The 122,428-nt window shown below is 44.0% G+C and overlaps 1 protein-coding gene across 5 annotated transcripts; it reads right to left on the reverse strand.

Moving 5' to 3' along the window:
* Positions 1-28,199: 28,199 nt before the first annotated feature.
* WDR59 (WD repeat domain 59) lies at positions 28,200-113,981 on the reverse strand. 5 transcript variants are annotated; one of them, XM_019413180.2, is made up of 27 exons: positions 113,810-113,981; positions 96,078-96,127; positions 91,431-91,566; positions 86,224-86,309; positions 85,149-85,229; positions 82,993-83,030; positions 79,020-79,108; positions 75,346-75,462; positions 70,945-71,022; positions 68,619-68,775; positions 65,290-65,369; positions 63,973-64,105; positions 63,713-63,837; positions 61,272-61,436; positions 59,170-59,265; positions 58,700-58,856; positions 58,182-58,251; positions 53,006-53,159; positions 49,387-49,443; positions 43,798-43,931; positions 42,593-42,674; positions 39,073-39,185; positions 37,563-37,713; positions 37,395-37,467; positions 36,088-36,214; positions 35,791-35,933; positions 28,200-28,940 (listed from the first exon to the last, which is right to left on the reverse strand). In XM_019413180.2, the coding sequence occupies exons 1-27, from the start codon at positions 113,861-113,863 to the stop codon at positions 28,705-28,707; spliced, it is 2,982 nt and encodes a 993-aa protein (XP_019268725.1). In that variant the 5' UTR covers positions 113,864-113,981; the 3' UTR covers positions 28,200-28,704. The 5 variants fall into 5 exon arrangements, with proteins under 5 accessions (XP_019268725.1, XP_019268729.1, XP_019268728.1 ...); XM_019413184.2 differs by having other exon boundaries at positions 91,431-91,522; positions 113,810-113,927; XM_019413183.2 differs by having other exon boundaries at positions 91,431-91,537; positions 113,810-113,927.
* Between the last annotated feature and the right edge of the window lie 8,447 nt (positions 113,982-122,428).

Here is a 122,428-nt window from a genome sequence, read left to right on the forward strand (position 1 = left end):
ATGAGCTGGCCAAGATCTGTCCCGTGGCTGGTTTACTCCTTTGGGAAATTTCCAGCCATACTTCCAACATTCACATGGTGTTCCTAATGACAAAAGTCTTAAAAAACAGAAAAATCAGAGTCCATGAGAAAAAAGGAAGCTATTGCAATCAGAAAGACAAATAAAAGCCCTTTTTATACTCACCCCTATGAAAATAATTAATGCGCCAACATAGAATGGCATAATGTAGACTCTATCTTGCATTTTGCTTTTTTTGTTGCTTGTTTCAAGTTTTTAAACTCTAATTAGTTAATATGTAGTGTAATATTGGTTTCAGGAGTAGCATTCTGCTTTCAAAGAACTACATAGAATTTTTAAAGCTACTGAGTAGAATTAGGCAAGGCTATAATTTTTTTTTCCATTTAGGAGTTTATAGAATAGATTGTTATTTCACATGTCATAGAAAGTACAAATGTCCTTCTATAAGACAAGGACAAATCAAAAGTAAAAATGGACTAAATGAGCTGAGACACAGCAGTCATCTCCACCTTTAGTTAGAAACATGTTGCCTGGGGCGCCTGGGTGGCTCAGTCGGTTGAGTGTCCGACTTTGGCTCAGGTCATGATCTTGCAGTTCGTGAGTTCAAGCCCCGCGTCGGGCTCTGTGCTGACAGTTTGGAGCCTGCAACCTGTTACAGATTCTTTTGTTTCCCTCTCTCTGTCCCTTCCCCACTCATGCTCTGTCTCCCAAACATGAATAAATGTAAAAAAAAAAAAAAAAAGAAAAAAGAAATAAGAAATGTGTTGCTTAACTGTAAAGGGAGTAGTACAGGTTACTTTAAATAATACTTTACCTAAAAGCCCCTCCATTTTGACAAATCGGTGGATGTCATTATTTGATATAACTGAGTTAACAATGACCTTAAAGGTATTTTTGTGCTCGAGGAACACAGGTGGCACAATTACATTATTGCACCATCGTGTTTTTTGCATGTAGGCTCATTCTTTTTCAATGGTCTGTCACCCATAGGTGTGAGGAAATGGGAGGGTAGAAGGTAAGAAGCTAAAGGGCAGAGGGCGCCCACCTGAGCCAACAAGATGAATACCCAAGAACAGAATCCAGGTCATGTCCTGCCCACTCGTGACCTGCTAGTTGTGGGAAAGTAGTCCTGAGTGAGAGCCCTGGCTTTTCAACTGAAACTTGTCATGAGAGACACTTACTTCATTTCTCCGTGGCTATTTCTTTACCTGAAGAATATCAGTAAGAATGAGAAACTTGACCAGGGGACACTTTTCACATTTATCTGGAGTTCTAAGTTCGATTTGTGTACACACAAGTGTGGAAAGGGCTTGATGGGGTAGCTACAGAAACACAACGTAGAGTACAGAACCCAATAAGCTCTTAACAGACAGCGGGAAGATGAGCTGTAATCGAAGCTGAGGCTAGGGAAGTGTTGCCAAACTCAGAAAGACTGGTAAGGATGAAATCTGAAAGATGACCAGAATATACGATGACCTGGGTCCAGACATTTATAATTAAGTCCAGTTCACAGATGCGGACTTGAGAGCCAGACTGAGAAAAGCCAGAACCGGTCCATGTGTGGACCCAAGCTCCCCAGTTCTGGCTGCCCTTCTTGGCCACTTGCCCTGAACCAGTCTCGTGGGGCCATGGCATGTTTGAGAAGCTTACTCAGCTCTCCTTAAGTGGCTAAGTGAGTTTGCAGTCCTGGAAAGGCATAAATAATAAACATATGCATGATGAGGAAATAGAGTTTTGATATAAACTGTCAATCCTGGTGGGAAAAGTTGTATGCTTGTGCTTTTTTTTATAGGGCTTCATTCATTCAGTTTTCAATGGTTTGAAACATTTCAGACAATCTGATATACTAGAGAATTTGACATGTAATTTTAATTGTAATCCTAAGGAAGATTTAACTAATTAAGTGTGCAGTCGACATTTAAATGCAGAGGAGTTCTGATTTTCCAAATGTATAAGTTTGGTTTTTAACATATAGAAGGGCATTAAGATTTTTATCTTACTAAATGTATATTTTGATTTATTGGATAAAAGTTATCTAAATACCTAGCAAAATTGTATAATTGGATTTGTAAGACTTTTCTCTTGGGTGCCTACAAAATTCAGACTTAAGGAAAGAGCTTAACTTTCCTACATAAAGCATACAGAAGAATAAGTGCTTCTTTTTTTTTTTTTAATGTTTATCCATTTATTTTGAGAGAGAGCAAGTGCGTTCGTGGGAGCAGGGGAGGGGCAGAGAGAAAAGGAGAGAACCATTCGTGCAGAGCCTGATGTGGGGCGTGATCCCACAAACTATGAGATCATGATCCAAGCCAAAACCAAGAGCCGCCCAAATGACTGAGCCACCTAGGCACCCTAAGAATAAGTTCTTTTTTTTTTTAATGACCTACTCTTTTCACTTATTTTTATTTTTTTAAGTTCATTTATTTATTTTGAAAGAGAGTGCAAGCGGTGGAGGGGCAGAGAGAGAGAGGGAGAGAGAATCTGTGCTGTCAGCACGGAGCCCAGTGCAGGGCTGGAACTCACAAACCTTGAGATCATGACCTGAGCCAAAATCAAGAGTCAGACACTTAACCGGCTGAGCCCCTCTGGCGCCACAAGAATGAGTTCTTTATAGAAGAATACCAGCCACTGAATTCAGAAGGAATGACAGATTTGGAAAGGCATCACGCTGCAAACCTTAATAAAGCAGTGATTTGGGGCAATGACTCTCACCTGCCAAAATCAGCAGTGAAAAGCTGAAGAGTTATGTTGACAAAGGATACATCTGGCAAAACCTAAGTCCATAGATCGATCATTCTTCACATTACAAAAAGAGAAACGACCAGTTATTATGTGTCTCCTGATGCAAGTACACAACACTATATTGAATGAATTCTTGCCATAAAAGCAAACCTGAATGTAATCAAACCTCTAGATTACAGTTGCCAAATTTAGCAAATAAAAATACAAGACGACCAAATAGTGCATGGAGCATTCTTACACACACACACACACACACACAATTATTCACTGTTGAAATTCCAATTTAACTGAGTGTCCTGTATTTTCTCTGGAAACCCTACACAGCTCTGTCTACCTACCAGTTTACAGGAAATACAGAGGCATGCAATCAACAAAATCTAGAATGTAGAAAATTCTACAGGACAAATATCCTTCAACAAATAAATTGTGGAGAAACAATAGGGGATTTTTTGCTAACTGGAAGAAAAAAGTGACTTGTTCTTTGACAGGTAAATTGCAAGAATGGAAAAGAGTGGAAACCTATAGATCCTTTAGATTCAAAGAGACTGAGAGGCATAGCAATGAATTTAATGTATGGACTCTGGATCCTGATTTGGATAAACATTTGTGACACAATTTAGGAAATTTGAATGCTAACTGAATATTTAGGAATTATTGTTAAAAGTTTTAAGTGTCAAGGCGCCTCGCTGGCTCAGTTGGTAGAGCTTACGACTCTTGATCTCGGGGGTCGTGGGCACAGAATTTACTTAAACATTTTTATTATCTTTTTAATGTTTTTTTATTTATTTAGAGAGAGGGAATGAGGGGTAAAGAGAGGGGGGAGAGAGAATCCTAAGCAGGCTCTGTACCATAGACACAGAGAGTGACGCCGGGCTCAATCTCACGAATCCTGAGATCATGATCTGAGTGGAAACCGAGAGTCAGTTGCATAACCGACTAGGCCACCCAGGCGCCCCTACTTACAAAAATTTTTTTAAGTGTCATAGCTGTGCTTCACAGAACAATACTGACCTCCTGAAATACATACTGAGGTCTTATGAATGAAATGATACGATGTCCCAGATTTGCTTCAAAATAACCCTGGGGCAAGTGGGAAGAGAAAGAGGCTGGAATGAAATGACATCAGCGGGTGCTGACAGGTGTTGAAGCTGGGTGGGAAATTGTTCTTTATAGCATATGATTTTGCGGTGCCTGGCTGGCTCAGTTGGTAGAGCTTGTAACCCTGGAGTTGGAGGTTGTGAGTTTGAGTCCCATGGTGGATACAGAGATTACATTAAAAAATTAAAATCTTAAAAATTACACAAATATACCACATGATCTTTGTATATATTTGAAAAATTGTTGAAAGTTTTTAAAAGGGGTGTGTAAGAAAAACTGAGGCTTACATGTAGAACTTAAACAAAATATTAAGACACAAATATAAATTTGCATGCCTTCATAATAATTGAAAGGAATGATAAATTTAAATTACAATTTAGTGAAAATAAATGTGCTATTGTTTCCGCTATCTGTCAACAGACTCCTTGAATCCACCCAGAGGCTCCTCTGGAACCTGAGGATCCATAGATTTCAGATTAAGAACTCCAAAATTAGCATAACAAAAAAAGGTCTTGGAGGTTCCCAAGAATAGCACTGAAAGGTAGGCGGGGAGGGTCTGCTTCAAGATGGGGGGCTACGGGGAAGAAACATTAGGGAAACAGAAAAATTTATGCCCCACAGTCCTTAATTCCACAATGGCTAGAAAATATACATGAAGGCAGAAGCCTCAAGATGTAATTAGCAATTAGTGACAAAACCTGAAAATAGTAAGAGCGCGATTGGTGCACTTTCAGACTTGGTTAGAACATTTTAGCAAATATTTACAAATCCTTTCTCACAATATTTAAGGTATGATACCACAACTTATGTATGATACCATCGATAGATACATGTCATTATATATTTCTCCAAACTCCAGAGCGTGTACAACAGCAAGAGGAGCCCTAAGGTAAACCAGGGACCTTGGGTGACAACTATGTGTCAGTGCTGGGTTCATCGACTGTAATGAATGAACCACTCTGGTGGGGGATGTGGATAACGGAGAGGCTGTGACTGTGTAGGGCAGGAGGTAAACGGGAACCCTCTGTACTTTCGACTCAACTTTGCTGTGAACCTAAAATTAAAAATAAAGCCTTAAAAAACAATTTTCTTTTACATTTATTCATTTTTGAGAGACAGAGTGAGACAGGGCACCGGCAGGGGAGGGGCAGAGAGAGAAGGAGACACAGCATCTGAAGCAGGCTCCAGGCTCTGGGCTGTCAGCACAGAGCCCGATGCGGGACTCGAACCCTCCTCGAACGGTGAGATCATGACTTGAGCCGAAGTCAGTCACCTAACCGACTGAGCCACCCAGGTGCCCTGCCTATTTTTTTTTTTATGTTTATTTATTTTTGAGAGGGAGAGAGAGAAAGAGAGAGAGAGAGACAGAATCCAAACCAGGCTCCAGGCTCTGAGCTGTCAGCACAGAGCCTGACACAGGGCTCCAACTCATGAACCTGAGGCTCGAGATCATGACCTGAGATAAAGTCAGACACATAACGGACTGAGCTACCCAGGCCCTCCAAGCCTTTTTTTTTAAGTGAGGTATCACTGCCTATCTTGGTCTGCTTGCCGTTCTGAGGTAACCAGTTATCAGTTTAACACGTGTCCTTCCAGAATGTTTCCTACATATTTATAGACACATATATGCACCACATATTTATAGGGACATACATGACAGCTTTCCTGCTGTCATCTGACTGGTAAGTGACCCCTTGAGTAAAGGTTAAGTGATCATTAAGGTACTGATTGATAATACTCTGTGACCCTCTTATACAATATCTGGTAAACACACACACACACACCCATAAAATGACTTCTTCAGGATAAGAATAACTACAAAGATGCTAAGAATTTGGTTTAGTAGATAAAAACTTGGTTCGTTATTTGCAAGTGGCATTAACCTGACAAAATCTGTTGTAATCTTGGGTGAGACCCTGATGTCTAAAGGCTGGCCTGTGTGCTCAGCGAGGTCCTGCTGTAACGTTGAACATAAACACCTGCATAGAACATCAGCATCAGAGAGGGCCACTCTGAGGCCAGGATGGCACAAGACAAAAACAACAGCACTTGGGACTTACACCTGAACACAGATAAAACCCAAACAGCATCAAGCCACGAACTACAAACTACCCCCCTCGCTCAGCCAGTATGAGCAGAGGCTGCTGCTGCTTTACCAGTAACAGCTGCAGCCTCTCTCTGGTCTCCCGTCCTATAATTAAATTTTATTAATGTATCTAATCATAGAATTATCCTTGCTTCTGACAGGAATATGATATCCAACTGAGAGCAAACCTTCACTTCCATGAACCTAACAGCAAATCACCTAACACCAGTGCAAATCCCGTAATGACGTCCCACCGTCTCACAGAGCGGCCCCGCAGGGACCACGGTGAGGTTCTCCCTCTCTGCAAGGAGGAATAAAGTCAGCTTGTTTACCTACAGGTCTGGTCCTGGTGGTCTTCAGCCTCACAAGGCTTTTTTTGCTTGAAAACTTTTAAAACAGTGGATCCTGAAGTTCCTGGTTGGCTCAGTCGGTTAAGCGTTGGACTCTTGATTTCGGCCCAGGTCATCATCTCGCAGTTAACGGGATTTAGCCCGGAACTGGGCTCCGTGCCGACAGCGTGGAGCCTGCCTGGGATCCTCTCTCTCCCTTTCTGTCTCTCTCCCAAAATAAATAAACAAACTTTAAAAACAGTGCGTCCTGCCCTCCAATTCTCATAGATCAACCCTCATCAATGATTGCTTTCCACAGTGGATTTAGTGATCACCTCCCCGGTATCTATTTGCCATTTCTGTTGGTATGTACCACCAGTTTCATTCTTTTGGGTAACCATCCCCACTCAGCCTACCCGTTCAACTCATTGGCTACAAGGAGCCTTAGAGACTCGGGTCCTCTCTATGGCCAGTGAAGACCACCTCTCATGGGGAGCCACCGGGACCACACTGCAGGCACCTCTCCTGTGGCTGGGCGGACCCAGGTCCTTACCACACCCAGAGGCCCAAGAGCCTCACAGCTACACAGTATAGGAGAGGCAGGTGAACCGGGGCTGGAAATGATTATTATTTCATGTTTAAATGTGTCTGCGTGCAGTTTTTTTTTTTTGGATAAAATTGGAATTCTAACCTAAGTTCTTTATCATGTCTTTTTTTACTTAGTGTATTACCATTTGCCCCAAATTGCTCCAAATTTCTTGAATTCAAATTTCTTGGGACAGACCTCAGCTAGCCTGTGTGAGGTAAATCTCTTTTTTTGCTCTTTATATTCAATTTTGGAGACTATTTTAGACGAGTCAAGTTTTCTTGGGTGCCGTTGTTATTGGAAGGACTATGTAATATATACAATGTCAGCATTTTTTAGGGAAAGACTTTTAAGGGGCGCCTGGGTGGCTCAGTCGGTTACGCGTCCGACTTCGGCTTCGGTCACGATCTCACGGTTTGGTTCCTGAGTTTGAACCCTGCATCAGGCTCCTTGCTGACAGCTTGGAGCCTGGACCCTGCTTTGGATTCTGTGTCTCCCTCTCTCTCTGCGCCTCCCCTGCTTGCACTCTCTCTCAAAAATAAACAAACATTAAAAAATAAATAAATATGCTTTTAATTGTCACTACCTATTGCCTAAGCTATTAACCTTAAAATAATGATGACATCTGCTTACTTTGGACCACAGTGCTATTGCATCTGAAATGGAAAACACACTCATAAAATTTTTTTAGTGATAAATCTGTTCAATAGAACTCTAAAGGCATAAGCACATATTCTTTGGGTGTGGGCTTTTCTGACCCATATAAACATGTTGCCTCACTTACAGCTGTCCCATTTAAAACAAAATTGAGGGACTCAAGTGCTTTGCACCTAGCTATTTCTAACACACAAAATTCTTCTCAGTCAGGCACTGAGTAGCCAGCAAAAACTTCTCTTTTTATATTTAAAAAAAAAAGTTGCTTATTTGTTTGCTTCTGGCAAGGAATACTTATAACATTTAATATTATATTAAATCAATATTATATTAACTTAATGTTAAATTAAAATATTAATTTTCTTACATTAAAGAGTCAAAGCATAGCAAGTAAGCAAAGCATTTTTTACACAGTAAAGAATCAGTACAAAAAATTAAAAATAAAACATAAAACTCTTTTATCACCCCCAAAACCCTTCCAGGCCTATTCTCCAGAAAAAATTCTTATTAACAGTGTATGCTTCCATTTATAAATGTATATGTATACATCATTCTTCAAAAAACCAGAAATAGGACCACACTTTATACACAGTTTGGGTGTTTTCCCACTTAATATGTATGGCAGCACATATAATCTGTGTCCATGTATTTACAAGGGTGCATAATATTCCATTGTATGGACATACCACAGTTTATATAATTCGGCCCCTATTGATGAACAGTCAGGTGGTTTCATTTTTTCTGCTAGGATAAACAATGGGAAAGTGAACATTTTCATACTAATGTATTTGTGCATTTGTGTAAGCGCATCTGTGCAATAAATCCCTACTAATAAAATGGAGTCAAAGGGTTGGGTATCGGACCATTTGAGAGCTATTGCCAAATTGTTTTCTAAGAAGGCAGGGCGAGTTAACACCCTTACCTGCAGTATATGACATATACCGCATGCTGGCCAATGCTGGTTTTTTAACTTTTTTTTATCTTCGCCAGTCTGACGCGTGGGAAATGGTATGTTCTATGTGTGCCTGAGTTTTTAACCAGTACACAATGAGTGTGAGGTTACTGCCATTTCTGCGTGGGGTGACCCAATTAAATAAAATCAGGGTGGTAACAGGGATGGAGGCTATTTCAAAAGTGTATCCTTATTTAGAGGCACCTGGGTGGCTCAGTTGGTTAATCATCTGACTTCAGCTCAGGCCATGATCTCACAGTTCGTGAGTTCAAGTCCCCCATCAGGCCCCCAGCTGTCAGCACAGAGTCTGCTTGGGATCCTCTGTCCCCTTCTCTCTCTGCCCCTCCCCCCTTGCATGCTCTGTCGCTTTCAAAAATAAAATAAACATTAAAAAAAAGTTTATCCTGATTTCTACGAATGAGTGGTTGCCTTTGCAGCCTACATTGGAAGATTAATTATATGCTGAGCAGGGCTTCTGTTTCGCTTTCAGATTATTCCTTGATCTTAAAAGGTCAAGCTAAGAATTAAAGGGAACCGCTATCCTGATAACGTAAGAAATAATTACAATTTTGATTCCGTTATTTAGAAATAGCAGCACACGTCATTTGTAATCTTGACAATGACAAATCCATATTGTGTATTTATGTGAAACAGGCGGTCTCAAGAACAGGCTAAATAGAAAAATGAGTGTAGTAATTCTTCAAGCTTTTCTTTGCCTCTTATGAACAGTTTTGAAAGCAATTTATTAGGGCCACTGGGAGGAATTTTAAATCCCTTCTTGAAATACATGTAAATAATCTTTTTTATTTTGGAAGGGTTTTAGATTTACAGAAAAATTGCAAAGATGGAACAGACAGTTCCCATATACCCCACGCTCAGTTTCCCCATTTATTAACACTTGTTCCCCAATTCGTTGTTCCCCACTATCATTTTTCTGTTCCAGGATCCCATTCAGGATCCCACGTTACATTCAGCTGTCATGTCTCCTTTGGCTCCACTTGGCTGTGATAGTTTTTCTGACTTTCCTTGTTTTCGATGACCTTGACAGTTTTGAGTCCTGGCCAGGTCTTTTGTAGAAGGTCCCTCAGTTGGGATTTGTCTGATGTTTTTCTCATGATTCGACTGGGCTTAGGGATTTGACGGGGGAAGACCCCAGAGGTAAATGCCCCGTTCATCCACCATGTCAACTGTCATATTACGCTGTCAACATGACTCATCACTGCTGCTGTTGATCTCTATCACCTGGCTGAGTGAAATCCATTTATAAACCTCCTGTGTTGACATAAGCAAGGTTACAGTGATGAGCTGAGTCTTGAGTATTTCCAAAGTACATTGTGCTGGCAAGGCTGAGTATTAGGGAGCAGGAAACCCCTAATTCTCTTGGGGACCCTGCCAAGGGAGTGGAGAGAACGCTATGCCAGACTACAATGAAGTCTGAAGCAATATTGGAAATTTATAAATACAATTGTTCAAAATAACCCCAGTGAGGGAAGTACAGTAGCCTTCCCTTATTGGCAGGGCATACATTCTCAGACCCCCAGTGGATGCCTGAAACCACGGATAGAAATGAACCCTGTGTACTGTGTTGTGTTTTTTACAAACACTATAAACCACACTATGCTTTTTCCTGTGCATACGTAGCTATGATAAAGTGTAATTTATAAACTAGACACAGTAAGAGATTAACAACAATAATTAATAATAAAATGGAAAAGGGGTGTCTGGGTGGCTCAATCAGTTAAGTGTCCGACTTCGGCTCAGGTCACGATCTTGTGGTTCGTGGGTTGGAGCCCCGCAACAGGCTCTATGCTGACAGTGCAGAGCCTGGAGCCTGCTTCAGATGCTGTGTCTCCTTCTCTCTGCCCCTCCCCTCTCTCTCTCTCTCAAAAATAAACACACATAAAAAATAAATAAAATAGAATAATTATAACAATATACTGTAATAAAACTTACATGAATGTGGTCTCTCAAAATATATTTTTTTGAGAGAGAGAGCAGGGGAGGAGCAGAGAGAGGGCAGGATTCAGAGAGGCTGAATCCCAAGCAGGCTCCACGCTCAGTGCTGAGCCCGACACGGGGGGCTCAATTCCACGACCTTGGGGTCATGACCTGAGCCGAAATCAAGAGTCAGATGCTGCACCGGCTGAGTCACCCAGGCGCCCCTCTCTCTCAAAATATCTTAACTGTACCGTACTCGCCCCTCTTGTGATAATGGGAGATGATAAGGTGCCCACGTGACGAGATGAAGGAGGTGAATGACGTGGGTGTTGTGAGGCAGCGACAGGCTACTGTTGACCTTCTGACCACACATCAGAAGGAGGAAGCGTTGCTCCTGGATGGGAGTCGACCGTGGGTAGCTGAGACCACGGAAAGTGAAACAGCAGATAAGGGGGGACTACTGTACTGGTACTCACGCTCTGCAGAGGAGAAAACCGAGGCACGGCGCCAAGGATACAGGCGAGATGCGCCGGAGACCACGCGGCCTGGGCACAGGGTCCAAGTTCAGACCGCTGGGTGCAGAGCCTTGCCAATGCTCTCACTAGTCTTAACTTGCATTTCCCAGACTATTAGTGAGACTGGATTATCTTTCCTTTGGTTTAACAGCCAATGGACTTCTTTTCAAGAATTCTGTTTGGACAAGGGATACAAAGGAGGACCCCAGGGGGACATACAGGGTGAGAGCCGAAGTCAGAGCTGCCAGAGACACGGAGGGGTGGCGCCCGTGCTGGTGCCAGCAGCTGGACTAATTTCAGGGCACAATTTTGGTTATGTCCCTGGGCTGGGCTTGCCAGATTCAGCACACACACAAAAAAACAAGATCCCCGCTTAAATCTGAACTTCAGATTAACCACAAATAAGCATGTTCCGACTGAAATTCAAATTTGCCTGGGCATCCAGTATCTTATCTGGCAACCTACCCTCTGGCTACGGTGGCACCCTTCACCCCAGGCCTGATGTCCTAGCCCACCTGGAGCTTCTGTGACTTACTTCTCTTTCATAAATCTCTTCCCTGCTTCAAAAAGCTATGGAAGAGTCTGTCTGTCGTGTGACACTAAAACCTCTTACACTGTGACTCCATCAGTGCGGGAAGATCAGTGAAAGATCTGGAAGGTTTCAAGAAAAGATGAGGAGAGTACACAATTCTTCACGGAAGAGAAAAGCACTGCGTGCTTACCTCTGCAAAGTGTCTTTCCAGAGAATTCCGCTCAAGGTGTCATTATGAAACAAATTGTTAACACTTGCTTGCCTCCAGTGCTTATGTTACACTGAACTTACGTTACACCTGAAATGCCCAGGCTTTGGAGTTAGTGACTCCTGGAATAGTTCTGCACCTTTACTTTACAGAAGAATGATTAGATTTACAGGAGTCCTGTGCCCTCTCTGCAGTCACACAGCAAAGCCGGGATGAGAAAAAAGGTCTCCATAGTCACAGACACCCATCCCGACTGCTCCAAATCTGTAACCCGAAAGCCCTCCTTATAGCGCACACTAAGATGCAAGATCATAAAACAGCCAGAGTTGTGTCCCATAGTGTGTCCCTGTAAAGGGTAGCACAGTGCCTGAAACCCAACAGATACGTGTTAAGTGAACGGGTGGAAAAGTGGAGTCAGAACCAGTGGAATATCCTTTAAGAAAATACTCCATTAAGCGTTAATGTATTGAGGCACATTTTTGCAAACCCAAAGTTGATCTTGGCACAAAAGGACATCATGAAGCAGACAGAGGGAAAGGCAGTGATTTTCCTTCATCAAGATTCCTATGGTTCTGGTGCAGCCTCCTAATCAATGCAAGAATCTCCTCCACGACACCCTTGGCAGGGGCTACCAACTCTTCCAGTGATGGGAACTTGCTGACTTTTGCTGAACAATTTCAAGTTCAAGTCTCCCCTGTTGTAATCCAGGAACACCCCACCCCCCTTCCCCCATCCTGCTGAAGTCACTTTTATATTTAACATCTCAGGAAGGCAGTTCTGGGCTGCCTCCCCTCGCGCTCTCACAGATTTCCCGGAACTCACCGTTGATCCAGGCAGTTCAGGCTGCGGCTTGCTTGCTCAGACCTCAGCACCCACATTCATTCCTTCTTTCACCCATCAGTCCATCCTGAACCTCACCCCTCTTCTTTCATTCCTTCGCACCCCGGTGACACAAAGTTACCGTGTGGCAAAGGGTTACCAGCAGTTGAGGTTAAGTACGGCTCAGAATGGGGAATGACTTCAAGTTGAATGTGGAGTATCAGTGCTCTGAAAAACTTTTCAGCCATTCCCCACCTCAGGAAATTTCTGGGCGTGTCCCTCTGTGGAGTGAGACCTTCTGCCGAGTTTCTCTCTTCTCCCCAAAGCTCTCCAGGGAACGTGCAAGCTCTCTCATCCGATTCGACAGGAAATTGAAGCTTTGTTTTGTGTGTCTCTTCTCTGACCTGCCCAGAGACGGCTCACCTCTCACACCCAAAGAGGCTCGTTGGGAGTTACATTATACCCATATGTGCAAGCCATTACAATCAACTGTTGTCATTTCTTCCTGCTATTCTTCCACGAACTTGAATTCTGCTCCCTTGCAACCTGTTTCTGTTCATCCTACTTTGGGCGTCCGGAACTACAGATTAAATCCGTCAGCCACTGAAAGTCCGTGTTTCATGTCTTCTCTTTATCTTCTCTTCATCAGGTCAAAAATTTTCCAACTTTTACAATAATTCTTCATTGTATATAGTTTCCAAACCCTTCACCACCTTGCTTATTGCTTGAACTCTGTTTCTCTAAAAATGCCCAGGAATTGAACACAATGATCCATAACTGTGCCTAAACAGGACTATTACCTCCCCCCATCCAAACAATAAAGGCTGAGAGTTTGTTGACTTTTGGCCATAAATACACATTGTTGGCACATACTACACATGCAGTTAGCTAGACCCTCTAGACCTTTTCTGTACGAACCCCTGCATCCTGTACTTCTACAGCTAATTATTTCTAACTAACTGGATTTTGTATGTATCCTTCATAAAACTCATCTTTTTAGTCAGGACCCATGACGATAATTGCTGATTTTTTTTTTTTCAAGAAGCTTATTTTCTTCTAGTCATCTCTATGCCCAGCATGGGGCTCAAACTCAAGAGTCGCAAGCTCTGCCGACTGAGCCAGCCAGGCGCCCTTTAAATCATGATTTGATGCAATCATCCAATGTCCGAATTACGCATCTCAGCTCTGTGTCACGGACAAATGTTAAACAAATAAAGACGTTTTCATATAAGCCATCCATCAGGAATTGTTGTACATTCTTGCTGTTAAAGCAATGTGAGTGAAGTAAGTCAGGCTAACCTACAGGAAACCCTCGTTCTAATCCCAGCTTCATTATTCAGAATGGCTGTGGGTCTCAGTCTTCCCAAATGTAAAATGCGCTGTGTTCCTGGTAGGGTTGGTGAAGGTCAATGGCGAGAGCACATAAGAAGACATACACCTGACTCCAGATTAAGGTTGTTATTTTATTTTCTCCTTATTTCAGCTTCTGCCTTTCTCACTGACTTCCAGATTTGATATTGGTAGAATCCTCTGCACCGCCTCACCCACCAGGCTCCTAGACTTGGTTTGACCGCATCCATCTTCCTCATTTATAAATTTTAACAAGCTTTCTCATTTAAAAAGGCAATTTAAAATTAATGTTAAAAGGCCAGGTTTTAGCAGTATGTGAGAAATGTTCATACTCGCAAAGGTGCAGGGCAGGATTTGAAACAACTTTTCTGATGATACATGTTTGTTCAATCACTGGATCAATCTAGGGTGAATTACATACAGGTGAGCAGATCTTCCATTTCACAAGTACAGAAACAGGTATAGGCTAGTCTGGATTAACCTTTATCCTCAACCTCATTTCAGGCCGAGGAACTGAGCAGATTCTTCAAATGAGGTCTCTGCTGCCACCTAGTGGTAATAATTTCTCAGCTTTAAATTTGTAAATGTTCAGGAAATTGTGGGCTCTAAAAATTACACCTTGAGCTCCACTCTGCCATCTCTACCTCAGATTTTCCAACTATTTCGGAGCCTTTTGTGGGAAAAACCAAGAATATCCTCTATTCGTACTGCAAAAAAACATTTACACTCTGTTGTCAAATGTGTCTAAAATGTTTGATTCCTTTAAGGTACAGATTGGCCCAAGCCTTTTAAAGCCAGCAAAAACATTTTCCAGATGGGAAAGAAAACTCAGCTCTGTTGGTTTTGTTTTGTCTTTTTTTCCATTTCTGATTTCCATTAGGAAAAGAATCAAAAACATAGTACTGCAGAGTGTTCTCAATTAAGAAAGTCACAGAAGAAAGTAATGTCTGGTCTGGCCTGGGGTCTTTAAGCCAGAGTCAGTCCCACCGTGGACCAGGGAGTTCTAGCAAACTTTCAACCTTCTGAAATCACTGGGGGGTGAGAGAGAATGTCTTCCTGAAGGGCAGTCCAGAGCCATGGCAGTCAAGAGCTAAGTTCAATGACAAAACATAGGTCATTTTTTTTTTCAACACAGGCCATGTAATCTAATCATTTTCTCTTCCTTTATATTGTGTCTTGGCTTAATATAGCAAAATAAAGGTAGTAATTAGAGATTGTTTTCAGATTATGTTACTGTAAGAAAATTTTTATGGTAGAAGAAATGTACTTTTCTTACCGTTTTTCTGTTAGTTCAGTCTGGAAGAGTTTATCCATAGATCTTACCTGAACACAAACAGTCAATCTCCCCAGTGGCAGCACTGGGGACTTCTGATATCTGGTTTCAGAGGCAATAACCAGTCTCCCAGGATGAGTTGTATATTTTCAAAGTGATGGCAGACATCACATTTGCCTCTATTCCTAAGAGTTTTAACTGCTTTTTGACCACAGGTATTACTGGAAAACAATTACAACCACCATAAGGGAAGAGAGTGGAAGGTCTAAAATCGGAATGAGAAACTAGAACCTAAGGTCGATGAACCACCATGCAGAGTTACCATGGGGCTCATTTAAGACTGCACCATCCCAGGGGAGCCTGGGTGGCTCAGTCGGTCAAGTGTCCAACTTCAGCTCAGGTCGTAATCTCACAGTCTGTGGGATTGAGCCCCGCATCAGGTTCTGTGCTGACAGCTCAGAGCCTGGAGCCTGCTTCGGATTCTGTGTCTCCCTCCCTTCCTCTGCCCCTCCCCCGCTCTCACTCTGTCTCTCTCAAAAATAAATGAAATATTAAAAAAATGTTTGTTTAATCCTTGTCAAGAGATTCTAACATCTACTCATCGCTGTGTTGGGTCAGTTGACTGTCTTTTCTATTTGAGTTGTGTCAGCCTGGCTCTTGGTGTAACAGATGATTTTCTATTGTATCCAGGACATTTCGGCTAGTCTGTTAGGAGGCGCTGGGTCCTATTTAAGTCTTATGTTTTAGCAAGCAGTCACCCTGTTCACGTTTAAGGTTTATAGGTGGGCCTGTCCTACTTTTTTGGACTGTGGTTCCAATGACAATTTAATTTTCAGAGACTCTGTGCTATTATTTTAGGGTGCTTAATTTATCTGGTGCCACTGGGGCTCCGCTGGTCCCAGCCGGTGCTGCCTGAGGGGACCAAAGGAGTATTCCAGGCCGACTCTCTGGTCTCTGCAGGCATGTGGATAAAGAGACTTCCTGAACCAGGTGCTGGTCATGTTGAGATTCCTCTGCCGGAGTCTCCAGCCACCTGGTGCCTCAGTGGGGGACTGCTTGGTGTCAGCGAGTTCCCGACCAATCTTTTGCTGGGGCTATTGCCTCACCTGGTGTTGGTAGAGCTCTTGTTCCACCTGGGCTGCCTTCTACTGCTCGGGTGGCGGCTGGAAAATGCGGGGTGCAGGTCGCTTCCTTCAGTTGGGTGAGGGGTTGTAAAATGTCCTCCCTCTATGTCGTTCCTCTAGCCCTGGTGTCTTTACCAGTTCACCTTTCTTTTTCCACCTTGCAGAGTTCTCTGGTCGTCTCCTGCATTGTTTCCAGAGTTAAGAGCTGTACTTTGCGGGGAAGAGCAGGGAGAGGCAAGTCTACCCTCTCCTGTCCAGACCAGAACCCCTGGCCCATGGCCGTACCAGTTTTGATATTTCCTAGGTAGTGTTGCTGCAAACGGGAAGTTCTTCTTTGACATCTGGAGGGATGTTATAAAGTATTTTCATAAAGTGAGAAAGGCTAATTGCAGTGTAAAGCGTATAATATGACCACATTATTCTACACACAAAAAACAACTTGTATTTGTTTGCATATTCGTATGTGAGAAAAGTGTGTAAGGATAAGCACAAGCTTGCTAACACTAGTTGTTGGGGAGAGTTTGTTTGTTTGTTTCCATGTATTTTTCCACCGATTGCAGTGAAAACTTTCTTGAAGAAGAAATTAAAATAATTTTTAAAAATCAATTCTGAAGGGGCACCTGGGTGGCTCAGCCAGTTGAGCAGCTGACTTTTGTTCAGGTCATGATCTCGCAGTTTGTGAGTTTGAGCCCCACGTTGGGCTCTGTGCTGACAGCTCAGAGCCTGGAGCCTGCTTCAGATTCTGTGTCTCCTTCTCCTTCTCTGTCCCTCCCTCTCGTGTGTGTGTGTGTGTGTGTGTGTGTGTGTGTGCATGCGCACTCTCACTATCTCTCTCCCAAAAATAAACATTTAAAAAAATCAATTCTGAAGACTGGACACAACCCAAATGTCCTTCAAAAGGTGAACAGTTAAACACTGTGGTCCATCCATACCATGGAATATACTAAGCAATAAAAGGAGACAAGCTGTTGATACACATAAGCAACGTGGTTGGATCTCGGGGGAATTACGATGAAGAGCCAAACTCAAAAGATTACATGCTGTATAATTCCATTTTTAGAACATTCTTGAAACTCTACAATCCCAGATCTGGACAACAAATTAGTAGGTGCCAGGAGCTTAGGAGGTGTGTGTGTGTGTGTGTGTGTGTGTGTGTGTGTGTGTAACTGTGGCTATCACAGGGCAGCACAAAGGACCACTGCTCTGTATGTGGACTGTGGTAGTGGCAGATACACAAATCTACTGATGATAAAATTGCAGAGAAATTAAACACGCGCGCACACACACATACACATACACGAGTGCATGTAAAACTGGTGAATAAGGTTGAAGGATAGTACCAAAGTAAATTTCCTAATTGTGATATTTACTACAATTACACAAGACGAAGCCACAGGGAGAAAGTGGATGAAGAATATACCACGTCACTCTGTATTATTTCTTACAACCGTATGTGAATCTACAATGACCTAAAAACAGAAGTTTAAAAGAACAAATTCTGGCACAATAGGATAGTGGTACAGAGAAGTATAAGCTCCCCGTGCTTAAGTGTTCTTAGTGACAGCTGCTCTCCCCGTCTGGGAGGCAGTACTGAGGCTAAGCATTCTTCCCAAGGAGATGGTTTTCATCTCCTTTTGCCTTAGTGTCTGTATTCCCACTGTTGCCATCCTAATTAAGGCACAGAAATGGACTTCTAACCACTGTCCCTTTCTACTGTCTCTTCACCTGTAATGTGCACATGGTCAAATTAAAACCTGACCTGTCACTCTCCCGTTTAACTCTCCTTGATGGCTCCCCATCTTCTACAGCAGTTAGTTATTTCTCAGGTGAGATCTTCAAACCATGGGTGTTCCCAGTTGGTCTGCAGGTCAAGCCTTCAAAGGTAAAAAGATAATTTGGTGTGTGTATATGTTTTCTCAAATTTGATACATAATATTAGCTATGATTTTAATATGTTCTTAATGATATCCTCAAAGATTGCACATGAGCATATAAAGACTATATTGCCATTTCATCTTGTCTCCAAATGACTATGCTATTACATTTGCATTTTCATTATTACTAGTACGTAACAGACCTCCAATTTGCAAAAATAGATCAATGGCTTAAAAAGGTTAAAAAATTTGACAATAGTGATACAAGTGGACTGATTAACTTTCTTACACCACATACAAAAATAAAAAATGGATTTAAGACCTAAATGGAAGACATGAAACCATTAAACTCCTAGAAGAAAATATAGGCAACAATTGATTTGATATTGGCTGTCACAATATTTTTCCAGATATGTCTCCTGGGGCAAGGGAAACAAAAGCAAAAATAAACTATTGGGACTACACCAAAATAAAAAGCTTTTTCACAGTAACGGAAACTATCAACAAAATGAAAACCTACTGAATGGGAGAAGATATTTACAGATGACGTATCTGATAAAGGGTTAATATCCAAAATACATAAAGACATATACAACTCAACAGTTGAGCAAAAAAAAAAAAAAAAAAAAAAAAAAAAAGCCCAAATAAATATGGGCAGAGAACTTGAATAGATATTTTTCCAAAGAAGATATACAGATGGCCAACAGACACATGAAAAGATGCTCAACATCACAAATCATAAGGGAAATATGAATCAAACCCACAATGAGATATCTCCTTACACCTGTTGGAAGGGCTAGAATCAAAAGACAAGAAATAACAGGTGTTGGCGAGGGTATGGAGAAAAAGGAACATTCATGTACTGTTGGTGGGAATATAAATTGGTACAACCACTGTGGAAAACAGTATAGAGCCTCCCCCCAAAATTAAAAATAGAAATACCATATGATCCAGTAATTCCACTACTCAGTATTTATCCAGAAAAAACAAAAACACTAACTTGAAAAAAATATACGCTTATGCAGCATTATTTATAATAGTCAAGACATGGAAGATGTTATGTACAATACCAAAGTGTCCATCCATAGATGAATGGGTAAAGAAGATGTGATAAATACCATATAAGGAACCTAGAAAACAAATGAATAATAAAAACAACAACAACACCCATAAATACAGAGAGCAAATTGATGGTTGCCAGAAGGGAGGGGGCAGGGTCATAGGCAAGATAGGTGAAGGACAGTGGGAGGTACAGGGTTCCAGTTATAGAATGAGTAAGTCACAGAGATAAAAGGCACAGCCTAGGAAGTATGGTCAAAGGTATTGTAAGAGCGTTGTATGATGCAGATGATAGCTACATTTGTGGTGAGCATAGCATAATGCATAGAGTTGTCAAATCACTATGTTGTACCCCTGAAACTAGTAACATTATGTGTCAACGACACTTCAATTTAAGAGTTCAAGTTTACTCCACTTTCTTACTTTTTTTAATTAAAACATTATAATGTATTTATTTTTGAAAGAGAGAGTGAGACAGTGAGCGCAAGCAGGGGACGGGTAGAGAGAGAGGGAGACACAGAATCCGAAGCAGGTTCCAGGCTCTGAGCTGTCAGTACAGAGCCCAACATGAGCTCGAACTCACAAACCTCAAGACCATGAGGTCTTAACTGAAGTTGGATGTTTAACCAACTGAGCCACCCAGCTGCCCCTCACTTTCTTATTTTTTTTATTCAACACTTCCAAACATCACTCGGTGCTCATCACAAGTGCACTCCTTAATTCCCATCACCTATTTAACCCATCCCCCCACCTACCTCCCCTCTGGTAACCATCAGTTTGTTCTCTATAGTTAAAAGTCTATTTCTTGGTTTACCTCTCTCTCTCTCTCTTGCCTTTATTTCTTAAATTCCACATGAGTGAGATCATATGGTATTTGTCGTTCTCTTATTGGCTTATTTCACTTAGCATAATACTCTCTAGCTCCATCCACATTGCTGTAAATAGCAAGATTTCATTCTTTTTTTTTTTCTTATGGCTGAGAAATATTTCATTGTGTGTATCTACCACATCTTTATCCATTCATCAATGAATGGACACTTGGGCTGTTTCCATAATTTGGCTATTGTAGATAATGCTGCTATCCCTTTGAATGTATGTGCATGTATCCCTTTGAATAAGTATTTTTGTATTCTTTAGGTAAATACCTAGTAGTGCAATTGCTGGATTGTAGTTCTATTTTTAACATATTGAGACACCTCCATACTGTTTCCACAGTGGCTGCACCAGTTTGCACTTCCACCAAAAGTGCAAAAGCGTTCCCTTTTCTCCACATCCTTGCCAACACCTGTTAATTCTTGTGTTGTTGAGCTCAGCCATTCTGACAGGTGTAAGGTGATCTCATTGTAGTACCAATTTACATTTCCCTGATGATGAGCAGTGTTGAGTATCTTTTTATGTCTGTTGGCCATCTGTTTATCTTCTTTGGAAAAATGTTTATTCATGTCCTCTGCCCATGTTTTTAAAAAGTTTATTTTTGAGAGAGAGAGAGAAAGAGAGTGAGTGAGTAGGGGAGGGGCAGAGAGAGAGGGAGAGAGAAAATCCCAAGCAGGCTCTACGTTGTTAGCACAGAGCTCCATGTGGAGCTCAGTCTCACAAACAGTGAGCTCATGACCTGAGCCGAAATCAAGAGTTGGATGCTAATTGACTGAGCCACCCTGGTGCCCCTTCTGCCCATTTTTAAATTGGATTATTGAATTCTCGGGTGTTGAGTTTTATAAGTTCTTCATATTGTATACTAACCCTATAAAGGGTTATTTGCAAATATCTTCTCCCATTCCATAGGTTGCCTTTTAGTTTTGTTGATGGTTTCATACACTGTGCAGAAGCTTTTAATTATGATATAATCCCAATAGTTTATTTTTGCTTTTGTTTCCCTTGCCTCAGGAAACATATCTAGAGAGAAGCTGCTATGGCCAAGGTCAAAGAAGTTGCTGTCTGTGTTTCCTTCTATGATTTTTATGGTTTCGGATCTCACATTTAGGTCTTTCGTCCATTTTGAATTTATTTTTGTGTATGGGGTAGAAATGGTCCAGTTTCATGCTTTTGCATGTAGCTGTCCAGTTTTCCCAAAACCATTTGTTGAAGAGACTTTTTCCCCTTGAATATTCTTTCCTGCTTTGTAGAAGATTAACTGACCATATAACTGTGGGTTCATTTCTGGATTTTCTATTCTGTTCCATTGATCTTTGTGTCTATTTTTGTGCAGGTACCATACTGTCTTGATTACTACAGCTTTGTAATATAACCTGAAGTTGGGAATTGTGATGCCTCCAGCTTTGCTCTTCCTTTTCAAGATCGCTTTGACTACTTAGGGTCTTTTGTGCTTCCACACAAATTTTAGGATTGTGTGTTCTAGCTCTGTGAAGAATGCTGTTGGTATTTTGATAGGAATTACATTAAATGTGTGGATTGCTTTGAGCAGGATAGACATTTTAACAATATTTGTTCTTCAAATCCATGAACGTTGAATGTATTTCCATTTCTTGAATTCCATCGTCTTGAATTTCTTTCATCAGTATTTCATAGTTTGCAGAATACGGGTCTTTCACCTCTTTGATTAGGTTTATTCTACTCTGATTAGGTTTATTCTTATTGGTTTGGTACAATTGTAAATGGGATTGATTCCTTAATTTCTCTTTCTGCTGCTTCCTCATTGATGTACAGAAACAACAGATTTCTGTATGTTGATGTTGTATCCTGTGACTTTAGTGAGTTTGTTTATCAGTTCAAGCAGTTTTTTGGTGGAGTCTTTAAGGTTTCCTATATATGGTGTCATGTCATCTGCAAATAGTGAAAGTTTGACTTCTTCCTTGCCTTTTATTTCTTTTTGTTGTGTGATTGCTGCTGCTAGGACTTCTAATACTATATTGAATAAAAGTGGTGAGAGTAGACATCCCTGCCTTGTTCCTGACCATAGAGGAAAAGCTCTTTAGTTTTTCCCCATTTATATTAGCTGTGAGTTTTTCATATATGGCCTTTATTATGTTGAGGTATGTTCCCTCTAAACCCACTTTGTTAAAAGTTTTTATCATGAATGGATGTTGTACTTCTTGTCAAATGCTTTTTCTACACCTACTGAAATAATTTTATGGCTCTAACCCCCTATTAATGTGAAATATCACACTGATTGATTTGCAAATATTGAACCACCCTTGCAAACCAGGAATAAATCCCACTTGATTGTGGTGAATGACTTTTCTTTAAGATATTGTTGGATTCAGTTTGCTAGCATTTTAATGAGAATTTTTACAACTGTGTTCATCAGGGATATGGGCCTATAGTTCTCTTTTTTAGCAGTGTCTTTATCTGGTTTTGGTATGATGATAATGTGGGCCTCGTAGAATAAATTTGGAACTTTTCCTTCCTTTTCTATTTTTTGGAAGTTTGACAAAATAGGTTTTAACTTTTTTTTTTTTTTTTTAAATTTCTGGAAGAATTTGCCTGTGAAGCCATCTGGTCCTGGACTTTTGTTTGTTGGGGGTGTTTTGATTACTGACTCAATTTCCTTGCTAGTTATCGGTCTGTTCAAGGTTTCTATTGCTTCCTATTTCAGTTTTGGTAATTTATATGTTTCTAGGAATTTATCCATTTCTTCTACATTGTCCAATTTGTTCACATATAAATTTTCAAGATACTCTCTTATAATTGTTTCTATTTCTGTGATGTTGGTTGTTATTTCTCTCTCATTTGTGATTTTATTTATTTGGGCCCTTTCTCTTTTCTTTTTGATAAGTCTGGCTAGAGGTTTATCAATTTTATTGATTTTTTTCAAAGAACCAGTTCCTGGTTTCATTGATCTGTGTTGTTTTTTTTTTTTTAATGTTTACTTGTTTTTGAGAGTGTGTGTGTGAGCAGAGGAGGAGCAGAGAGAGAGGTAGACACAGAATCTGAAGCAGGCTCCAGGCTCTGAGCTGTCAGCACAGAGCCCGACGCGAACTTGTGAACTGTGAGATCATGACCTGAACTAATAATGTCTAACTGACTGAGCCACCCAGTTGCCCCTCTGTTTTATTTATGGATTTTTTAGTTTCTATATTATTTATTTCTGCTCCAATCTTTAGGATTTCCTTCCTTCTGATGGCTTTAGGCTTCCTTTATTGTTCTTTTCTAGCTCCCTTAGGTGTTAGGTTAGGTTAGGTTAAGACTTTTCTTGCTTCCTGAGGTAGCCCTGTATTGCTATAAACTTCCCTCTTAGGACTGCTTTTGCCACATCCCAAAGGTTTTGGACAACTCTTTTCATTTTGTTTCCACATATTTTTTTAGTTTCTTTTCCTAGATGACTCATTCATCGTTTAGTAAGATGTTATTTAACCTCCATTTATTTTTGATCTTTCCAGATTTTTCCTTGTGGTTGACTTCTAGTTTCATAGTGTTGTTGTTAGAAAAGGTGCATGGTATGACTTTAATCTTCTTGTGTTTGCTATGACCTGTTTTGTGGCCTAATATGTGATCTATTCTGGAGAACGCTCCATGTACACTTGAAAGAATGTATTTTTAAGTCCATTCTGTCACCCTATGTCTTTTGACTGGAGCATTTAGTCCATTCACAGTAATTATTGATAGACATGTATTTATTGCCATTTTATTACTTGTTTTGTGGTTGTTTCTGGAGATTTTCCCTGATCCTTTCTTGTTTTTCTCTCCTTCATGGTTTGCTGATTTTCTTTAGTGGTATATTTGGATTTCTTTCTCTTTACTCTTTGCATATTTATTAGTGGTTTTTGATATATGGTTACCAATAGGTTTGTATATAAAATCTGCATATAGCAGTCTATATTAAGTTGATGGTCATTTAGGTTTGAATCCATTCTTTTCTCCTTTCCTTCCCATGTTTTAGGTATATGCTAATGTATTTTACATCTTTTTTTTGTGTGAGTTCCTTGACTGATTTTTTTTTTTTTTTTTACAGAAATAGTCATTTTTACTGCTTTGTGTTTCCCACCTTTATTGTCACTTTTGGTCTCTCCTTTCCACTCAAAGAGACCTCTTTAATATTTCTTGCAGGGCTGGTTAATGGTCACAAACTCCTTTGGTTTTTGTCTGGGAAACTCTTTATCCCTCCTTCTATTCTGAATTATAGACTTGCTGGAGGCAATATGTTTGGCTGCAGATTTTTTCCATTCAGCACTTTGAATATATCATGCCACTACCTTCTGACTTGCCAAGTTTCTTTTGAAAATTTTACAAATTTAATTTTACAAATTTAATTTTACAAATTAATTTTACAAATTTTAAAATTTAATTACAATGTATTTTACAAATTTAATTTTTACAAATTTTACAAATTTAATTACAAATTTTACAAATTTGATTACAATGTATCTTGCTGTGGGCCTGCTGTCGTTGATTTTGATGAGAGTTCTCTGTGCCTCCTGGATCTGTATATCTGTTTCCCTACCCAGATTAGGGAAGTTTTCAGCTATTTTTTATCAAATAGTCTGCCCCCTTTCTCTTCTTCTTCTGGGACTCCTGGAGTCACTGAATTCCCTAGGTCTATCCTCATTTTGCATAATTTTCTTCTCTTCTGTTCAGTTTCATTGCTTTCCACTACTGTCTTCTAGGTCATTAATTTGCTCCTCTGCTTCTTCCAGCCTGCTGCTGCTCATTGCATCATGTGTATTCCTAATCTCATTTTTTTTGCACCCTTCATCTCTGATTCTTTTTTAACTCTTTTATCTCTGTGGCAAGTGTCTCACTGATGTCTTCCATTCTTTTCTCAAGCCCAGTAATTATACTTATGATCGTTGCTTTAAATACTCCATCAGGCATGTTACATATATCTGTTTCATTTAGATCTCTGGCTGTGGCCTTCTCTTCTCTCATTTGGGATAAATTCCCGCCTTCACATTTTGTCTAAGCCTCTTCCTTCTTCTCTGTGTTAGAAAAGCCAGTTATGTCTCCTGTTTGTGAAAGTAATGGCCTTATGAAGAAGAGGTCATGTAGTGCTCAGAGCCTGGCACTTCAGGGAGTGTCTCTAGTGTGTGGTCTGCTGTTGTGTTCTGGATGCTCTATCCTTCAGGTCAATCGTTGCAGAGGCTCTCTGCCTACGGTGGGCAGTGTTTGGTCCCTGGCTTGAATGTGGCAAGTTTTAACTAGGAGTGCTCTGGTCTGCTTGTGAAATGAGACCAGTTACTGCCTCCACTGGAACTAAGACACCTGCAAAATTCTTGTTAGGAGACATGGTATGGGGACAGGTTTGTGCTAGTCTTTTGGGGGAGGGGCCTGCCACAATGGACTGAGATATGCATGACTGAGAAAGGCAGTTCCACTGGAAGGGGGGGGACTTAGTGTAAGCAAATTGGGCAGCCACTGTCTGTGTTACACTGCTTCCCATTGGTCGGTGTGTTTATGCTGAGGGGGAGGGAAATGATGCCAGTCAGCTCCTTTGTTCCTGGAGAGGTGTCTCTGTGAACACTGCCTCTTCAGAGATGTGCTCTAAGAACAGCAAATACTCTCCCGACTGTGTACCCTAGGCACTCTTCCAATCAGTTCCCATGCGGTATGCCCCTGGATTGTTTCCCTCCAGGAGCAGCACAGTGTCTTCCACGGTCTATCCCAGCCAAGTCCACTGACCTTTAAAACTCCAGGCTTTAAGCCCTACTGGTTGCAAGCACTCATGAAATTCGGCCCCTCTCATTTTCTAAGCCAACAGTCTTGGGGAAATATTCCCCTAATGCATCCGCCTGTGTGCTCTTCTCTCTCATCCTTCTCTACGGCCACAACTCCCTCTCCTCTGCAGCAGCCATGGTCCATTTCCCCCCTAAACCATGCCTCTGCACTTCCTACCTTCTTCAGTGTGTCCTCTTCTCTACCTTTAGTTGTGGAGTTTGTTCTGGCAGTCTTCAGGTCGGTTTCTGGGGTATTTAGGATGACTTGATATTTATCTAATTGTGTTCGTGGGACAAGGTGAGCCTAGGGTCCTCCCAATCTGCCACCTTGAAATGCAAATATTCTTAAAATATTAGACTTTGGAAAAAAATATATATATTAGGCTTTTGTTCTGGTAACTTAGAAATTCAAAAGGAACACACGTGTTGAAAGAAGAGATTATGTAATCTTTTACTTCTGTATGTATGTATGTATGTATGTATGTATGTATGTATGTATTTATAGAGAGCCCATGAGTGGGATAGGGGCAGAGAGAGAATGAGAATCCCATGCAGGTTCTATGCCCAGTGCTGGATCCCATGACCATGACATCATGACCTGAGCTGATACCAAGAATCAGATGTTCAACTCACTGAGCCACCCAGGCACCCCAACATTATGTAATCTTTTAAGCTTTAAATTTCTTAACACTCATTATGATGATTTTTTAGTTTTAGAAGACAAGGTTATTCTAATAAACTAAAACAATAAAAACATCTAATTCTTGATGAGGACAGATAGGGACAGATTTTACATTAGTTTGAGCAGTGGGGAACAAGAAAAGATTGTTCTCTGCAAATGGTGTGACTTCACTGAAGAAGGTAACAGATCTTAGTATAAATATCTTAGTATAAATGGCCATCCTGTGATGGCCATTACAGCAGCCTCAACGCAAATGAAAAACAGACAGTGGAGAAATTCGGGCTTCCTGGGCCACGTCCTTTATCAGCCTCCCAACCTACCTGTTGCACCTCGTTTCTCAGCTCAGTCTGCGGAGATGCTGGCATCTGACCTTGGTCAGAGCCCAGGCTATATACCTCTGCTCTCACACTGCACACAATCTAGGCTTCTCTTACATCACGGTGCTCTGTGCCTGGCAACATAGGGGACAAAGTAGATGCATCATCCTGAACAGTGTTTTCCAAATGTTTTGACCACAACCCTCAGTTAGAAATGAAGTTATGTTGTGCATATACGCTCATAAACAAGTTACACAAAATGATATTCACTGTATGCATGGTATATGTTCATCTTTTCTCTTCTACTCTACTTCAATTTTTTTAAATGCTAGTTTTTATCCACTAAATCAATGTCACAATCCATTATTGGGTCCTGACCTACAGTTTAAAACATAGTGATGCATGACATGTTTTGAGACATGTTGTTATATTTCTTAAGTTAATCAATTTGGAACAGAAAAATTCTTAAAAAAAAAAAAAGTTCGTTTATTTTTGGGGGGAGTGGGGAGGAGATCTGAAAGGGAGAGAGAGGATCCCAAGCAGGCTCTGAACTTTCAACACAGAGCCTGACGCAGGACTCAATCTCATGAACCGTGAGATCATGACCTGAGCTGAAATCAAGAGCTGGATGCTTAACTCTGACTGAGCCACCCAGGCACCCCTGAAACTATAAAATTCTAAGAAACAAATATATATTTCAGTAGCAATGTGAAAAAAAAAAAATTTCCCTGGCACATATGTGAAGAGTTTGAAAATTGTTCTGGAGAATAAAATAGGTGGACAGGTGAGTCACAGTCACTTGGAACGCAGATAAACACAGGGCAACGTCTATGAAGAAGCCCAAATGAAGAGCGGAAGGAATTTGCCGGAACTCAGCCAACCTACCCTGTGGCAGTGAGAGACTTGACTATCAATGCTGTGAAGCCATTTCATTTTCCTTTTGCTAAATAAAATGATTAAAAGGGTTCGAAAGAAACTGCAATGTCAAATCCTATCTTCTCCAATCAGATGACAAGAGTAAATCAGCATTTCCTTTGAAAATGTGAGCGTTGACTTTGGTCCTATCCAAAAGAGTTAACTTCAATTAGAAGCAGGGTAAAAACAATTTCATGAAAACATTGTTCAGGGGCCCCTGGGTGGCTCAGTTGGTTGAGCGTCCGACTTTGGCTCAGGTCATGATCTCATGGCTTATGAGTTTGAGCCCCGTGTGGGGCTCTGTGCTGACAGCTCAGAGCCTGGAGCCTGCTTTGGATTCTGTGTCCCTCCCTCGCTCAGGCTCTGTCTCTCTCTCAAGAATAAACAAAACATTAAAAATTTTTAAAAATAAAAACTAAAAAATGAAACATTGTTCAGTCTTTTTTTCCCAAACAATTACCTGAATGTTATTAGCCAAGGAAGATCAGCTTGAAGAGAAATAACAAACAAAAGAGACACCTTTAGACTCTTTAAGTACATCATATATTTATAATTTAGCATTTTTAAAAGGCCACTACCCATCAGTCCGTTAAATGTACCAATTTACATCAGAGGCCCACTTGTCAACTAAGTTAATGTCCATCGTCCTTCGGCTCAGGAGACGGTCCTTTGCATCCCACCGTGGTCTGAAACAGCATCAGAAAGGATGCTGCTCAGTGGTTTATGGTTAACACCTTAAAGGTAAACATGGCTCTGGAGCCAGGTGCTTTTCTGCAAGGAAATTTCCACCTGGCTACGCGGCTCTGCACATCTGTTCTCCTCCTGCCCGGTGACATCCCTGCCATCAACAGCCACACAGAAGAGAAACAAAAGCTCATGAGCGGCTGGGGCTGTGGCAGTCTCTGAGGGGAACGTGCCCCAGTCTAGCTGGGAATGGCTTCAGGAGCCTCTCTCCCGGCGGAGAACTTGCCGTCCAGCGTTTACGGGGTCCTCCGGGATTTGTGACAACTCCCAGGTCTGTAAGTTCAGAATGTACTCTCAAGCAGGCAGTGGCATCCACACCCGGTGGGACACACCTCCTGGGTCCGAAACCACTCCATCATGTGGCTGGTGTGCCCACCGTGCCCGCAGGTCAGGCAGAAGTTGGACGAGCCGCGCACCGCCACGTGGCAGATGGCACACTGGAACGTGAAGCCTTTGCAGATGGCACACTGCGTGCCACGGACCTCGCTCCGACAGTGGCTGCAGTACACGCCAAACTCTGCGAACGGGCGGGGATGGCCAGAACAAGAGACACGGTAAGTTAGTTCCACAGAGGGACACGGCACTGTGAGAACGACGTATTCGCTGGAGGACTCTACGGGATTCTATCACGGCCGTGGTGCTCCCTTTTCTTCAACAGCAGCTCTTCATCCACAATCTCACTAAGTCTGACAAAGAGAAGCTGCCGTCCCTGCCGGCGGGGTGCAGGTGGACAGCGTGCCAGACGCCCAGTGGCCAGGGGCCTCGGGTGAAAAGCCCAGGAGGTAGCTACGCCTCGTTCTCTCCTACGCCAGTGGCTGCGCGGGCCTGGCTCGTGGAGGTGGCCACCGATCGTTTGCTGATAGAAGCGAAGGACTCAGTGACACCCAGCAACGGCTGACCAGTCTCACGCCGTCTTCCCTACCCGCCCACCAATGACCAAGTGGCACGAGAGGAGCCGGGTCAGGACACTGCGGTCAGGACCACCTGACAGCTGGCCCCCGGTCCCCAGGAAGAGACCCCGAGGGCCAACCCCCTCACCTGCACATCCTAGTCTACCTCAGGCATGACCCCGAGTCTGGGCGGCCAGTACCGACCTCCCGTCTGCCCGGCCCGCTTCCAGCGGGCCAGCTTGGGAGCAAACCTCCCCACCGGCTGCGCTCTCTCCCGGGACGGTGCCCTCGCCGCCCGGCCCTGCCTGTAGCCTGCCACCTCTGCCAACCTCTGGAGCAAAGGCCACCTTGGTCTCGATTCCTGAAGAGCGCCAGGGCAGGAGCGGCAGGCCCGCGCCCCATTACTGCCTCCAGACCGTCACCTTTCCTCTTGAGGAAACACCGCCTGGCTTCGCCACCCTTGTCTCCTCTTCTCTGCTCTCACCTGTGGCACCGTGGACACACCCCCGTTCCCTCAGGACTTCTCTTCTGGTTCTCACTCTTCCTTCAGCCCCGGTTCTGGGCACCATCCCTGGTGCCTTCAAAACCCACCCCCCCGACCCTCCGCCCACGTGGCCTCGCAGGTCCTCACCTGTCATGCACAGCCTTCACCCTTTCTGGCGTCACCTTCCCCCGGGGCCAGTCTGAGTGACGCGAACCAACCTCCCAATCACTTGCTCGCAAGTATCCCCACCTCTCCCTCCACGGTACCGCCCGGAAGAACCTCCGGCCCCGGTGGAGCTGCCGACTCCACGAGCACTAGTGAGGGAAGGCCCACCGTCAAGATGCACTTCCCACTAAATCCACCAAAGACTCCCAGTGCGGGGGTGGGGGGTGGGGGGCTGGAGTGGGGGGCTCCTCTGCCATTCCCCAGATGGCACTTCCGGCCTCCGCAGCAGCCCGCGCACTCCTCGCACACACCCTGCTCCCCTCACCTGCCGGCCTCCCCTCTGCCTTGAGAAAAGAGAAGCCTTCATCTCCAGCCACCAAACCTTTGCATCTCCCTACCTGTTCCTCTACTCCTTCTACCTCCTACAACACAGGAAGGAGCCTTCCTTTCGCCAGAGCCAGTTCCCTCTGCTTCGTGACGGCGGGTGGTCACAAAAATGTACCACTAAAGACTTCTAAAATACATGGTAACTAAGGAAAGATTTTATGATAGTCCTGGTTCAGGTCAATCGTGAGACAGATTAGAGTGGTTTGGTGATCTTGGTTAAAAACAGCCATGTCTTGTCCCTCTAAGCCTGACTGTTTATGTCAGGTAAGACTTTGGTTTATGTTCTTGTGAAAAGCCTAATTAGTTTAAATTTCTTATATTTCCTTTAGTAGTTTTATTGGTTTGATAAGATTCAACCTTTAAAGATGCAAAGAATTCTTTAAAGAATGCAAAAAGTGCATGTTCAACATAGTGAATTATAGTATGGCTTTAAAAAAAAAAAAAAGGTTGTTCTTGGGGCGCCTGGGTGGCTCAGTCGGTTAAGCGTCCAACTCTTGATTTGGGCTCAGGTCATGATCTCGCAGTTTCATGAGTTTGAGCCCCACGTCGGGCTTGCTGACCCTGCAAGCCTGCTTGGGATTCTCTCTCTCTCTCCCTCTCTACGCTCCCCTGCTTGTGCTCTCTGTCTCTGTCAAAATAAATAAATAAGCTTAAAAAAATTATTAAAAAATAAAATAATAAGACACAAAATAAAAAAGGGTTGTTCTTTGACATTTGAGATAACTGTAAATGTAAACTTAATTATCCTCCATATCTATCCGGGTAAAATTACTAAAATGTCATCTCCCTGAAAAACTCAATGTCATCGGTAACTGTGTTTCTTCACAGTAAGTCAGTTTAAGTATAATTTCTAAAAATCCTTATTAAGGCTCTGAACTAACATTTCATTTAGTTAATTAATGAATCATTTGTGGGGGGGGGGTGGATGTGAACAATTTCTAAGTGGATACAAATTCACAAAGAGAGAAAATACGGAAACACTACGTCACTAAGTGTAGTTTTAGTATTTCTCTCTTGCCTCTTACTGTTACACATGATGGACCGGCCATTACTGAGAAGGGTGTGCACACTTCTGGGCCATGCTGGTGGGGTTCGCGCTAAGTGTCACCACATTTGGATATGCAAAGGGCTGTAGAGTTTGTTTGTGATCGGGAAGCTGTCAGGTATCTTTTATAGGAAAACTGACAAACCTGGGGATCTCAGGGAAGGAAGCGTACAACCACAGGTGTAGGCTTTGCAGGGGAAACGTGGCGGAGGTGAAACGGATCATTCTTGGTTCCTAAGAGACAAACTAATAAGGACAATAAAAACACGTCTGGCACATAAACGATGAAATTGCGATTTCCGAGGCTCTATGAAACCCTCAGGCAGAAGCCAGCTCCGGAGGCTTAGTGTCATATGGCCCCTCATAGGGAAGAGTTGTGTCATGAACATCAATTACACAAGTGTAAATAAAACCAGCCAAAAAAATAAGACGCTAAATTAATAAATGGAAGTCAAATAAAATAAGACATAAATTAATTAATAAGCTAAATAAAAATTGCTGAACAAAATTGAGGTGGGCAGATGCACGCCTCTGGCGCAAGATTTGGGAGGCGGGGCTGACAAAGCAAAGCAAACACCTTGCTCTGCCATCACTGTGACCAAGCACCACACGCCATAGTGGAAAACAACAAAATCAAAACCCATCTTATGATGGAGATGGCTTTTCAAAAGAATATTCTGCCCAGCAGTACTCCTTCAAAATAGGTGAAGCTTTGCCTCTCTCTATAAATCTAACTCCCTAAATGACAACAATCTTATTCCTAAAATTCACTGCTGGTATCGGATAACCCTTGCTGATGTGATTAGGCCAAGGGGAAAGTGCTGGTTTTCCAGCAATTTGGAGCCTAAATGTACGTAGCCCTGGTGACCTTGTAGCATTTTTCTCTCAATATCTGTTTGCTATATATGAACAGTCCAATTCTTCCAAATAATAAAAATGAAAATATTTAAATGCTTTTGTCTGTGAGTCTGTTTTCATAACCCCCTCCCTCTGAAATCTTGCAGTGCTCTTTGTAAAGGTATTAGAACATATTATTCATTCTTCAAGATCATCTGAGTCTTTGTGAGTTCCTGTTTTACTTCTCTGATTGGATTACAGGCTTCTTGTTAACCCCCGCCCATCCCCACCAAACCACCCCCTGGATTTCCTCGTACGGCCAACAGAACCTGGCATGATGCTTCTCATGGTAGATGTCAGTAAGAGTGCAATATACCAGTTACCTGTCTCTGTGACTCATAGATTTTCCTGAAAACTAATTCTACAAGACAAACTGCTCTAGGCCTGCAATCCTCTCTCTGATAAACTTTCATGCATTTATATGCTCTGAAAAATATATTACCCAAATAGTATTTTGCATCTTTGCATTTCCTCAAGTACATACACCAAAATAATCCGTATTAAAATAATCCTTCAATATGCAGATCTATGTATTACTCTGGTTTGTTTTTTAGATTTTAAGTTAATTTCTACACCCAACAAGGGGCTTGAACTCACAACCCTGAGATCAAGAGTCACATGCTCTGCCGAATGAGCCAGCCAGGTGCGCCCTGTTTGGGTTTTTTAATTGAAACTATATACATACAACTTAAAGAGTCAAATAATGCTAGACATCTTATTAACAAAACCAACATTCCCTTCCACCTCCCTTGCCCCTCACTCTCAGGAGGAAAACCTTCCAACTCATTTAACTTTTTCTTCTGTTTCTACCTTCCTATTCTCAAACACCACATTTATGAAGCCAATTCTTAACTTCCACACTGAAGCATTACCTCAACTTTCACCTGGCAGCTTCTTCTACTCCTCAATCCCACCATCCACTCATATACCCCGTCCCACCATCTACCTAGGTGAACATCAATCGAGCCGAGCCACATAACCATGATGACTTTTCCTTTCCTGCACATTTGGTTTTTCTCAGAGTTAGTAACCGTCTTGTTGTTTTCATTTGCTTAGTTGGCTTAGCATGATTCACCTGCGAACCCTCTATCAAATATCTGAATCTCTATAAATATATCAGACACTGAAATCCATTAGATATTTTTCTAACTTTCTCTTCTTGGAGACAATGCTCCTGAAGCTCCAAACTGGATCTGTCTCTGGGTTGGCCATGTGGATCTCCCTTTAACATCATCCCGACTCCCTGCTTTCTTAGACTGAATCTCCTTCTTGGAGAGGGTGAAGGTTTACTTTCACACGTGACTGATAATTTGGGTAGAATTCCAGGTGAGAAACCATTTTCTGGAGAATTCTGAAGGCACTGATGCATTCATTGTCCTCTCCTTTCCAGTATCTAGTTCACTGCTCCTGAGAAGTGTGGTGCCATCCATTTTCCTTATCCTGCTTTCCCTCTCTGGAAGCTCCCAGGGTATGCTCTTCATCCTGGGACTTTCTTCATTCACTACACTAAATGCTTGGTGAGCCCTTTCTTTTTTTTTTTTTTTTAACGTTTATTTATTTTTAAGACAGAGAGAGACAGACCATGAATGGGGGAGGGTCAGACAGAGAGGGAGACTAAGAATGTGAAACAGACTCCAGGCTCTGAGCTGTCAGCACAGAGCCCGACACGGGGGCTTGAACTCACAGACTGCGAGATCACGACCTGAGCCGAAGTCGGATGCTTAACCGACTGAGCCACCCAGGCGCCCCATTGGTGGGCCCTTTCAATGTGGAAAGGTGTCTGCCTTCTCTGGAGAACGAATATTTCCAATTTTCTATAGTGCTAGAGAAAGGGTAATAACCTGCTCTGCAAACTAGGGGCAGGGGTCTGGCCTAAAAAGGCCATCAAACAATACTGTGCTTACTCTTACCTTCATGCCACTTCCAGAGGTACTGGGCATAACTAAATCCTGAGCCATCGTTGGGGCAGGTGGTTCTGTGACGTGTGTTACTGTTTTTCCACCTGTCCATTCAGGCCCCATAAAATCAGCTACCACTAACCTATCTGCCTCCCTGACCCCAAATGCTATTGCCAACACTGTTCCCCGTACACGGTTATGCCTTTTCAGGAAAGCTCTGGATAGATGCTCTGGGGCATCCGGGGGAGAGAGGAAATCCATGTGTGTTGAAACCACCCTCTCTGGCAGTCTTCCACGTCACCCTTTAAGACCTATCTCTTCTCTTGGCTCCTTTCAGGTCACGGTCTTGCTTTTCCTCAAAACTCACTGGTGTCTCATTCTAAGTTTGTTTCTGGTTCTTCCTCTAGACGCCAGTGCAAGGGCTGGTTTCTCTCACGGCCCGGAGTGGGTGGGCACTCGCTCTCCCTGTATTCTTCCCCCTGCCCCACCGGGCCTCCCCCCTCCCCACCCCCAGGCCCAGGGCAAGGTACCCACTATCACAGCTTCAGGACCGCCTACATGACGGAGGTTCCCAGACTCCTAGTTCTAGCCCCAGGCTCCCCTTTGAGCTCCAGACACACATCTGGCCACATATGGGACTGAACGGTCTGGCATCTCATACACATCTCCGGCCCCTAACAGGGCTCCTAATTTTCTGTCTTAATTTGGGCACCACCACCTACCCAGCTGCTCAAGCTAGAAACCCAGAAATTACCTAATAAGCTCTGTCTCTTCCCCGCAATCCGACATCCAATTTGTTAGTGTATTATGGTAAGTCTCCCTCTAAAATGTATTTTTAATCCCTCTCTCTCTACCTCTATTGACACAGCCTGACATTAGACCGGAGATCTCCCTCTGACTATCCTAACAGCCTTCAGACTTTCACCCCTGCCCTCCTCCAATCCTTTCTTCGTTTAACAGCCAGTGATTCTCTTAAAATAAAAATGAGAGCATGTCACTTACCTCTGAATACCTTGGACGCTTACCACTGGACTCAGAATACAAGCCCAACGCTGTACCCTGACTTACAAGTCCCTAATTATCCTACAGTCTGACCTGGTACCCCTCTTCTTGCTCATTGTGTTCTAGCCACTGCCTTCCTTCACTTGTTTATATCTACTGCTCTCCTCACGGATGGCTCCTTCTCACCCCTCAGACCTCAGCCCCTCAGAAAGGCCTTCCCAGTCCACTGCAACACCTTACCTAAAATTCTCCCTCCCTGCACCAACATCCGTTTTGTTTGCTCATAAACACGGATCACCACTTATAACTACTTAATTTTGCTCCCTACTTGTCTGTGAACTCCAGAAGGGGAAGAATGTGCTTGATATACAATAGGGGAATATATGGATAAGTACCCCTCGTTGAAATCACTATCTGAGTACCACACACAGGACTACTTCTATTTAGAAGAGAAATTTACGCTTGTCATGAAAGGCAGGGGTTTTTGGCAGCTTGAAAGTGAGAAGCTAAAACACTTCACTCCAAGTCTTACATTACAGACAAACTAAATTATGGGACCTTTCAGACAGTGACAGGAAAAGAAAGAAATTGATATTCACCGATCCCTTTGTGAGGATCAGGAGGACAGGAGACAAACTTCAGCACCTCAGCTCGTTTCTCTCTCAGCCCCCAGCGATAGAGGATTTCTCCATAGCATTTCTTAAAGTCATCAAATTGCTGGGTATTGGCAGGGTCCAGAAGCCTGGATAAAACTCAAAAGATTTCCTGTCAGTTCCTTTAAGAAAAAACAAGCTCGATACCAAATGAACTCAATATGCCTTTCTTAAGGCAAGAGTCCTAATTTTGGAGAATCTAAGCATTATGAAATTGCAGCTCTCGCCCGGGAAGGTCGTTACCTTTTATTTTTATCATGCTGGTCACGTTCTCGCTCACGAGGATCACTGTAGGTAAGACTCCCAAAGCGGATTTCTTCTGGAGAAGACTCTCCCCAAGGTGAAGATACATGTTCTGCCTCCCTTCCCGCTGAAGAAAATCAAATGGGAAGGAAAAAGGGAAATCAGAGAAGGCATGGAAAGGGCCTGAACACCCTCATAATGCAGAATGCGCCCAATTTAGTCCCTGGAAGATGCTGAGAAATATAACTGAACAGAACTCCTTCTCAGCCTTGCCTTTTTGTCTAGGTATTTACTGCTCAGGTGACCAGATAATTAAGTATACACATAATGTTCAAGCAGCAAATTATGGTGTAGTGACACGGAACATTGGATAAAGCAGTCATGACTCATAAAGACTTTTTAAATGACATGAGAAAATGCTCATGATCCAATTAAAAACAGAACGCAAAATCGTATATATAGAATGACACCCCCCCCCCCCCCCCCCCCACACACACACATATACAGATTGGGAAAAAATGTTCTGGAATGTTAACAGACACTGTTTCTAGGTGGAGGTTCAGTGGTGATTATTTTCTTCTCTAATACTTTTTGTTTTTCTTCACTGGGCAGGTCTGACTTTTATAATCCAGAAAATTAAGGTAATTTTTATGTATTTACTTAAATAGGCTTCATGCCCAGCATGGAGCCAATGCAGGGATTGAACTCACAACCCCGAGATGAAGACCTGAAGTGAGATCAAGAGTCGGGTGCTTAATTGACCGAGCCGCCCAGGCACCCTCAAGAAAACGAAGATGATCTTTAAAAAGGAATTGCAAAAATCCGTAAACCACAAATACACTTATTCATTAAATAGGTCTTTATGGCCAGCCAGAATCAGGCTCATCTTTACTTCTCCACGTCGAAAACAGTGCGTGGGAAGAGGCGGATAACAGAAGTGGCAGATGACGGGGGCAGGCGGGGGGGTGGGGGGGGGTGGGGGGGGGGAGGGGGAGGGTGCCATGAAGGAGAAAGGATGAGGGTTGGGTTTACGGGGTGAGCACAAAGAAGTCCCACTGTCAGTTTCGCAAAGTTCTACGTTGGAAAGCAACCCAGCAAGGCACACAGGCAGACCGGAAACTGGCCTGTTCAAACATGAAAGCCCAGGCCTTGCTGACTACAGCATCCCCATCATAGGAAATTGGAAGAGAAATGAGAAACAAGGAAAAAATGGAGCATATCCATCAACCGAAGTTTACACATCAACGACTCGCACACAGCTTCAGAGCACTAGAAATCCAGCGTGGCCAAGTCAGCTCCATACCAACCTATGTTCCAGCCACCAGTGTTGAGCCCTGGGTCCGACATGCTGGAGCAGGAGCCCGAGGAAGTAAAGCTAGGCTGAAGGACAGACAGGCGCGGCGTCAGAACACGCTGCCCTGTGAATGCTTCCCTCTCGGAGAAGTCAGACACAGAGCAGAAGGCCACAAGCTTACATATCGGCTGTGGGACACCACGAGGTTAGAGGACCGGCCAGGAAAAGGTCCGAAGGGGTTTGGTATTCCCTGAGGCCGAGACTGGGCTTCAAACACACTGCACAGCATGGCCAGTGTCTGGACGTCCCGGAGTCGGCAGTAATGAGCCAACCTGGAAGAAGATGACAGAAAAAAAGTCAAGAGAAGAGACAGAGGAAGGGTAACTGTCACAGTTTATGGCAGGTTGCTGCCATAGGGATGAGAGGGAAGGTTCTTAATTCTGCCTCACAAACCCCTGTCGGGAACCAGGGTTTTCTACAGATCTAGCTGTTTGATTAGAATCTGGCTAAATTTGTTTTGGAAAAGAATATATCCAAGTATTACAAATGACCCGGGTAACCCATTCAAAAGTTTCTGGTGGGCATCCAGGCATGGCTCAGACTTGAATGTAGCTTCTCCAAGAACTAAGGGGACTAAACTAACATCTGAATGAGGCCATGCATGTGCTCTCAGTCTCTCCAACTCCAAGAAGAATCCCACTGCTTTCTGGGGGTCTCTACACACTTCACTCGTGGAACCAAAAGCTGCGTGAAGGTGCTCAGAACACTGTACAACCACCACGGTATGGCGAGCTGGCGACAGACTCAAAGGTGGAATTATGAGCATGAGCTATTAAATAAGAACAACAAGGAATATTTTTACCTTTTAGGTACTCACATCCTCTTTGCTCCTTTTAGGACTACTATGCTAGGATGTGAGGTAGGGATCGGGGCAATGTGGCCTTTGTGATAGAATGATATTGATACTTTCCTACCAAGTAATGTCTAACATTTCTTAAGGTGTTTTCACACTATCTTATTTGAGCCTTCTGTGATGTGGACAGAACAACTGTTATCATCCCTGCATGACCATGAGGCAACTGAAGCTTGAGGACAGGTCCGAGGTCTGGCCTCAACAAGTAAGTAAAGAAATCCTCCACCAGAGGAATTAGAGCTTTTCTGTCTTTCTATCCAGACCTGAGCCAAACTGTTACGAAGGTTCAAGTGGTTTTATCTGGTAAATCATTTTGCACATTGTATTTCCAGCTTGCCACATCCCAATGCAACAATCAAACACAAATTCAGTGTTGCCATAAATTGCCTAATAGGGTAAAAACATCATTGCCCTTGGAAAATGTGTAAGCCAATGTGGCATTAGAGTCTCCACTCTTGGGGGCAAAGCTCTACAGCACCCAAGATATTTACCATCTAAAGAGTTCAAATTCTTCTATTCAGACTGATGTTACTTATAGACTAAAGCATAAATCTCTAAAGGACGCATGAGTCTCCAATCTTTGTCGTAAATGACAAAAACTGTATAGTTCCTTCTGTTATAAGAAGTTAGTTCTGCACAGAAATTATTATAGCACTAACGGGAAAGATCTCACTTCTTCCTCCCGTTCTTCAGACTTCTTCGATGATAACAATGAAAAGTGTGTACAGACCTAAAATTTACATCACTCGTTTCCTCCCTTTTAGCTCTCTAAACCTACAAGGATTCCAGCAGCTGTCGCCCGAATGGATGTCGAGCCCAGGGCGTTTCCAAATCTGGGTCAGACTTCGGGCCAAGGCAAAGATCTGTAGCGACTGTAGCCAGCGACCAAACCTGGACAGATCAAAGAGAAACATTCAAAGTCAGACTGGGGACGAGAGGACCAGGAAGCATGAAAGAACCCCACCTATCCTAAAGCCTTGCTGCTCTGAGGGCAGTAAAACCTGGGAATATCAGGCCCCATTCTAGACATACTGACTCAAAATTCGCATTTTAACAAGATGCTCAGGGGACTGCACCGCTCAAGAAACACTAGTCTTAAAAATTTCTATCAAGCAGGATCACTTGGGTGGCCCAGTCAGTTAAGTCAGACACTCGATTTCAGCTCAGGTCTTGATCTCATGATTTGTGAGTGTTCCTGAGTGTTTGTGAGTTTGGGCCCCACGTCAGGCTCAGTGCTGCCAGCTTGGAGCCTGCTTGGGATTCTCTGGCTCCCTCGCTCTCTGCTCCTCCCCCACTCGTGCACAAGCACACGCACATGCTCTCTCTCTCTCTCTCTCAAAAATTAATAAATAAATAAATATTTTAAAAGCCTTTTATTAAGTATACTTCAGAGGAATGACACTGTGCATTAACTTCAATGGGTTGACTATTTAACCACGAACTCATGTGACTTCTGCTGCTGCTTCATTAGTGAACAGGCAGAGGTGAAAAAATAGAATTCTGTATCACACTGCAGAACTGTCCTTTGCCCAAGTAACAGGAAGCTATGTTGCTTTCATTACAGAAGTTTTAGTATACTCACAAAGCTAAAGAAAAATAGGCCAGGACAAAATAGACTTGGTTTTCTTTTTGTTGACATCAAATCTGAGGAACATCACCAAACCTGAAATCTCACAGGGCTTGGGGTCATCAAGCCGAAACGAATGTCCATTAAGTGTCTATTAAATCCAAGATTTAGCACACGCTTAATATTAAGAGCCTCCTTAAGAGGAATACTACTTTTGGGAAATCTTTCTTCTTAGTAGCAATACATCATTGTACGACCAGGGACTGGAAAACCCTGTACTAGACTCTGAGAAACCTGAAAGGAAGGAAATTTAGACTTTAGTCAAAGAGTCTATAAGAAAAAAGAAGCAAATAAAAATACTGGAAAACAGGTAGAGAAATACATCAGATATGTAATAAAGCAATTAAATTAGCCCTTTCATGAAGATGGCACCAAAAGTGAAAAAAGAAGCCTCTGCCCCTCCCAAAGCTGAAGCCAAAGCAAAGGCTTTGAAGGCCAAGAAAGCAGTGCTGAAAGGCGTCCACGGTCACGAAAGAAGATCCGCACATCACCTACATTCCGATGGCCCAAGACACTGTGCCTCCAAAGGCAGCCCAAATATCCTCGAAAGAGCACCCCCAGGAGAAACAAGCTTGACACAAACAAGCTATGCCACCATCAAGTTCCCACCCCACCCCCACCCCGGCTACCAGCATCAGCCATGAAGAAAATAGGAGACAACAACACACTTGTGTTCATTGTGGATGTCAAGGCCAACAAGCACCGATCAAACAGGCTGTGAAGAAGCTCTATGACAATGATGTGGCCAAGGTCAACACTCTGATCAGCCCCGACGGAGAAAAGAAAGCATATGTTTGGCTCCCGACTATGATGCTTTGGACGTTGCCAACAAAATTGGGATTGCCAACAAAACTGAGTTCAGCTGGCTAAATCTAAATTTTTTCACCAAAATAAATAAAAAAATAAGTAATAAATTAAGTGGTACCAGTGTACTTAATGCACACAAGTACTGATTCAGGCAAGAAACTTGAGGTTGGTTAAGCATCTGACTTTGGCTCAGGTCGAGGAAATTGAGGCTCATAAAGATTAGGTGGCTACCCCGGATCACACAACAAAAAAAGTGAGAGCCTAGGTTTAAACCCGGGTCTGTCTGAACCCAAGGGAAGGGTCTTTCAAGTTCACGCAGACTAGCCTGACCTTCCAAATCAACTCCCAGAAAAATACTGAAAACTTCCACAAAATAAAACAAAAATACCTTAGGAAGTAGTTTTTTTGCAGAGAATGATTTTTCACAACACGAACCGTGGGTGTGCCTTAGGACTGACTGCATCTGCTAACCTCACCGATCCTATGATGCAATTAACCTTCCGGTTTTCATTTTACAAAGACACACAGAGGCTGACCGAGTCCGAACTACTTTACCCAGGGCTATCCCATGAGGAGCAGAGTTGGACCTTCACCTCCCGGGATAAATTCCACAATGTTTCTACTACTTTCTTGTGCCTTTTTAGCGTACACAGACCCTGAGATGGCTAAGTCCTTAGAGAAGCAGATTCAATCTAGGACCCTCAACCTCAGTTAAAAGGGTTTGGGGGGTGGAGACCGGACAGTGTTTATGAGAAGACAAAAGGAAATCTTAAGGATTTTTTAATCAGATAAAAATCATGGGAAGGCCTTAGCTCTGGGCCAGTGGGAGAGTTATGAGGGAAAAACTGAGCTGAGAGGGGTTTCACTGCCCAATCACACGCTCACACTACAGAATAAAGGGCACAGGAGAGACAGAGCGGACTAGTGGTTGCCCAGGCCTGGGTGGGGAAGAGGGGACTGACAGGAGACACAGCCAAGTAGGGTGGTTTATGGCAGTGTTCTAGTTCTTTTTTTTTTTCAAAATTTTTTCTTTAATGTTTATTTATTTTTGAAAGAGAGAGAGTGGGGGAGGGGCAGAGAAAGGAGGACAGAGGATTTGAAGTGTGTTCTGTGCTGACAGCAAAGAGCCCCCCCGATATGGGGCTCAAACTCAAGAAACCATGAGATCGTGACCTGAGCCAAAGTTGGACCTTAAACGACTAAGCCACCCAGGCGCCCCTACGGCAGTGTTCTGAAACCCTTGTGATCATGGTTGCAAAACTGTGACTATACTAAAAGCCACTGAACGGTACGTTTTAAATGAGTGAATCGCATGATATATGGACTATATCTCGATAAAGCTATTAAGAAAAATAGGAGCAGCTCACTTTAATATACTGATGTGTTCCTGCAAGGATGAAGAGAATTAACATTTTTGTTCTATTACATCATATTTTATTTTACGTCGTATTTTAAAACGGAAACATGTTTCCACCTAAAGGAATGCTTTGGTAAACTTTTTATGAAACAAAGCATTTTTAAAAGTATAAAAACACCAACAAAACGGAATTAAAGGCGCAAATGGCAAGGGTATAGATACCCACATTTAGATGTATAACAATCACCATGGTACCAGAACAGAAAAGAAATGTAATAAAAAATTCTCAGTATGTGAGCTTTAGGATCTTCTCAACTAAGCACTAATGAGAAAAATACCCAAAGGATTTAAAAAGCTGCTCTTGCCCTGATGTTTATCAAAGAAAATGGGAGAGGGATTACAGAATAGGAGGCCCCGCTTGAAATGTCATTAAACCACAACCATACAGTGACAACAACCTGCTCAAAAAGGAAAATCCAGATTGCCATCAGAAGGGATGCACAATACCTGGACAAGGTCCTTCCTTCCTACGAGCAAGGCCGAAGTGGCATTCTTCTGACATGTTTCTTGAATATCATTCACATTCAATCTGAAATTTAAAAAAAGAGTTAAGAAGTTTTTTTTTAGTCTAACTTCCTGAACCAATTACCCCCAGACTAACAGACAGACAAAAAGGTGCCTCTTCAGTTGTCACCCAAAATGTCTTATCTGTGTGGGCCTTCCGCTTCTCCCTTGCTACATGATATGGAGAAAAAGCTTACCTACAGCTCATATGAGGCCGTGGGTTCCCGCCTGGGGAAGGTGAAATTGCTCGCCTCTCTAAAGTCAGGACAGGAGGACAGCCTCAAATGTCAACTTGGCAACCAGCCCTTCTACGGATTTCCCCAGGCTTCAGGGTTGAATAAAAATGGATTTAAATACGTGTAACACTGAGGTGTCTAACACAAAGAGTGGTGTGCTGTGTATATGTTACAAAATAAACTTTTTGCTATGTATGCAGGTTCGAGAAAAAGAGTGGCCACAGGCCAGCCTCTGTATGCCTGCTACTAGCCTCCCAACTCTCTTCAAGCAAAATGGCTCTGCTTTTAACGGTTTTGCATACTGGCACAGAAAGCAGAATTCTGAGGCCGTTCCCAAGATTTCGGCCTCCTGCTCTACACATCTTCTATGATATCCCGTGCCTTTAATCGTGGGTGAGACCAGTGGATGTTGATGGGCGATGACACCCAAGATTAGGTTATTAATCAGTCCACTTTGAATGCGTCAAAAGGGAGATTATCTTAGGTGGGCCTGACCTAATCAGGTGAGACCTTAGAAAGAAGGTGAGGCGTCCTGTCCTGGTCTCAGAGAAGATGAAAACCATCAAGTTCTACGGCTTCAAGGAACTGAATTCTGCTAAACTCCTGAATGAACTTGGAAGAGGACTCTGAACATTGGATAAGACCACCACCTGGCCACCTCCAGATTTCAGCCTGGTGAGATCTGAGCAAGGACCTAGCTAGGCCATGCTCAGACTCCTGACCCATAGAAACTGAGACAATAAGTGTATGTTGTTTGAAGCCGCTAAGTTTCTGGTACCTCCTTATGCAGCAATAGAAAGCTGGTACACCGGTCTTCTGAAACCGCTTTTGAGGAAAGGGTTCCGATACTTAAAAACAAGCAAACGAACACAACTTTGATCGTGATGACTGTGATAAGCAGGGCGCACTTACATGTACAGTTCTCCCAGTGACTTGTGAACAGGAAGAAGGCACGCAGTGTCCTGGATGATAACCTTCCCCGCAGCCTTGATGGGTCGATTGCCGGAGTCCGATCCCTCACGCTTGCTTTTCCATCTCCGGGATTTCTGGGGGAGATGACGAGATATAACTAACAGGGACTTGGACGAATGGAAACCTACGGTTGCAGAGCACATCAGAGTTGGGTCATTGGTTATTTGCAGAGGCTTTGCATTACATCATGCCCACAATTATATGAATCAGCATCTGTAGGAAATAAAAGGATGGCAAAGGGCATTGAGCTCTTGGTCCAAAATCCTAACAGGAAAATAAGCACCCTACCGCAATGCTACATACATTCTGCAGGTGCCCAAAAACAGACGCCTTGAATTTAGAATTTAAAAAAACAACAAAAAAAACCCCAAAAAACAAGAAGAAGAAAGAAAGAAAGAAAGAAAGAAAGAAAGAACGAACGAACAGCAGGTAAATAAGTTAGTAAAGACCACAAAAATGTGGGGGAAGAGCAACTTTCAAGGTTGGGATCAGCCTTAGATTCAAAGTTCTTGCTTGAAACTAACCAAAGGTTTTCTTCTTCTCAGACAGCTTTAACAGGATTTGCTGAGAATTTAATTCACACACAGCGGTGTGGGCTCTGCAAACCTTAATCTGTGGCAGGCAGACAGAGAAACATAGCAGCTCAAGAGAATTACCAGGTTTTTCCTAGCAGATTTGAATTATTTCTAAAAGTGATCATTTTAGAATGTCAAAAATAGCTGAGCAGAGGGACCTGGGTAATGGATGTGGATGATCATGAGCAACTGTCCTGTCTCCCCAGAGCCTCACCTACAAAGGAGCCTGTATGTGGGAAACGAGAGATGTCCTGGAAAAGGAGAATTATCAGTGTAGCCTCATCTGGTACATTCAAAATGACAACCAGCCAAGGGAGCAATATTCTATCTCATTTTATTGCTGAAGTTAAAAAAGGGGGCCACCAGAGTGACTCAACTCAGGGGGGAAGTGACATACTTATTAATTAAAGTTGCTAGCGAAAGAGTCTGCAAACTGGAGTCAGAAAACCAAGGTGTGCTGGTCTTATTACGGCACGGCTGGCTCACCGTGACCCTGGCTGAGCTACTCACTGGCTGTGAGTTTAGTCTCATGTCGCTCTCTGTGCTCACTGGTAACTGTCTTAGGATGAGCTCCGTTCCAATCTTGCAAGATTAATAAGGGCACAATGAAAAGGTGAGAGTGCGAACTGAAAACGTGCAATTAAAAAATACGCAACGATTATGAACGTCTATAAGCCCACGGGAATTTAGATTAAATCATTACTTAGATTACTCACAAATAATTCATTTTCCACAAGTGATTTTTATACAATCACTCTTCCATTCCTTAGTCACGGTCTGCATTTAGTTGCTTCTGACCAGTGATGTCCCCTCTAATCCCCAAAGGTGCCCAATGCAGGTAACTTCCTATTGGCTCAGTAAGTGTATGGAACCTCTTAGATCCAGGGCACCTGGACTTGGTTCACGGCAGGTAAACGAAGTTTAGCTGAAGTCTCTGAATTATTTATCATAATTTGTAGATATATATTGCTACATTATCAATTTGGGACCTTAAGCCATTTGATCGTTGGAAGTAATTTAGTTACCACGTGTTCTTTATTCGTACACATTGCTATTTACCCATACATCAGGAAGCCTCATCGATTACTGCATAGCAGCCCTTCAGTTCTCTACCAGCCCTGGCTATTTTCTAAAGAATTATGTATATATTCATGAAAACACTAGTCTTTTAGCCACAAATAACATGATGTGGATGCAAGTAAGGGGAGAAGGTGCTAAAGAGCAAACAACCTGTCAGCATGGGCTGGAGGCAGGCAATGTTAACTGACACAAGACGGAGGTCGTCACACATGCATGAGATACTTCGATGTGACCGGTTTTAGGCAGGGCAGTTTCGTGTACATCTACAGGGCAGTGACGGGAACAGCACAGTGCGGTTAACTGAACAGGGAGGGTGTAAGTACACAGACTTTTTCATCCAGGTTTCCAGGAGTTTAAAAATCCCAGGAAACAACACCCGAGTAGGTCTCCCATAATTGGTCATCTCAGATGAGACTTAGGGGACTGGGTTGAAAAAGTAGGAAAGAAATAAAAGAAAAGACCTACAGTAAGAAGATTCCACCTGGAATGGAATATGATCCACCTCACGGGTTTTCTGGGTTGGGTGGGAGGCTTCTCAAATACTGTTCCAGGCAGACACTCTGGCTCCTTATTACAAAGAGAAAACGAGCAGCACTTGGACAGTTGAGCTCTTCAATGTAGCTCCATTTAACTCAACAGTGGAAATAAAAGGAGGCCTCACGAGGGATGGGGTCTACTAGCTCTCAGACCATACTGCAAACCTCAATTTCTGGCCTTTTGAAGCGAACCTAATGAAAGCAAAATACTAAGGTCCGTGTGCCCAAACTGGTTCCTCTGCATGCAGACTAGCTCATTTAAACATGTTTTTCCTCGCGGACTTGAGTTATTTCTGAAAGCGATCACTTTGGAATGTCAAGAATAAATACTTGAGCACAGGGACCCGGATAATGGACGTGGAAAATCATGAGCAAGTGTCCTATTTTCCCCACAGCCTTAACTCCAAACGGCTGTGGAGCAGCCAGGACACGGGCAGTGAGAGATGCCCTTGACACAGTCCAAGCGTGTAAATGTTTGACACAGGATTGAAAGATGTGTCTGTCATTACGAACATCAGCTGCTGCTTTGGGCCGTTCACCCTCCGCGAGTGTGGGCGTCACACGGCTCTCCGGCAGAGCGGGCGTTGCCTCCACCTCACAAACGAGGATGTGAGGCCATGCAGAGCTGGGATTTGAACACAGGCTGTCAGGCTGCTAAGCCCATACCTGTTAACTCGTTTTTGAGCGCAGGATTTCAGATTAAAAAAGAAAAAAAAAAAAAGGCCTAAGCCGAAGCTACCTGTTAATACGTAAGCAGTGTGGTCCATTTTTAAATGGAATCACTTCTGCATGTGAGGAGATCAACAACTGACTGCAGTGAGGCCTCCCTGACACACCAGCCTCTACGATTACTTCTCATTTCACTTCTCCGCCAAGTACCACGAGCACGTTCCGCTGAGCCAGAGCAGCACGTTGAACACTGGCCGAGACACGCGGCGGCCAAAGCTACTGGCTTCACGTGGAGCACACCAGGCTCGGGCCCAGATGCTGTATTTCAGGCCAGGCTCCAGAGCCGCAGCCTCAGTCTGTTTAGTCTCCTTTTGGGATGCGTTAAAGGGCGGGCACGTTCAGAGAGAAGAGAAGTGAGTCCAAAGAGATGCTTTGCCCCTGCCCGTCTGCGGTCCCTGGTTATGGAGACTGGCGGAAACCAACCCATGGGAGTCATCAAAAAGTACTGGGAGAAAAGGAAAAGACAGTGGTCTTGGACCACTTGCTGCCATTATCCTTCACTGAATGATAGAAATCACAGTCTGTATTTCCTGGAACTTCCTTGTCAACTTCTGGAGACACCAGGCTTCTAGGTGTTTCTCTGATGTAGAGATGACGTTTTGTGGAAACTCACGAAGCTGCCTTTGAGCCTGTAACAGAAGGAGGTTCGCGACCACTGGATCTCCCTCACCAGAGCTGCCACCAAGAATCAAACTGTAAGGCAATTGTGGGACAGCGCTACTCAGTCATTGAATCCAGCAAGGAATAACTGCAAAACATTATCGAAATCTATAAGGGGTCAGAAAAGTTTTGTGTTTTCTATTTATTGGTTGGTGGTTTTTAGGTATGAACTATTTCCCCTTCAGCCTAGAGGGTCCCTCGGTACTCAGTCTAGTGGCCAAATATTCTGGGGATGCAATTATAACAAGGCTGCCTAAACGAAGACATGCTCAGTCTCAAATAAGAGGTTGGGCTACGCATCCTTGCTGCTTCCTAACGAGCACGGACAACTTTCCTGCAGCAAGAAAGGGTTCCCATCCCAACTACTCCTCCCCGAGACTTCTTCTTCCCTTCCATCTTGCTGGCGATTTTAGGAATCTCTCGTCTGTGCAACTGTCAGCTGATGACACACGAGGCTGACATGGGGCTGAACTTTCCAGGGGAGGGGAGGGCACTTTGGCACGAAAGCCCCTTAAGCCTCCTGCGCTGCCGCAGTCCCACTCTGACGGGCTTACATCTGGATACTTTTCTGTGCAAGGATCGGTACCTGTGGGAGGCCAAGGGCCCCGCACTTCTCTTAGGTCTTCTCAATGCCCCATCAGTAGAAAATGCCCCCTTCCCCACAGATTTCATAAGCAGGGATTGAGGGAAGAGAGACACAACAAGACAGACAATTATCACATGATGAGCACCGGGATGCTCCTCTGAACATACCAAGAAGGCGTTCATGGGATCATAGGAAAGAGGACAGGGAGGAAAGGACCGGGGGAGGGGGAGGCATTGGTGCGAATAGCACTGAATGACAACCAATATAGCCAGCTTGCGACTGTACCACCAGTGTTACTGCTACAACCGGAGGCGACATCAATGCCAATAAATGGGTTAAATGTAAAAACAGCCCAAGAATAAGCCACCAACTGCTTCGCAGCAACCCCACCAACAATGCATAATCAGCAGAGTGGGCAGTGAGTCAAAATGAGTTCCTATTTCAATAGCAGCAGGAGCAGAGACTTCTGGAAAATCAGTGGAAATTCCACAGTCGGGTTGGCTGGGACAGGCTTTTGGAGGAAAGGTGGCCACGTTGGCGGCTCCGCCTCCAAGTTGTCGGCAGCAGTGGCACCTGAGAATCAGGGCTCCTGATTTCAACTGGTTTTGATATGAAAAGGCTATAGGACTGTTCCCCTAAATATTTTGTAGACCCAGTGAAATTTACACAAAAGCCACAAGGCTGCCCTACACAGCCTGAGGCCACCTTGGCACTACTGAAACATGGAGGGGGTGGGAGAGGAAGACAGAAGAGGGGGATGGCCAATAGGAATGAGTAAGAAGGAAAGAAAAGGAAGAGAGATGTCCACAGCAGAGGTTTTGGTGCAATGCAAAATACTGATGGTAAGGAAAAAATTTGTTCCAGAGAGTTCCCGAAGGATTAAAAACTAGCTTATGCATCATGCCAATGAAGCAGGTGAGCACTTCCCTCTTTGAACTAGACTAAGACGATAAAAACAGAGAGACAAAATGGTGGAAGCCTCTTATATCTTCCTCTGCTTCACCCCATGCCAAAGGTAGGCTTTTGAAAGCTCCAGGAAATTATACAAATACTCCAAATGAAATCAGGTGAGCTAAAGGCTTACAGATGGGGTTCTTTCCAAGAAACCCAGTGTTTGGCTTCATTTTCAAAGAAGTCCATTCACAATCCTTAATGATACCAGTACTCATCCATTTGAAACTGGATGAAAAAAAGAGGAAGCCCTCGGCACTTGACTCCCAAGAGTGAAAAATTTATTGTGCTGGTCCTGAAAACCAGCCAGCCTGTCATTCAGGTTCCTCAAAGCCAGGCAGGTGGCATTTTATTCTTGGGCCTTTGGGCAGACAGGATTAGTCAAGGAGAGCATTTGCACAGCGCACAGTACCGGGAAGTCGTTAATTGCTTGTATGGACCAACGTCGCCGGGCAGAGCGAGGAGACATCTGTGCGTGAAAACGTTACACCCAGGAGGAGGGAAGAAAAACACCAAGAAAATTAAAAGGGAAAAATATAGAATAAAATGAAAGCTTCCCACATATTTGATGGATTAAAAGGTACCACAATATACTGCAAAATCAGGTTTGCATGACTAAAAATCTGAACCTAACCACAGCAATATTTGGAGATTCCCTCACCTCCCTCCAGACCCACTGCACTCCAAACCCAGCTTCAATGTCATAATTCTTTGGTTCCAAACACATTTCAAGATATTCAGGAGGCTGGCATCAATACAGCTCTGACAAGGTCAAGGTTTATAGTACTCTCATGAGGATTAAGATCGTAGGGCAAGCAGAGAAATAGGTAGAGGGTCTACTCTCCCCACCAAGAGCATACATTTGTGCGAGAAGATTCTCATTCCTAAAAATGAAGAAGTTCGTTGGTAGACTAACACCAAATTGTTTCTGATGTGTGGTTGGGGTGGGTGGGGCCAATGGGGGAAATTGGAAGCCTTGACCTTGGGGTTGCAGGACTATTTTCGGAGTGATACCATGGGGAGGCAAGAGCCCATGAGAAATGAAGGGAATGAGGGAGCAAAGCTGAAAAGCTGCTGTCCCGGGGGCACGTGCTAACAACATGCGCATCAGTGTGAAACTGGGGCTGAAAAGCACTGTTTATGGGAAATCAGAAATTATCCTATTAACTTCAAGACCTCCTCAGTTATTTACACTAGAGCTATTTTAGTAACATAAACTGAAGCATGGGTGGAGGTTGCAAAATGTAAAAATGTTTATAGGCCAATGCCTAATGTTTATCCCAAGTTCTAGGTCTTCTGAATTGCCCTAGGAATAAACAATATTTCACCAACTATTAATAGGTGGTCCAGTTACCAAATGAACGTTAGCATCTCTCTGGACTTTCTAACTTCCTATGAAATTTGATAGTTGTTGCTGGGTTTTTTTTAGGTCTCTCACATTTTAAAATATTTAGGAGAGAACCTTGGAATTTCATCTGGAGAACATTTGGGTGAATATGATAATATGACCTAAGTAGGGCAGGTTAAAAACACACCAAAAAACAAGAGAAATGAACAGAAAATCCCCAAAGACTCCATAAAGATTCTTATAATCTCCAAAATACTCTATAATTCCTACACTGCTATACTTTAACATGGTCATATTTTTTTCCTTTATTCTTACTCATTTATAGACCTCAGGGGTAGAGATCTAAAAGAGAATAAAAATATGTAGGAGAAAAATTGGGGCTGAAAATAAAGACTTCAGCACAGAGAAATTTAGTGATCTGGAATCATTTCGAGAACAAAAGTAATAAAAGTGGTATTATTTGACATGTCAAACTAGATACCTGAGGATAAGAAAATACTCCTTGAGGGATAAAACCATATTGACCTCTAACAGGAAGGAAGATGGCCTATATAAGATATCATGGCCGGGTTGCCGTATTTCATTTCCCTAACTCCCCCACCCCGCCCTCTGCCCCGTGTAAATGGGATGAACGTGAACAAGGTTTAAGGAGAGATGAATTTATTTCAGATTCATCACAAAATGACTCACTCACTTAACTACTTTATACAGCTGAACCACATGAAACTTTTTTTTGAGATTAAAAATGGTCAAATATCAGTAATTTCATAGGATGTCACCTAATGACTACTATCTATCTGTCACCCACTGAAATGTGCCTCCCTCCCCCAGGGCTTCTAGAGTTCTTATAATGTTCTACTTCTTGGCCTGGGTGTTGTTAGTTCACTGAGTTACTGCTAATGATTTGTGAACTGTTCTGTACGTATATTATACAGAAATACAAAAGTTTCAAATAAAATTATAATAAAAGTGTCTGCTCCCCTTTTATGTGGTCACTATCTCAAATAAAACTTAAAGACCATTTGCTATACTAGGTCATCCTAAGGGACTATAAGAGCCCATTTTCTGTGGAGAAGCTGTACACCGGGAATCATCCCAAAATGAAGGATCACAGTCCTCACCCTCCTCCCCAGCAGATCCTACCTGATACAAGGGAATTATCTATGTGCCTTTGGTCCCTCTTTGTGATTGTGGTATTTATAGTAAAAGAGGCCAGACCGTGAAAAACATGGGCGTAAGGCTTTACAAATGTTTTTGCATTAGGAGAGGCCCCATGGCGGAAATGGAGTTATTTTGACTAGACGTGGCCTTTTTGCACTATCAGGGTCAAAAGTGCTAGTCAACCTACTTTCCCAATCCAAACCCAAGCATGAGTAACACATGACATGATTCAAAGGAGGACTGAGAACTCTCTTGGACTAAGAGATCTCCTCAAATGGGCCCTCACACTCAAGAAAATTCCCCCATTTACCCAACCAGGAGTCTGTTTGGCTATTATGTCAATAAAATGCCCTAGTTCTGACCATCTAGCCAGCTGACTGCTAGCTTGCTTGGAGGGAGTGGGAGGGAAATCCTAAAAATTTTGAATGTAAAGGACTTATGGGGATATATGTGTTCTGAGACAGTCAGCAACGGCCAGAGGGGCACAGTTCCATCAGAGATGTGAAGAAGGGGACTACGGAAAGGCAACAAAAATATCACTGTCCCCATTCAAATGAGTGGTTTTGTCCAAGGTCGGCCTATCTCAAGCATCAGCTCCTGCCGCTCGCTCATTTCAGTCACATACAAACTCTAAGACTAAACAAAGTCAGAGGTGGACAACTATCAGTGTGAACCAAGGTTAGACAATACAATGCAATTGAGGTGAAGACACCTCTAACACTTGCTGGAAATTGGGTTTTTATTTAAAATAATTCAATTTTTTAAAAAACACATTTCAATTAGAGTCAATCCATCATTTAGCCGGGGACAACAAAGAATTCCTAAGGACCGAGCTCTGCTTAAAACATCATTTCAGTTAAAAGCCAGTTTAAACCAGCCTCTCAATCTGACAACACAGGAAGAGTTCTTAGAAGCATTCCTACGCTCTGCCAACATTCTCTACACTGTCGTCACCAAAGGCTTCTGCTTCTGACAGCTTAATAGCTACATTAGGAATGATGAGTTCCTTAAGAACTCAGGAACACAGGACAGGCTCAGGTGATTTTGTATAAACTGACCATTCAGATGGGCATTTCAGTGGAGATTTAGTAAAAGCCTAAGATCTCTTAGAGATCAACTTTAACTTTTCACCACTATGAACTTCTAAATATATCGAGATCCCAAGCCTTCAGAAGCATCCCTAAATTTGTTGACAAACATCAGAATATGAAGGAAGATCTGTAGCTAAATTATGCTACCTGAAACAAGGGGAATCAAGCTTCGTAAATGGGGGTAACAAGCATAGGGTTAAATGGGGAGCGAAGAATATGGATTCTAAGAACCAACCCATCCCTCCACACACACAATTCACAGTAGTTAAAACCAACTGAAAGGAACGAAGCAAAGGTCTTTCTTGAACCAACTAATTTTGAAAGAGACTATAGGGGCATCGCTAACTTAGCTGCTGTGCAGAGTAGGCAGAGAGACAAAGAACGAAAATCTAGAAGGAATGAGAATCAGAGGCCATGCCTCTCCTGCTTACCCGCTCCTTGTAGTAGAAGGAGCTGATGGAGACCTGCTCTTTCTCACTTCGAGTGGGGCTCCCACTGTATAAACGAAGGTTCCCAGGGGCCTCTGTGCGGATCTTCATTGGCGCAATCAAGCCAGTATGATAAGCAGACAAGGCTGACAGAGACCTGTAGTTGAAAACAGAATTATCCATACTGGCTTCAGTCTTTCCTTATTTCCAAATACTGTTGCTCCTAAGCACATGATGAAACCAAGAGGAAAAGATGGGTAAAACGGGAAAAAAAGGAAACTCAACAAAAAGAACAAAACACGGCTTTTGTCTGCAAAAGCGGAGAATACTTCTAAGACTGTATACATAGAAAATCAAAGGAATCTACAAACTATGAGAATGAACAAGTGAATTTAGATACAAGGCCAATCGATAAAAATCTGCATTTCTATACATTAGAAACAAACATTTAGAAATATCTTAAAATTTTCATTTACGATAGCATCAAATACCTAGAAATGAACTTAATTTAAAAATGTGCGTTGAAAACACAAAATATTGCTGAGAAATCAGAGAAGTATCATGTTAGTGGATGAGAAGTTTCCATATTACTGTCAAGATGTCAGTTTTCTCCAAACTGATCCGTAGAGTTGACACATTTCCAATCAAAATATGAAGAGAATTTTTGTGTAGAAACCAATTAGCCATGTCATGTTTTTACAGGAATGCAAAAGACCTAGCCAATAGCCAACATGATCCTGAGTAAGAGTAATAAAACTGGAGGACTTACTAGCAGATTTGAAGACTTACAAAATAAAAGCAACATTAAGAGTATAGTGTTGGCATAAATTATGGAAAGAGCCTAAATGTCCATCAACTGATGAATGGATAAAGAAATTGTGGTTTATATACACAATGGAATACTACGTGGCAATGAGAAAAAATGAAATATGGCCTTTTGTAGCAACGTGGATGGAACTGGAGAGTGTGATGCTAAGTGAAATAAGCCATACAGAGAAAGACAGATACCATATGGTTTCACTCTTATGTGGATCCTGAGAAACGTAACAGAAACCCATGGGGGAGGGGAAGGAAAAAAAAAAAAAAAAGAGGTTAGAGTGGGAGAGAGCCAAAGCATAAGAGACTGTTAAAAACTGAGAACAAACTGAGGGTTGATGGGGGGTGGGAGGGAGGGCAGGGTGGGTGATGGGTATTGAGGAGGGCACCTTTTGGGATGAGCACTGGGTGTTGTATGGAAACCAATTTGACAGTAAATTTCATATATTAAAAAATAAATTAAAAAAAAAAAAGAAAAAAAAAAAAGAGTATAGTGTTGGCATAAAGAGAAACCAATAGAGCAAAGGAAAAAAGTAGACTCTAGAAATAGACCCACAACCATATTCAATTGATTTTCAACAATGGTATCAATGCAATTTTTTTTTTAATCAATGCAAATTCAATGAGGAAAGTCAAAATTTTTCCATGAATGGTGCTGGAACAATAACTATATAGCTCTACTGAAAAAAGCAAACTTTGACCCCTACCTCACATCATACACACAAAAAATTAATTTGAGATTGACTACAGACCTTAAAGAAGGACTCTAAAACTATAAACTTTTAAAAGAGAAGAATATTTTTGTAACCTTGGGTTAGGCAAAGATTTTTTTTCTAGAACACAAAAGCACTAAACATAAAATTTTTAAAGTGATAGATTGGATTTTATCAAAATTAAAAACTTGTATTTATCAAAAATCATTATGGAGAAAGACAAACCACAGATTAAGAGAAAATCTATCTGGACTTCCAGCAAACGATTTAGAACCAGAATAAAGAACTGACACAAATAAATAATAAGAAACCTAGTCCTAAAGAAATGGGCAAAATACTTGAACAGGCACATCACAAAAGAATATACCCAAATGATCAATGAGCACACAAAAGCTGCCCAACATCACCAGTCATCACCACAATGAGATACCACATACCCATCACAATGACTAAAGTTGAAAAGATTGAAAATATCAAATTTTGGAAAGAATGTGGAGCAACTATAATTCTGAAACGTTGCCGGTAAGAGTGTTAAATGACACAACCACTGGGGATAGACTTTTTGGCAATGCTAAAAAAAAAAAAAAAAAAAAAAAATCAAACATACACCTAACCTATAACCCAGGGATTCTGCCCCTTGGGTAGAGAAGTTAATATACATGTCCATAAAAAGACTTCTGTGTGTAGGTCTACTCATGATAGCCCCAAACTAGAAATAATTCAAATATCCCTCAAGAAGAGAATGATAAATTGTATTATTTTCATACAATGGAACATCGATATATGCAACTCTGTGGATCAATTTCAAAAACATAAGAGACTCTTAAATATGGAGAACAAACAGAGGGTTACTGGAGGGGTTGTGGGAGGGGGGAATGGGCAAGGGGCATTAAGGAATCTACTCCTGAAATCACTATTGCACTATATGCTAACTAATTTGGATGTTCCACTATATGCTAACTAATTTGCATGTTCCACTATACGCTAATTTGGATGTAAATTTCAAAAATAAAATTAAAAACAAAAAACAAAAAAACATTAAGTTAGCAAAACAGGTGAGACACAAAACAGCACATGCTGCCTGATGTGTTACTTAGACGAAGCTCAAGCACAGGCAAAACCACAACTACAATGATGGAAGTCGGAAGACTGGTTTCCTCCGGGTGTAAACAGAGAAAACTCCTGTTCTCTATGTTGATCTGGGTGTTGGTCATCAAGGTATACACTTCACATCTGTGTACTGTAAATGAGACCTCACTGAAACACTGTTAGTGTGCAAACCGTTCTAATAGGAACACTCTTCCCTCTTATCCAAAGTCCAGATACACATATTCTTGTTTCCCTCTGAGAGCAGGTGCTTGTTTTCTAGTCCAACCTTTCGAAAATGGAACCCAAGTAATACATGGGGTCTCTGACACTTAACTCCCCAGGCCTGTGCAGTCAAGGTCTCATCTGCTCAGGTGACTGCAGAGATTGGCAGACTCCCGGGACAGCAGTGGTGCCTCCTCATGCACTCAGTTCAATCTTCTTTCTTTCCTGGAAGTATGCTAATTATATTTCATCCAATACATCCAGGTGTTCGCAATGGGAGGACTTTCATGTTATCCTAGACACCGCACTGCAGGGGCAGAAGTCCCTCGTACGCACCTTATAATTTTTAAGTTTAAAAAACCAGTGGTATGGGAGAGGTTGTGCATGTGTGGGGACGGGTGTATATGAGGACCCTCTGTACCCTCCACCCAATTTTACTACATACTTAAAACTGCTCTAAAACATGAAGTTTATTAATTAAGGGAAAAAAAAAAACCTTTATGATGTGATCCAGCAGTTCTGCTCATAGGTATATACTGGAGAAAAATGAAAAGCTGTGTCCACACAAAAACTTGTACATGAATGCACAAAACAGCATTATTTGTAATAGCCAAAAAATGCAAATAACCCCAATGTCCACAGACTGATAAAGAAATAAATAAAATGTGGCATATGTATATGACAGAATATTATCTGGCAATAAAAACGAAGTCCTGGGGCGCCTGGGTGGCTCAATCGGTTGAGTATCTGACTCTTGATTTTGGCTCAGGGCATGATCTCACGGTTTGTGAGATTAAGCCCCCTGTTGGGCTCTGAGCTGAGTGTGGAAGCCTGCTTAAGATTCTCTCTCTCTCTTCTTCTCTCTCTCTCTCTCTCTCCCTCCCTCTGTACCTCTCCTCTGCTCACACGTTTCTCTCTAGAATAAAATTAAAAAAACAAAAAAAGAACTACTGACCATGCTACAATATGTATGAGCCGTGAAAACATTACACTAAGCAAGGGGCGCCTGGGTGGCTCAGTCAGTTGAGCATCTGATGTTAGCTCATGTCATGATCTCATGGTTCGCGAGTTTGAGCCCTGCGTCGGGCTCTGTGCTGACAGCTCAGAGCCTAGAGCCTGCTTTGAGTTCTGGATCTCCCTCTCTCTCTGCCATCCCCTGCTCACACTCTGTCTCTCCCTCTGTCTGAAAAATAAATAAACATTTTTTAAAAGTTAAAAAAAACATTACACTAAGTGAAAGAAGCCAGTCACAAAGGGCCACATAATTATATGATTCTTTTTCTATAAAATGCCCAGAATAGGCAAAATGATTGACAGAAAGTACATCAGTGTTTGCCCAGTACTGGAAGAAAGGGGGACTTGGGAGTGTTGACACCTAGGGGATGCAGTTTCTTTTGAGGGTAATTAAAAATGTTCTAGAACTGACTATAGTGATGGCTGCACATGATCTGTGAATACACAACAAGCCACTGAATTATATACTTTAAATGGGTCAACTGTATACTATGTGAATTATATTTGAGTAAAACAGTGAAAACTTAAACAAACAGTAGTAATGGGAAACACAGAGCCACACGCCAGGCTGTATTCTAAATGCTTCCCAGGGATTAACTCATCGATTCTTCCCAGCAACCCAAGTATGTAGGTGCCACTACCATCCCCAACTTATTGGTGAGGAAACTCAAGGACGGTTTAGATAACTTGCCTAAGGTCACAGAACAGCGGGGCCAAGACTTGGACCCGGTGGTTTGGCTCCGGAGTCCACATTCCCATTTGCTACCTTAGATCGCCTCTTAAAAACAAAACAAAGCAAACAAAAAATGGACACACAGAAAGATAACGGAGACCAGACAGGAAGCATGTTAAACTGCTAACGATGACTCCCCATGGAAAAGAACAGCTTTCAAATCTTAATTGAAAACTTCCATAATGTTGGAGTTTTTCCAACCACTGAATGTAGTTTATAAAAATTTCACATGTTTTGGTAATGTTAGAAGTGGGATACTAATGTTGTAGAACTAGAGATGACCTTTTTTTTGTTATGTTTCTATCGTTATTTAATGTTCAAATAATACTTTAGCAACAGGAGAAAAGAATTTGCCTTGTGTTGACAACAACTTGTATCAAACTTCTTCCAGTGGTCTGGTGGTAACCTGACAGTACATATCTCAGCTGAGTAGCAATTTAATGAACCTGATCTTTCTCCAATGAATCTTCTAATGGGTATTTACTGAAGAACTAACACACACTGTCCCAAGACCAACGCAGTGATAAACCCCGGATGTCTGCCCACTTATGGCTCCGTGAGTGCAGCTTACACCTGCATCTCCCAGGCTCACCTCGGAGTAGGTTCTGTCGGAGACACTGCTCGATGCATCGTCATAGGCCGCGTGAAATACACCAGATAGCCTGACAAAGGAGACACCACATGGGCACATCAAGGTCAACGAGTTGCACGCGGGAAATCCGAAGGCAGCACCGGTCAGTCCTCACTACAGCCACACTTTAACAAGGACAAAGGTCAGAATCTCTAGGATCCAGGAAGGATGGGATGTGTTTGGGGTAGAAAAAAGCTTCTCAGGTACTTTCTACTTCTTTGCTAGGGGACCTGTCCTACGTTGAGAATCAGGGATCGTCAGAATGAAAAAATTAAAACTGCAATTCTGTTGAGTATTCTCAGGATATGTCCACAGAAGCCAATTCAGCATCATACCATTTAACACTCTCGCAATCTTTTGAGTTACCAGGAAACAACGACAAATTTTCTGGTTTGTCTGAGATTTCTTTATAGACTATAGGACAGTCTCAGCTTCTCACTCTCACAATCTACAGTCAGAGAACCAAAAGAAAGACAAACCTGCTCCACAGAACCTGGCCCCCGAGGTCCTAGGGAAGGGAATGTTGGCATCTTGGTATGACCCATAGGCAGTGGTCACCCGGGCAAACGTTGGTAAGGGCGGAGTGACGGAGTTTGGGAGTGCAAAGGGGTTGCTGGAAGTGCTGTCTTCTTGGTTCTGAAATTTAAAAATTAACAGACTAGGGGCACCTGGGTGGCTCAGTCGTTTAAGCGTCTGACTCTTGGTTCCGGCTCAGGTCATGATCTCACACTTGGGGAGTTCAAGTCCCACATCAGAGTGTGGAGACTGCTTGGGATTCTCTCTCTCCCCCTCTCTCTCTCTCAAAATAAATAAATAAACTTAAAAAAATTTTTAACATACTAAAAACCACAGGCTGTCTTAAAGCTGACTTACAAAATGAGGATACATTAGTTTGGGGAGGAAGAAACGAAACAAAACACCAAAGCACGAGTTGGTACAAGAATCCCACCACAAAAGACTCAAGGCAGGAGACGAGCTGGCGCAGGCAGGGCTCCAAACAACTCTGGTTGCGCTTCACTTTTTGCAGGGAAGTGTCTTTCAGGATCTAGAAAAGGCACGAAACACAGTCAAGAATAGCAACCTTCTCTCTCCTGATTCACTTTTATTCTTCAAAGCAGTGGGAGGCCGTGAAGACGCAGGGAGACTGGAGCACAGCCGTGCCTCAGGCTTCCAGTGCAGCAACCTACTTTCCACCTGCTCTAGAGGCGCGGAGAGCAGATGCGTTTCTGTGCCCTCTTCGAGAAGCCCGTTCCTCAGCCAGGGTGTGCACACACATCTTTACTGTGAATTCTACTCCTGCCCTGTCCTAGCTTGACCCCTATCCCCCCCAGGAAAATCTCAGTACCTTAGAAGTAACGCTCAATACAAGCCCGGGGGAGAAGATTTCAATCCAGTGGAAATTACTATAATTTTTTTCTTCTTTAAAAACATAAATCCTAACATTTTAAGGCACATACTGGAGACCTAAAGTGACATACGCATACTGAAGACAGGCATGTAAATTGGCTGTCCTGTAACGAAGTCATTACCCATGTGGGGCTACGGGGCATGGGAAGTGAGGAGAGTCTGAATCGAGAGGTTCTGGAAGCATATAATTCATACCAAGTGTCGAAGACTTATTAGTACAAGAATGCAAAGTGTCTCAACAATTGTTATATGGATTGCATGTTGATATAACACTTGGCACATACTGGATGAAGTAAAAATAGTACTGAAGTTAATTTACCTGCTACTTTCCTTTTTTTTTTAGTGTGATTACTAGAAAATTTTAAATTACGTGTAGCCTACATTCTATTTCTGTCAGACAGTACTCAATTAGACTTTTAGAGATACTTCCTAATCCTATCATTTGTATACCAATAGGAAGATCTACCTTTTTTTATATGTGCAAATAAGACAATGAAATATTCAAATTCCGAGTACAGAAAAACAACAACAACAAAAAAACCAGACTCTTAACTAGAGAGAACAAATAGATGGTTACCAGAGGGGAGGTAGGTGGGAGATGAGTGAAATAGGTGATGGGGATTAAGACCACACTTAACGCGATGAGTGGTGCTGAGTGATGTACAGAATTGTTGAATCATTGTATTGTACACCTAAAACTACTGTAACGCTGTATGTTAATTATACTTGGATTCAAAAAATTCCAAGCACAAAATGTACCTCTACCACAAAACCAAAGTAACGTCTGAGAGATCTTTACGCCACCTGAAAAATTTCTTGGCTACGCGTATCTTATCCCAAGAAGACGGGCCAAGTGTGTATAATACAAACTAGGCCAAAGCGAACAGCATTTGGGTCAACTTGGTTGGTCAGGACTTTTCAGTTACTTCACACAGGCTGCTGCTCACACTGAAAAAGGTGTAGCCTCCCCAGCTCGTGGGGCTGTTTAAATGGGGGTTCTGCCTGATTAGCTCTGCATGAACTGACAGAGTAAGTTCCTGAGCCAGCAGCTAAGGGCAGACGCCATGCCGGTTGGCCCTGTTTCGGGCACCGCCATGCCTCCGGACGCCTCACGTGTTCAACGAGCCAGCCGCGCTCTGGGATGACACCATTTCCTCTCATGGAATGAACTTTTTTAGTGACCTCACATTTTGTTTTCTGATTATAAAGTATCTCTTAGCTTCAGAATACATCTTGCCTACTGTTTCCAGATAAATGAAAATGTACTGCAGGGCTCTTAACCCGGGATTGATTCACAGCTTTAATGAGATCTATGAGCAGATGAGAGGCAATTATGGAACCGCATCCTATTCACGCACAGTGTTTCTGAAATTATATACCACAGTTGCGCAAATTTTTCTGTGTCGGTTTCATGAGATGTTCAAAGGGGCTCCACGACCCAAAAAGGCTGAGGACCACCTCCACTGTTTGCTACACACAGTGAACAGCAAGGGCTAACCCGGTGGCGCGGAAGGACAGATGACTTTCAAATCTTCTCTATCGGACTTTTCACTCGACCTTACTACTCAACTCAGACACGGACGCCCCTGGACAGAGGTTTCCTCTTAAGACACCTGAGGAGAATTTGTGAACACAGACCCCCACCTTCAGCAGCTTGGCTTTCATCGTGGACGTGATGGTGGTGGGGTTGATAAACTGGAACGAGGGGGCAGCGTTGTTGGGATACTGCGCGGGGAACTTGACCAGCATCTTGACGCGGTGGCTGCTGCAGTGCACAGACACCGTGCAGCTCCTGTCCGCCGCATCCATCTGCAGGGGACAAAGGGACAACCGCTTGGGAGGTAGGCCACCATTCGTTTTCAGACGCAAATGAATTTAAACAAGCTAAGTGCAAGCTCAAGGTTCCTGGTAACTGGGCGGAGGGGGGCATTCCCCAAAGACAAGTGAATCTGGAAGATTCAGACAACTTGTGTTCAAGACAGATGTTTCAATTTTAGCACTGATTTAATAAGTGCAAAGTATTTTGACGAAAAAAGGTTCAACCTAAAGCTGTGAGGTAGACTGGAACTTGTTATATTTATTTTGAGACGAGAAAAGAAAGCAGGAAGAATGGAAATACCTGACTCAAGTTCAAAAGAACTCCTGGGAAAATCCATAGAGACAGAAAGTTGATTAGTCAGCGCCAGAGGCTGGGGGGAGAAGGCAATGAGAAGTGACTGCTAATGGATATGGGATTTTTTTAGGGACGATGACAATGCTTTGGAATTAAGGGTGATGGTTGCATAACTCTGTGACTGAGGTTTACAACCACCAAACTGTAAACTTTAGAAGGGTAAACTTTATGGCATGTGAATTTTATCTCAATACTTTTAAAAAAGCACTCCTGGAAAAGGAATCAAGATCTCCTTCTAAAAAGAGACTCACTTGGCTATCCACACTCTTCTCAACTGTTCTCAACAAAGGGGGTATGATCTGAATCGATACAGATAGCCAATTAATCAGAGGATTCTTTCTCTCTCTTGATTTCTTGTGTGGCCAACCAGAGAAGGCAGCTGGAGTAGAGCAAAAAACAGGAACACAGGTGGGAAATCTGGGGACAGATTTCAAATATTCTCCCTTCCACCAAATAGCTGCTGACTTCCGACAAGTCATTGCATCTCTTAGTGTGTGTTTCCTCTTCTGTTAAGTGGGGATAAAAGCACGTGTTGCAGAGTTGTTTCATTTATTTTTTTGTTTATTTATTTTTGAGACAGAGAGTGAGCACAAGGGGGCAGGGGCAGAGAGAGAGGGGGAACAGAGGATCCCAAGCGGGTTTTATGCTGACAGCAGAGAGCCCCGTGCGGGACTTGTACTTCCGAACCGCGAGATCATGACCCGAACTGAAGTCAGACACTTAACTGACTGAGCCACCCAGGTGCTCCTGCAGAGTTGTTGTTGTTGTTTTTTTGCTTTTTGTTTTTTTTAATTTTTTTAATGTTTATTTATTTTTGAGAGAGAGACAGAACTCAAGCAGGGAAGAGGCAGAGAGAGAGGGCGACACAGAATCCAAAGAGGCTCCAAGCTCTGAGCTGTCAGCACAGAGCCAGCCTGATGCAGAGCTCCAACTCACCAGCCTCGAGACCATGACCTGAGCTGAAGTCGGACGCTCAACCGACTGAGCCACCAGGCGCCCCCCTGCAGAGTTGTTTTAAAGGCCAAAGGAGGTAAGTATGTACACACAGGTACATATCCATGCCTACCGTTTGTTGAATCTGGGCAAAAGAGAAACGAATCAAGCTTCAAAACTCCTTCACAGGGGCGCCTGGGCGGCTCAGTCGGTTAAGCGTCCAACTCCCGATTTTGGCTCAGGTCATGATCTCACAGCTCATGACACAGAGTCCTGCGTTGGGCTCTGTGCTCACATCGCAGAGCCCGCTTGGGATTCTCTCTCCCTCACTCTCTGCCCTTACCCCACCCCTGTGCTCACGTGCACTGTGTCTCTCCCTCTCTCTCAAAATAATTAAATAAACATTAAAAAAAACCAAAAAACCTTCTTCACAGACTCAGTTCTCTGAAGGAAAGCATTTCATTACCCGCCCAAAATGAAAAGAGTAAATCTTTCCACATGTTAGACGAACAGAGAGGTTTGGTGACCTCACTAGAAGCTGAAGTCATTAAGGAAATGACCAGCTCTAAGGGCAGGTAGTACAGCAGAGCACAAAGAACCTTGGGGAGGCAGGCGTGGCTGCCAAACTCAGCTCTGCCATTAACTATGGCAGGAACCTTTGCCAACTCACGGAGCCTTCCTGGATCTAAGGATCTTCACACATGGGAAAATGAAGTGTTGGAGCATCTAAGAGGATTTCAGGACACGTGAACATCAGTTTATTCCTTGGTCCAGCTTATGAGAAAAGAGTATGGTAAGAATATAATTTACATTGGAAGACTTCTATTTCCTTAGAAAGTCTAGAAAATAAAAAAGCAAGCAGAGAGGTACACCTGTTAGAGCAGCGGAGCTATCTGTAGCCACCATCCTGGCTCAAACAGTCCCCACTCCCACAAAGTGCCATCTGCAAGCATGAGCCAATCATTAGACTACCGAGTACCTCCACGTTGACATTTCGGATCTGCACGTTGATCAGGGAGAACTCCTGCTGCAGAGTCTGAGGCAGTCCCAGTTGATCTGACTTCTTCTCTTCCAGGATACTGCTTGGGGGGTCTTCCTTTAAGACTAGCAGGAGAGAGAGGGTCTCCAGTTGTTGGCAAATGTTTTTTGAAAATGAGTCAGAGAGCAGTTCTGGGGTACCTGCCAGAACTGAAATGCACAGAGGGGCACCTCACCTAAAACATCAGTTTAACCAATTACCTTCTTCCTCCCCATGGCTCGAGTTGTGCTGGTGATCCGTATCTTGAGTGTGAAGGGTCTTCTCTGGTTCCGGCAGAAGAGAAATGCTCTCAATGAACTCATCAACACCATCTAATATGTCATTTGCACAAAGCTGCAACAAAGGGTAAAAGATCTAGGTCTCCGGAAGTCAGTGGAAATGTTCCTCGAGTCTGGTTCTGACTTAAAAATGGGACTCAGGAAGGCTAAAAGACGTCAGCCCAAAACTGAGACAATCAAAATAGGTTTTACCCACCACCAGCTCCCCCTGATTAAATACACAGGAGAATAGGCTCTATTATCTACATGGAAATTTTTCATCCTGTTCATCCTTTATGCAAGCCTCAGAAAACAATACTTTAAATTCCAAGCCTTTGTGGAGTTATTCAGCTAACCCAAGACCAAAAATGAATAAATGGTACTTTCTGGAGAAAATATATTTGAAAGGCAGTAAGGTGATGATACTTGACCAAAATGCTCAAGAGTGACTTCTTACTAAGCAATGTTGCACATTTTTTAAAATTTTATTTGTTTGTTTGTTTTTAAGTAACCTCTACATCCAATGTGGGGCTTGAACTCACAAACCTAAGAGCAGGAGTTGCGTGTTCTCATTCCCAGGTTTCAGCACCAAAAAAACCCCCAAAACACAATAAACCAAAAACCCAACTCCACGGTGTTGTAAATTTCAGCCAGCATTTTCCATCCACCCTATACGGAGCACTGTGGGGGAAGCAATACAAGGGAGGTGTGGCTCCTGCCTTTAAGGAGCGTGGCCACCGAACGAAAGAACCACACTGAGGCGGGAACACAGCAAGGGGCCGTGGCAGCAGGTCACACCAGGTGCCACCGTGGTTCGTGGAAGAAACAGAACTTGTGGGGCAAACCTTGAAAAAGGCTTCAGAGAATAGGTACCACTGATGGATGTAAAGGGCTCTGAACACTGCAGAGTGTAAGGTTCGACTTCTTAGCTCATTTAGAAGAAGAGAAAGAAATTAAGCCCACAGGCCATTTGCTCAGTAGGCTATCTACAGTCTCCTACCGGGACAGGAGAAAAGACAGGAGAAAAGGCATTCGGAGGCTTTTCACGCTTAGAAGTGCCAGATACGAAAGTTGGCTCTTGGAGACCGCAAAGCCTCAGTGTGGCCTATACAAGCCACTCAGCCAACCATCAAGTATTGTTAAATGTCTGTCATGTACCCTCTAACTTCCACAACTACTAACCCTTGGTTTTGTTTTGTTTTGTTTTAAGGTTTCCAGCATACCCGGTTACACTCCTCCACAACGGCGCTGAATACATACCCTCTGCATCTGGGAATCCACCCGCCACATTCTCAAGGTCTGATCCCGTGACCACGTGACCAGTTGGTAGTCCTTGGACCCTAGAAATCACCAAATAAGAATCCTGGAATGTTTGGAGGGTGGGGTGGGGGGTGCGGATTCAACATCAACTTTGCTACAAGTTGCAGGGGAGCGAGATTCCTCCCTTCGTTTGGCCATCCATCCATTCAATAAATACTTACTGACCAACGCCTATATGCCAGGCACCGTTCTAGATACTAGGGCAACGGCGCGAATGCAACAACCTCTGTCTTTACAGAGCTCACAATCCAGTGCCGGCAACAGACAAACAGATAAATATGCGATAAAACGTCTGGGAGTGATAGCGCTCTTGCAAAAAAGGATAAGACAACTGCCGGCAGAGCTATTTTTAGACAGGGCTCCCTGAGGAAGTCGCATTTGAGCAGCAACTTAAATGAAGCGAAATAATAACTGGCAGGTGAGCAGGTGAAAAGGGATGCTGGGACTTAACGTCACACTGAACTTTCGCCTCCACAAATGTTCCTCCTTTTACACGCTCCAGAGGAGCTGAGCATGAATATGATTTTTTGAAATGAATTGCTTTAAAAGCATAATGACACCTTACTGTTTGAAAAGAATTTTTTGGCAAACAGATGCATCTCTTCATAAAATGGATAATCGATCTTGAATGTTCTTAATGGCCTGAGTTGTATTTTCACATATTAGGTCTGGTCAAAGGGAAATTATTCTAAAAAGGTTTAGAGAGCTTTATGAAAGATCAGGGCATTTCAGAGTAATTAGGTCCTATCTAGAATCGCCTTTATGGCCATCCTTAGAGAGCCGAGAATTTAGAAGACTTTAGAATTTTAATTTCATCCAATTCCCTCATTTTACAGATGGGAAAATGGAGGCACCAGAGAACACACTCTGTCCGAGCTAACAGGGTGGGTGAGGGGCAAAAATTCCTTCTCTGTGTCACTGCCTTCAGTTGGGCCTCCGCTCCTCAACGAGTCAGCATTTCCCTGTGCGTGCCCCACAGGACACAGCTCTTCTGAGTAACTGCCTGCCAGGAGTCCCCTCGTACAGACTCCTGCTCGTGTCAGCCACTGTCTGTCTCCACATCTGGCTTCTCTTCATACTCCTGACTGAAGAGAAGTTATGCCTGATTCCATTCTAAACCCAACTCCTCCAGCAGTGCCTTCACCCCCATTCCCTCCTACCCCCACAGGGCCCTTGCTTTCCCACGCCCTCCCTTTCTTGCACCTTCTCCTCGCCCTCAGAGACAGGGCAGCAGCTCTAACATCAACTCAGTCTGCTCCTTGTCTTTGAAGGCAATTTCTTTCACGAATCCAGTCCCTACTGCCTCTGTTCACGTTGCCTTGTAGTCTGGCTTCTATCCTCAATCCGCTTTTGGAACTCCTCTCTTAATGATCATATGGCCTCCTATTTGTACCATTAAGCGCTTTTCTCTTATTCTGCACATCCATCCTTCAGCAACACCTACAACCAGCGACTGCCGCTTCCTTCATGAAGCATCTTCTTCCCCTGGCTACAACACCCTGATTCTCTTCCTACCTCTCTAAGGGCCCCTGCACCGCAGTGAAAACCAAAATTAAACCAGTAAAAACTGACTAGGAAGACATGGCAGTAAAAATAAAATGGGGCAGCCTGAAGTTGAAAAAGAAGTGAAATACAGGAATACATGCAGGATGATTAGACTTATAAAAGGTTCGACAAGCACGCTGAAACTATTTCAAGGGATGCACTAATGGGTGGCAAAACTCTAAAAAAATAATCATTCTCATGAGTGTTAGGAGAGCGTATCCTTCTGGGGAAGGGAGGGCACTGTGATCGAGAAGTTTCTGGGGTTCTAGCAATGTTCTCTTTCTAGACCCTGGTGGTAGTTATGTACATTTTCACTTCATAATTTGTAAGAATGTACACGTTTCATGCAATTTTCTAGACAGATGATATACTTTACAATAAAAAGGAATTTGAAAAAAAAAGCACCTGTAACCGGTACTCAAAAATCTCGTTACTGACTAGACGGTCCCAACATACACAATTCACCCTGCCGGCTTACAGACAACACAGATAGCTGAAAATGGGTTGCTAAAACCTTTTCATTCCAATCCAAAACTACAGGCCAACCTCTCCCTGCCAAACCATGAGGAAACTACATCTTCTATTTACGATGGCGAAATGCAAGAGAGGAAGTTGAGAGCCAAAGTCATGCATGCAAATTAATGGGATAAAAACCAAGCAGCCTCATGTTTCTAGAAGCAGGGAGATTTGGGAAATAAAGATGGGAAAATTCAGGGGCTGATCAAAAGAGTCCCTTCAAAAACTATCCTGGAAGAGGCTTGCGAAGTCACAAACAAGCCGGGATAAGAGGACTGCTCTGATCTCAGGATTACCAGAGACCTTTCCCGGGACTCTGGACAGTCCACACCACTCCACTGCCTGGTTTTCCGTCTATCATATGGAAAGACCTTGAAATCCACTTCCGTTGCATAAAACCTTTAGAGATCACGACAGTAAGGTCTCAAGAAAAGAGAGGCTGCAACTAAATTTGCACACTGAGCTGGTGGAGAAGCGGAGGCCGAGGGCTTGCGATTCCCATTACACTTGACCTTGCATTAGTGAGGGCTGGCTAGATGGAGCTTCAAGAACCATCCCCGAAACTCAGTGGCCTAAAGCAAGGACATCTTGCTCCTACACCCCCACCTCATCCTTGCTGCCGATGGGCACAGCTCCAGCTGGAGTCTTGCCAGCTGCTGTGGCAGAAACAAAGAGAGCGTGTTAATTGCACAATGGCTGTTAATGCTTCAGCCCAGAAGAGACGGCATCTCTTTGTTCACGTTTCACGACCAAAGCAAGACGTTTGGCCAAACCCATCTTCAGGGAGGTGGGAGATAAAACACCACCATGTGCCGTGAAGAGAACTAGGGTTATTTGGTGGGCAGCGCTGATGACGGCCTCAGGTCTCCTTCCTCAACAGAGTGGAAAGGGGCGAATGCCAGACTTCTGAGGGTTCTGACCCCAGAGTTTTTCAGCCCCAGAGATGATCCCACAGGAAGTCTATCAATCTCTTCCGGATCTCTTCCACACAGGTGAGAGATGACACTGAACATAAGAGAAGAGGAGGAAACCTGGGAGAGAAACCACAGCCGCACACCCCCTTACCCATCTACCGTGAAAGGTGGCGACCCCCCTGACTCTCTCGTTTCTAAAGCCCAGCCCTGAGGTGCCCGTGCTGGGCCACACGGCCAACCCTGACTGGAGATGCCGTGGACCACGGCTCAGGAGGAAATCAGGCTCCCCCTCACCCTCCTTCTGTCTTCTCCACTGGAACTCCAGCACCACATCATCGTGCCCCACAAAGGTATGCACTGGCGTGTTCAAGTCAAAGACGTTCCACAAGAGAAGACTATTTTCCCTCCGCAGCTGGGGAACCATCACAGTCACCAGTCCATTGCTGAAAGGCTACGGCAGGAAAGGGAAAAGAAGGTGATTATTCCTGGGAGACGCCGCTGAATCTTGAATTACCCAAGTTGGGATGCTTTCCTAACGAAAATAAGCTACACGATGGGGGGATCCCAACCACTCGGGGGAGATTTTTTTCCAATACCGTAAGTTACCCATCACATCTACTTTCCTTCTGCATTTATTTTACTTTTTCTTCGCGTGGAAAGGACCACAGCCGGTAAAAAATAAAGCTAAGCCAAATCCTTGGAGAACTTTAAATTCTGAAACAAGCAAATGGCTGTGACCGCTGCGTACCATGAAACACTGTGTCGCATCCTGGCGCTTCCCTGGAACGACTGTGCAAGACACCCTGGGGAAAACCCCAGAGCGGCAAGCAGAATTCTTGCCATGTGGACACACACCGGAAGCACACATCCACATCAGGCAGCACCTCCCTGGCCCCAAAACTGCAGCTCTTCAGAGGAAAACCCTCCAGTTTCAGGACTGACATGTTTTACTTATCGACACCTCATCTGCTAGGGAGCTGAGGGGCCCATTTGGTAGCTAACCGGCCTCTGTTCTTTAAGGAATAAACCACAGTCATCTAAAAGCACATTTATCTTCACTTGCCCTCCTGGCAGCACTCCTGGACTTCTCTGTTTATTTTTTAAAGTAAACATATTAATCCAGAGAAGTATTTCAATGCATAAGAACAATGTCTGATTTCTTGACAAGCACTCCTAGATGCAAAAGCCACTTAATCCCTAAATTATCTTCTATGCTCCACAGAGTCTCGGGGTGACAGCCTAATGCAGAAATGCAGCTTTATTCACCTCTGTGCTCCCTTTCAAGTTGACACTGAGGACAAGAGATTGTATCTGATCAGCAGCTATCAATGCGGCAATGGGAAAAATTGTGGGAAGGCTGATAACAGCCTGCCCCCCCCCCATCTGTAGCATTTTATGGTTTACAAAGCATTTTCACACACAATTTTTCAAAAGGAAAGTCATATTGTGCATGTGCTAAATGCCACTGAATTGAACATCTTACAATGGTAAATTTTATCACAATAATAAAAAGGAAGACCTAGTAAAAATTATTATTCATGTTCTACAGAGGAGGAAACTATTGCTCAAAAGCATCCAGTAGCCTGCCCAAGGCCACACACACATTAAATGGCTCATTGCAACATTATTCACAACAGCCCAGATACGGAAACAACCTAAGTGTCCATCAATGGATGAAAAGATAAAGAAGACGTGTTAGATACATTCTACGGAATGCTATTCAGCCAGGAGAAAGAAGGAAATCTGCCATCTGCCACAACATGGGTGGACTTGAGGGCACTACGCTAAGTGAAATAAGTCCGAGAAAGACAAATACTGGGTGAGGTCACTTACATGTGGACTCTAAGACGGCTGAATTCACAGAAACAGAGAGCAGGATGGTGTTTGCCAAGGGCTGATGGGTGGGGGAAACGGGGACCATGCTGGTCAAATTTCCAGTCGAAACTTCTAGTTAGAAGACGAGTAAGTTTTGGATCTAATATACAGCATGGTGACGGGAGTGAACAATACCATATTACACTCATAAAAGTTGCTAAGAGAGTAATATCACATGTTCTCAATCCAAAAAAGAAATGGTAATTATGTGATGTGACAGAGGTATTAGCTAACGCTATGGTACCAGTAGTCTGGCAATAAATAAGTGTATCAGACACCCTGAACTGACACAATGTTATATGTCAGTTATACCTCAATAAATCTCGGGGAAAAATTAAATGGCAACGATGGATCCCAAACCCAGGTCGTCAGAATCTAAAGCCAGAATTCTTCCCACCATCGGGAAGAAATCCACTGACTGAAAGCGCTTCAACCCTGTGGCTCCATCTCCCCACTTCCCCTGCCCTTAGTGGCCACCTTCGTGCTGCCCGGCTTCCCAGGTGGTGGCCAGCAATCCTAGTGCAGATTCTTCCCCAACACTCGAAGCGCCAGTTTTTAAATACCTGGCAGCTTTTATGCCATCATGACCGCCTGTGCCCCCACCCCTCAACCAGGACAGGAAGTGAAAACTGCCTCACAGAGAAAGTAAGAGAAAATGGCCCTCGTGGCCCTCGCCCCACCCCACCCCCCGCATCTGGAACACCAAGGTGAAGCTCCCCAGCAGGAGGTGGGGTGTCCCACTCACCGTGTATCTGGCCTTCCAGACGGGCACCTGGCAAGGGAGAATACTGAGGTATTTCCGAGGCTGGCGGTAGTCCCAGAACTGGAAGAAAGAGAGCAGGATAATGGGTGGACTAAACGCCATCAAAAGACTCGACAACCGAAACGAGCCCAGCTTCGCTCTGTCCTCGGTGTGTTCCACGCAGCCCCCCGGCCCTGGGACCGTGGCAGAGACACAACCCTCCGTCTCCCATTTACAAACATTCCCGGGGTATTTCCGGACTCCAGGAGGACTGGCCCCGGGGCGCAGATCACCATCATCAGCCTGCCTACTAAACAGCCCTGTAATTGAAAGGTAAGAATGACATGTTTTCACGCCACATCGCGTTTCCACCGTGTAGGGTAACGCAACTAGGAACTAGGCTGATGTACTGACTACTCACTGCATTCCAGAGTTTAGAGCTTTCAGCTCTGTATCCCGTTTAATCTTTACAACCAAATAACGGGTGTTATTCATCTCTTTTTCAAATGAAGAAGCTAAATTACTGAACAGTCTAACTTGTGCAAGGTCACACCCGCTCCGCCACCGCCCCGGAACACGCGGAACTTGAGGCCGCGGAACATATGAAGGTAAGCCAGACACACTCTGCCTGAGCTGCCTGTGTTTTCCATGATGGGACAACTACACTTAGAGCTTGAACATTTGTCACGAAAGCAGGAAATGGCAGAGCACAAAAGGCAGGAGGACCGAGAGTGAGACTCTGAATTACTCAAGTACTAAGAAATTATTTTCTCTTAAAAAAATTTTTTTTCTTAATGTTTATTTATTTTTGAGAGAGAGAGAGACAGAACGTAAGCGGGGAAGGGGCACGGAGAGAGGGAGACACAGAATCCGAAGCAGTCTCCAGGCTCTGAGCTGTCAGCACAGAGCCCGACACGGGCCTCAAACTCACCAACAGTGAGATCGTGACCTGAGGTGAAGTCGGACGCTTAACCAACTGAGCCACCCAGACGCCCCACTAAGAAATTATTTTTAAAAATAGATGACGCCCTCTCTCTCTGCACCTCCCCTGCTTGGTCTCTCTCAAAAATAAATAAAACACTAAAAAAAAAAAAAATAGATGACAGAAACCATTCTGGAAAACAGTTTGGCAGTTTCTTAAAAAGTAAATGAGCACATACCACTGACCCAGTGATCTCAACTCCTGTGTATTTGTCCTGGAAAATGGAAACGGTCCATTCCCAGAAAAATCGATACACGAATGTTTATAGAAGCTCTATTCATAATCACCAAAAGCTGGGAACAGCCCCATCAATGTCCTTCAATGGGTCAAGAGAAAATAAACTGTAGCAGTATATCCATATAGTGGATTACTGCTCGTCAATAAAAAGTCTATGATCTATCGATTTTGAAAACAATTTGGATGAATCTTGAAGGCACTATGCTGAGCGAAAGAAGCCAACTCAGAAAGTAAGATACTGAATGTATCCATTTAAATGACATTCTCAAAAAGACTAAACTGCAGTGATAGAGAACACAACAACGGTTGCTAGAAATCAGGGGTTCGGGGAGAGTGTGGCTCTAAAGGAATCACATAAAGCAATTCTTGTTCCTTCTGACAACACTTTATTTTTGTCAAATTCGGGCTCCATATTCAAGATAATAAAATTTTTAAGATGTCTTTTCCAGCTAAACTGCCTCAGCATTTCCCAGATGGCCACAGGGAACTTGCTCCCTCAACTCGTAAAAGAAGGGAAACGAGACATCATTAGGTCTGCTTGGCATTCTCCGGATTTTTAATTAGCTCAACACTTTATGAATGCTTTCCTGTTACCAAGTCTCCCATATGTGAAAAACAAGCAAATAAAAAAATTCAGTCTCCCGGGGCGCCTGGGTGGCGCAGTCGGTTAAGCGTCCGACTTCAGCCAGGTCACGATCTCGCGGTCCGTGAGTTCGAGCCCCGCGTCAGGCTCTGGGCTGATGGCTCGGAGCCTGGAGCCTGTTTCCGATTCTGTGTCTCCCTCTCTCTCTGCCCCTCCCCCGTTCATGCTCTGTCTCTCTCTGTCCCAAAAATAAATAAAAAACGTTGAAAAAAAAAAAAAATTAAAAAAAAAAAAAAAATTCAGTCTCCCTAAGCTAATTACATACAAGTAAAACATTAGTATTATGAATACATTTTGGCAACTGGTTACTTGTCATGTCGGACAGAAGCATATTCATGCGCATTTACAGACTGTCACAGTAACTGTTAACAAAAGTAATCCTTTTTTTAAAAAGGATTATATAACTTAGGGGACAAGGTAGAGGACCCTGGGGATTTGACCAAGTCCTCACTCACCAGAACACGATCTTATTCTCAAGGCAACCACTGACAGTCTTATGGAATGATTACATATTGCATGTGAGTGGAGGACTTTGGTCTGTTTCAATGTGACAGACTGGTCACTATAAGAACCAGAGCCATGCCATCCTCCCCTTCATAGGTGATTTCTGCTTTTCTCTTACTTGCCAAAGGGCCTTTGCTACGAGCTACAGATCAGAAAGGAAGGCTTCTGAAGAAATATCAGAAGAGCCTCAGGCAAGAAAGAATCACATTCTTGAACAGCGTCATGGGTACAAGACTCTCTCAGTAAGGTGACCCTGACCCATGGGCAGACACACACCTGTCAGGATGTACCGAGGAACCGTGTCTGGATTTCCAGGACACTTTGTCTAAAGAAGGCAATGTTGTAAAACAGACTGCTCAGCTCAAGTTCAGGAAAAAAAGCAACCACCTAACCTGGTATGAAGTCATTTCATTGTGGTCAGGTTCTACTTTTATTTTTATTTCCTTAATGTTCTAATTCTAATAGCCATAAAAGAAAAATCCTTTTCTTTCTTTTCGATCTAGTTCTAAGCCTCAATTCAACAGTTTTACAGTTTAACAATTTCCTAACTCGAGTGAAACATTCATTCAATGGCACCTTGTTCCAGTGCACCCCTTAGAATTCAGAAAATAAAAATATAATAAAAATTACTATAATTATAAGCTAATATTTCTTAAGGTAAACTTAAGAAAATGATTATGTAGGGAAAAAAAAGACATACTGACCCTTATCTACAAATTATTAAAAATAACGGTTGAATATTATGCAAAGTGCCTCTAAACTCCTACACTTTCTACAATTATGCTATTTATTTACATTCAATAAAAACTGCTTTCCACCCACCAGGATATAGTGGAATACATCAAATACCATGTCAAAAAATCTCATTTAATACGTAGGCTAAGCCTACAAGTAAGGAACAGGGGCTGAATCTCACAGGTGGAAACTGGCCAGTCACCTGCTTTAATACCTATGGAATCCCAGCCTCACAGGTGGGAAAGACGTCACTGAACGGCGACAAACTTGAGGAAAGAGGAGGGGGTGAACTGGATGGTTTCTGGGTTCTGAACTTGGGCGACAAGGTGACAAAAACCCAAATCCAAAACAAGCAAACCAACAAAACCCCGCTGTGGCACGTAAAAGTAAATTCCAACCCAAAGGGATTGACAATCCTCAAGGCAGAAGTTAACTTTTTAGGCCGTAGTGTCTGAATCTAGTTTTGCTGACCACACCGCAGGAAGACGTGGTACGGGAGCCTATGTAAACAGAGCGTTAAATCGATGATGCTGAATCGCAAAACTGCTAAGTAAACTACTGTGGTCAAATCTCTGTCCTTCCAGACAGGGACCTGAGCTCAAGGAGCACGTGTGGAACGAGGCTGACTCTGTGCCCTGCAACTTCGTAAACACAGCATACCCCACAGTCGGGAGAGGAGCAAACAACACAAAACGTCACACTCCACGATAAACCACAAACACGAGGGTCACTGAAACACATAAACCCTCAAGCATTTCCAGCAAGTTACAGAATCTAGTAGAGCAACTCTGCTCCCGACTTTTTGCGGTGCTGATGACTAAAGATGTCCTAACTTTTGCAGACATGATCATCTTGTGAGAAAATTGCTATTTTTCCACCCCAGGGAGACGAACCACAAACTCGGTAACCTTAACAATGTTGGGGGCTTTTCTCCTTCACTTATATACATCTGGTGTGGTTTTTTGGTTTGCTTTGCTTTTGGTTTGTTTTTTTTTTTTTTTTCTGAAAGCTGACTTCTTGACAACTTCTTTGCAAATAAGCTTTTCCTTTCTAAATGCTTTAGTCTCTGACTCCCTTTCACAAAGGGAAAGAAGAAACCGTCTAAACAAATCCCAGGAGCCGCAACGGAGATACGCTACCCCATCATTCCTACTGGCCTACGTAACCAGGTTTACGTGCCCGTGCACCCCTAAAACACACACACTGTGCTCACTTATTGTAGCTTTCTTTCCAAAGAAAGTGCTGTTACGAAATCTGGTGCCTCCCACACACGGAACCCCAACTGTCCCAGTGGATCACTCACCTTGACAGAGTTGTCTTGGCTGGAGGTAGCAAGAATGTGCTCGATGTCTGGGTGCCAGTCCAGGCCATGGATTTTGGAGAGGTGGGCCGCGAGGTACTCCACTGCGGTGCTGGGTTTCTACAACAGGATCAGCACCGAGTGTTGTCGATTTACAGATCACTCGTTGAGGGTCTACCATGTAACGGACTGTTACATGGGCAGCGGGGGCACACAAGAGTATTACCAGATCCTCTCTCTATCCTTAAGAAACTCCACTTTGTTTTGCTTAAAACAAACAAACAGAAAAAGACTTATCCAGCTCTCCTTCACGCATGCTTGGCATATGGGCCTGTGAGCCAGATTTCTTTCTGCTCCGTCGCCATGCGTAGTTTTAATGAAGGACACAAGGCGGTGTGTGCTCTTCCCCCAAATAGGACAGACTGCAGTATCGGCCCCCCTTCCTCACTATCACTCAAGGAGAAGGGCTGTGACATGCAAACAGACCACCCCATCCCACGATCCTGGAGGTAAAACCACCAAATTTAAGTAATCGAGCACCAAGACCCAAGAGAACAAACACACATTGCAAAAGAAAACAATACATGATTAATAAGCTTATATAAGACAAAGGCAGAAGGAAACCTCAGAAATATACATTAAAGTAAGACTTTACAGGGCGCCTGGGTGGCTTAGTTGGTGAAGTGTCTGACGTCAGCTCAGGTCATCATCTCCGAGTTCATGAGTTTGAGCCCCTCATCAGGCTCTGTGCTGATAGCTCAGAGCCTGGAGCCTGCTTCAGATTCTGTGTCTCCCTTTCTTCCTCTCTCTCTCTCTCTCGACCCCTCCCCTGCTCATGCTTTGTCTGTCTCTCTCTCAAAAATAAACATTAAAAATTTTTTAAATAAAATAAAATATTACTAAGCTATCGAATTAGAAGACATATGTAAATAACACTCAATACTGACAAGGCTGCATTTGTCACTGCTGCTATTTATACCAAATAGCACAACCTTCTGGCAAAAAACTGACAATTTTTATCAACCAACTTCAAATTTTCCTTTCTTAAGAGAGTATTTCATTTCACAAAAAGCTTTAGATAACAAAAGATGTTCATCTTGGTATTATCTGGGCTACCAGAAAACCAGAAACAACACAAATAGTAAGTGGGGAATAATTAAATTTTAGAGTCAGTTATGGACTAGCTATCTGATCCCATATGATATAGCCACTAAATGTTCTACTTAGGGATTATAGCACAGGGAAAATGCATGTGTTGTAACGTTAAATGAAAAAAGTACAGGGGCACTTGGGTGGCTCGGCCGGTTGAGCGTCTGACTTTTGGTTTCAGCTCTGGTCATGATCTCACGTTTTGTGGGGTTGAACCCCACGTCAGGCTCCACAGTGACACTGTCGGGCCCGCTTCGGATTCTGTCTCTCTTTTCTTTGCCCTTCCTCCTGCTCACGCTTGCTCTCTCTCTCTCAAGATAAAAAAACATTAAAAAAAAAAAAAAAGCGTGAGTGGGAGAGAGCCAAAGCATAAGAGACTCTTAAAAACTGAGAACTGAGGGTCAATGGGGGCTGGGAGGGAGGGGAGGGTGGGTGATGGGTACTGAGGAGGGCACCTTTTGGGATGAGCCCTGGGTGTTGTATGGAAACCAATTTGACAATAAATTTCATATATTGAAAAAAAAAGCGTAAGAAAACACCAAAATGTTAGCACTTGCCTCTGAGTAATAGGTCTATAAATGATTTTTATTTTTCCTTTTATATTTCCTACAAAGAGCATCTATTACTTCTATAATTAGTGTTGGTCTATGAGGTTAAGAGCAGTCTCCAGAATCAGGCCTCCCTGAGTTTAAATCTTGACAACATACCATGCTTCAGTTTACCCGTCTGTAAAATGGGGATAAAAACCACTTATTTTAAAGGCTAGTCATATAGACAGTTCTTAGAACAATGCCTGTGCATAATGAACGATTAGAAAATGTTACTATTATCAGTCATCTGGGTGTGTGAACGAAATCCAACATTCCCACTGATACTGCACTTTTCTAAGGCTCTGATGCCTGGTACCATCAGTGCTGCTTTGACGTGGGAAAGTGCCAGAAAAGTAAGAATATGACCTACAAGTTTTACAATCCATGTGAGCAAAAGTCTTAAGTATTAATGGAACAAAACAAGGTTAAAACCCTTTAAACAAAACAGATAAAAATGCTGAGGGAAGTCAGGATTGTTAGTGCAACAGTCAGAAGGCTAGAAAGGAACAGTTCGGCAGTCGATCTCTGAAAGACAAAGAACAATGCTGGTCTGGAAAACAAGCTAGTTTTCCAATGCTAGTCTGGAAAACAAGTACTGACAGGGTTTATGGCTGAATACCAAATGGTTTATCTTGCCTACGGCCTGAAAACATTCTAAAGCAAATATATATGCTCTACAAATTAACCAAATATTTTATTTAAACCATTTACTATGTTTAAGTGCTATGCTAATGATGAAAGGAATAAAACCAGTCGCCAATTTAAGAAATAAAGAGAGAGGCGAATGGCTCTCACCAGACTGGACGCAGGGACACAGACAAAAACTAACACATAGAAGATGCACCTGGCCACCTCTACTTACCGACTCACCTGCTCACCTGAGAGCCACCTAAGGCAGAGGGCTTCGGCGGCACACGCTGCCCCAGCAGGTCCTGGCACCGAACGCGGCAGACTCTGCGTCTCCGCTTCATCTCCTTTCCCTCTCCCCAACCACATGACCACCTCCCTGCCACGAGGGAAGGGACGAGGCTGCCAGGGCCACGCTGAGACTGGACAGTCAGCACCCAGGCTGATGGTTTCGGGAAAACGACAAGTGGGTGCTCCCCGGAGGCTGAGGAGCTCTAGCCTCCAGCTCCAGAAAGCAGGAAGCAGGAAGCAGTAGGACACCCCAGATCTTACAGAAAGAAGTCGACTGCTCTGTGCATTACTACCCAATCATCCGGCAGGTAAGTTCGGGGGGCCTTTCCCCGAGTCATTGTCCTCTCCGATACCAACAAACCAAACTCCGAACAGACTCTCCGTGGCGGCAGCTGCCCGGGACCCTGCCCCTCTTCCCTGCCCGTCAGTTACATGGGCTGTGCGGGGAGAATCCGGGCTCTGCAGGCTCTTTGGAGGCTGAAAGGACAGCTAGACGTCTAAGGGAGGATCTGAGCACGCCACGTACCTCGCCTCAGTGATTTATACCAGAAATACTCAGGATGGAATATGTCCTAGAACAGCTAGTTTGCACTTCGCAATCTGGGGCAGGGATAAGAAGCCTGCTGACCATTCTAGAACAGTGTCTGGTTCCCAGGCTCGACCTCCTCAGTGACCCATTCGCTATGATTATCTTCATTTTGAAGACGAGGTAACTGAGGCTTGGAGTAGTGGAGTGGCTCACCTGACATCATAATTAGGAGGCAGCAAAATGGGGCCCTCACTTAGGTCAGGCCTAGTTCATTTGCTTAACCACTGATCGGAATATTCTCTATCTTCCTTCAACATCAATTTGATCACGAAGCAAATGTCATCTGGCACTGTGACCTTAAAATGGCAATATGCCACACTGCAGAGGACACCCTGGCTTCTCAACACAAGTCCTGCTACTCACAACATCCTCTTCATTCCCGCTGCGAGGGACTAAAGACCACCTGGGGTGGGAGGGAAGAGATTACTCACCCGCTTGTCCCATATCCGCACGTCCCCATCATGACTGGTGGCGAGGCAATTAGCATTTTTTTTATTCCATTTGACCTGTGAGGCACCCGCTGGAAAGAAAAATCAGGGGAAGAAAGCTGCTGCCGTCAACTCCTCTGGAACCAGAGTGGAGTGTGTCCAGGGGGGCTGGATAACGAGTTCTGGCTGAATGAGAACAGAACCCTTCAAGTTTCTAGGACTGCACCAGCTCCTCCATTAAAGAGAAAATGAAGCCAAAAAATAAATGAATTAACACATTGGAACAGGATCAGAGGCACCTAACGGAGGAAACAATCTGACTTAGGAAAAAACTCTACAGGTTACCTCGGCACAGAAGCAGCAGGGAAACATAGTTTCTCATGAGCAGCAGTTCAACATGGCTCTGTTGGCTGGAAACTGACTACTCAGCACACGACCTGGCTCTTCATCATCCCCGACGACCAACCTGGAGCACCCACCCAGAAGAGCCTCAGCTCAACGCCTGCTCCTTCCCACTTACTTGCTCACCTCCTCGCCTATTTAGGAGGGCAGTCTTGGAGAAACAAAGGTTCCTCAGCTGAAGAATAAGCCTCCGTGTTGCTCAATTCTGCCCTCAGAAGGGTATGCGTACCACCCCCCTCCTACGCTCTCTTCTCCCATCGGCGGCTACACGTGGTCAGTGGCCCCGCATTAGGTCAGGGAAAGGGAACGTCCCTGGCACCGTGAACTGAGTCCTTTCCCCACTCTGCCAACACAAAGAAGTAACAACAATAACAAAGGAGCTATTTAAGAGAGGAGGCATAGTGTAAAATGCCAGAGGGGTTGAGGTCTGTCGAAAACCGGGACATATCAGCACTTCTCGTGGACTCTTAAAAATAACCAAGTTGGGGTGCCTGGGTGGCTCAGTTGCTTAAGCATCCCACCCTTGATCTCAGCTCAGGTCATGATCTCGGCTCAGGTTATGATCTTACAGTTCATGAGTTCAAGCCCTGTGTCAGGCTATTTGCTGACAGCGCGGAGCCTACTTGGGATTCTGTCTCTCCCTCTTTCTGCTCCTCCCCTGCTTTCTCTCACTCTTTGTCTCAAGATGAATGAAGTTTAAAAAATAAAATAACCAAGTTAATTAAGTTAAACCAGAACAACACGACAGCTCTGCTTCCCATCTCTTCTTGTCCTCGCTCAGACAACACATAATATTTCTTCCTTTGGGGTGCTGTTTACTAATGGGGACACCATAGGGAATCCAGGGCTTTGGAAAGCAAACTGAACCACGAGGTCTAGAGTGACACCAACAGAGCAAGGACTGAGAATCTATTACAAAACTGAATTGGTGTTCAGAAATTACCTCTGCCTGGTTCTGGGGACAGTCTTTGTTTGTTTGTTGTTTTTTTTGCCTGAGACACAGGACATCTTAAGTCACTGAAGAATAAATAGTGGAGACCCCTAAAGGAGGAAGGTAGTACACTACTTAGGAGACACAGTTTCTTAGCAAGAAAAGGTATCAGCTCAAGGAGAAGGTGAGTAAGAAGGGTCTGTCCCATTTCCTCATGATAGAATTACTTGAAGACTTTCCCCAGTGCAGGGGTCCATCAGACCATGAAGCCTTCCAAAGGGCTCTGGGAACCGCCTAATTCAACCTGTTTTACTAGGCTCATGACAACAGAGTCAAACAGAGGTCCCAGACCACAGGTGTCCTCAGACAGAGAATACTCTTGAATACACACATGCTCTTGCTTACTCCCTACCCCAAAGGTATAAACAACGTGCTCATGGAGAGATAGGAACCATGGCCTCTGGGAAGCCATACTAGCCAAGGCTGAACCTCTCAGGGAATGGTAGATCAAGCAGCTTCCAAAAATCCACAGCTTCTCATTTGCCTCTTTTCTCCTCTTTGCTACCCTGAGAAATCTTTGCTACCCTGCAAAAAAGAAAGAAGACTCCCTACCTCTATTCTTTAGAAGACTCAGAACAGAAAAGAAAGCAATCAGAAGGAGTGGGTTGAAAAAAAGAACTTTCTTTTGGGAGCTCCTCTAAAACCAACCTAACTTAGAAACCTTTAAGTAGAAGCAACAAAATCCCGGGGGAGCAACTGAGGCATTTATAGGCCATTTGTGTTTTCATTCAGTTGGATGTCTTCTGCAACCATGTCTGTGCCCCATCATATGTCTCAGACCATAACTGCCTAAAGGTTGAGGTGGTGGGGGTGGGGGTGGCCCAAATCAACAGATTTATTAAGCACTTAGCACAGAGGCACAGGGGCTTGACTCCCATGCCATCTAACAAACATTTACAAAGCATCTCCTTGAGTCAGGCACAAATGCTGACCTTGGGCTACAGCACTGAATAAAAGAGATGTGGTCCCTAACTTCACAAAACAGATAATCCACCTGCTTAATACAGGTGTGATGTTCAATGCCTTTAAATGATGAGGCATGGAGATGTGGAAGAAAAAAACATCACATAATCATTTTGGAGCAAATACCACGTGTAAATTCAAATGTAACAAACAGATACCGAGGAGCAGGATTTAAGAGATAGATGACGTATGTTTTTAACAAGGATGCCAAAATACAATACTGATGACTGACCTTCATTGCTGTGATATAACCAGTTCTGTGCCCAAATTCTACTCTCAGGAATCAGTGGGAATGCCCCACAATGGACCCAAAGCAGAATTTCAAAAACAATCCATTCCAACTGAGCAATGAAAACAGGTAGACCAGAAAGTAGTTTCAAAGTTTCAGGACATCCATATTACATGACAACATGGGGACACAATCAGCATAATCTAGATTGTGGGGAAACTGCAGGACAAACCTGGTTTCTTCAATAAATAAACCTCAGGAAAAGAAAAACAAACCAAAAAAGGAGAAGGGGAAGAAACCTACCAATCACAAAAGATGAGAATTCCATCAACCATTATAAGTATGTTCTCTATTTGGATTCTGATTTAAATAATTTGTAAAAAAAACAAACAAAAAAAAACACAACAAAACAACAACTGAGACTATTAGGAAAATCAGAATACTGCTTAAATATTTGATATTAAAGAGCCACCAATAACATTTTTAAAGGTCTGTTCATAGTATTGTAGTTACATTTCCGCAGAGGATTCTTCTCTTGTAGAAGTATTACTGACTGAAATATTTGTTGAGGAAATGATAGGACACCGACATACTTCAAAATAATTCCAGAGAAGATGGGAGTGGGGGGCAGGGCAGTAGGTAGGAGTAAAGATGAAATAAGACTGGCTAGACAGGGACAACTATGGAAGCTGGATCATGAACACAAGGCAGTTCGTTTTCTTCTATTTTTATATGCACCCAGGGGCGCCTGGGTGGCTCAGTCGGTTAAGCGTCTGACTTTGGCTCAGGTCAGGATCTCACGGCTCTTGGGTTCAAGCCCTGTGCTGGGCTCTGTGCTGACAGCTCAAAGCCTGGACCTGCTTCAGATTCTGTGTCTCCCTCTCTCTCTGCCCCAACCCCACTCGCACTCTGTCTCTGTCCCTCTCTCTCTCTCTTAAAAATAAACATTAAGGGGCGCCTGGGTGGCTCAGTCGGTTAAGCGTCCGACTTCGGCTCAGGTCGTGATCTCACGGTCCGTGAGTTTGAGCCCCGCGTCGGGCTCTGTGCTGACAGCTCAGAGCCTGGAGCCTGCTTCGGATTCTGTGTCTCCCTCTCTCTGACCCTCCCCCGTTCATGCTCTGTCTCTCTCTGTCTCAAAAATAAGTAAACATTAAAAAAAATAAAATAAACATTAAAAAAATGTTTTTTAATAAATAAAAAGTTTAAAAACAAACTATTTCAGCTCCTGTCCTTGAATCCCGAAATAAGCCCCTGAGCGCGCTCAGCAGTCCTGACTGTAACTTCCGAGAGCAGCCTAAAGCAAGCCCCTTGCCATGAGAGACTCACAACCCCACCGGCCAGGGTGTGGGCAGGGGGCAGTCCCCGTGGGGGTGGGGGAAGTATACACTCACCTACAGCAGACAGCGCAACGGTAGGCTTCCTTGTGTCTCTGAAACAGAAAAGTCAGAAATCAAATGCCCGATTCATAGGCCACCATCCACCTGTACTTTTCATCCTCTGCACGCATTTCTCCACTCTCCTTTCAGTGGGTATTTGGAGCTCGTAGGGAACGTGAGGGCCTTAGAAGCAAGTGTAAAGTGTCTCCCTTCGGGGACAAACTTTCTCATCTGCCTCAAATGAGGCTGAGACGAAATTTCAAATCACATAGCTGCAGCCACAGAAAACGAACTATGTGATTCAGCGTGGCCGGCGTGACCCTGATCGTAGGGGTGGAGGAAGCCATAAGAAGCCCTTCCTGGCGTCATTTCTCCCAGTGGCAATGAAGCAACAGTCATGGAGGCATAACTCTGCGAGAACCTTCCCAGCAGCACTTCAAAGGTGAAGTCAGAAGCTACTCTGATAATCACAGTCGCTAAGAGGTGGAAACCCAAGTGTCCGCTGACAGACGAGTGGATCGACAAAATGTGGTCCAGCCACACGACGGAATATTAGCCAGCCTTCTGACGGAAGGAAATCCTGTCACACGCTACAACATGGATGAACCTTGAGGTCATGGCGTTAAGTCAAGTAAGTCAGTGCCAAAAAGACAAGCACTGCATGACTCCACTCCCACTTGTCTGAAGGATCTAAAGTAGCCAAAACCATAGGAACAGAAAGTGGGAAGGTGCTTAATGAGCAGAGTGTTAGCTTGGTAAGAGGAGAAAGTTCCGGGGATCCGCTGCACAACGTGAATATATTTAACAGAACCACACACTTAAAAATGGTGAAGATGGTTTATTTCATGTTTTGGGTTTTTCAACCACAATTCAAAACAAAAACAAAACAAAAACCCTACTCCTGGATACAACGGGAGACTCCTGGAAAGAGAGAGATTCCTGGGTTCACCACAAAGCCAGAGGGCAACTTCTCCACCAAATGGTAAAGTGACAGAACAGGGCACCAACCCAGGGCCAGGGGGTTCGGACGGCCAATCCGTGGCTCAGGCTTACTAATCCAGAAAGCTTGAAAAGGCATCATCTGTTCAGCATTTTTTAATCCTTAAATTATGAAAACAACGATTTCATGTAAATGAGGAATACTCTAACCTTGCCTCCTAACTCCCTGGGGTTTTGTTTATTTAAAAGCGCCTCCCTCCCATTTCCCCTGGGTTTAGCGCTCCGTCCCCACTCCGGCGCTGCCGTTAGACTGATCACCACCAAGGCAGTGTCCCGGATGCAGGTGAAGTCCGCTGCGCACACCCTCTCGGACTCCCTTTCCCTGATCTGTCCACCTCTCAGTGCAAACCATCACAGAGCCACTGCCATTGGGAGTAGAGCAGTCCGCTGAGGGGAGAGAGGGTCCCGTCTGGGGGACTCTACAGACCACGCCCTCCAGTTAGTCACTTCGAATTGTTAAGGCAAAGGGAGCCTCGCTCTACAAAGGGAGAAGGGGGACAGACAACATGCCCGGCCCTGGGCTGGGGGCTCCTTCCCTCTTCGCCTCATGAAGGGTAACCCTGAGAGGTGGCCCTCAGCCGCCTGGGGGACTGAAGCCTCACAAAGAGCAAAGCAGATGTGTCTCATAGCATCACCTGCTGTAGCAGACGTGTGTCTGTGCCCACAACTCCCCACTGTCACCTGCCACGTCAGTTAAACTTCAGCCTGACTTTCAAACGCCAGCACCTATGTTTCTCTGCCAAAGGGACTTCCCTGACTGCTGAAGCCTGTCCTGCACATCTCTGTGCCAGGCCTGAAGTGCCAGGGAAGGGAGGCCCCGGGGTGCAGCCTGCGACCAGTGACCGACAGTGGATGACGCCCCCACTTCCTGAGCCCTCAAGGGTGGGACACCTCTGAGGAGTTCTGCACTAGCACCTAGCGGTCCCCGGCAGGAATAACCTCCACGTGCTCATGCTGCCTCCCGCGTGGACAGCGCGCCCTCCATGTGCAGCCTTCCCACTCCTGTCTCTCCTCCCGCCGGTGCTTCTGTCGCCTCCTAAACAACGTCCTTGCAAGGCATCCTCATCTCGGGGTCTGCACCCAGGGGAAACCAAACTAAGACAGCTGATCTCTAAAACAAAGGTCCCAGATCGTCCCACAACCCAGTGGTTTGGCCTTTTAATTGTTCTTACTTGATATCCCAAATGTAGATGTACGTGTCCACAGAGCTGGTAACCAGGAGATCCGGCTCAAACACTGCCCAGTCCAAGTCACTGGAAACACAAGAAATAAACGGAACAACAACAAAGGGAAGAAAATTCAGAGTCCAGTTCCAAAGCGCTAGCAGATTTCATTTCTAGTGGCTTCAGAGAGTCACTGTTAATGGTCCTCCTTAACATGATATAGGCTAGAAATCTCCAAACTTCTCTGGGAATGAGTAAGACTTAACTGAGCTCTGAAGAAAGCTTTCAGGTCCTTTCCCCTGTCATCACCAGCTATCCCATCACCTGCTCCCAAAAAAGAAATGGAGGATTTCAACTTCAACCACACACACACACACACACACCCCAAAGCAAAAACATCAAGTGATTTTTGAGTTGTGATTTTCTAAACCAGATTCAACCACAAGTACCTCAAGTAAAACCAACATCTGTCAAAGCAGCGGCAAACTGTTAACACTGCCATGCAGCTTTCAGGAAGGGCAGGCCTCCCTAACATAGGCCAGGGGTCTGGCCTTTCCCGTTACTTCCGGGTCAGCTCCCCCACTCCTGTACTCCCTGCTGCTACTTCCCAGGATGAGTGTTCCCTACCCAGGAATAGTGACCCAAGGACAGGATGGATCAAGGAACACTCCAGAAGGCCATGGGTGGGAGGCAGCTGTGCCCCACAGCCACTGGAGAAAGAGCAAAGGGCTGCATCCTGCTGTCTGTGCTCCCACGCACTGCCGAATTGAGCTGAGGATTCTGCCGGCATAACCGTGTCTCCCTCCCATGGCAAAAATCAGCTCTAATCCTTCACTCCAGACTGGGCTGTCCGAGGGCCTTCTGGAATCGAGGACAGCAGTTACAGGAATGCTGGTTCCTAAATACTGGTTGATCCCCAGTATGAGAGCCACCACTTCAGTGAACGCCAAGGACCTTGCAGTCACCCGTGGCCAATGCAGCACAGAAGGTCAAGTTGTGGAAGGGGGACGGAGCTTTCACGTCACTTCCCGAGGGACTATGACAGAGCGAGACAGGCCGGGAGCTGCGGAGGCCTGATGCCTACCTGATTACACGAGTGTGGCCTTGTAAGGTAGTGCCAACTTCCCCGCTGCCATCTTTCCACTTATAAAGGTCAACCCGTTGGTTACTCTGAAAAGAAACAAGGGGAAGAAGGCAGCCAGTCCCACACCCGAACACACGCTCTCACCGCGACGTGCCTAGGGCTGAGAAGACGAAGCCATGCAGAAACTAACTTGCATGGCAGAGACCCTACAGACTGACTTGCTCACAGAGCCATCAGAAATGAGTACCATTAGGGGCTCCTGGGTGGCTCAGTCAGTTAAGTGTCCAACTTTGGCTTGGGTCATGATCTCACAGTTTGTGAGTTTGAGCCCCACGTTGGGTTCTGTGCTGACAGCTGAGAGCCTGAGCCTGCTTCGGATTCTGTGTCTCCCTCTGTCTATACCCCTCCCCCACTCATGATCTGTCTGTCTCTCTCTCTCTCAAAAACAATAAAGATTAAAAAATATTTTTCTTAAAAAAGAAACGAGTACAATTAACATGGGAGCCAACCTTAGCTCAGTACATAGGACTATAAATTTCCAAACAGAAGGGCAGTGCTGTCTTCAACGTGAATCTACCCTGAGTCATTGCAGCTGAATTGAAGCCACCGAGGCGCTACTGGGCACCTGAATGATGGCTTACGGAGATGCGCCACCCCCACGCCTCCCCCCCACCCCACCCCGCAGGCTGTTCAAAGGACCACCTCCCAGCTCTAAGCATCACACACCCATCTCTCCAGCTGCTGTCACACTACAGGCTTTCAGCTCACTCTTCCCACTTATCAAATGCCCAGAGTCCATCCATCACACTTTAAAAACACATAAACACAAAAAAACAGAACCACTATCAAAGGGGTATCCTAGAAGACAAAATTACAGAAGACTCCCTGAAATATGCCTATACTGAATTTCTTTTTTTTATACATTTTTTTCTTAATGTTTATTTTTGAGAGAGAGAAAGAGAGATGCAGAGTGAGAAGGAGACAGAGAATCCGAAGCAGAGGCTCTGTGATGAAAGCCCAGAGCCCAGTGTGGGGCTCAAACTCACATACTGTGAGATTGTGACCTGAGATGAAGTCGGGTGCTTAACCGACTGAGCCACCCAGGTGTCCCTAATACTGAATTTCTTTTCTTTTCTTTTCTTTTTTAATGTTTATTCATTATCTTTGAGAGAGAGAGACAGAGGACGAACAGGAGATAGACAGACAGAGAGAGAGAGAGGGATACACAGAACGTGAAGCAGGCTCCAGGCTCTGCCCTGTCAGCATAGAGTCCAACCTGGGATTCAAACCCACAAACCATGAGATTGTGACCTGAACTGAAGTCAGACGCCTAACCAACTGAGCCATCCAGGCATCCCTATACTGAATTTCTTAAAGGGTTAGGCATAAAGACCTAGGAAAGACTAGGAAAGACTGACCAGAAAAAAACACACAGCAATAGGGAAAGGAGGAAAGAAAAAGCTACATTTCACTGAAAGAAACAACAAGCCAGCAAAATATCTAAATGTCATGAGCTTATGAAACACACCAAAAGTGAATAAAGACTACAAGAGACTGATTACTAATACACAGGCTATCTAATAATTTCTGAACTGATATACAGATGCAGATCTACTAATATCTATATATTACTAGACTGATTTTCATTTTAGCTCAGAGACGGACAGATGTATAAAGTTCAAAGGTTTTTATCCAGAAATGCCAGTTTCCAATTCTAAATACGTAAGGTTTCTGGTCAAAGGTTAGAATTCAAAACAGCTTCCAGGGGGAACAGGAGTGAAAAGAAAAGTCCCCTCATATTATAATAATATCCCCTGTCATTTCCAGAGGGTCTGCTAACACCAGTCTATGTACTAGGAATCTTTTTTTTAATACACAGATTCTGTTTTTATTCATTTTTTTCAGTTATTTACTTTAAAGAGAGAGAAAAAGCGTGAGTGGGGGAGAGGGGCAGAGAGAGGAGGAGAGGGGAGAGAGAGAGAAGGAGAGACTCTTAAACAGGCTCCACACTCAGCAGAGCCTGACACGGGGCTCGATCCCACCACCCTGGGACCACGATGTAAGCCAAAATCAACAGTCAGACACTCAACCAACTGAGCCATCAGGCGCCCAACGTACTAGGAATCTTCAGAGACCCGCCCTCTGTTCTGTCACACGACACTGCACGCTGGCTGTCATCACCCACGTTACAGGTGAGGCAGCTGAGGCTCAGAAAGTTGGGAGAGTACAAAAGATAAAACAGGAGTGTCAAAACTAGGACTTGACCTCAGATGTGCCTAACTCCAAAGCTTTTTCTCCTGAAAAAGGCTCTCTCCCAACCAAGAACAACAAAAGAAAAAAAAAAAATCCATACATTGAACTTTATCGAAATCAACAAAGGACACTACAAAGTGAAAAGACAATCTACAGAATTAGAGACATACTTGCAAATCATACCTCCGATAAGAATCTAGTATCAAGAATATAGAAAGAACTCTGGCAACTCAGCAGCAGAAAGACATACAACCCAATTCCAAGATAAGTAAAGGATATGCATAGATATCTCTCCAAAAAAGATACACGAATTGCCCACAGGGACATGAAAAGATGCTCAACATCATTAGTCATTAGGGAAATGCAAATCAAAACCACAGTAAGATACCACTTTCTCCCACTAGGATGGCTATGCTTTAAAAATTAAAAAAAAAAAAAACAAATAGAAAAACGCTAATTTTGGGGACAATGTGGAGAAACTGGAACACTGCTGGTAGGACTATAAAACGACTCAGCTACCGTAGAAAAGTCTAACGGCTCCTCAAAAAGTTAAACACAGACTTACCACAGGACCCTGCAATTCCACTCCAAAGTATATACCCAAAACAATTGAAAACAAGTACTCAAAAAACTACATTTACACACACGTCCACTTCCACCTTATTCACAAGAGCCAGCCTAAATGTCCATCAGTGAATGAACGATTAAACAAAACGTGTTATAGCCATACAATGGAATGCTACTGAGCCATAAAAAGGAGTAAAGCACAAATACATGCAACAGCATAGTTAAGAAAGCAGACACAAAAGATCACATATTGTATGTTTCCATTTATATGAAATATCCAGAACACAGAGACAGACCACAGGCTGGTGGCTGTCAGGGGCCGTGGGGAGGGGGCATAGGGAGAAACCGCTTCATGGGAGGGGTAAAATTTTACTCTGGAGGGATGAAAATGTTTGGAACCAGAGAGGGGCGGTGGCTGTGTAACATGTGAATGTAAATGACATTACATTGTCTACTTTAAAAAAATCTTTTTTTTAATGTTTATTTATTTTTGAGAGAGAGAGAGAGAGACAGAGCTCGAGAGAGGGAGACACAGAATCCGAAGCAGGCTCCAGGCTCCGAGCTGTCAGCGCAGAGCCCGACGCGGGGCTCGAACTCATGAACCACAAGATCATGATCTGAGCCGAAGTCGGCCGTGTAACCAACTGAGCCACCCAGGCGCCCCTACATTGTCTACTTTAAAAAGACTGTCAAAAAAAAAAAAAAAAAAAAGGCTATCTCACCATTTGTAAACAAATGCAATGTTAATCCACATGGGCCAAGTATTGACCAGTTAGCCTAAACGAGTCATTCCCAATCAGGGGCTATTTTGCTTCCCAGGGACATTTAATAACGTCTAGAGAAATTTTCGGTTGTCATGGTGACAGGGACGGCGAAGATGCTACTGGATTTGGTAGGTAGGGGCCAGGGATGCTGCTTCATCTCTTACAATGCACAGGACAGAACCTGCCGCAAAGAATTATGTGGTCTGGGAGGTCAGTAGCTCCAAGGTCTAGGACCCCTGGACCCAATGATCAGGGGCTGAGGATGAGAGGGGAGTGGAAGTTGTAAGGCGTAAGCCAACGAAAAGAGCATTCTTCCTAATTCACAGGAAAGGGGTCGGGAATGGGAAAGCAGTAGACTGGCCCTATCTTCTCCTTCAGAACAGCCCCCCACATCAGTTCAACCGCAGATGTCCATGGTGAGAGTCAGACGTTCAGACTCTTTGTTTGTTTAGAGAGAGAGCAGAAGCAGGGTAGGGGCAGAGAGGAGGAGAGAGAGAGGATCCCAAGCAGGCTCCAGGCTGTCAGCGCAAAGTCCGACACAGGGCTTGAACCCATGAACCGTGAGATCATGACCTGAGATCAAGCGTCAGACACTCAACCGACTGAGCCACCCAGGTGCCCCAGACAGTCAGATGCTATTTTGGAAATGAGGGGAAGAGCGGCTTTTGTTCCTTCTAAAGCTGACAGCGTTGCTTGTCTTTCTTTTCCTCAGGTGCTTCCCTCTCACAGACTGTCATTTCTGATAAGAACAGACGCAGACAGCACTGTGAATGCTTGCATCCCTTGGATGATAAGCAGGGTTCTTTAAATACTGTTCTTCCAGCCCAGTGCAAAGGAGCCAAAGGTTTAGATCTCTAATTGTTCTAGGACAGTAGAATGCTGGTGTAGAATCTGACGAAATACCAGAGGTGATCTAGCCTGTATCTTTCTTTCAGTCATGAATCCCTTGGAAAACCTAATAAAATGCATGCATCTTTTCCTGGAAGAATTCACACAGAAACAGGCACATAAAATCTCAGGGGGTTAGCCGATCTAATGAATCCCAATCAAGAAAGAATCCCTTCCTGGGGCGCCTGGGTGGCTCAGACAGTTAAGCACCTGACTCTTGATTTCAGCTCAGGTCATGATCTCACAAGCCACTGTGTTGGGCTCCGTGATGATAATGCTCTCTTCCCCTCTCTCTTTCTCTCAAAATAAATAAATAAACTTTAAGAAAAAGAAAGAATCCCTTCCTTTGAGCGAAAGCATGTGTGGAGTCTTCTGATCCCTCTGAAAACAGTGAAGGTCAGAGTCATGTCCAGTTACGTTCCTGCCGGTGAAAACAGGATCTTATCACACACAGAAATGGAGGCATCTATTCATTTCCCTTTAAAATCTGGATCTTTAGAAACACAAGATCTGACACCGATGGGATCAGCAGTTCCGTTCATATATAGATATACGCCATATGTGTCTGTATACATATATGTCTTTAATTTGCCTCTATCTTCCTTTTAGAACCATCCACACTTCTTTTCTGCCTGAGAAATGAGAGTTATATTCTCTTCTCTCCATAGAACATAGACCTACCAGCCCCAGCTCACACTTTTAACAGCCTTTTCCCGTACTCCTTAAATGGCTCACCGAAGCTGCAAAATAGTGCGCAAAGCTGTCATGAGGATTCCACTGCACAGCTCCGATGTCCCACTTGCTCTGGCGAGAGATCTTTCGGTGACCTTCGAAAGGGGCATCTAGATTAACGATGTATAAGAACCGGCGGCTAGGAAAACAACATCGACATGATGACAATATAACAGCATTAGCATTAAGACAGAAAAGCACATTTGGAATTACATATGGTTTGCAAAGAGTGCTCAAAAAATCCCCTGGTTTATATGACGTTTATCTACTCTGAAAGGCATACAAGGGACAGGAGGAATTCAAGGTGACAGTTAAGCAAGTGGAAGCCACGTCCCCGCGAGAGCCTGTCTCCAGAGATGGTCTTCCCGACTGGATCCTTGGGGGTCTGACATCTTCCCGCCAGCTTCAGCTCCAAGCCCACTTCGCTCCAGCCTTTCCCAACTGCTCAGCTAGGGGTGGTTCCGGTTCCCACACAACTCCCACCGCGCTGTTTGCATTGCGACAGCAGCACTGATCTCGGTAGTACAACTACCCATGGTAAGGCTCTGGTCCTGAACCAACCGAGTGGAGCACGGACCAAGTCTCCAGTGTCTGTATGTCCCTCCTCACCAGGCATAGTGCTTGGCATTCGGTAAATGTGTGTTAAACCTATCACTTATCACTTTGCCAAACATCCTGGAGAAAATCTCAAATTCCCTTGCAAGTTGACTACCTGGGAAAGGCAACTAAATTAAGTCTATTGGGAGGGAAATAATAACCAATAAAATGATAATGAAAATAACACATTAAGGGCTGATAATGTTCACGGTGCCAATCAGTATAAAGGATCTGAAAACAGGAATGTCCTGTGTTCCGCCTATTTTCCCTTTGTTTTAAGGGAAAAATCATTGTGTGAATCAACATCTCAGCGGCCATTAATCAGCTGTTGTTAGAGAGCACTCCAAGCCCCAGAGCATCCATGAGGACAGGTGGGCTCAATGGTGAAGAAAAAGATTAACAGTCCCTGCTCAGAAGAGATGGGAAATGCAAGTTAACACGGCCCGTAAAACTCTAGCAGAAACCCCAGAAGAGAAGGTTAGGGGAGAAGAAAGCAAGCACAGGTAAGACAAATTCACAGAACTTTCAGAACTGCCGGTGCAGAACAAAGATCTAGCATCTCTGACCTACTCTGAAGGAATCACTTGATTCTGGAGCAGGCAGGCTGGCATCTTCCTCTCAGCATGAAAAACGGGAAAGCATGACGAACGGGGAAAGGCTGAGAGCGATACACATGGGGCGCCATCAACAGGGGGGCCCAGAGACCCCCCAGAGAGCAAGTGCAGAGCAGCAGAAAAAAGTAAACACTTCAGGATACACATACCTGACATATCTTCTTTCTCCCCTGAAGACCCACGAAAGTCAGAGTAAAAACGTACAACACAGAAACCCACAAAGAAAATGAGAGAGGAAATGAAAAGCGGATGGACAAATGGTGATCGATCTAAAGAAAGCAAACACCAAAGTGCCTGCAGAGGGGAAGTGGATGAGAGGCGAGCTGATTCACGCTGCAGAACCGAGGCCGGCTCGGGAGCTGGAGGCTTCAGCCTGCACACAAGGGAAGAGAGGCCTGGAGAACCAAAAGCAGAACAGAGCAGGACCTGTTTGAAAGAGGACTAAGGAGAGCGGTTTATACACACCCCACAGAGCCACCTCTCCTTCACCCGGGTGGGGGGGGGGGGGGTGATGTGCTTCAGACAAACTACTTCAGAGGAGCCCAGGCCTGGGACAAACGGCAGAGCAGTGTGGGAATATGAGGAGCTGTGCTCAAAACAGGGCAGGAAGTGGAATGTGAGACCCTCAGGCCTCTTCCCCTACAGCTGATCTGTATAGTCTTCACACAGTGACAAAAGGATTCTTCTCAGGGGAACATGACCAGCCCAAGAAAAGAACAAAAGCAAATAAGTAACACAGAACCCAGGAGATAGTGACATCTGGGCACCCTCCAAAAAAAGGGTCTCGTTCCCAGACGACCTCCTTCCAAAGAAGCCCACCATCACACATGTAAACTGATCACTCTTTGACAGTAACAGAGAGCCAGGTGAGTATCAGTCACCAGAGGAAACCTGAAAGACAGGGACCAATGCAATCAAAAGAAAAAAAAGGAAATGGGCAGTGCCGAGGCAAGAAGAAACCTAGAATTAATATTCTCAGAGAGGTAAAAGAAGACGAGGTAAAGAACAGAGAAGAGGAAAGAGCTCCTGGAAATGAAAAGCACAGCTGAAATAAAGAAATCTGATAGAAGAGTAGAAAGTTAAAGCTGAAGGGAACTGTCAGAATGCAAAACAAAAAGGACCAACAGAGAATCCACATAGGATATCCAACACGGACGAACAGCTTCAGAAAGAAGGACTGCAGGAAATAGAGGGGGGAAATTACCAAAGACACAATGCAGGAAAACTTCTCCAAACTAGAAGACACAGACCTTCCAGACTGAAAGGGCCTTCCAACAGTGCTAAAAATTACTCTGGGTCTTAATCTGAATGGGGATCACATGGGTGTATATATTTGTAAATTTACTCAAGCGGTTAACTCAAGTACATTCTTTACTGTACATATTTTCAAGTTCAGTATAAGAAAACAAAATGGTGAACCTTCAAGATTATGTTGAAAAATAAAACAGGTATGTATGTACCCAAGAACACACCAAAACAGGAATGCTTGCCTGGTTTCCAGTGACATAATCCCATTCCCTCCTTGGATGCTACAAATGGCAATGCCCACATGAGTGAATACAGAGAAGTCTAACATTTGAGACACAGTTATTCCTTAACACTTGAGTATTTTTTTTAATGTTTATTTACTTTTGAGAGAGAGGGAGAAAACACAAGCAGGGAAGGGCAGAGAGAGAAGGGGGCAGAGGATCTGAAGTAGGCTCTGTGCTGACAGTAGAGAGCCCAATGCGGAGCTCAAACCCATGAACCGTGAGATTATGATCTGAGCCGAAGCTGGATGCTTAACCAACTGAGCTACCTAGGTGCCCAGCACTTGAGTATTTTGTGGGTTGTGAATATGACTACATGATGTCAAGTGTATGTCTATTTGTTTAGATAAAACAAGTAATGATGTTTAAAAAAAAAAAAAGAGGGGACCCTCTAAGTGCCCAGCACAATGAATGAAAAAAAGATGCACGCCAAAGCAGTCACGGTGAAGATTTCACACACCTGGAGATAAAAGGAACGCCGGAGACAAAGACAGCATTTTAAAGCTTCCAAAGAGAAAAAATAGGCCACATACAAAGTCCAGAATCAGAATGGTATAGGACCTCTCAAAATTACTCTGAGAAAAGAACCCCAAATACTGATTCAACACAACAATTGTTATATAACTATACTGGAAGGAGAGGGAAGTCAGGGACTCACAGGGCAAAGTAAAAGTGCTAAATCCTCATCTACTTTAAAAAGTCAATTGGTAATATCTGGACAAATCAAGATAACAGAATATTTGTGTATTATTTGGAAAAATGGAGGCAACCCCACAGAAACAGCTACAAGAGTCTCAAGTAGTTGCTTCTACTGAGTGGGATCAGGATTGGGGAAAAGCTGAGCTAGGATTCTGCTGTCTGACAATATAATCTTTGTGATGCTACTTGACTTTGTCAACTATGTTCAGGTATTTCCTTGATTTAAAAAAAAAAAAAGGTTTAAAAACGGAATAGGAAATGAATAATATATCCCCAAAACCACTGGCTTGCCACTTTAAATGGGTAAATTGCATGGTCTGTGAATTATATCTCAATAAAGCTTTTTTTTTTTAAGTGAGTGCAGAGGGGGCAGTAAAGAAACATATCAATTTTTCCTTATCTATGCATCCAGTGTGACACAAAAAAATGGATTTGATAACTGTCTCTGGGGATGGGGGTCAAAGAGAAGAGGGAAACTTACTTCCCAATGTAGAGCCTTTTGAATTATTTAAATGTCTGCTATGCTTTTTTTAAGGTAAATTAAAATATGATTTCAAAATAAAATAATGAAACAGAAACTAGTTCGTTATTTAGAAGTGAGTTCATAAACAAGTTAAAGAAAACACTGCAGACTTAGAGAGGTAGTGAGTATGAAAGGGGAGGGGACTCTGACCATTAAATGGCATTATACTGGTACAATGACAAAGTGATTAGCAAATGCTAGGATGGCCCTTAGTTGCCAGAATGTTAAAAATGTTGGGCTGGAAAACACTAGAGAAATCATTTAGTTCTAGTTCTTCATAATGAAATCAAAGTCCTTCACGAGCAAACCAAAGTCCAGGGAGGCCAACTGGACAAATGTCCAGGGGTTCATCATGAATGGCATTGCCAAACCAGAACCCAGATCCCCTTGATCCCGTGAGACCACACCAGACAGCACCCTTCTGCAGAGTCTGTGCAATAAACAGAAAATTGCAATTCCAAGACCAAACTACCAGTCACGCAAATTTCAAAGGAATTTTATTGCTTACATATTAGGGCAGAGACAAAAATAAACTGCAAGTGATCCCTGTTAAGTACCCCTGAGGTCACTAGGATAGCGGAACTAAACCCTAGGACCACAATCCTTAAGGATAAAGAGTATTTTCCAACTTCCCAGAAACCTCTCAATTTGCGATTTGTCCGCAGAAATTGCAGCAGAGCTCACTTACCCGGAGAGCACAGCATGCTGCCCCAGACAGTCCACGGACATTGCGGTTGCCTGGGAGAGAAAGCACAGGGTCAGTTCTGCCAGCAAAGCCAGCTCGGGTTGGAGAAGACAGGTGGGTAGCCTCGTCTGGGGCTTCCTCTTCCCATGGCCCAGGTAAGTCCCCCGCTGTCAGGTATTATTAGTTCTCTACAGTGGTTGCTTTCACTCCCTTCTAATCCTCAACCAGATCTCATACTCACCATCCTTAATAGGGCAGTTGCTATCTGTTCCCTGACACCGGGATTACATACAAGCAAGCTGGTGTGTTCTAAGTTGTGGAGACGTCATCTTAGAATTCGGAGAATCTAACTAGCTTGGAGCTAACAGAGCTACTCAGAGCCCCTTCCAAGCAAAACCTAACCTGGGACATCACACACACATACATACAAACACACCTACCCCACCCCACCCGTCACCCCCATGCCTTTCCAAAGGGCATGGACTGCTCCTCCAAGCTAAATGGCAAGTGGTAATACTCAAACACCACCCGTGCTGAATCCATGGTCACGTTATTGAGATGCTCAGTTGCCATTTAATCTGAGATTTCTAGCACATTCTAATGATTTCCATTTCCCAGGTCTCCCAGTTCCTAGGGAGCACCATCTTTTCAGGACCACAGTGAATCAAATGAATTCGCATTCAGGCCGAAGCATGAGGCTGACTTAAATCATGGCAGTTACAGCCTTAAATTCTCTTGTTTGGACCAGTCCAAATTCTCCTGCATTCTCAAGACATTAGTGCTCCCTCTTATACACCGTCAAGAAATATGTCATAGGTAATGTTGGGGACAAGAAACCAGGGCGTTCTCATCGGAGGCTAAAAAGTGGTTGTTATGCATCCTTCATCCCACTAGAGTCGTGAGCAGAGAAAAGTCCAGCTGGAAAGGCAGGCAGTGAAATGAGATGCAACTTCCACACTCTTCTGAACAATTTATAGATTAAAAGTATGAAAGCAGGCAAGATGGCACCTCCAACCAGGGGTGGTACGATCTTTCCAGGAGGTGTGTGGTAGGCAGAATCTTAAGGTGGCCCCAACATTTTGGGCCCTTGCTGTACACATTCTCCCCGTTATTCAAATATGAATCTAGGTGCTGCTGTTAAGGATTTAGCAGATGTGGTTAAGGTCCCAAATCAGTCGACCTTAAGAGACCTCAAACAACCCAAATGTCCATCAGCAGGCGAATGGATAAACAAAACATGGCACACACATACGACGGCATACGTACTATCGTGTGGATGAACCTTGAAAATACTATGCTAAGCGAAAGAAGCCAAGCACAAAATAACAAATACTGCATGATTCTACTTATGAGGTACCTAGGATAGGTAAATTCATAAAAAGGACAAGTAGAAAACAAGTGGAAGGGGACAGGGAGTGAGGAATGGGGAGTTACTGTTCAGTGAGTACAGAGTTTCTGTTTGAGGGTTGGGGGGAGAGAGAGAAACCTAATCGCATCAGCCCTGTAAATCTAGGTCTAGAAGTCAGAAACAGAGGCACTCAGAGATTCTAAGGACGAGGCATTTACGTGAAGAAGACTGCTGCTGGCTGTGGAGGTGGGACCACATGGCAAGTCCGTGAAAGTGGCCTGTAGGAGCTGAGTGTCCCCTAAATAACAACCAGCAAGAAAACAGAGACTTCAGTAAAAAATGTTTAAAAAGGGGCGCCTGGGTGGCGCAATCGGTTGAGCGTCTGACTTCGGCTCGGGTCATGATCTCGGGGTTGACGAGTTTGAGCCCCACGTCAGGCTCTGTGCTGACAGCTCAGAGCCTGGAACCTGCTTCGGATTCTGTGTGTGCCCCTCCCCTGCTCATGCTCTGTCTCAAAAATAAATAAACATTAAAAAAAATTTTTTTTTTAAATTTTTTTAAAAGGAGCGCCTAGCTCTGGCTCAGTTGGTAGAGCATGTGACTCTTGATCCTGGGGTCATGAGTTAAACCCCCATGTTGGGTGTAGAACTTACTTAAAAATGAAAGAAGGGGCACCTGGGTGGCTCAGTCTGTTAAGCATCCAACTCTTGATTTCGGTTCAGGCCATGATCTCATGCTTTGTGGGATCAAGCCCCATGTAGGGCTCTGTGCTGGCAGTGCTGAGCCTCCTTGGGATTCTCTCTCTCTCTCTCTCTCTCTCTCTCTCTCAAAATCAATAATAAACTTTAAAAAAAAAATGAAAGAGAAGAGAACCCCTTGAGATGATGGTGAGCTAGGAAGAAACTTCCTCCACTCCTTCCAGAATGACAATTATGACAATGAGCATGTGATCCTCTCCTCTTCTCCGAGACCCTGAGAGAGCCAGCATCCAGGTGGGAAGACGCCAGAAATTATGCAAGAAGAAGTGAGGTGTCACTACCCAGGAGCTGGGGAAGAGGTCTCTCCCACCTCCTCCTCAGCCCCCACCTTCCTCCTCTAGTCCCCCAACCTGTGCCAATTGTAGTTCCATGCAAGAAAAAGGCCAAACTTTTTATTCCATAAAACATGAAGGGCAAAACTCAAAATTTTAAAAAAGAAGGAAAAGAAAAGAAAACAGGGACCTCAGTCCTATAACCCCAAGAGGCTGAATTCTGCCAACAACCTGAATGGGTCTCTTAGCAGATTCTTCCCCAGGCCACTGAGCCTCCAGATGAGAACACAGCCAGCTGCCTCCTGGATTTCAGCTTAGGGGACCAAACCGAGAAACCAGCCACGCGGCGCCTGGGATTCTGACAGACAGAACTATGAGCTAATCAGTAGGTACTGTTTCAAGCTGCTTAGTTTGTGGTACAGTGATAACAAAGATTGTGACCCAGTAACAATAATTAATAATCATCATCATAAAGTCATGCCCTTTGACTCAAAAATTCCACCTCCAGAATCCATCCAAAACACAGGAAAACTTCTATGCACAGAGTTGCTTGCTTCATGTTATCTACAAGTAAATTATGCATATTTACATAAGGGAGTATCCTGAAAGTGTTTAAAAATGACACGGAAAAATACAGGAGCCAAAAGCTGCAAACAGAGTATCATAATTCACCATATCACCTCATCAGAGGAAGTTATTATTTAAAAGGAAGACAAAAAAACACTAACTGAGGTTTCCCTACTCCTACCTCAGAAAAAAGGGGCCAACATCATGTTCGTAGCAGCACATTAAGGACGGTCATGCTGGGCTGTCAGGAGAATGCAAAGAGGGAAAGCAGAAAAAGAGAAAATCTAACCAGGGTAGAAGCTGGTGCTCTGTGGGGGACAAGAGTCCCCGGAAGGCCTCCTCACCTCAGGGCACCAGGCAGGGACTGGCTGGGAGATGCTAAGTCTGGGCATCAGGGGGTTAAGAACCACAGCAACCCCGTGATCCTGCTGCAAGAGAGGAAGCGAGCCCCAGTGATGGCTAGGAGAGAATTCCCTGCGGGAGAATTCCCCCGCAGCCTGCAGGAAGGGGAGATTAAAGACTTAGAGGAGTAAAGTAGCATTTTATACCTACTATGAACTGAAATTTAAATCAGCTACTTATGCCTTAAAAAACACTGAAGAACATATATCAAAATGTTTCAATGGCAGTTGTTCCCACAGGGTTTTTGTCTTACTCCCCTACATGAGCCTACGTTTTTGTACTACTTACATATTTACATGACTTTATAATTTAAAAAAAAAAAACTTTTTCTCAAAGGCATCCCAAGCCTCTTCTGTTTCCACGCTTCCGTCCTAGCCTCAGTCCTCAACGCCTGCGGCCTGGCGGACACAACCTCAGACAGTGCGCCTTCCCCACTCCTCTGTTCCACCCGACACGGAACTTCTGAAAGCGGAGCTCAGACTACATCGCTCCTCTGCTCCAAAACCTTCCTTGGTTTTCTACTGAAGACTGAAGACAATCAAGCGGAAATCTTCCAAACTGGATGCTTCCAGAACTTTTTAGTCTGACCTTCCTTCTCTACTTGCCCAGGCCACACCCATTCAAAGCTCTTACCTTTCTCCAAGGTCAGCGACGCTCCCAATTCTAAAGAGATGCTTAAGCTCCTCCTCCCATCCGGAAGGTCCTTCTCGCCTGCTCTGCTGTTGAAATTCTACTCATCTTTTAAGTCCCAAGACATACGTCCCCTAAGAACCTCACCCAGAGTCTGCCATAGGGATTCCACCCTCTCCCAAAGCACCTTCTCTGCCCCCCGTCACAGGCTTGCTGTCACTTGCCATGTGGTAGCGGCTGCTGCACACGTTTATCTTCACCCACTAATTGGGGAGCCCCCAGAAGGCAGGGTCCATCTTCTTTCTCCCAGAGCACCCAGCGAGGTGCTTGGTACATGCAGGTGCTCTGTGAACATCTTCTGTTTGGAAGATAGGTCAGAACCAGGTCAAAATCCGGGTCCTTCCTTTCCAAAATGTGCCAAGGCGCTCCTTGACATCTCAAAGAATTTTTTCTATAGCTTCCCTTGGTAATTTATCATCCGTGAATTTATCTACATCTGTAAAGTTCCTTCACTTCTTTAATGCCTTCTAGAATAATAAACTTTAGTAGTTCGCTGTCTGCTCTGTGAAACCTTCAACAAGAATAGAAACATTTGACGAACCAAATGTGTGCACCTTACTCACACTTTATAATGTAAAATTCCAATCATATCTTCTCTCAGCCTTTGTTTTTAAGGTACTGTAAAGTCCTCTCCTGACTGCAGGAAAACAAACTTACTGCTCAGAACTGCTCCCTGTCAAAAGAGGTTATCTTTAGGAGCACCTGGGTGGCTGGGTCAGTTAAGCATCCAACTTTGTCTCAGATCATGATCTCACGGTTCACGGGTTCGAGGCCCGCGTAGGGCTCTGTGCCGACAGCTCAGAACCTGGAGCCTGCTTCAGATTCTGTGTCTTCCTCTCTCTCTCTGCCCCTCCCCCGCTCGTACTCTCCCTCTCTCTAAAAAATAAACATTAAAAAAAAAAGAGAGAGAGAGACCTTTAAACATAAGAGAATAAAGTTTCTAATAGCCCTTGTTCTTCCAATTGCAGGATGGGAGCTTTTGTGACACACTTCAGGAGTCGTATGACCTTTCTGAAATAACACAACCATGGCGCTGACAGTGGCACTTGATTCTTGTTGGCCTGGAAAATATGTAATGAATAATTTGGAAAAAGCTGGCTAACTGAAGGCTACTAAAAAGATATCAACTCCAAGAGACTGTGTAGGCCTCTGTACACGAATGGATGCTGCTCTGGTTTAAAAAGCCATTTCTGCACAAAGCCAGCTGTGTTCATAAGCGCTTGATTTCACCAAACCAAGGAAACTGACCACAGTTTATCAAAAGGAAGAAAGACTCTACATGGCATTTCTGCATGTGTAAAATGGAAATCATCTGGCACAGCAGAAAGGGTGTGCATGGGCTTTGGGGTCAGAATTGGATTAAAAACTGTCTTTTACCACTTCTCAAGTGTACAGTAGAAAACGACCCAGCAAAGGCTGTCACAGACCTCTGGTGTTGTTGAAATTAGCAGATATTTTTTATTAGCTATTTTAGTTGATTTCATGGCAGTATCAGAACTAATGATCACTCTCTCCTTAAGACCTGTGGCTTCCATAACATGACTCTCTCCTGGGACCTAACTCTGGACGTCCCTTTCTAGTCTGTTCCTAATCAATCCATTTCTCCCCATCTGTGCCTCAGCTCAGGCCTGTGTCGGTCCTCACCTGGAAAGAGACACCCATCTACCACCAGCCCAGCTCCACCCTCAGGGCTGGTGCTGGGTCCCACAGCTCGCAGGATGAAGGACAACACCCTTAGCATGACATTAAAGATCACTTAAGACCTCTCTCTGGCTCACTTCTACAGTCCATCTTAGGCCTCTCACCTTCCAACCCCGTCCCAACATTCCCGCCATGATGAATTTGTTACCATGAATTCCCTCCGGCCCTCCGAATCCAAGCAAGCACCACCCTCTCACCTCCGGACCCTCGCATCAGCCGCTTCCTCCGCCTGGGTGACCCTTCTCTCCAGGCTTCACCTGGCCAATGCCTTCTTGTCCTTCAGGATTCAGTTCAGGCTCATCCCAGGAAGTTATTCTGACCCATCCCCTCTTGCACACACCAGGGAGTTACCTGTGCTTCCACAGGACCCAAGGCTTATCTCTACGTAGTACTTGTGGTACTTTACAATAATCCCCTATTTACTATTACATGACCTCGATCTGACTGCAATTCCTTAAGGGTAAAAACCAATTCACAAGTACAATGCCTCGCACAGCACATGGCGTGTACTCAATAGATGCTACCTATCATAGACAATATAGGTCTTAAAAGCTCATGCTGTATAAAAACTTGTACACAAACGTTCATGACATCATTAGTCCTCACAGGCAAAAAGCGGAAACCACCCAAATGTCCAACAATTGATGAATGGATAAACAAAACGTGATATATCCCTACAGTGAAATATTATTCAACCCTAAAAAGGACTGAGCTTCCGATACATACATATGGATGAGCCTTTAAAAGAACTAAGTGAAAGAAGTCAGTCACAAAGACCACATAGTCTAGGATTCCATTTCTATGAAACGTCCAAAGAGGCAGATCTATAGAGAAGCAAGCAGATTAGTGATTGCTTAGGGCTGGGGGGGGCGGGGGGAGGGGGGAGCTGGAGGATAGGGGGCAGGGGAGGTGATGTCTAAAGGGTACAAGGTTTCTTCCTAGGGTGATGAAAATGTTCTAAAAATGACTGTGGTGATGGTTTCACTCTGTGAATGTACCAAAACCCACTAAATTGTGTACATTTTAAACAGGTGAATTATACAAGAGGTGAATTAGATCTCAATAAAACTGCTACCCTCCCCCCCCACCAAAAAAAATTGATAAATACAGTGTGCTCTTGGTTTCGGGACTAGATTCACATGATTCATCACTTAGATACAACACCCGCTGTTCATCCCAACAAGTGCCTTCCTCAATGCCCATCATCCATTTTTCCCTCTCCCCTGCCCCTCCATCAACCCTCAGTTTGTTCTCTGTATTTAAGAGTCTCTTATGGTTTGCCTCCCTCTCTGAAACTATTTTTTTCCCTTTCCCTTCCCCCATGGTCTTCTGTTAAGTTTCTCAAATTCCACATATGAGTGAAAACATATATCTGTCTTTCTCTGAACGACTTATTTCACTTAGCATAATACCTTCCAGTTCCATTCACGTTGCTGCAAATGAAAAGATTTCATGCTTTCTCATTGCCAGGTAGCATTCCATTGTATATATAAACCACATCTTCTTTATCCATTCATCAGTTGATGGACATGTGGGCTCTTTCCATACTTTGGCTATTGTTGAAAGTGCTGCTATAAACATTGGGGTACATGTGCCTCTATGAATCAGCACTCCTGTACCCTTTGGATAAATTCCTAGTAGTGCTGTTGCTGGGTCGTAAGGTAATTCTATTTTTAATTTTTTGAGGAACCTCCACAGTTTTCCAGAGCGGCTGCACTAATGTGCATTCCCACCAACAGTGCAAGAGGGTTCCCATTTCTCCTCATCCTCACCAACATCTGTTGTTTCCAGAGTTAACATTTTCATCTTTTAGAAAACAACCGGTATGATACTTTACAAATGGTCAGGGGACACTGAATTTGGAGATGGATTGCATTACCAATCCATTTTGGATTTACAGTTAAATTTTGGTGCAAACACAATGGTTCTGTTAGAAAGCTCATCTCTCTGGGAAGATAATATATAGCTTCATAGGGCTATCTTGCTACCCTGATTCAATGCAAAAGAAAGCCTCCCTACAGAGACCACTGCTATCTGCAGAACAAAAGCCAACGTTTGTTTATTTCTTCAAATAAACTAGCAAAGAAATCAACTCTTCCTCTTTCAACCTCAGCTGAATTAGAAAGAGCTGTTCAAAAATATGAAAACACTTTGCCTATTCATCCTTCCAAATGACGCAAAGTGGAAACATCCAATCAGTGCAAATCAGAGCTAGGTCAGCTCCCCGAAAATCAGTTTGTCACATGCCTGAGCAATGACTGTAACGTATGTACTATCAGATTTCATAGAATAAAACCACAGACTGAAACCCACTGACATAAAAAGGATCAGAGCATTTCCAATGACAATATCCAATCTCTTTAAATCAGAGACAGCCACTGCTGCCAAGGCTGCTTTTGAACCATCCTTGTCTAATGCTTTCTAGAGGTTTGTATCCGAGGTTCTGTTCACACACTCAGCACAATGGGTGTTTCTTGGGAAGTCTCCGTCTAAAATGAGAACATCCTCACGTTCCCACAAGCTAAGATGGCACAGAGTGAGTATCGCTAGGAAAATCACCTAACCTTTCTGAATCTCAGGTTCCATGTCTGTAAAATAAGAAGGCAGACGGGCTGTCTTCCACAGGTCCTCTCGGCTCCATAAGGCTATCTTGTCGGGCTGTTTCTCGCTTCCATACACAAGCTTTCTAATATAATCATAATAATTAACACGTAGCAAGCAATTAATATATGCCGATCACTGTGCTAAGCGCTCTATGTTGATTATCTCACTCAATCCTCACATTAACTGTCAGGTGGTGTGCAGAAAAGAGTAACCCCAGCAGGCAGGAGACTGCTGACCTCAGAAAGGCCTGCTTGCAAGGCTGGCTTTTGGCTGGTGTCTGGGAACTTGGATTTGGAGTGTTCCCACCATTCCCTAACTGATAAGAGTGGCTCACTGTGCCTACGCTGTGTGTACAAACAATGTGGTTTATGCTGAGCGCCTGCCGCCCCGCTGGGGGTGTGCGATTGTGATTCATGCGCTCCAGAGGGAGCCTGGGTGACCCGCCCCAGATAAAAACCTTGGGCACTGAGTCTCTGATGAGCTTCTCTGGTACATTTCACATGCGATGCTATAATTCAAAACTGGAGGAATTAAGCACGTCTGAGGGACTCCATTGGGAAAGGTCTCTTGCACCCAGTTTCTTCCAGACTTCACGCCATGTGCCTTTTCCTTTTGAATTTGCTTTGTGTCCTTTCACTGTAATAAATCGTAATTGCAAATACAGCTGTGAATCCTCCTAGTGAAACCAGGAGTGGTGCGGGGAATCCTGGACACAGGCAGATACTATTACTCTTGTTCTAGGTATAAAGAAACTGAAGCTTAAAAGGCACTAATGTGCCCAAGATCACATGGCAGATAGATGACATAACCTGGATTCTGACACTGTGCTCCAGCTCCAAACCCTTAAACTCTTGGCTGTACATACTCTTCCCCCATTCATTACTGCATCTTTACATCAAATGTTCTAGAAAACAAATAATTTGCGGAATTCACAGAATAGTCACTTTCACCAAAAACAGCTCTACTATGCCCTTCCATCCCCATAGTTTTCAAAATGAACTTTCCGGGAAACTAGGAAAGCTGGGACCAAAGCTGGACTGCTCCAGGAAAACGTCTGGACTATATTAACTATTCATAGCCTTTTAGTTAAAGAATTTGCCGAGTTGTGTTTTATTTTTGATTTGTTTATTTAGAGCAAAAAAAAAAAAAGCCTCAATTTTTATCTGTCTGGACGAGTTGCTGTAATGTTGAGACTAGTAAGTCACCCACCATTAGGGAAGCAGGGAATACACTTTCTGCTGAGATGCTTCATTTTTAATTTCAAAAAGAAACAGAGAAGAAAAAATTTATTGGACAATGTCTCTATGAACCTAGAATATAGATTTTTCTTAAATAGACTGAAAAAGCACAACCTATAAATTCAACTGCATTAAAAATACACTTCTAGGGGCTCCTGGGTGGCTCAGTCGATTTAAGTGTTGGACTCCTGACTTCGGCTCAAGTCATGATCTCACGTTCGTGGGATCAAAGCCCACATCAGGCTCTGAGCTGGCAGCACAGAGTCGACTTGGGATTCTCTCTCTCCCTCTCTCTCTCTGCCCCTGCCCAGTGCGTGGACCTGTGCCCATGCACGTTCTCTCTCTCTCTCAAAATAAGCAAACAGTAAAAAAAATTTTTTTCAATAAAATCGAATCTTCAAAAAGAGAGAGAGAGAGAGAAGAAAGAAAGAATGAATGAAGGAAGGAACAAACTTGACCACAGTGTGAAGAAGTGAAAGGCTGCTTAAAAATGATGAAAACCTTAGTGGAGTCTGTAAGACTAAAGGGGAAAAGAACTGTACATAAGCACCGCACTCCAGCTGATAACGTCACTCCTACAAGGGTACAGATTAAAATTCTGAAACGACTATCCATGTATTTTGGAATGAACAATAAGTAAATGGACAGAGGATGGCTGGGGCCCCGTTTCTCATGACTGGCGTGGGAGATTACTGACAAGCAAAGGGTGGAGCCACAACGACACTTGTGGTAATGACTTAGAGTAGATGTTAAACATGATCTCCCGTTCAGCTTGATATACAGATGGTTACATATACATACACTTACAGATACACACGTATTCATGGATTAGTAGTATATTTCCTGTTTTGTCATATGAGTGCCTGGAAGCGATGACACCCCAAGAGCAACGAGCACATCTGTAACCAGGTTTTAGTATCTGATGTCATTCTCCAATAAAAGAAACCAGGACTCCTTGGACAAATGTCTAATTCTGGAACTGGGGCAGGAAAATATACATGATGAGAGTTAAGCATCTTATAGTACCAGAAAATAAGGAAGTACTGTGTATTTTAAAAACCTACAAACAAGTGGAAACAATGATGGGGGTCATGCCAAAGGAATACATGAAACATCTGAAAGAGCTCCCAATGGTGAAAACTGGGACAATTGGAGCAACAAAATTAAATATAGTAAAATAAAGTAGTATTGGATTATAATCCAAGGTATAAAATATATATCACACTGATACAAGCAACTAATTCAAGAAAGAAAGAAAGAAAGAAAGAAAGAAAGAACCCTCCACTGTTTATTTCTTTTTTAATTTTTTTTTAACGTTTATTTATTTTTGAGACAGAGAGAGACAGAGCGTGAACGGGGGAGGGTCAGAGAGAGAGGGAGACACAGAATCTGAAACAGGCTCCGGGCTCTGAGCAGTCAGCACGGAGCCCGACACGGGGCTCGAACCCACATACCGCGAGATCGTGACCTGAGCGAAGTCGGACGCTTAACCGACTGAGCCGCCCAGGCGCCCCAACCCTCCACTGTTTAAATTCAGGCCTCATGGGGGAGCCTGGACGGCTCAGTTGGTTGAGCGCCCGACTTCAGGTCAGGTCATGATCTCACGGTTCATGGGGTCAGGCCCTGTGTCGGCCTCTGTGCTGACAGCTCAGAGCCTGGAGCCTGCTTCGATTCTGTGTCTCCCTCTCTCTCTGCCTCTCCCTTGCTTGCGCTCTGTCTCTATCTCTCAAAAATAAACAAACATTAAAAAAATTTTTTTTAATTTAAAAATAAATAAACAAACTTAGGCTGCATATACAGACGATTTTCCAAATAGTGTAGTATAAACAGAAGGCAAAAAGAGTAAGTTTATAGTAGACAAACCTGACAAGCACTACTTCAGCCAGGTCAACATCAACAGCGATATGTCACTTTCACAGTAAGTACCGTTGATACGATGTGATGAGAATGATACTTTATCTCTAGGGTCCTCCCCGAAACCCATAAGCCCAGTCTAATCACGAGAAAGACCATCAAACAAATCCGAACTGAGGGATATTCTACAAAACACCTGACTGGTATTCCTCAATACTGTCAAAGTCATCAAAGACATCATCTGAGAAACTGTGACAGCCAAGGAGCCTGAGGAGATGCATGTAAATGTAATGTGACGTCCTGAGTGGAATTCCAGAACAGAAAAAGGACATTAGGTGAAAACTAAGGAAATCTGAGTAAAGTATGGATTCGAGTTAAGTATCAATATTGATTTGTTAATTGTAGAAAATATACCATACTAGTATAGGATGTTTTTGTAAATATTTTTAAAGTTTTTATCTATTTTTAGAGAGAGCACAAATGTGCACAAGAGTGAACACAAATGTTAAATTAAAAAAAAAGAAGAAGAAGAAGAATATAGCGCTCAAACTCACAAATTGAGAGATCATGACCTGAGCTGAAACCAAGAGTCAGAGGCTTAACCAACTGAACCACCCAGGCACCCCAGAGTATAAGATGGTTTTTAATAGGGGGAAATGGGTGCAGGGTATATGGGAACTCTCTGTACTATCTTCCCAATTTTTCTGTAAGTCTAAAATTACTCTAAAATTTATTTTTAAAACTATGAAAATCTAAACACCTTTTTCCTAATTCGTGTTAATAGTGTTCATCAACATAATTGATTTTTTTTACACTTATTAACTCAACAAATATGTATTGAGCGCTACTGCATACCAAGCACCCCTCACGGTGCTCCCCCTGGAGCAGCCGGCGAAAGATGAAAATAAACAGTGACTGAGGGCGAAAGTGGTACAAGATGCGATCTGAGAAGTAGGCAGAGACCAGCCCACAAAACAGTCTAAAATAAGGAATTTATATTCTACACTCCATGCAATAGGAAGTCACTGAAGCATTTTCATCAAAGGAGGGATATGAACAAAAAAAGGTTTTAAAAAAATCACCTTGATATTTTATCACAGCTTTAACCATAATCGCCAAAAAGTGGTAACAACTTGAATATCCATCAACGGGTGTATGGATAGACTGTGGCCTCTGCATACACTGGAACACTACTGGTGGGCAATAAAAAAGGAGACTAACTGGGATGCTTAACAACCAACATAGATGAATGTCAAAGGCACTGGGTCAAGGGTGACAGGCCAGGTTTAAAGGGCTCCACACTGTACAATCCTTGTCTTACATAAACCACCTCAGCAGCTGCCAGAGGGCGGTGCTATGACTGTCTACACAGGGGCACCAGGGAACTGTGTGGCGGGGTTCTGTATTTTAATTGTGGTGGTGGCTACAGGACCACGTACAGTGGCCAAACTCAACAAATTTTACACTTAAAAGGGAGAATTGTATATTAACTGTACTTCAATAAACTTGGTTTTAAAAAAAAAACCACTCTGGGGGAGGAGCCTAGATGGCTCAGCAAGTTAAGCATCTAACACTTGATTTCAGCTCAGGTTATGATCTCACGGTTTGTGAGTACGAGCCCCATGCTGATTACTTGGAGCCTGCCTGGGATTCTCTGTCTCCCTCTCTCTCTGCCCCTCTCCTGTTCATGAGCGCACACACTCTCTCTCTCTCAAAATAAACAAATAAACTTTAAAAAAAAAAAAAAAGAAAAGCCTTTAAGGGCACCTGGGTGGCTCAGTTGGTTAAGCGTCTGACTTCAGCTCAGGTCATGATCTTGAGGTTCGTGAGTTCGAGCCTGGCATCAGGCTCTGTACTCACAGCTCGGAGCCTGGAGCCTACTTTGGATTCGGTGTCTCCGTCTCCCTCTGCCCCTCCCCTGCTCACGCTCTGTCATTCTCTCTCGCTCGCTCTTCCAAAAATAAAATAAAAAGCATTTAAAAAAATTTTTTAAACAAAATAAAATAAAAGCCTTTATTTATTTTTTATTTTTTTATTTAAAAAAAAATTTTTTTTTAATTTTTTTTATTTTTTAATATATGAAATTTACTGTCAAATTGGTTTCCATACAACACCCAGTGCTCATCCCAAAAGGTGCCCTCCTCAATACCCATCACCCACCCTGCCCTCCCTCCCACCCCCCATCAACCCTCAGTTTGTTCTCAGTTTTTAACAGTCTCTTATGCTTTGGCTCTCTCCCACTCTAACCTCTTTTTTTTTTTTTTTTTTTTTAATTTTTTTTTTAATGTTTATTTATTTTTGAGACAGAGAGAGACAGAGCATGAACGGGGGAGGGGCAGAGAGAGAGGGAGACACAGAATTGGAAGCAGGCTCCAGGCTCTGAGCCATCAGCCCAGAGCCCGACGCGGGGCTCGAACCCACGGACCGTGAGATCGTGACCTGAGCTGAAGTCGGACGCCCAACCGACTGAGCCACCCAGGCACCCCTAAAATAAAAGCCTTTAAAAAAACCACTGGGCTCTGCGGAAGATGAAGTGGAAGGCAGCAAAAAGCCGGGATGCAGGGAAAGTGGTGCTGAGTATGTCCAACTCCTTTGGAATACTGAGTTTTAGACACCTCATGGCTGCCAAAGCAGAGACATTAGGCAAACTGTTGCCATGGGTTTGGATTCCTGTCTTCATCAAACTCCTATTCTGAACTGTTTCTGCTCTTCCCATTGGTTTAGAGCTTGTGAACTGCACATTCCACCATCTTACGTCTTTGAGAGTGAAACTATTTCATCTCCAATGCAAGAGCATAGCTACTAGCTACAAGTGGCTATTTAAATGTCAATTAATTTGGGGCACCTGGGTGGCTCAGTCAGTTAAGCGTCCGACTTCAGCTCAGGTCACGATCTCGCAGTCCGTGGGTTCGAGCCCCGCGTCGGGCTCTGGGCTGATGGCTCAGAGCCTGGAGCCTGCTTCCAATTCTGTGTCTCCCTCTCTCTCTGCCCCTCCCCCGTTCATGCTCTGTCTCTCTCTGTCCCAAAGATGAATAAACGTTAAAAAAAAAAAAAATTTTAATGTCAATTAAATTTTAATTAAATTAAAAATGCAATTTCTTGGTTGCCCTAGCCCCATTTCAAGTACTCAACGGTCACATTTCCATCAATACAGAAAATTCTACTGGACGGTGTTGCTCTACAAAGTTATCTCTAAGTTTTCTTACAGTCTTAACACTCATCGATTCCAGGGATCACTTCAGAGCAGTTGCCAAGCACCACAGGTTCTTTACTACTGATCAGTGACAGGGACATCTCAAGGCGTTGTTTTATAAAGTGGATGACTCTTGTAGAAAATGTGAAAAAAGAGTTTCATCTGCAGCGCCTGGGTGGCTCAGCCGTTAAGCATCTGACACTCGATTTCAGCTCAGGTCATGATCTCACAGCTCATGGTTTGTGAGTTCGAGCCCCACATCGGACTGGGCACTGACAGTGCTGAGCCTGCTTGGGATTCTCTTCCCCCCCACCCCCGCCCCACCTGCACTACGCATGTGCATGGGTTCTCTCTCTCTCAAAATAAATAAATAAAAACTGTAAAAAATAAAAATTAACAATTCAATAAAAGAATATCATAAAGAGACTACCATCAATAAAGAAACCATCAATAAAGAACTTAATTCCAGGGCACCTGGGTGGCTCAGCTGGTTGAGGGTCCGACTTCAGCTTAGGTCTTGATCTCATGGTTCTTGAGTTCGAAACCCACATGGGGCTCTGTGCTGACAATTCAGAGCCTGGAGCCTGCTTCAGATTCTGTGTCTCCCTCTCTCTCTACCCCTACCCCGCTCATACTCTCTCTCTCTCTCTCTTTCAAACATAAATAAACATTAAATAAGAAAAAAAATCTTAATTCCAAACAATTCTTTTAAAGAAAGAAAAAAGTTTCACCTTTCAGGCTGGGGGTTTTCTCTGAAAAACCAAAATGCTTTAAGTTTTTAAAAAACAATTTAAAAACAATTTTTTTTTAATGTTTGTTTATTTTTGAGACAGAGAGAGCAAACAGAGGAGGGGCAGAGAAAGAGGAGACACAGAATCCGAAGCAGACTCCAGGCTCTGAGCTGTCAGCACAGACCACAACTCTGGGTTCAAACCCACAAGCCATGAGATCATGACCTGAGCCGCAGTCAGATGCTCAACCAACTGAGCCACCCAGGTGCCCCTAAAAAACTATTTTTAAAAGAGGCAGGGTGTTTTAAAAAGTTTATTGTTCTGGCTTTCCTTTTCAAAAACACAATATGAAGAGTTTTGATTTTTTCTGTCTGAATGAAACAGTTAATAAAGCGGGTCCAGATCCCTCCCCGTCACCACCAGAAACAACCACAAAACCCTGCTAATTCAAACTAGGTTGCACCTTTCCAAATGAATAGAAAAATATAAAAAGAAAAAGAGAAGCTCCCGCAAGGCAGTTAAATTGCCCAATTTACTTTGTTCTCTTCCTATGACAACTGCTGTTCAGATTTAATTATTTGATATTACTTCATACATCCTAATATATGTGTCAGCACCCTCTCAGCAGGCCTCTTCAATTACATCTCCATAGAGAAGGAGGGGTGGGACTACCTGGGTTTCAGTGAGAATTAAAGCATTTGCAGATTAGTAGCTTCCAAATTAGCAGGCTCAGAGGTACCATACACGACTCTGTTGTTAGTCCCCGTGAAAGCAATTAGCAAGGAGGACAACAGGAGTACACTTCTTTTTCCCTAGGAGTCTGGCGCCTCCCTTGGGGACAGCAGGCCTCCCAAGACACCGTGCTGACAGTGCAAAATGTCTCAGAAACCTTTAATCCGAATGCTGCGGCTCAAATTCTCCCTGGGGGCTATGTATCAGAGGGGACCACAGAGCAAAGCGGTGGGTGGCTCCTCTACTCATTAATCTTTATGGAAAAAAAAAAAAAAAGAAAAAGAAAAAGGGATGGAGTTTTAGAAAGAAGAAACCACATCACCCCTTGATGTAATCCAGAGTTCCCTTCAGTATAATTCACCTGAGTACTGATACAGTGTGCACTGTGCCCCAGGCAAGGGCTCAATAAATTCCTGTTGAATCAATCTGTGAATGAAAGCCTGGCCCACAGAAGGTAGTCAATAAATATTTGTTGAATAAATGGAGAATCACCAAGACCCTGTCCTGGGTGATGGAGTAGGGGAGATGGGATATTTATTGTGGAATGACTGTATGACAGCTTCCTACAGACCGAAGCAAAGTAGTGCAATGAACCCAACAAGATTCCTGGGGCCGGATGCCTGCATTCAAATGCCAATCTGGCCAACATAATGGGAGGCCTTGGCCAAGTCACTTGAGATCACCCAACCGAGATCATCTTCCTCCTTTGGGGAAAAAAAGAGGTGGGGGGAGGGGCATAATATCGGATAACATCTACTTATCTTGGTTCTTTCATGAATTAGAAAAAGAAAATGTAGACAAGTCGCTTAGCACAAGGCCAGGCATTAGGAAGGCACGACATAGAAAAACGGTAAAAATCTCTTTAGTAAGTGCTAACGTTCCTGTTCCTGGAGGCTTACCACGTGCCCGTCACTGTGCCACATATTCTAAATATAAAATTCTCACGCCAACCCTACGGAGGTAGGAACGACTCGCACCTTCTCACAGGTGAGAAAACTCATGCACTGAGGGGGAATGACCGGCTAGGGCTAGGGCTAAGCCGGGATTCTAGGGCTCAGCCCGGATTCGAACCCGAGCAATGCGTGCAGCGCACACGCCTACTCTGTATATAATACTTTCACTATTCTACCATCAGCAACCACTTAAAAGCTTAGTTGCAGAAACAGGCACTTTACACGCAGTCTTGTTTTTCTTTTAATCGAATCCACTCCAAAGTCCTGTGAGGCAAGGTTAAGGCCACGCAGCTGAGGCTCAGAGAAGTTGTGCGGCTCACCCAAAGTCACTAAGCCTCGAGTCCCGGGGCCTCGGGGAGCATATCCTCTCCTCACCACCCTGGTCTGGGAAAGCCTTCCCTCAGCAGTCACTCGCGCTCAATCTTTGCGCTTCGGTGTCCCAAGGCCGACCCTACTACCCGAACCACCGCGGGGAATCCCGATACCCCATCCGCGATCGCCCCAACCGCCCCCAAAGGTCATCAAGGCTCCCCTCGTCCGCTCGGGTCTGACAGCTCCGGGTCAACCCTAACCTAATTCCCCAGAGGGGGCTAGAGGATAGCCTTGGCACCCCCAAGACGGACTCGGCAACGTGGGGGAGGGGAACCACGGAGGGCGCATGCCCAGAAGGCTCCATTTGGCCCCCAGCTCACCTGCGAGTCGCGGAACTCTACCACCACGTTCTCGCTGCTCCATCGCGCCGCCATCTCCGCACGCAGCCGCCCGGCCCCAGGGCTGCGCGTTCCCACCCCCACGAAACCTGCGTTCCCGGGCTCGGTGAGCCCCACGCAGCCCGCGAGTGAGCCCTGCCACGCCCCGTCCCCCTCTTCCGCCTGACCTCAAACCATTGGCTGACCCAAACGCAGGCTCCGCCCCCTCTCCTCGGCTCCTCCAATTGAGTCACGGCGCCTACCCCAAACAGACACGCCCCCTCCATTTGCGTCCCTCGGCTTGAGTGACCCACGCTCCCCGCAGCTGCGGGTACACGCCCCCTGTCGCAAGCTCTACCGGGAGTCGTAGTCCAAGGGTGAGCGGCGCGGGGGGTAACTCGCGGAGAGCTTGCGAGTTAGGATTTGGCGAGGGGAGGCGCGTGTTGTCCTCCCTGTCTCCTCGCGGGTGTACCCCAGTAGGGCCCCGGCGAACCAAAACCCGGCATTCGCGCAAACCAAAGATTTACCTCATCTCCTGAGGCCGCCAGTAAAGGCATTGATAAGTCCGAAGGCACGATTTTTTTTTCATAGGAAACAGCAGCGCCTACCAAAGTGACCAGGGACCCCAGGGGGTCTCCAAAGGTGAAACATTTTTCATAATCGTACTAGGGTAGTTATTTGCCTTTTTCACTTTCTTTCCAGAAGCTATGTGATATATAGTAAACAACATAAGCAGATGTGAGAATAGAGGTTTGCTCATGAGCCAGACATTAAAGAGATCTGCCACTCTTCGCGCTAGAGTTTTTTCGTTTTAGGAAACAGGTATTTTTTACTTACAAAATGTATCAATAATAATGCACATTAATGTTCAAGTGAAATCATGAAAAAATATATGTTAAATTCCTGGTTTTAATTTTTTTAATGTTAATTTATTTATTTTGAGAGAGAGAGAGAGAGAGCATGAGCAAGGGAGGGTCAGAGAGAGAATCTACAGCAGGCTCCACACCTTCAGAGTAGAGCTCTACAACGCGTGGCTCTGTCTCACGAAACCATAAGATCGCGACCACAGACAAAACCAAGAGTAAGATGCTTAACCAACTGAGCCATCTAGGCATCCCTTGGTTTTAACTTCTAATAGTTACTTTCAGTACATACAGCCCACATGAAAGTTTGGTAGGGAGGGTCCTTAATAATATTTAAGAGTGTGAAGAGCTCCTGACAAAGAGTTTGAGAACCACTGTGCTGATATGGTGAGTGGTGATTAGGTGCTCTTCTTTCGTCCCACCCTCTCAAATCCCGGCTTGACTGGCTTAGCTTCAATTTCTTTATAGAAAGGAGAAATGGGGGCGCCTGGGTAGCTCAGTCGGTTAAGCATCTGACTTCGGCTCAGGTCATGATCTCACAGTCTGTGAGTTCGAGCCCCGCATCGGGCTCTGTGCTGATGGCTCAGAGCCTGGAGCCTGCTTCCGATTCTGTCTCCCTCTCTCTCTGCCCCTCCCCCACTCATGCTCTGTCTGTCCCTCTTTCAAAAATATATTTAAAAAGATATATTTAAAAAAAAGAAAGAAAGGAAAAATATATTAACAAAAGAAAGAAAGGAGAAATGACCTACTTCTGTTTGGTTCTTGTAAGGAGTTAACCACAGGGCCAGGAACGTAGTCAACACTCAAGTGTAAACTACTATTATTGTTAATGTTATCACTATTTCTAGGTACAAGTCCCGGCATGAATAGAGATAAGAAGGATCACCTTTCCTTCTGGAGTGTTGGATATAATGGGGAAGACTGACAATATCAACAAATTAGGGTGACCAACTTGCCCAGGAATCCCTTCAGTCCAGACAAAGTGGGAGAGTTGGTCACAGTACAACAGGTACAAAGTTTGGAGAGTAAATAGGGTTTTTTGTTGTGGGTTTGTTTTTTCCTTAACTTTATTTATTTTGAGGGAGAGGGAGAGTGAGCACATGAGGGAGGGATAGAGAGAGACAGAGAGAGAGAGAGACGTAGAGAGAGAATCCCAAGCAGGCTCCATGCTCACAGCATGGAGCCCCACGCGGGGCTGAATCCCAGGAACCGCGAGATCATGACCTGAGCTGAAATCAAGAGTCAGACATCCAACCTACTGAGCCACTCAGGCGCCCCTATTATTGTTGTTGCTGTTGCTGTTAGTGTTTATTAGTTTTGAGAGAGAGACAGTGAACGCGCATGCGTGTGCGTGCGCCTGTACACACACACACACACACACACACACACACACACAGGGGTAGGGGCAAAGAGAGGAGGGGACGGAGGATCTAAAGCACGTTCCATTAGGACAGCAGAGAGCTCCATATGGGGCTTGAACACGTGAACCTCGAGATCATGGCCTGAGTCAAGGTCAGACTCCTAACCAACTGAGCCACCCAGGTGCCCCAATTTTTTTTTTAATTTTTTTTAATGTTTATTTTTGAGAGAGACAGAGACAGAATGCGAGTGGGTTAGGGGCAGAGAGAGAGGGAGACACAGAAGCAGAAGCAGGCTCCAGGCTCCGAGGTGTCAGCACAGAGCCCGATGTGGGGCTCGAACCCACGAGCTGTGAGATCATGACCTGAGCCAAAGTCGGATGCTCAACCGACTAAGCCACCCAGGCACCCCCCCGAATTTTTTTTTAATGTTTATTTTTGAGAGAGAGAGAGACAGAGACAGAGTGTAAGTGGGGGAGGGGCAGAGAGAGAGGGAGACACAGAATCCGAAGCAGGCTCCAGGCTCTGAGCTGTCAGCACAGAGCCCAATGCAGGCCGAAGTTATGACCAGAGCCAAAGTCAAACGCCCAACTAACTGAGCCACCCAGGTGCCCCCTGAATTTTTTTCATGCTTCTTTATTTTTAGAGAGAGAGAGAGAGAGAGCGCGCACATTAATAGAGAAGAGGCAGTGAGAGAGACAGGGAGAATTCCAAGCAGACTCTGTGCTCTCAGCATGGAGCCCAAGGCAGGGCTCTAACTCACAAACCGTGAGATCAAGACTAGAGCCCAAATCAGGAGTCAAATGCTTAACCCAGTGAGCCACCCAGGCACCCCTGAATTGGGTTTTATGAGACTTGCAAGCAACGTGGCAGGAGAGGACAGCCTAAATAAGAAACCTGACACCGCATCCTGAACAAGGTGCCGTTTAAGCTTTTCAGTATAATATTAGCGTTTTGATAGAATACACTATCAAAAGAAGTATTTTAGCGCCGGAAGTGTGGACAAAGACCCTTAAGTGTGAAGAGGGGAGATGTGTTCCAAAGATAAAGGAATTCCCCAAAAAACACTCACAAAGCTCTGCTTCTTTCTTTTCCTTTAAAATACACATCACAATTTGTAATTCAATATTTGTTTATTTAATATTTTCAAGCTTCGGGAAGAGAGGGACCAGATCTGTTTCGTTCAGTCTTGTATGGTGACTACACATACAGGACACTCCATATTTGTGCAAGAATGGGAAAAGCATATAAAGTCATGTCCCTAGAGTACTGTCTAGGTCAAAAGGATGCCTTCTGCAAAACTGAAACCAAAAGTAATTTCAAGGTCTTTACTTGTAACTCTTTACGCCCACAAGGGGACACAGAATCACCATTCCTTCTCCTTAAAACCCTTTGCCTTCTTTCCTATCCATTTATTCCTTATTCTCACACACTGTAGCCCTTAAAAAACTCCTCCAGCCCTGGCCTTCACCCTCCCGCTTTGGCCTTTCTTCTTGCTTCCCAGTTTCCTCCCAAATCTCTATCACAGAAAAGGCCAAAGACTCCTCTGGAGAGAAGGGCCTCAGCTCACCAGGCCAGGAAGGGAAAAAACTGCAAACAAGGTTCAAGGCCAGAGAGAAGGAAAGATAAAGAATACTTCCTCTGGGTGCCTGGGTGGCTCAGTGGGTTAAGCTTCCAGCTCTTGATTTTGGCTCAGGTTGTGACTTCACAGTTCGTGAGTTAGAGCCCTTCATCCAGCTCTGGGCTGAGAGCACGGAGCCTGCTTGGGATTCTCTCTCTCCCTCTCTCTCTCTCTCTCTGCCCCTCCCTCACTCTCTGTCTCTCAAAAGAAATAAATAAATAAACTTAAAAAAAAAAAGAGTACCTCCTAGGCACGCTCATGCCATCACGTAGGAATAAGCGAATTCATTCATCTAACGTGCCATAGTCTTGTTTATTTGCCTGTAGCTTTGGATATAGTAGGTGCTCAATAAATAGGTGCTAAATAAGTGATTAGTAAATAGTCAGGTATAGCTACAACTTAGGGTATGTGGCAGGTTGTAGCAAGAAGTACAGCTGGAAAAGCTGGAAAGGGCTGGTGAGGAAGGCCCTGCTTGGGCATTTGAATTTTATTTTGGATAAAGAGATACAGGTAGAGATAGAGATATAGGTATTCCAAAGCTTTCTGTCTATATGTAGCGTGGTAATATTTCCTACTAGAACTGGTAGGATTGCCTTACAATTGCCCTGAGCACTTCTGCAACCCTTCTCCACGCCCGCCTCTTTAGTTCACATGTGTCTAGTTCTCAAAACCTGCTGGTCATGATTTGTAGGCACAGAAAGTACTTTGGGTTCCAAGTCCTTGGTGCCCTCTGTTCTCTCAATGTCTTCTTTCTTAATGTGAAAAAAAGCCCCGGTAGAATTTAAAAAAAAAAAATTTTTTAATGTTTATTTATTTTTGAGAGTGAGCGGGTGGGAAAGAGGGACGGAGAGAGAGAGGGAGACACAGAATCCGAAGCAGGCTCCAGGCTCTGAGCTGTCAGCACAGAGCCCAACACGGGGCTCAAACCCACAAACCATGAAATCATGACCTGAGCCAAAGTGGGAGGCTTAACCGAATGAGCCCACCCAGAGAGAGGGAGCATGAGCCTGAGAAACTTTCATACTGCCCCCTGGGACCCTTCCTTTTTCTGACTCCCATCCACGCTGTCATCACAAAAAGAGTGGGGGACTCTGGAGCTAAATCTAGAGCTCTCTGGCTGCTTCTTGACTGCTGTGTGCCTTTGAGATCCGCATATGAATGTCCTGTCTGAATCAGAGACTGGGAGACAGTTGGGGGTCCCTCGTCAAGTAGATCTCAGCTTGCTGACCAGGACACAGGGCTCTTATCACCAAGCAAGGTCTTTTCAGAGGGTCACTTGCTAGCCACACCACAGGAAGGCAGGGTACGTGGTCAACGCAGAAATCCAGGGCTTTGTCTGGCTGTTATCAGCAACTAGCCTTGTGAGTTTGAGCTCAGACCCTTTATCTTTCTAGTCCCGTGCTTCCTCTTCTGCAGAATGTGGAGTTAGCCGACCCCTCAGTCCCTTTACATCTGGGAATCTTGAAATCCTGCCCTGAGCCCCACTAGTAATTTTCCTCTCCATCAATCAACAAATATTTGTGGACGTGCACACATGCTCCTGCTCCTCGCTGTATGCATTTGGTTGCCTATTACCCTGGCTTCTCTGAGGTTTCCCTTTCAAGCAAAATAATAAAAATGTAAAGAGCTCTGAGAGGTCTGGGAGGAAATTTCTTACTGGGAGACACTTATCCTGCACCCTGCCAGAGGAGGTGCTGGGGGCTCCCTCCAAAGCCATGGCTCATGGAGGCAGAGAGGAAGGAGGCCACAGGTTTCCTAAGGCTTCCCAGGAGCAGGCCCCAGCAAGCTATTTCCTTCATTTTCTGAACCTTTCAGGAACCTCCCAGACTTACATTCTTCCGGAGATGTTTGAAACTGGGGCTTTGCAGCAGTGTTATGCACTGGCATTTGCGGGCTTTGGCAACCCCAATGTTACCAGCCCTTTCTCCTGACAGTTCTGGTAGGTGGGTCAGTGGTTTATTAACCCTGTTTCACAGCTGAAGGAGAGCCAGGAAGCGGCTCACCCAGGGTCAGTGAGAGCATGAAGATAAAAAATAGTAACACACGAGTCCCAAATCTAGCTGGGGCCATTTCTGCATCTGGTATCCTTGCATTGAGAGCATCCGAAATGACTTGACACGTCCCCGGACGCATTAACTCTAAACCAGGAACCCACAGGAGAAACTTGCAGCAAAACCCATACTGGACTCTCCACGCAACAAATGACAAAACGAAACTAATCTGAGGCTGCAGGTCTCCGTGGATGCCTGTTGTTATGCCATGAGTCACTCTCCCTAAGATGGAAAGGGTAGAGTCAAGCTACTGAATGAAGCACTTTCCCTGCTCTGTGTTTTAATATTTTAATTTAAAAGGAAATGTGTTATTTAATAAGTGCGCAAGGAGATAACAAGGGCATCGCCTGAGCAAGGCTGCTGGTCAGAGTCCCACAGGGCACCTAAGCCTAAGGTCATCTCGCTGCAGAGAGGAGAGAGAGGCTTCACTTTTGCCGTTCAAGCTCCCAGCTGTTCTGTGGTGCCAGATGTGAGAGAGACTGGCCTATCATAATCACTAGACTGGAATATAAACCTTAAGGGCAAATTCTTTTTTAAAAAATGCATTTATTTATTTATTTTTTGTTTATTTATTTTGAGAGCGACAGAGGCAGTGCAAGTTGGGGAGGGGCAGAGAGCAAGGGAGACAGAGAATCCCAAGCAGACTTTGCTGCCAGCACAGAGCCCAACGTGGGGCTCGAACTCATGAAACTGTGAGATCATGACCAGAGCTGAAACCAAGAGTCAGACTTAACCAACTGAGCCACCCAGGCGCCCCATTCTTAATTTACAAAAAGAAATAGAGCTGTTAAAGAGATCTACTCTTTTTTCACCGTGTCGGCAAGCATACAGAGAAAATGAAATTGTCATCCAAAGAGTCCTTGATGAGCACGTTCCCTGTTAAGCCTAGAAGTTCAGCTCTGGTCCTGTGAGCTGTGTGACTTTAATGCACACGTGTATACTTTGTCTCTCTGTCTCTCTCGAGTTACATGGCTCAAATACCAAAATACAAAAACGTATATAATGAAACAAATATTTGTCATCCATCCTGTCAGCCAGCTGTTCAGTTCCCACTGCCCACCCCCAGGGGACAACATCATGTTGTTTCTCATGTTTCCATCCGGTATCTTTATGAATATAAAACTGAGATCTTTATGTGGGAAGGGCGCAAGTTTCTTAATTTTTCAAGTCTTGGCATCTTCAGTGCTCAATAATCACTGGCCGTTATTATTTTTAAAATGTTTATTTATTTACTTTGAGAGAGAGAGAGAGAGAGAGAGAGAGAGAGAGAGAGAGAGAGCTGGGGGAGGCCAGAGAGAGAGGGAGAGAGAGAGAATCCCAAGCAGGCTCTGTGCTGCCAGCCAGCGCAGAGCCCAATGCAAGGCTTCATTCCAGGAACTGTGAGATCATGACCTGAGCAGAAATCAAGAATCAGAGGCTTAACTGACTAAGCCACTCATGTGCCCCAGCATTTATTCTTGTTAATGATAATGATGTTGATAAATCTTCCCAGAGTCTGTGTCCCCTCAGGATATGAGCCACGCTCCTGACCATGGCTCCTAGGACCCTCTTGGTTACCCCTGAGGGACCAGCTTCGTCTTTGGTTCCCCATATGCTCTCATATCAGCCCTCCAGCAGCTTTTGGTTCCTTGAAGATGCCATGCTCCTAGGACTTCTAACATGCTGTTCCCTTTGCTTGGCACATTCTTGTCTTCCCGAAACCCAGTTCTCCCCCTGCAACCCCATCCTCTGGCTAATCACCAGCTCATCTTTTCAGCCTTGGCTGGGAAATCTGTGTTGGTGCCCATCCCCTTCCATCAGCGCCATGTTCTTTCACTCTGACACCACTTCATCATTCACTCATTCGTTTGACAAATATTTGAGTGCTAACCACAAGCCAGGCCCTGTCCTCGGCTTATCTGTCACACTGTATTGTCACTGCTCACTTCAATATTTCAATACTTCGTACGGTAATGCACTGTAACGCACATACCATCAAATTCACCCTTTCAAATGTATAACTCAGGGGTATTTAGTATATTCACAAGGCTGTGCAACCATCATTTAAATCAGAACACTTTCATCCCCCCAAAAGGAAACCTGCTAGTAGTCATTCTCCATCCTCACCAACCCCCCAAGGCTCTGGCAACCCTTAGCCTTTTTGTCTCGGTGGATTTGCTTAATCTGGAAATTTCACGTAAGTGGAATCACACAGTATGTGGTCTTTTGTGATTAGCTTCTTTTTGTTAGTGTAATGTTCTCAAGGTTCATCCGTGGTGTAGCACACATCAGCACTTTATTTCTTTCTATGGCTGAGTAATAGCCCGCTGCATAGGTATGCCACATTTGCTTTATCCATCCAGCAGGCGATGGACGATTGGGCTGTTTCCGCTTTTTAGCTATTTTGAATGATGCTGCTGTGAACATTCATGTACAAGCTTTTCTGTGAATCTACGTTTTCATTTCTTTTGGAAGTATACATAGGAGTGGAATTGCTGGGTCACATGGTAACTCTGTTTAATCCTTTTGAGGAATTGCCAGACTGCTTTCTAAAGCGGCTGTACCATTTTCCATCCCCACCAGCAAGGTATGAGGGTTCCAATGTCTACACATCTCACTAACACTTGTATTTGTCTTCTTTGACTCTAGCCATCCTAGTGAGTGTGAATTGGTCCTTCTGAAGCTTTTTTTTTTTTTTAATTTTTTTTTAACGTTTATTTATTTTTGAGACTGAGAGATAGAGCATGAAC

The sequence above is a fragment of the Panthera pardus genome, unplaced genomic scaffold, assembly GCF_024362965.1.
Source record: "Panthera pardus isolate Hobbes unplaced genomic scaffold, ASM2436296v1 HiC_scaffold_19, whole genome shotgun sequence".
In the NCBI taxonomy this organism is placed as follows: Eukaryota; Metazoa; Chordata; class Mammalia; order Carnivora; family Felidae; genus Panthera; species Panthera pardus.

What these genes read in the sequence shown, in the direction of transcription:
- WDR59 (XM_019413180.2), bottom strand. Translation starts at nt 113,863, where the DNA reads ATGGCGGCGCGATGGAGCAGCGAGAACGTGGTGGTAGAGTTCCGCGAC. An exon ending in GTGGAGAAGACAGAAGGAGG is followed by an intron (nt 65,370 to 68,618) that starts GTGAGGGGGAGC and finishes GGTGATTTCTAG; the next exon opens with GGTCCAAGGACTACCAACTG. An exon ending in CCGACAGAACCTACTCCGAG is followed by an intron (nt 53,160 to 58,181) that starts GTGAGCCTGGGA and finishes TTTCAACTACAG; the next exon opens with GTCTCTGTCAGCCTTGTCTG.